This window comes from Lucilia sericata, unplaced genomic scaffold (assembly GCF_015586225.1).
Source record: "Lucilia sericata isolate MDLA Ls3-8-SP2 unplaced genomic scaffold, ASM1558622v1 Contig000024F_arrow, whole genome shotgun sequence".
NCBI lineage: Eukaryota > Metazoa > Arthropoda > Insecta > Diptera > Calliphoridae > Lucilia > Lucilia sericata.
In genome coordinates this window covers 1,167,257-1,311,435 of record NW_023994062.1, presented here as the reverse complement: position 1 = coordinate 1,311,435, position 144,179 = coordinate 1,167,257, and the positions used below count along the sequence as shown (strand labels likewise).

Sequence of the window (144,179 nt, the reverse complement as noted above, 5' to 3'; positions counted from 1 at the left end):
AAAAGATTTAACAATTTGGCAAAGTTTAGTTTTTAGCGAATTTAGTTCCTTTTTTATATTTAGCAAAATTTAATTTTAAGATTTTAGCAAACTTTAGTTAACAAATTTTAGTTTTTAGTTTTAATTTTATCAAATTTAGTTTTTAGCAACTTTAGATTCTAGCAACTTTAGTTTTTAGTTTTAGTTTTTAAGATTTTAACAAAATTTAGTTTTTAGGATTTTTAGATTTTAGGCTTTAATCAAATTTTTGATTTAATTTTTATCAAATTTTAGTTTTTAAGCTTTATGTTCCAAATTTTATTTAAGTTTTTACTTAATTTTGAGTTTGAGTATTTAATGCTTTTCTAATTTCTTTTTTTTTTTTTCAAGATTTTCCCTTCTACTTTCAGGTTCCTCGATGGACAGCTGGCAGGACTACAGCAAATGGACTTTTGGTGCGAGCTGGTTGCAGGTGTGGTTTTCTGTCCGTCCGTTTTAGTCTGTTCGTGTTTTTCAGGTAAGTAACAAAAAAAATATATATTATAATGACCTTTTAAATAATTTGGGATTTTTTTTTTTTCTTCTTTTTTTTTTTTTGTATATACTGGTTTCCGGCAACCTATGAGAACAAATCCACCGCGACACTATTCATAAGTAGGCCTGAGCTCAACCCTAACCTTACGCGCACGCCTGGTTAAATTTCAACCCGCGGACTGGCTTCGAGCAACTAACCGTAAGGTTTGCCTATAAACTAATATATAGCTGTTTTTGTTTACTGAAATTTTTTTATTCTTTTTTCTTTTTTTAATATATAGAAATTATCTAAAAGGACTGACTGGTTCTGTTCGTCCTGTCGTTCGGGTAAGAGGTAAACTTACAAGGTCGAAAACCTTAATACCTGGGCACCACAGGACTGATGGTGCGGATCTGCTAGAGTAGTCCCACGCTGGATGGAGCTGGCGATGGCGTGACTCAGAGTTGCTGCTTTAGTATTATGTTTCTCGCTTTATTTAGCTTTAAGATTGATTTAATTTAGTTTAAAACTTTTAAGAATAAAAAAAAAGAATTATTTAATTTATATGAAGATTTTTTTTCTCTGACGGCCACGGGCTCCACCTTCTTCTTGGGCAGGGAAAAATGAAAAGGACCGACATCTTACTTTTTTGGTAACGAGAAACCTCGGTTACCAATATGGTTCCCATCAATTTAACACCATTTCAGCCATTTATCTAAACCGTATAGATTTTTTACATTATAGTTTTGTTTTTGTTTACATTTTCCAGCTGTCAGTTAGTTTGTACAGCCGCGTTGCCAACTTCTCTTTCCGTCTTCTTCTTTTTAAATTTTGCCCTACTACAGGGTGCACACGACAAACGTAAGCTTTAATATTTTTTTTTTAAATATTAATAAAAAATAAATTCAATGTCATTTTTCATATGAAAAATATTATTAACGGCTAAAAGTATGCTACGGTTTTTGTATATTAAAAAATTATGTTGTAACAAGAAAAATCTTTAAAGTTCACTTTATTCCTCACTTTAATTAAAGTTACCTTTTATTATTACGAACATTAAAGGCAAGTCGTAATAATGGTCCTAAATATGCTAATGGTGTGTTATTTGGAACACCGGTACCAAGTGATATTTGTTGGTACTTTTTCATTCTCCAACTTGTACTTTTTGAGTTTTCTATGATATTGAAATCGAAACACGAAATTAATAATAAAGGGACTTTTCGGAAGTTTTTTGAGTTTTCTTTAAAATTAAACCTAGAAACATGAAATTAAGCATGTAGAGCCCGAAGTAAATGAAAATCTATAAAAAGGGACTTTTTGGTACTTTTCGTCCTTCAAGTGGTACTTTTTGAGTTTTCTATAAAATTTAACCTAGAAACATGAAATTAAGCAAGTCGAGCCCGGAGTAAATGAGAATCTATAAAATGGGACTTATTGGTATTTTATCGTACTTCGACTGGTACTTTTTTGAGTTTTCTATTAAATTGAACTTGAAACATGTGAGGCACGTGGAGCCCGGAGTAAATGAGAATCTATGAAAGGGGACTTTTTGGTACTTTTTCGTTCTTCAACAGGAACTTTTTCCATTTTCTATAATATTAAACCTAGAAACATGAAATTAAGCATGTAGAGCCCGGATTAAGTGAGAACCTATAAAAGGGGACTTTTTGGTTCTTCAAAAGGTACTTTTTAAGTTTTGTATAATATACTTTTTCGTTCTTCAAAAGGTACTTTTTGAGTTTCTTTTAAATTGAACCTAGAAACATGAAATTGTGCGCGTAGAGCCCGGAGTAAATGAGAATCTATAAAAGGGCACTTTTTGGTTCTTTGAATGGTACTTTTTGAGTTTGCTACAAAATTTGAACCTAGAAACATGAAATTAAGACCTTAGAGCCTGGAGTAAATGAGAATCTATAAAGGGGGACTTTTTCGAACTTTATCGTTCTTTGACGGGTACTTTTTGAGTTTTCTGTAAAATTAAACCTAGAAACATTCAAATAAACATGTAGAGCCCGGAGTAAATTATGATCTATAAAAGGGGACTTTTTAGTACCTTTTTCGTTCTTATAATATTAAAAAATTTAAAATTTTTCAAAAGAAATAAAGAACAACTATTTTTTAAAATATAAAATTTTGTTACAAACTCAAGGCATTATATAACTTGTTTCTATTATTTTTTACAAATTTGAAAAAAAATTCTCCGAATCCAAAAAACTGTAATAACTGAATAACAGAACAAAGTACACATAAATAGCTTTCATTTAAGATATTGAAATTAAGAATTTAAGAATTCTACCATATAGTTTGGCAGAAAATCTACTTTTTATAGAAATGTATTTCTGAATATTAAATAGACTTTTTGCTTTAATTTTTCACAATAAAGTTAGTTTTATCAGCATTTTATTGAGTACTAGCTATACCCAGTGTTCTTCGCTACCCTCATCGTAATGGAATAAAATAAATATTGTTGTTGTTGTAACAGCTTAAACTATACAATTTTTAATCCGGGGGTTCAGTGTTTAGGTCCAAGCCAAGAAATTGGGCTACTTCAATAGGGTTAGTCCATAAATCCATTGGGCTAAGTGAAGTAGGGTGGGGTGGACAGTTGAATATGTGGTGGGTATCATGGGGACCCTGTCCACAGGCTGGGCATATATTGGGGACGGCACGGTCTATGCGGGACCAGTAGGCGTTGAGCCTGTTGCTCCATCCCGATCTCAGTTGTGCCAGAGCAACTCTTGTTTTCCGCGGCAGGTTCTTCTCTATTTCTGCTATGGGCGGTGGGCGACCTCCAAGAACGACATTCATGCGGTAACCTGAAACCGCGGTATTGATGGCGTCTCTATGAATGTCGTTCAAAGCTGCAGTATACGAATTCCGATCTAAGGGATCTTGAACATAACTTCGTATGCTCTCTTCGTATACACGAAGGTATTCCTGACATGCCTCGGTGTGATGTTAAAGTTGGGATGACTCCTCCGGTGACATCCTAGGAGGAACTGTTTAGTCAGCATGACATTATGTTCGTTGACCGGGAGGACCTTCGTTTCCTCATGTAGATGGTGCTCTGAGGTTATTTGCATGCAGCCCGTTACAGTCCGTAGGGCAGCATTTTGGCAGCTTTGAATATTTCTCCACTGGGTATCACTCAGCGAAGGAGACCACACTGGAGCAGCATAATTGACCACTGACCGGCCAATTGTTTTATAGGTAGCTAACAAGGTTTCTTTGTCCATTCTCAAGTGCTGCCGGCTAGCGCTTTGAGGACCTTGTTTCTACTTCGCAATCTGTGCGTAATTGCAGTGGCATGAGCTGAGGAAGTAAACAGGCTGTCAAGGGTGACCCCCAAAATCTTTGGGTGGTTCACAGTCGGTATTTGGTTTCTATCGACTACGACGCCTAGGTTCAAGTTTACCTCCTTCGTCCAGGTGGTAAAAAGTGTAGCTGAAGACTTCGCTGGTGATAGTTTCGCTGTATCGAAGGCTTTCGATAAGTCTAGCGCCATTAGGAGTGTCCTTTCACAAGGCCTCTGCTGGTTTAAGCCTTGTGAGATCTGAGTGGTTATGGCGGTTAATGCTGAGGTGGTGCTGTGCATCTTACGGAATCCATGCTGGTGGCGAGCTGCTGTTAGATGGCAGGACAGCTGGGGGAGGAGGAGCGCCTCAAGAGTCTTCGCGTTCTTCCCTGGTTTCAGTATCGGGATGACTCTACCCTTTTTCCAGGCATTGGGTATTATCAGGCTGCTCACTGACAGGTTAAAAACCATTGTCAAGTACTCCACTCCCCGTTCGCCAAGGTGTTTCAGCATCAGCATGGATATGCCGTCGGGGCCAATTGCCTTAGATGGTTTGGCTGCGTTGATGGCCTCTGCAACTTCAGAAGGGGTGAAAGGGGTGAATGTCCGAGACTGGAAGGTTGTGAAGTTTGCGAACAACACTTCGTTTCGCCTTATCTCTCTCTGGGTGCTCAATAAAAAGTCGGCAAAATGCACGCGAGCACCGTTCAGGGTCGGAAATAGTGGTGTCTGCAAACTTAATCGCGACCCTATCATCCTTCTTCGTCGGGTTAGAGAGAGACCGAACTGTAGACCACAACTTACTAACACCTGAGCTTAAGTTGCAGTTCTTCAAATGATCTAACCATTTATTCCGCTTGTCCTCATTTACCAACCTGCTGATATCGTGATTCAGCTGGACAATACGTGGGTCGTCGGGGTTGATATTTCGGAGGTCATCGCGCTCGTCTGCTAGTCTCTCTGCCTCTGCTAGGAAGTGCGGCCGCACTATAAATAGTCGACCAGCAGGAATAAAGCGGGCTGCTGCTGCGATGACAGTTTCGCGGAACTTGCTCTCTGCTTGGTGTACGTTACTAGGAGCTGGAAGATCATTGAAGATGCCATCAGTGAATTCTCTGAAGCCGAGCCAGTCTGCTTTCTTTTGGTTTATGTAGAGACGGCGTTCAGAGACGATAAAGTCATTGGGTCGATCCAGACAAACGATTATGGGTAAGTGGTCTGAGGCTAGAGAAACTACTGCTCTCCAAGTTGCGTAGTTTATCAGATCAGGGCTCGCTATTGTGATGTCTGGAAAGCTGGCGCAGTTACCCATAATCCGTGTGCGGGCATCATCATTTAGTGTGCAGATGGTGGATTCGTCAATTTGTTCCGCCAGTGACGCGCCTCTCTGGTCTTCCCCTAGACTAGAGTGCCAGAGCTGATGATGCGCGTTAAAGTCCCCAAGGACTAGACGCATATCGCCGTCTAATAAGGTCCTAATGTCGGGACGGTAGCCTGATGGACAGCTGGCTACTGGCGGAATGTAGACATTATAGAGCTCTAGGTCGGTTTCCCCCGATCTGACTGCAATACCTTGGACTTCAAGGTATTGGTCCCTAGCGTTGAGATCGAGGGAAAGAGCTCTATACTGCACTGTGTTATGGATTGTAAATGCAATGCCCCCACCATTGCTTCTGGTGCGGTCTTTTCAGAGAACGTTGTAACCGTTACAACTGTGCAGACTGGAATTACTCGTCAGTTTTGTCTCCTGGACCGCAGCGACCACGATGTTGTTTTGCTGCATAAATCTGGTTATCTCGGGTAATTTACTCTGGAGGCCATTGCAGTTAAACGGCAATATGGATATCACCCCAGGTTTCTGGACCGCAATCGAAGGAGTTAACGGCGAGGTTTGTTGTTGCTGCTGAAGATGTTGTGTTTGCTGCTGTTGTTGTGATTGCGGTGGGGAGGGTGGAGGTGTGGCGTATGATGACGACGATGACGATGTCGATAATGCCAATGAATTTCGTCGCTGTTGTTGGCAGCATGGGGCGACAAAAGTCTCCGACCACTCCCGATGATGGTTTAGTCCAGAGCAGTTTCTGAGGTGACACCAGCCCAAACAAGCGTTGCACCGTAATTGGGTGGACATATGGTGCAACCGGTTCTGGCAAACTGTATAGAACCATGGTCCGGGATTTAGTTCGATTCCGGCACGGACCAATAGGATACGGAGCAGCAATGCCGGAAGATGTTGCTCCGTTGGTAAAAATGTGTAGTTGTTGCAGGGGTTGACAGCCCTTGGCCGAAAAATTTCGGGTCATTCCGGTACGTAGAACCGGCTGTCGGGGAATGCTATATATATATATATATATATAATAAATATATATAATATATATAATAAATATTGTAAATGTATTTACATATATGTACATATCTGCAATATCAAAAAGTCTCCTTTTATATAAGTTTGATTTTATGATTCTAGTCACAATATTACAGACAATTAAAAAAAAAAAAAAAAGCAGTTGAAGAACGAAAAAGTACCAGACAGTGCCTTTTATAGATTTTAATTAAATCAGGATGATGCATGTTTGATTTTCAACCAGAAATTCCTTGCTTACAGATTTTTATAAAATCAGGAAGCTGCGTGTCCAATTTTATGTTTTTAGGTTCAATATTGTAGAATATTCGTAATATTATAGAAAATTAGTTTAAGAACAAAAAAGTACCAGAAAGTAACCTTTTTAAATTGTCGTTCAATGTTTATATATTCAATATTTAAGAAAACACAAAAAGTACCAGAAGAAGTACGAAAAAGTACCAAAAGACCTCTTTTATTTAATTTCATGTTTCTAAGTTCAATATTATAGAGAATTCAAAAAGTTCCAGTTAAAGAACGAAAAAGTACCAGAAAATACTCCAGTTTAAATTTTCATTCACTCAAGTCCCTGATTGCTTAGTTTTATGTTTTTAGGTTCATTATAATAGAAAATTCAAATAGTACCTTTTGAAGAACGAAGAAGTACAAAAAATTCTCCTTTTATATTTTATGACTTACTCAGGGCCCTACATGCTAAATTTTCTGTTTCTAGGTTCAATATTATAGAAAATTCAAAAAGTACCTTTTGAAGAACGAAAAAGTACCAAAAAGTCCCCTTTTATAGGTTATTACTTAATCCGGGCTGTACATGCTTAATTTCATGTTTCTATGTTCAATATTATAAAAAATTCAAAAACTACCAGTCGAAGAACGAAAAAGGTACTAAAAAGTCCCCTTTTATAGACATTATTTACTCCGGGCTCTACATGTTTATTTTAATGTTTCTAGGTTTAATTTTATAGAAAACTCAAAAAGTACCAGTCGAAGTACGATAAAGTTCCAAAAAGTCCCCTTTTATAGATTCTCATTTACTCCAGGCTTAATTTCATGTTTCTAGGTTCAAATTTTGTAGCAAACTCAAAAAGTACCATTCAAAGAACCAAAAAGTGCCCTTTTATAGATTCTCATTTACTTCGGGCTCTACGCGCACAATTTCATGTTTCTAGGTTCAATTTAATAGAAAACTCAAAAAGTACCTTTTGAAGAACGAAAAAGTATATTATACAAAACTTAAAAAGTACCTTTTGAAGAACCAAAAAGTCCCTTTTATAGGTTCTCACTTAATCCTGGCTCGACATGCTTAATTTCATGTTTCTAGGTTTAATATTATAGAAAATGGAAATAGTTCCTGTTGAAGAACGAAAAAGTACCAAAAAGTCCCCTTTCATAGATTCTCGTTTACTCCAGGCTCCACGTGCTTCACATGTTTCAAGTTCAATTTAATAGAAAACTCAAAAAAGTACCAGTCGAAGTACGATAATGTACCAAAAAGTCCCTTTTTATAAATTTTCATTTACTCCGGGCTCTACATGCTTAATTTCATGCTTCTAGGTCAGGGTTCGGCAAACTTTTGAGTCCGAAGAGCCAAAACTTACAGTTCACAAAACATGGGTTTTAAAAGAGCCACAAAATGTTTGTTTATTAAAACATTACAAATGAATTTTTGTGGGTCACTCGAATGCGTTTTTAACACTTGTTATATAAAGATATAAAAGTTTATTAGAGTGGGGCGACAGTGATATCATTTAAAAGGCATTTGCCATAATACAGTATAAAGTGTCATAGTTATGTATATTAATTAGGCAGCAATCGAGATAAAATTTTGCACAAGTTTTTTATGTGATGTATTGCGGACATCGAACCATAATTCGAACCCAAATATAAAGCCCCTTTAAAAAAATTACTCTAACGATCATAATTGACTTAACCGTTATGTCAATACCCACATACCCGTGTATGTTTTTCATTTTTGAAGTGATATATCTCGAGGTCTATATTTTTTATCGGCTTGTAATTTGGACTATGCTTTCAGAGTAAAGTTTTCTATACATTTTCCAAAAATTAGTTAGATATATATATTTTAAACCGATTAATGACCGATTTTCTATTTTTACCTCGTGTATCAATACCCAACATACCCCGGTATGTATACAAATTATATGTCAGTTATCGGAAAAAATTAAGTTTCTTTATAAATTTTATGTTTTATTTTTAGAATTATATATATTCTTGTATCTTATGAAAAAAAATTGAACTGAACAACAAATTTAGTTTCAAATACAGATTCATGTGTCTTTATTCATAATTTTGAATGTGAAATATTTGTGGACCTTGTAACATTAACAAATATGCGCCGATTTTGATGAAATAATTTTTTTTATTGTATATGACTTAGTAAAGTAAAATTATGCTGATTATAATAATTTTTTTCTCATATAAACAAAAATATTTAAGTTTAAATTTTAAAATTTAAATTTTTGACCATGACAGCAATCTTTTTTTTGCAAAAAAGTTCCCTTCTTACGAAAGCAAAAGCAATTTCTTTAAAGCTAGCAGACGTTTTATTAAATTAGTTTTAACAATTATCTGAATTATACACTAGAAATGTATAAAAAGATGAAATAGCAATATAAATTGTATGACATACCCGGGTATGTTGGGTATTGATGTACGTAATTTTGCTCGGGTATAGACAAGACGGTTAACAGTAGCAGTATAGCGACGAAATTTGAGATAAACAAGTTGTATGAGAACAAGTTGTATAAGAACAAAAATCTATCTTCCAAATTTTAATTTAACAATCAGAACTGGCTTAATAATAGCAGTATTATGACGAAATTGACCACAAACAGGAACAAAAATAACTTAACCAAATTTGGTGATGATCGGCTCATAATTGATCCTATCCCCCATATTAGATCCCCACGCTTTAACGCTCAAAACAGGCAATACTAGCATAGTGGTGAAATTCGTCATAAACAAGTTTATAAGAACAAAAAAACAACAGTCTAAAATACAAGTATAACCAGCAAAAAAATTTTGAAGTTGTTAAAGAAGAAGGGATATTTTCATGATTTCTTTAGTAAGTATTCTATTTAATGCGTTTTAAATACATGCCTAAATTCTAATAAATTTGTCATCAGTGAAGGCATGAAAAATGCACCCAAATTCACTCATGTAACTCCACTATAGGAATTGTAATATTTTACTGTAATTTGGTATTCTCTTATGAGATTTAACGAAAACATGCATTTCATACAATAAAGATTAAAAATGACATTAATTTTTTTATTAGATTTTTGTTAAAATTAGTAATATTAAGTCCATTAAAATTAGTAATATTAAGTCCATTAAAATTAGTAATATTAAGTCCATTAATAAGAGAAGGAAAAAACCAAGACTGCTTAACGGATTTTAAAACACAATGGGTATTTTTCCTCTGCATGAATTTAAATCCAATCAAAATCAGTTAGTTATGCTTTATCTTATTCTATTTTTGTCAATATTACTCAAAAAAATTATTTAAATATTGATAATTAAATCGAAATACCATTAATTCATTTTTAAATAAATATAGTGCACCAATGAAAATTCGCTTGAGAATCATCGAATATTCATTGGTTATAAGAACTCATTTAAATGACGAACTATTTTTGCAAATACGAACCCATGCATGCCAATGACACGCTAATGTTAAAATCATGCATGTTTCCCCCAAATATGAACCAGTTCATTATCAGTTCAACCCATGCATTTACTACTTTTTTTGCACGTCTTTTTTTGCTGGATAGTGATGAAAATCAACACAAACAAGTTTCATAGGATGGGTAAGGATGGGTCCATAATACGCTTTCTGGTCAATTATTTATTTATAGACAAAAATTTTATGCAAAAAATATATCAATCTTTCAGAGATCACTGTCATTAAAACGTGCAATATTTAAAAATTTTTAATTTTTTGGCACCTTTTTATAGAAAGCGTTCAAAAAATATAAAATTCTTTAAAAAAAGATTAAAGTTTTCAAATAGACCAAGTTTTTAGTATTTAACTGTGTCCAAACTCTCCACATAAATTAGTTACTACATTTTAAATTTCCAAAAAATATCTTTTAATTCGAAAAACACGAAAATGTCGGAATGTATGATCATGTTCTACATCTTATTTAATTGCACTTCGTAGGTGTTTGTTTGTTTTTAGTAACTTTTCAATTAACACTTTAAAGAATTAAAAATTTTTTTACAATATTAACTTGTACATGGAACAAATTCAATGGGAGTGATAGGTTTGTATGGCTTTAGATTGGATCATAACTTGTTGTTTAAAGTTTCAAAAATGACTCTAAATTTTCATTTATTAGTTGGCTTTTTACCTTACTCTTCCAACTTGCTTTTAAACTTTGCATTTCTAGAGATCCAATACCAATTCCAAATTGTTCAATGAGGATTTATTCTCAAATGTACGATTGTAAAAGCAAGGAAATGAGCGAAAAGCTAATTGTGTAGTTTTCTTTCTTTCTCACTTAAAAAGTATATGTTTTTGTTTCGTTCATGTACAGAACGATTAAGTTAAAAAGTTGTGTATGTATATTGTAGAAACTTTTGCGAATTGTTTTGTTAGTATTAATACACTGCTCTTTAATCGATTCCGAAAAATTTTTAAATATATAAATATTTTTTTATAAAATAAATAAAATGTGTATGAAACTAAAGAGCCACAGCTCCACATCCAAAGAGCCGCATTTGGCTCGCGAGCCATAGTTTGCCGACCCCTGTTCTAGGTTTAATTTTAAAGAAAACTCAAAAAACTTCCGAAAAGTCCCTTTATTATTAATTTCATGTTTCGATTTCAAAAGAAATAAAGAACAACTGATTTTTAGAATATTTTGTTACAAACCCAAGGCATAATATAACTTGTTTCTATAATTTTTTACAAATTTGAATAAAAATTCTCCGAATCCAAAAAACTGTAAAAACTAAATAACAAAAGAAAGTACACATAAATAGCTTTCATTTAAGATATTGATCAGTCCCTTTTTATAGATTTTCATTTACTCCGGGCTCTACATGCTTAATTTCATGCTTCTGGGTTTAATTTTAAAGAAAACTCAAAAAACTTCCGAAAAGTCCCTTTATTATTAATTTTATGTTTCGATTTCTAAAGAAATAAAGAACAACTAATTTTTAAAATATTTTGTTACAAACCCAAGGCATAATATAACTTGTTTCTATAATTCTTTACAAATTTGAATAAAAATTCTCCGAATCCAATAACTAATAACAAAAGAAAGTACACATAAATAGCTTTTATTTAAGATATTGATCATCAAATTCTACCATATAGTTTGGCAGAAAATAGATTTTCCACTAAAAAATTCTTGTTTCTATTTTTTGCCGGCACTGTATATATACATACATATGTATATGGGCAATTTCATGTTAAGTAACCAAACTCAAAAAATCGATTTTGATGAAATTTGCACCAAGGTTACTACTATTGGATATTAGGTCAGACACAAACTTTCTGCTCTATCGGTGAAGAACTGCCGGAGTTAGAGAGGGGTTTTAATCAAATGAGTATAACTTTTCAGCTATTGGTCCTAGCATCAATTGTCCAAAGGAGTTCAGATAGCTATTTATTCATTGTTTCCGAATTCTTTTTCTTTTTTAAAAAATTAGACCCATTTGAATAAAACCCTCTACGACCATAATTTACAACTTTGATCTCCTCTAAGTCCAGCAGTTCTACTGTCCAATAGTACTAACCTTGCTGCATTATCTATTAAACTCAAAACACGACAAATTGCACAACATTGTTACTAAAGTTGTCCAGAAATGCATTTATACAGGACAAACTTGAGAATTACCTGAAGACAACATTGATGAAAATGTTGTCAATAACGATCTGGCCAACTGGGAACATTATTACAGTTCTCACAATGACTGAGTATAACAAAAAACGATTTCAGTCCAATGAAGTTAATAACTCATACAGACCTTTAATATGTATGCAATTTTTACTTTAATTTCAAGGCTACAATTAAATTTGTTTAAAATATTTCTTTTTGAAAACTGTTTATTTATATAGAATATTTATTGAATGAAATCATTTCACTGCTTGTTGCGCTTCTTTTTTGGAATTAACCAACTCGACAAGCTCCTTGACTCTACGCAGACAATCTTTTTTGGTTCTATTAGGTATACATTCAGCAATACGATCCCAACGATCCGGAGTAGATATTGGATAAGTCTTGATAGCTTGTTCCAATAAAGCCTGTTCCTCCTTCGTCCAAGCTTTTGGAGTTGCAGCAGAGGAAGATTTCGATGATTTCATTGAATTTGCATTTGCGGGTGTTGTACTTTTTGAACTGTTGCTAATGTTGTTGCCGTTGGTTTGATTTTCTTTGGTGTCACTGCTGCTATCGGTATTTGCAACTTCAGCATTGACGGTTATATCAGATGATACAACGACATCTTTTTTCGATTTTTCAAAGCTTTCGTACGCGCTTGCATTAGCTTGTGTTTTGAGAGAACTTTTTGAAAAATCGCTATTTTGTAAAGCTTTAGCCTTATTAAGTACGTCTCGCGCTGAAACGTTGCTGTTGCCTGATGAGTGTTGATTTATAAATGAGGCAATTACATCCCAGCGCTGTGATGTACCAGCAGGGAACAAATTCACTGCTTTGATCAGCAATTGAACATTTTCATTGCACCACAGCTCGGCCTTTTTAACCTCTTTAACGACATTTTCTGTTTTTACAGGTCCAGTTCTATTTTTGTTTTGTAATTGATTAATTTCGTCCAAGTCAGCTTTAATTTTTAAATCAGCTTGTTTAAGAGCAGCAAAAAAACTATCTCTTGCACTTTTTTCCAGCATTTTTTTGTTCAACTCTTGTAGTTCAGATATGTTAAAAGTCTCACAAATTTTTTCAACTCCTTCCATATTCTTAAGAACATCCTTATCATTATTACCAAAATACTTACTTTCTTTAGCTTTATCACGTAGAAGTTTTCGTTCCTTTTTCAAGGCCTTTTTCATTTGTTCTTTTTCTATGCGTATTTGTTCTATGCGTTTTTGTTCTGCCTTTTCAGCACGTTCTTTTGCCAATTGAGCCTCACGAATTGCTCTTTCATGCTCTGCCTTTTGTGCTTGTACAGCATCCATCTTTGCTCTTTTAGCTGCCAACTTACGTTCCTTTTCTTCATTCTTAAATTTTTGTATACGTTTATCATTATTGTAAGCCAAGTCGACAAGAGCCCGAATGCGCATCATTTCCTCCTTTTTTCTCTTTATACGTGCTGCTTTGTTCTCTTTCTCAATCCACCTTCTCTCATCACGATCTTGCCCCTTTTCTTTATCTTCTTCATCTAAATAACTAAACTCTCTCCAGGACTTGAAATCATACCAAAAACTATAGAATCGTTCAACATCCTCACGTACAGAATTTTCATCACCAAAAGATGGCACTCCCTTTTTCTCGCTCCATCTAGAATTTAGGTTAAAATATTTTTGAAAAGATTTATAAAAATTATTTTCTATATCGGCCTGAGTTGGGAAAGAGTCATCGAATTCTGGATCAACGGAGTCAAATGAGCGTCTAGTTTTTGGCGTACCTGCAAAAAAATAAAAGACATTCTTCATCCAACCGTACTATTAATAATAACTTTTTACTTACCTAAAGTTTCATATGCTTTAGTTATGCATGTAAAATAATCATCATCCGTTTTGACATCTTCCCCTTTTGCTTTACGCTTGTCGGGATGGTGCTGCAAAACCATTTTTCGGTAGGCACGCCGAATATCATCGTCCGTTGCTTCGAACCTAAAATTTACATTAAATAAAACAATCCGTCACCTACTTTAATATATTTTAATTCAATTTTACCTTAAGTTTCCCAAACCCAAAACAGCATAATGATCCTGATCTTTCCATTCTTTCGGATCCAAAGATTTTAAATAATTTATATCTACCACAAACTCATCCGCAAATAATTTTTCTTCAGATTCACTGCGCTCAATGTGCTCAGAATGAAATTTCTTTTTTGCATTTAAATACGCATTACCAACTCTTTGAACTTTTCTTCTGGCTGTTAAAAAACTACATTCAACTTCTACAAAATCAGCCATTTTCCAAATTATCAAATTTTTGAGTTACTTAAATTTCAATAAAAAATGTGAAATTCGCACATGTCAAGTTCAGAGACCTGTGCCGACAAGCATTAAAGTCGTCGGCAGCTGACACTAAAAATGTCGACGTCGTCTTAAAATTGGCTGTAAGCCGCTCAAAGTGCCTTTAGACTATGGGACTTTACGTATGTATGACCAAAGTATATTAATAAAGTAGCGACATCTCTTGTTGTACAACAACATCTACAACAACCACATGAATTTAGTTTTTGGAATAATTTAAGATTGTGTCAAAATAAAATTTCCTTGAACAACAATGTGAACAAAACATAAATAAAAATATTACATTTATGTTAAAAAAATTAACAATTTAATTATATTATTATATATTATACAGTGGCCTCCGGTAGGTTAGTGGTTAGTGTTCTAGTCTGGTAGACCGGAGGTGGTGGGTTCGATTCCCACCTGAGGCACTGGTTAAGGAGCGCACAACAGGCCCGATATAGGCCTAGGTGTATTTCTTCGGATTTGATGTATATATGTACATCCTCCTTTCAAACTAACTAACTAACTATATATTATACAATTTATTACACTTTTAAACTACTTTAAAACCACTTTTAATTCACTTTTTCAACTTTTCACAAATAGCAAAACACAATTTAAAAATGGCGACGTAAACAATGTTAACAATTTTCAAAACAAACTTTGACAACTTGCTTCATTTATCTGGTTTAAAAAAATAGTCAGCTGTTCAAGTGATGCTACTTTATTAATTTACTTTGTGTATGACTTTACGTAATGAAAATCAAATCAAATTCCATCCGATTTTCACATGTTTATAAAACAACCTTTTGATAAAACAGCAAACCCTAACAGATGTTTTTGATTGTTGTGTTTCTATAAAAACGTAAACAAATGAAACAAAAACAAATTACTAGACAAATTTATTTTGTGCTAAGAAAATTATATGTATGTATGTATTTTAATACATAAAATGTTTTATAATCAGTGTCAATGTTCTAGGAGTACATCAACTGCACCAATAATAATCCCGGTTGCTTTCGCTTCAAGCCTTCGTTTCGTTCTATTATTCCAAGACTAATAGGGCCACGGAATCCAGCGGAGATCAACCTATAATAAAGACAGAGGGGTGGCAACCTATAACAATGATAGAGGGGTGGCTTTAACACCTTATTCCTTTTATGTAGGTCAAGATACGAGCCTCATCTTGACAGTTCGCCAGATGCCTCTTCTGTGTACATTACAGGGTCCTTTCTACGACTATGCAAGGATACACCTTGGACATATTAATGCTTTAAATGCTGCATGATTATCAACCTAAAGCAGTAAAGACAAGAACACAAAGTATACAGAGGTGTCCTTTTGACATTTAAAAAAGTCTAAAATCAGCTTTTGTTTGATTTTGAAATTGTTTGGTGAGAAGAGGTATATAAAATACAGCTAAAAAAAATTATTGAATTCGTTTTGTGCGAAAGAGAGGGAAATAGTTTTTTGCTCGTGACGCCTCTGTATACCCTGTGACAAGAATTGCGATTCGAATGCTCGCGTGTATAGGCCTGAAAATTCTGCTGACGCTTCGTTGGCACACGTACACAATAAGCCTGCGTGTATTGGTGTGTCTGTGTTTAAGTCCTCTTTTACATGAGACTTTTCCCCCAGGGCTTTTCTCAATTTTCTTTTAAATGCCCTTCGTAAAATCTTGAATGTTTACATTGAGACTTTTAAGGCATGCATGCTTTTTGAAATTATGAGTGTAAGAGTTGCCATTTTTTATAATTTTTAATTTATTGTTTTAAATATTTTATAAATAAATAAATCTTATTTCTTTAATATATGTTATATTAAATATTGTTTTAATTATTTAAGAAAATAATTATATAAAAAAATGTATGAAAAAATACTAAAATACTATAAAATACATTTTTTTGCTACTATTAGCTGTATGTTTTAGTTCTTCTTATAGTTATTTATTTTTTTATTAAAGATATAATAACATATAATAATATAATTAAACATATAATAACAATACTCATAACATTTGAAAAAATAAATTATTTTTAAATTAATTGAAATATGTAAAAAATTAAATTATTGCAAATGGCAACACCAATTCATGTGTGAGAGTAGTCGCACACGATCTTTGCGCTGTGAGAGCAGAATAGTATTAAAGCAACTAGCAAAATCACGGACATGAAGGAAAAGTAATGTGGAAAAAACCCCCTAAATTACGATTCGTACGTGTCTTGCTGCTTCCCTTTCTTCTTTACCCCCTTTGCCCACAAACTCGACACGCTTGCGTGCTCTGAGAAAAAGTCTCAATGTAAAAGTGGAATAAGTGAAATGTGTTTAAGTGAAATGAAAATGTTTTGTTGTTCCGAAATTTTTTATTGCATGTTATGTTCTCTTTTAATACACATAGCAAAATGTTTGATGTTAATTGGGAAAATTGTTTTTTTTTTATAAAAAATATGGATGGTCAAAAATAATTGTTTAATTATAAAAACATTAAAAAATGAAAGAGAATTATACATTTTTATAGACAATATTCATTACTTATAAAAATATTTAGTTTTTCATGAAATTACATTTTAATCTTCCACGCTTTATTGAAAAAAAATTATTGAAATAATTTATTAATGTATGTTTATGTACATTAAAGGTGTCTTTGCACGCAAAAAGAGCAATGAATAAGAGCTGTGAAAAGTTCTTTGACTCCCTGATGAATGTGTAGTTGTTGCTACAAAGAACTTTTTAAGCGTTTGTAACACATCGAAATATTGGTCTAGGAACCATAAAAGTATATGTTGGGATCTTATTACAGTCAAAGACGATCTAGCCAATATTTACCAAATTATTTTTAGTTGATGAAGTTTGTTATTGAAAATGGACTATATCGATCTACGATTTCGTATACCCTTATATAACGTCCCTTTCGCAAAATGATTTAAAATGTAAAAAATGCTTCAAAAGGTCCTATTATAGGTTAACCTCAGGAAATCACTTTAACGTTCACAACTAGCATGTACAGTTATGAAATTTGACTTACGTAAACAAGTTTTAAAGAATCCAAAACTTATCTTTGCATATAAGGTCCCATTCAGCAAAGAAATTTGACATAAACAAGTTTAATAGAAACTAAAATTTCTCTCTAAAATTTTATGAGGAAAAAAGCCCCCTTCGGAAAATGACTTCAACACCCAGACCATCCTTCAATACTCCAGCATATCGCCAAAAACGACAAAAACAAGTTTTATAGGAACTAAAATCACTTTAACAAATTTTATAAGGATCGCTCCATAATTGACTCTACCCTCAATGTAAAGTTCTCCTTATGAAATGATTTTAACGTACATAGCTGGCTTAAAATCGCATGTATAGCGATGAACAAGATTTATATGATCCAAAATCGTTCTCTTAAATTTTTTGAGAGTCGGTCCATGATTTACCCTACCCCCATATAATTTATGGGGTTATGACTAACGCTCATAACTGGCTTAAAAAATATGTACAGTGAATCAATTAAGTAATTTGCATATGTAAAATTTCATAAATTTTAAGAAAAAACTTTGAACAATTATTTTTAGAAAAGGTAAGCAATTTGTTTGTTGTATTTTTTAAAGAATATCTTATATTTTAATTATCTACCAAAAAAACTCAGGGGAGTTTTCCCGTTTTTACCTACCGAGCGCGTCCCCGGTGGAAAAAACAACATGGAAAATAAAAATAAAAAGATGAAAGTTACGGTGCAGGGCCTAAATAACCCAGTACCGACGGGAAGTGTTGATCCACTCGCGAGTCACGTGTCGTCGTCATCCTGCAATTGTGAGCGAAATACTACTACGGAGGTGGGTACCTTGGCCTCCATAGAGGACAATGCGCCAAGTCTACAGCATGCCATTGGCAAAAACATAGGGATGAAAGAGAAGGATGTACTCGGAGAGAGCTCTAAGCTACCTAAGCCTTTAAATATAGGTGAGGGTTCCGACTCTGAATCCTCAGATGATAATAACAACAACATTATAGCAAATCCCAGAAAATATGAAGTAGAGCAATGGTGAAACAGGTGAGTGATAGTGACATAGCTAAACTATCTACTACTGTTAGGCATGGGCGTGATGTTGATGAGGTTGGCATGTCACCAATGTGTTAGCACCCTAAAGAACTTGGTGGAAAGTATTCCTCCTCCCTTTATTTGTAATAGGTATCGACCAGAAATCTATGGCTAGTCTTGCCAAGAATAAAGGTAGGGCTTACTTCGCCTCTAAAGCTGTCATATTCAAAATTGGGAAGGTGCCGATTGGAAGGACACTAAAATACCTAAGACCACAGCATCAGTAGCAACAACTGATAATGTTAAGGAGTCAAATCCTAAAAGCAAGGTTATCCAAACAAACCTCAATCGGAGCGAGACAGCTACCAACGCTCTGATGGCTAAAATTAACACAGGTAAAATACATATAGCTTTAATCCAGGAACCTTGGACGATTCGCAACAAGGTTTCTGGATTAAATCATGTAAATTTCCTACTTTTCTACGCTGATACAGGGTCTCGACCGAGAACATGCTATTAGCAAAAACATAGGGGTGAAAGAGAAGGATGTACTCGGAGAGAGCTCTAAGCTACCTCAGCCTTTAAATATAGGTGAGGGTTCCGACTCTGAATCCTCAGAAGATAATAACAACACCATTATAGCAAATCCCAAAAAGGATGAAGTAGGGCAAATGGTGAAACAGGTGAGTGATAGCATAGCTAAACTACCTATTACTAAGAAAAGACTATCTGGAGCACAGAGGAGGAAGCTGAAAAAGATGCTTCAGGAAATCATAGTTAGTCAATCCAACGACACTCCAAAGGAAAAATCGGACTCTCTCACAAGATTTGAGGCAAAAAGGATCAGGTCTCCCGAAGAGTTGACAAGTGAGAATAAACCAAAGAAGAAAAAGAGCTCCCCGTCTTCTAATGCACAGTCGAAGCCAAGCCATACTTCACTCAAAGTCAGAATCCTGAGAGTAAGGGTGACAACGCCAAGATAGATATCCCGAAGACGACCACGTCGGCGAAATCAACCTCGAAGGTAAGGGTATCCCAAAAGAAACCCCGAAAAGCGAGGAAAGATAGGCTTGACAGTGGAAAAGAGCCGCCATCTTACGCCAAAGTTGCCAAAAGAAGACACCGGGATGATCTCTGATATGCAGTTTACGATGCCGGTAATCCGACAGGCAAAATTCCAATAGACCACCAGAGTAAGGTAGAAGATCTGGTGAACAATAAGATAGTGGACCACGCAATCGCTTCAAAGAGCCAACAACCAATAGAGAGCGTGAGCTGCGAGTTCAGAATGGGCGTTATGTTAATGAGGTCGGCATCTCACCAATGTGTGAGCACCCTAAAGAACTTGGTGGAAAGTATCCCTCCTCCCTGAAAAGGCGCTAAGCTGGGACTGGCAAAGAAGAGCGAGCTTCCGGTGCTCTTAAAGTCCACTGTCTACATAAAAGGATGGGGCAGTAAACTGGCTAATGGACGTATACTGGAAATTCTTGGTGGTCAAAATGCTGAGCTGGCCGTGGAAAAATGGGATGTCTTTTACAGGAAAGAAGAACCTGAGGGAACTTTATTTGTAATAGGTATCGACCAGAAATATATGGCTAGTCTTGCCAAGAATAAAGGTAGGGCTTACTTTGCCTCTAAAGCTTTCATATTCAAAATTGGGAAGGTGCCGATTGGAAGGCTGTTACAACAAGCCTCGAAAAGAACACTAAAATACCTAAGACCACAGCATCAGTAGCAACTACTGATAACGTTAAGGTGTCAAATCCTAAAAGCGAGGAAGATACCACTAACTCGCCAAAAGAAGGTGCAGCTGCCCTTTCCAAAATTGGGGAGGTGCCGATTGAAAGGGATGTCAAAACCGGCCCCGATAAGGACACCAAAACACCTAAGACGGCACCCAAAGCATCATTAGCAAGTACTGATAATTTTGAGGAGTCAAATCCTAAAAGCGAGGAGGAAATCCGTCACTCGCCAGAAGACAGAACAGCAGTGCTGTCCAAAATTGGGAAAGTGTCGATTAAAAAGACTGCTCTTCCTATGCCTGATAAGGACACCGCAGTGCCATCAATGGTACCCACTGCATCAATAGCCACTTCAGGTTACCCGGAGGAGTCAAATCCAACGAGCGGAGATGTGATCACTAGCTCGCTGGAAGACAGTTTAAATGGATGACAATGATTGAGGTTATCCAAATAAACCTCCATCGGAGCGAGACAGCTACCAACGCTCTGATGGCTAAAATTAACACAGGACGATTCGCAACAAGGTTTCTGGATTAAATCACGTAAATTTCCAACTTTTCTACGCTGATACAGGGTCTCGACCGAGAACATGTATCTTATGTCACAAGAACATATACCTTGCATCTTTTTACCTGCCTTTCGATTCTCCGACACTACCACCAACGTCGGAGCTGATGAAACTGGTCGAAGAGGCACAAAGGCAAAATAAGAAAATTGTAATAGGTTGTGATGCCAACTCCCACCATGTAGCTTGGGGTAGTACAAACACCAATCGCAGGGCACAAGCCCTTATGGATTTCCTTAATACTAAAGACTTGATCACATCGAACTTAGGTAATAAAGCTACCTTCGTCAATAGAATCAGAGAAGAAGTATTAGATATAACTATATGTTCAGAAGAGCTTATAAACGAAATTCAGGATTGGAGAGTTTCGGACGAGCACTCCTTTCTGACCATCGGTACATAAGATTCAAAATACTACGGCCGCCACCAAAGCCGATAAAGTTTCGGAATAAGTCTAAAACTAATTGGACAATGTTCGGTTCCTTATTAAAGAGTCGTTTATGTCAGAACACTTTTCAATGTCGAAATAAAGAGGACATAGACGCCAAAGTAGAAATGCTCACAAGTGCCTTGGTTGAATCGTTCGAGGACAGCTGCCCTCTGCGAGAGCGGAAATCTGCCCAGGAGAAACCCTGGGTAACCGGGGAGATCCGGAACCTTGGTAAGACTCTTCGCAAACTATTTAACCGGGCACGGCGTAAAAATACCACAGTATACTGGGATGAGTATCGTAGTAAACTTGGTGAATATAGAAAATTGTTCGTAAAGCCAAACGAGACTCCTGGAAACTTTTCTGTGTACAGGTAGACAGCGTAAATGACGTATCGAAGATAAAAAAATTCCTATCCAAAACTCATGTCCAACCAGAATCTATGGTCGATGATACGGGCAGGAGGCTGGAGAATATGGAGGAGACAATGAAACTCCTAATGGACTCTCATTTTCCACCCGGTATATCGAATAACATAGATGAACCGATATTGGAGGAAGGGGAGGCTAACACGGAAATTGTAATTACATCTGATATGGTTAAAGGGGCAATCAAGAGCTTCGCTCCCTATAAAGCTGCAGGGCCGGATGGCATTTTCCCGGCACTCTTACAGATGGAGGCGGGACTGGTTTCCGTACATCTGTCTCAAATATTCACTGCATGCTTGAAATTCACATATACCCCCATTAAATGGCAGGATGCAAGGGTAATATTTATACCTAAACCAGGGAAACCTAGCTATTCGACACCTAAGTCTTATCGACCGATAAGTCTTACGTCCTTCCTACTTAAAACTTTGGAACGGATAGTTGATAGTATGGTGAAAAGCAGTATACCCGACAAAGACCTAAAATTTAAGCAGCATGCTTATGTAAAGGGACGATCGGTGGAAACCGCTTTAAACGAAGTTGTCCACTACATAGGTGCATCCTTTGATAGCAAACTGTATACACTGGCGGTATGCATTGACATCGAAGGCGACTTCAATAACGTGCACACTGATACTCTTATCCAATCCCTAGACCAGTTTTATGTTGACCGGGTGCTCCGTAACTGGATCAACCACATGCTAAGAACAGATGGATAAGCTGCGAGATGTACGATATAACTATCAGGAAAAAGGTATTTCGCGGTATACCACAGGGTGGCATTTTGTCACCTTTACTCTGGGTTACCACGATTAATAGCTTCCTACGGACCCTAACTGAGAAAGGACTTAGACCTGTCTGCTATGCAGACGATGTCGTAATACTTTTAAAGGGAAAGGATCCAAATTACTTGTGTAGAAGAGCTGAGGTGGCTCTGAATACAGCCTTGACCTGGGCTCAACCGAGAGGCCTCAATGTTAACCCGGCAAAAACGGAAATCTGTCTTTTCACAAGAAAGACAAAAATTTCTACGTATACTGAACCTTGCTTCCTGGGCAAGAAGATACCAGTGACAGACAAAGTTAAGTACTTAGGTGTAAACCTCGACCGGAAATTAAAATGGAGACACCACATAGAGGATAGGATCAACAAGGCACATCGGTGCTGGGGTCTTAGTCCTACTATGACAAATTGGCTTTATAAAAGTGTAATTAGACCAATTCTAGATTATGCTTCAATAATCTGGTGGACTGCTTTAGACAAAAAGTGCAATATCAAACTACTACAGGGAGTTCAGCGTACATGCTGCTTGGGTATAAGTGGTGCCATGTGTACCACTTTAACGAAGGCTCTGGAAACGTTCCACCCATTGAAACATATTTAAGATATGAGGCGGCGCTTACAGCCGAACGGCTCTTTACTTTAGGCGAACTGGCCAAAAGCGGTTATAGGACACGTCATCAATGTATACTGGACACATTGGAAGGTTATACACAATCACAGGACGTGCCTGATCGTATACCGGACACAGAATATGTCGGAAACTTTGAAACGCTGATCCCAGATAGAATGTCTAGGTCAAGCGGAACATTAGAGCAAATACCATTAGGAATCCGTTGTTACACGGATGGCTCTAAATTGGGGGACAAAGTGGGGCTGGGTTTCTATATTGAAGACCCAGAAACAGAAATATACCACCGTTTACCAAATCATAACACAAGCTTCCAGGCAGAAGTACGAGCAATAACGGAATACGTAAATTGGATTAGAATAAATATGGCGCCCACAGCGCTTAATATATTTACCGACAGCCAGAAGGCAATTAGGGCGAAAAATCTCCTCAAAATGAGCAAATCTGAAGTTAGTATGATGGTACGTATTCTGAGTGGACACACAGGACTACGAGCACATCTATGCAAAATTGGACGTGGGGATTCAGACGAATGTAAAGCATGTGGAGAGGACAGTGAAACTCTGGAGCACTTTCTTTGCCACTGCCAGACATTCGTCAAAGTTAGATCCAAGTATCTTGGAAGTGATGTTATTCCGGAAATAACATTCCTGACTAACACTGATTGGAAAATTCTTAGGAATTACAGAAAACTGAGTTTCTGAACACTGAAAAATAATTCAGTTTTTTTTTCATGATAAGGAGCGCACAACAGGCCCGATAGTGGCCTAGGTGTATTTCTACGGATTTGATGTAGTATACATCCTCCTATCGACCTACCTACCTACCTATATTTCCAACATAAAGTTCCATACAAGTTTTTAGCGTACACAAGATCGTCCGATAGGAGTTATATATCATTATAAATATACGGCCATAGTAAAATTTTTTGTAAAAAAAGTTGTAGTACACATCCTAGAACGATGAAATCCGGAATCCGGCATCCGATTTCTATATTTCTAATTTAAGTGCACAAGATCGTCCGATAGCAGTTATATATCATTTTCTATATACGGCCATAGTAACAGTTTTTGTAAAAAAAAGTTCGATCGTCATATATATATATATATATATATATATATATATATATATATATATATATATATATATATACTGCCATAGTAAATTTTGTTGTTGTACCACACCCCCTAGAACGATGATATCCACTAACAAATTTATCCACCTTAATGTTCTATATAGATTTTTATCGTGCACAAGGTCCTCCGATAGCAGTTATATATATACCATTTTCTATATACTTTTTTTGTAAAACAAACAGTTCGTTGTTGTAGTACAACCCCTACAACGATGAAATCCACCAAAAAATTTATACCATCCGATTTCTATATTTATAAAGTTCTATATAGATTTTTATCGTGCATAAGATCAGAAAAGAATTATTAGATATCTTCAGAAGAGCTTATAAACGAAATTCTGGATTGAAGACTTTCGGACGATCGGTACATAAGATTCAAAATATGTACAAAGCCGATAAAGTTTCGGAATACGTCTAAAACTAATTGGACAATGTTCGGGACCTTACTAAAGAACAGTTTAGGACAGGACACTTTTCAATGTCGAAATAAAGAGAATATAGACGTCAAAGTAGAAACGTTCACAAATGCCCTGGTTGAATCGTTCGAGGACAGCTGCCCTCTGCGAGAGCAGAGATCTGCTCAGGAGAAACCTTGGGTAACAGGGGAGATACGGAACCTTGCGAAGACACTTCGCAAACTATTTAACAGGACACTGCGTAAAAAGACGGCAGTATACTGGGATGAGTATCGTAATAAACATGGTGAATATAAGAAAATCGTTCGAAAAGCCAAACGAGACTCTTGGAAACTTTTTTGTGAACAGGTAGATAGCGTAAATTACGTAAATGACGACGAAGATAAAAAATTCCTATTCAAAACTCATATCCAACCGGAATCTATGATTGATGACACGAGCAGGAGGCTTGAGGATATGGAGGAGACAATGAAAAATAATTCCTTCAGTGAACTTTTTTCATGATAAGGAGCGCACAAGAGGCCCGATAGTGGCCTAGGTGTATTTCTTCGGATTTGATGTAGTATGCATCCTCTTATCAACCTGACCTAGCCTAACCTAAACAAATTTGTTTGAAATAATTCCCAACTCTGTTCATACAAAATTTGGCACAATTATTTGTTTTGTTTACAGATATGTTATTAAAATGTCAATAAATCTCACAATACTAAACCGGTTAGAAACAATTTTGTCTCTATTAGAAAACATGTGAAAATCATTTTCCAAAATTATTTGAATTTAAATATAAAAAGTAGCTGGTGGAGGGGATTTAAGATTCGTCTCAGCCGAATATAATACTCTAACTTGTTTTAACACAGCGTTCACACGATGCAATTATTCGACATTCACGCTCTTATTTGACATTCAACCCCCAATTACAAACTGAATTACATGATTTTCCATACAAAATTTCGGCTGCAATTAAAGAAACTTAGAACTCTTAATGTTCAATTTTATGTTTCGTTGTTCAATATTATACAAAATTCAAGAGGTACTCTTGAATAAGGAAAGAGTATCAAAAGTCATATTTTATATATTATCACTCACTTAATTTCATGTTTCTATGTTCAATATTATAGAAAATTCAAAAAGTACCTTTTGAAGAACGAAAAAGTACCAAAAAGTCCCGTTTTATATGTTCTCACTTATTCGGGACTCTACAGGTTCTATTGTGTGTTTCTAGGTTCAATATTATAGAAAATTCAAAAAGTACTTTTGAAGAACGAAAAACTACCAAAAAATACCCTTTTTGGTACTCATATTTTATTGTGTCTATTTGTTGCTTTTCCATTCTCCGTACTTATTGACTGATGGGATTATTTCACAATAACTAATCGCCTGTTGTTTTTGTATTGTTGTAGCGACGAGGCTACCTTATTAACTGCCGGTCCACACTAGGAAACTATTTTTGGGAAACTTTTATTTTTGCGTGAGAGAGAAAGAGAATTCGAGGTACGGAGTTTCTCGTACTAGTAAACTCGTTTTGTTTTGTTATTCTTCTCATTCGTACAAAAACAAATCAATGCAATTAAAACGTAGTTTCTGAAACAAAAGTTTCTATGTGTAGACATTAAGGAAACTTTAAAAGAGAATAAAAAAAGTTTCTCAACTAAAGTTTCTGTGTGCATGCACCAAAAATTAAATACCCGTTAATAAAACAATCTTTTGATAAAACAGCAAACCCTAAGAGCTGTTTTTGATTGTTGTGTGGTGAGTTTCTGTAAAAACGTAAACAAATGAAACAAAAACAAATTACTAGACATATTTATTTTGTGCTAAGAAAAATTTATGTATTTTAATAATGTTTTATAGCCAGTGCAAGTGTTCTTGGTGTACACCATCCTACCCCAATAACAATCCCGGTTTCTTTAGAATCAAATATTTTTAAAACGGCCTTATATAATGTGCAATTCTATATTCCATGACTGATTGATAGTCACGGAATCCATCGGAGATCAACCTAAAAAATGAAAAAGGGGTGGCTTTAACTTCTTGTTCCGTTCATATGGGGCAAGATTCGAGCCTCATCGTATCAGTTCGCCAGATACCTCATTTGTGTATATTGCAGGGTCCTGGTACCCAACACAGCCTTATTGTAAACGGTCTCATAATAACACTTAGATATTTTCTTCATTCTACGACTATGCAAGAATACAGCTATGACATATTAATGCTTTAAGTACTGCATGACTATCAACCTAAAATCTTACAAGAGACCGGCGAACAATGTGATCCCCTATAGTTCCGTCACTTTCAAGATCGCTAAATCACCACTTGTGAGACACAACCCATCAAGGAGTCAAGGAACGATTTACACCGTTTGTAACACATCGAAATATTGGTCTAATGTCCATAAAAGTATATGCTGGGATCTTATTACAGTCTAAGACCATCTAGCCAATATTTGCCAAAATAATTTTAGTTGATGGAGTTTTTTATTGAAAATGAACAATATCGGTATACGATAAACTCATCAGGGAGTCATCGTTTGTAACACATCGAAATATTGGTCTAAAATCCATAAAAGTATATACTGGGATCTTAGCCAATATTTGCCAAAATATATTTAGTTGACGGAGTTTATTATTGAGCTTCAATATTCCAGTATAGCGAGGAAAAACGACAAAAACAAGTTTTATAGGAACTAAAATCTTTTTGCCAAATTTTATGAGGATCGCTTCATATTTGACACTGCTCTCATATAAGGTTCCTCTCAGGAAATTATTTTACAAGATTTATAAGATCCAAAACATTTCTGGGTTGGTCCAAAATTGACCCTACCCCCATATAAGTTCCCCTTCAGAAAAAGATATTAACTCCAATAATTGTAATAGAAATACCAATATAGTAAAGAAATTCCACATAAAAAATAAGTCAAAATCGTTTTGTCAAATTTAAGGGGATCGGTCCATAATTTAACCTATCCCCGATATAAGGTCCACATCGGGAAATTAATACCGCTCATAACTAGCTTAAAAATGTATATCTATAAAATTCGACATGACAACTTTTATATGAAACAAAATTTATCTGTTGAATTTTGTAAGGGTCGGTCCACAGTTGACCCTAGCTAAAATCGCTAACAGATTATGCCATCCGATTTCTACACTTCCAACTTAAATCGTACACAAGATCGTCCGATAGCAGTTATATTTAATTTTCTATATATGGCTATAGTCATATTTTTTGTAAAAAAAAGTTTGTTGCTGTACTCACACCCTAGAACGATGAAATCCGCAAAACAAATTATGCCATCCGATTTGTATATTTCCAACTTAAAGTTCTATATAGGTTTTTATCGTGCACAAGATCGTCCGATAGCAGATATATATCAATTTATATATACTTCCATAATAACATTTTTTGTAAAAAAAAGTTTGTTGTTGTAGTGCACACCCTAGAACGATGAAATCCGGAAAAAAATGTATACCATCCGATTTTTACACTTTCAACTTAAAGTTCTACATAGGTTTTTATCGTGCACAAGATCGTCCGATAGCAGTTATATATAAATTTATATATACTTCCATAGTAACATTTTTTGTAAAAAAAATGTTTGTTGTTGTAGTACACACCCTAGAACGATGAAATCTACAAAAAATGTATGCCATCCGATTTTTACACTTCCAATTTAAAGTTCCATGTAGGTTTTCATCGTGCACAAGATCGTCCGATAGCAGTTATATATACATTTATATATACTTCCATAGTAACATTTTTTGTAAAAAAAAAGTTTGTTGTTGTAGTACACACCCTAAAACGATGAAATCTACAAAAAAATGTATGCAATCCGATTTCTACACTTCCAACTTAAAGTTCTATATAGATTTTTATCGTGTACAAGATCGTCCGATAGCAGTTATATAAAAATTTATATATACTTCCATTGTAACATTTTTTGTAAAAAAAGAAGTTTGTTGTTGTAGTACACACACTAGAACGATGAAATCCGGAAAAAAATGTATGACATCCGATTTCTACACTTCCAACTTAAAGTTCTATATAGGTTTTTATCGTGCACAAGATCGTCCGATAGCATTTGTATATCATTTTCTATATATGACCATAGTATTATTTTTTGAATGTTTTTTATTAAAAGGCATTCTGTAACGATATAATCCCAAATATATTTATATTTTATCAGATTTGTTCCTTTCCACATTTATATACATATTTTAATTGATCAAAAATAATTTTTTTAAAGTAAGTCATGAAAATCAATTTTTTTTAATCTTTTCCACGTGCATAAATACATATTGAAAATGTAAATAATGAAAACGAGTTTTTGCGTCTTTTCCACTTGCAGAAACACATATTTGTAAACAAAAAAACTCACCACACCAAAAAAAATGTTTATTTTGATAAAACAGCTGTTACGGTTTGTTAAATTTTTCGTCGGGTTGTTTTCTTTATGTGCGTTCGTTGGTTGTTTTCTTTATGTGCGTCGACTTTTAACTAAATGAAAAACGTCGAAAAGTCGACTTTTCGTTTCAACTATAGAACCAAGGCGAATTCAGATAAGGTGGTGGCAGTTCTGCAACAACAACATTTTACATGTATTTTGTATTTGCATTTGGTTTACGTAGATGTCAAAAACCATAAGTACGGCGTATTCATGAAAAATGAAAATGAAAAATTTTTGTAAAAAGTTTATATTAAAAAATAAAGATAAAGATATTAAAATTTGTGAGGAAAATATATTCTGAATTGAATAATGTTTGTTTCAAACGAAAAATTTTATTCCGACAGATTAATTTGCAAAATTTAAGTGAGTGCCTGAAGTTAAGTAAAACTTAATTTTTTGTGAAAAATAAACATAAAAAAGTACATATTCATGAAAATATTATATTACGAATGAATGAATATTTGTTGCGAATGGATAATTCTACTCCGGCGGAGTAATTTTCAATATTTGGCCATAATGTAGCAGCCGCCGGACGGGTAAATACTTCATATGGGTTTTGTTATATAAAGCGTTCCGGAACAGACTTTTTTGTAGTTAATCTCTTTATCTACATAGTGTATATATAAAACAATATTGTTTAATTTGTTAACATTTAATAGATTTCAAAATTAAGCCATAACGTAGACGTCAGCTGCCACCAGCCGGGTAAATACTTCATATGCGTTTCTTAATATTAAATTTTCCGGAAGAGACTTTTTTAGTTAATCACGTTATCTACAAAATGTTAATATGAAATATAAAACAATATTGTTTAATATGTTACCATTTAATAGAAAAAAAAAATATTTCTCTTAAATAAAATGTTTGTATACATACCAATTATGCCATTATTTAAATAAAATGATATTTGTTTACGAGATACTTGGTATTTTTAGATTTTTTACATAAATAATTCAAAATATTAACGAAGTTTTTCTCCGTTCAACGGACATTTATAAATATAAAAATGTAAACAATAACAAACTTTGACAGCTACGTAAACCAGGCGAATTAAGAAAAAAATTATCAGCTGATTGAATAACACCACCTTATATGAATTCGCCTTGTATAGAACCCTACCAAAATGTTAATTTTTGGTGAAATTGTCAGCTGTTCAAACGAGTCTACTTTATATCAAGGTATATTAATTATCAACTACACAGACTTTATACGTGTCCTTCCTATATCAACAAATGCATTAGGAGTCTACTCTACAAAAACAGTGATAGACATTTTTCCGGTTATTTGACTGACACCATTATGGATTTATACACAATTGTATGGAATAAAGTTCTTCTATCAAGTTCTTCAATACAATATAATAAACTTGGAGGAAACTTTTGTGTACCTACGACTGCAATAACTAATGAATGACATTGGTGACCAATGCAATGACCAGTGAACGACATTGCAATAACAATAATGAATATTTCTATTATAAGTGCTCTTGTACAATAAATATGTACAAATGAATATAGAGGAGGTTTCACAAACAATTACACTTTTGTTCCCTTTTCAGGTTCAATATTAGAAGCATGTTTTTGTATTTCTGGGTTTCTAATGCAATTGAGTTCCTGACAGGAACTTCATGTATTTCACATAAGTGAGGTTCTTTATAATTAATGCTGGACTAAGAGGAATATGATGTTTCATCCACGGCAACACGTTAATGCTTTCATATTTTTGAAGATATTTGGAAAAAACGATTAAAAGTATAAATGTGCACCATAAATTATTTATTTTCATTATTTACCTAGTTGTGCCGTAGTTGTGAAAGCAAACTGTAGAAACTGCATACAATTCCAATATTAAGGTTGCAGAATATATCGAAAACAAAGCCAGTTTCAACCTGGTCAAAGATTGTACTAATTGTTTTGTATTTTAAAACTTTTAATAATATTTTAAAAATAATCTTTATCTTTATAAACAACTTTTCTTTAATTTTTACAAATTCGCCTGATATTATAAAACAGCTGTTTTTGACGTTATACCTACACCTTAATTCGCCTAAACAAAAACAAATAGTGTGTTGTTTTTTGTAGTGTTGTAAATTAATTCGCTCAAGGTTGTCTGAATTCGCCCTTAACACTACGTTATAATTAATATATCTTGAGTGTGTTGTTTTTTGTAGTGTTGAAAATGAATTCGCTCAACGTTGTCTGAATTCGCCCTTAACACTATCTTATAATTAATATATCTTGCTTTATATATTTACTTTGAACAAACACAAATACTAAAGGGCCCTTCAGACGATCACACTTTACGTACGACGTCTAATGAAAAAGAAAAGAAATTCCATCCGTATGACAAAAAAGAATAAAAGTCGTATGATTTATATTTTTTGTGTTTACACGATTGGTAAAAAACAATAACAAAGTAAGATGGAAACAGTTGTTGTTTGAATCAATTAAGTAATTTGCCTGTGTAAAGTGACATTCTGCGTTGGTCCACTCTCTGGGGACAACAGGTGGTTGCTGCCATTAACCCGGCTAACACTCAAATGAGTGATGGGTCGATGGCATCATCAACCTGCAGCACAAAGTATACAGAGGTGTCACTTTTGACATTTAAAAAAGTCTAAAATCAGCTTTTGTTTGATTTTGAAATTGTTTGGTGAGAAGAGGTACAGTGAATCAATTAAGTAATTTGCCTATGTAAAATTGTATAAATTTTAAGAAAAAACTTTATCTGAACAATTATTTTTAGCAAAATAAAGCAATTTGTCTTATATTTTAATAAAATACCATAAAAAGTAAAATCGTGATATTAATTAACGAGATTTTTGATCAAATGTGAACGTATTGTTAATTTTTAAGGTCAATAAAGTATTTTGCTTTTTAGGTTTTTTGTTAATTTTTTTAATATTTGTTACGAACCTTCTGTTGGCCACTGGATTCCACCACCCTACTAGCTCACGCGGCATCACCTCGGGGTGTGATTCTCAACCCTTTTGATGACCATGGTCCGCTACAAAATAACTTACAATTGAACAGAAAATCAAATACGTATTCAACATACACAGAGCGAAACACACACATAGGGAGAAAGGTGATATTCTCACGATTACATCGGGTCATTAACTTATTTCCTATGGCCTTGAACTCATTACAAGCAATTCCGCAGCAGAGACCTGCGCCGATCAAATCTGACGGCGGCGGCGGCCTATGTAGAAAAGTTTCAGCGGCGGCTTTAAGTCGGCTGTGAGCCGAATAAATTTGCTATATTGCAAAATGCATAAAATTTAAAAGTAAACGTTTTTAGTATTTACGTATCCGATTAAAAAACAGATATTATTGAAGTTCTTTTAGTTTTGTGATATGGAAAGGAAAACATCAGGCCAATCAAAAATAATGCTCATAATACTAACATAATTCAAAAAACGTCTTTTCGAGAAAAATGAAAGAATGTTTTAAAACTTTTTAAATGTTTCATGATATTTTACCCTTTTAACAAATTTTAAATATATCAAATTTTCTCATTTGAATTTAAACTAAATTTTTACTTATCGAATACAATGTCTAAAAGCATCAGTTTTATTTTTTAGAAATTTTTAGCTATTTTTGAAAACAGTTATATATATTTATATAAAGAATTGGAATGCATAATTTGTAGTACTCAGTTTAAAAACACGAATTTCCAAAAACACATATTTTAAATTTTCAGTAAACAATATAAAAAGGTAATAACTATACCCTTCACCTTCGTGAGAAGGGTATATATAAGTTTATCATTCCGTTTGTAATTTCTATAATATAATTTTCCGACCCCATAAAGTATATATATTCTGGATCCTTATAGGTAGCGGAGTTGATTAAGCTATGTCCGTCTGTCTGTCTGTATGTCCGTCTGTGTGTTTGTTGAAATCAGTTTTTAGAGGAGCCCAGATATCGGGGTCTGTTAGACATGCTTTCGAGAAGATCGCTATTTAAAATCAGCAAAATCGGTCCATAAATACCGGTGATATGAGCAAATATCCGAGACAACCTCTGAAAATTTCATAAAAAAGACAATTTCTTTTCATGCTTTGATATAAGCAACAACAACAACACTGCTTATTCATTGAGTATTTCGTTTCATATTGATATTCAATAAGTTTGTTTTTGTTGTTGCTGCTAATTCCTAATAAATTGATTTTTCATTTCATAACCCCTACCTCCTATCTATGTAATGGTCCTTACTGCTATTGCTGCCTCCTACCATAAGCCATCTGTACGTATGATTAATTGTAGTTACGTTTATACGTTTGAAGGTAAAAACCACAATTTCCACATAAATGAGTAAACACAACGCGTAAAGCCTGGGAAGATTGTTAAACATGAGCAGAGAAATATTTCTTTCAATACTTTTTTTTGCAAAATATATATAATGTAGTTCAAGACTAGCTACAGTGGCCAAAAAATGTGAAACTAATCAAATGAAATTGCCAATAAATAATAAATAGAAATGTATCTTTTTAGTTAGTTAGTTAGTTTGTTTTTAATTTGTTTAATTTTAATACATATAGTATTAATATGCATATAGGAATCGGCGGCTCAATTTAAGCCGATATAAGCCTAACAAATTTTCGGCGGCGGCGGCTTCTAAATTTATTCGGCGGCTTGGCTTAGCCGGCTGTGAGCCGATCGGCGCAGGTCTCTGTTCCGCAGAGAAAAATCGTTTAACTTTTCTCTTCCTTCGGATAAACTACAAATCTACCTATAAATTCAACCTTGTTTTTACTCTTTTTATACAACTCTGCATGCAAAAGCTCATTTTCCATAATGGACTTCCAGTAATGAACAGCTGACATTCAACCACCAATAAAACTGAGCAAACATAAACAAAAAACATCTATGTGAAAATAATAAAATAAACAATCAAAAAAATTAAATTCAACAAAACAAAAAGAACTCCTACCACTTGGCCATCGTTACCAGGACCGGACCCTACAAAACCACAAAGAAAAGAAACAATGATGCCTAAAAAAAGAGAAAAAAAACTAACAAACACAAAAAAAAAACTACAAACAACAAACTTAAAGAACTAAACAAAAATTCATACAGAAAACAAATCAACGTTTTAAAAACAACGAGGCCCACATACAAAACGAAAATACACCCGCAACAAAACTCCGATGCCGCTGATGGTATTCAGAGGGAGCGGTGTGCGGCTAAATTTCAGCGTGACCAACGTGGGGAACTCCCACACCCTGAGATTCTATCAGCCGGGCATTAACACTTAACTATTTCCAATGGTGGCAATTTGGGTATCACAATCCCTACTGATGTCCCAATGAATCAACTAATATCAGGTAAAAATAATGCAATAAAAAAAACTAACGATGTGAACGTTCAATAACATTCAGGTGTTTAAATGATTTAACCAAATTAAGTGTTAAACAATATTAAATCAAAGACATAGAAAAGTGTCAATATTAGGACGAAAACATGTATACCGTATCCCAGCAAAAAAAGTGTGGAAAAAGATGTAGAATTTTCATCACAACTAGTAACCCGAAGTGCTTCAAATTCGGGTGTAAAACCTATGAATTTTACATTAGCGTGTCATTGGAGGAATGTTGTTCATTTTTGGCAGCTTTGAACTACATCTGATCTTATTTTTAGAAGCAGTAAAAATCCGATATTTGGATGTCAAAAATAAAACACATTCTCTTAATGACACGCTTATGTAAATTTCACTACTCTTTCACCAAATCTTGATGTACTTCAAATATGTTATTTGTAATGACTTTTCCACATCTCTTTCCTCACTTTTAACTGGGGTGTCATTTATAAGGAAATATTTGGTTTATAAAAGTGAAAAATATGAAATCGCATTTTAAGATGTGATTAAGATGTGGTTTGTAAAGTATGACATCAATTATTTTTTGCTGGGATACTTTTATTAATAATTTCACTGTTTTCTTAACCTAATATTGCACTTAAAAAAAAATATATCACAGATAAAAATATTATTGCACTTAAATTGGTTAATCTTTCCTATAAAAGAAGTAAACAAAACAAAAACGTAGAAGTGTTTATTCTTTGGTAGAAGTCATAACTAGTGCTTCGAAGATTTCACCACAAAACCGTAATATAAATACATATAATACAATATTAGGACAAAACATAAAATTTAAAATATATTAAAAAATAAATAAATAAATAAATAATTAATTCTATTCTAATATTGCACTATATAAAAATATCATAGCCCTGGAAAAATCTCAATATTGCACTCCCCAGCAAAAAATAATTGATGTCATACTTTACAAACCACATCTTAATCACATCTTAAAATGCGATTTCATATTTTTTACTTTTATAAACCAAATATTTCCTTACAAATGAAACCCCAGTTAAAAGTGAGGAAAGAGATGTTGAAAAGTCATTACAAATAACATATTTGAAGTACATCAAGATTTGGTGAAAGAGTAGTGAAATTTACATAAGCGTGTCATTAAGAGAATGTGTTTTATTTTTGACATCCAAATATCGGATTTTTACTGCTTCTAAAAATAAGATCAGATGTAGTTCAAAGCTGCCAAAAATGAACAACATCCCTCCAATGACACGCTAATGTAAAATTCATAGGTTTTACACCCGAATTTGAAGCACTTCGGGTTACTAGTTGTGATGAAAATTCTACATCTTTTTCCACACTTTTTTTGCTGGGTCAGTTATTTTTCTATTTATCCACTCAGATTATGCCATACATCAATCTATTGTCTTCGGATAATATATAACATGCATAAAGATAAAAACCCGCCTACTATTGCTTTTTTCACAAGGAAAATGCATAGTGGCTCCCCAACATTGCTACAGATTCTGACAAACAAATAAATTCCAATTCTTGTAATTGGTTCTTGACCAACTGTAGCACCTTTGGCGCAAAATAAACGAATGCTTTTACAAAGCCTATTAAAAACAATCATCCTTAAATACTATATACATTCACCATCATATTGGATCGTCAATTATTTAATACTGCTAGAATCTGTGCAACTTCCCAGCAAAAAAAGTGTGGAAAAAGATGTAGAATTTTCATCACAACTAGTAACCCGAAGTGCTTCAAATTCGGGTGTAAAACCTATGAATTTTACATTAGCGTGTCATTGGAGGGATGTTGTTCATTTTTGGCAGCTTTGAACTACATCTGATCTTATTTTTAGAAGCAGTAAAAATCCGATATTTGGATGTCAAAAATAAAACACATTCTCTTAATGACACGCTTATGTAAATTTCACTACTCTTTCACCAAATCTTGATGTACTTCAAATATGTTATTTGTAATGACTTTTCCACATCTCTTTCCTCACTTTTAACTGGGGTTTCATTTGTAAGGAAATATTTGGTTTATAAAAGTAAAAAATATGAAATCGCATTTTAAGATGTGATTAAGATGTGGTTTGTAAAGTATGACATCAATTATTTTTTGCTGGGTTAACTTGGAAACACCCCTATCATTCCTGTTAACGTCGCGAACTTCACCTGCACACATGTTGAAACTTCCATTAACTTTCATTATGAAATGTTATTGAAGATAACGAATACATTATCCGAAAATTGACTACGGGAAGTATATATATTACTATTTACATAAGTTTTTACTTTGTTTAATCCTTTTCATAACTATCTTTACAGTCTAAAATTTGATTTGGCATCATGTGGAATCATATTAACAAAACTGAGGGACTGCACAACATCATAAGAACAACCAAAACTTTATTTGCCGCATAATTCTGGTAAGTTAGATTTTCTTAACATAGATTGTAGTACAATACATAAATAGGCCAAGTTCACACTAGTACTAGAAGTTATAAAAGTTTTTCGGCTATATTTTGATATCTTTTGAATGATACACACCCAGTGATTTTCCCTGGAGTGTCTCCAGTTCATACATGTTATTCCCGATAGCCTTTACCACTCTGAATTTTAAAAATTTCCTACAGAATTTTGAGTTTATGTTCTTTCCAAAGTTGCTCAAAATATTGTTACGTCGATATACCTCTTGCCCTGGGATAAACTTTACAATTCTCGCACCCCAGTTGTATCTCTCAGCGCTTCTCTCATAGGCCTTAGCCATATTCTGCTGCATCTTTTCCCTGATCAATTGCATTCTATCATTAACATTCATTTGCACTATTTCATGGTCCGTTAGCGACTTAAGTTTCCTCCTTAATTTGTAATCCGCCCCATTGCTAAACATGTGATACCCAAATAAAGCGAAAAACGGCGTAACACCTGTGGCAGTATGTACCGAAGTTCTTAGGGCACATTCAATTTCGGACAAATACATATCCCAGTCGCGGTGATCTTTATCCAGGTATGCTCGTATCGCCGATAAGACCGATTGGTTCACCCGTTCGCTTGCATTGCTCTGTGGTGAATATACAGCAGTTTTAAGATGTTGTATCTTGTAAAGATTCATTAGGCTTTCAAAACTTTTAGCCATAAATTGGCTACCGTTATCGCTGTGCAACACCTCAGGCACTCCAAATTTGTGAAATATCTCAGTGACAAGGAAGTTAATGACATTTGCGGTTGTGGCTTCTTTCATTGCTTTTAAAAATATAAATTTCGTAAAATGATCCATAACTATAAAGATATAACAGTTTCCCTTTTTAGACCTGGGATATTTTCCCATGAAATCTATATATAGTTTTTGAAAGGGTCTTTCAGTTACCACTTGATGTCCTATCTCCGGTCTCATGTTTATATTGTTAGGTTTAGTTTCCTTGCATATTTGGTAATTTGCTATAAAATTTTTCACTTGTATCGTCATTTTCGGCCAGTAAAAAAATCTTTTCAACCTTTCCAATGTTTTTGTAACTCCTCCGTGAGCTGTTATTAGTGTTGAATGTGCATTTTCTATAATAGCATTAGTAATTGTCGTTGGAATCCACAGTTTCCACGGAGACTCTTCCTCATTCTGATCATAAGTCTTCTTGTATACTAGCCCCTTTTCAACCTTCAGATCAGGCAACATTTCAGCGTTTTTTCTATATGGGCTGCCAAATCTTTGTATTCATGGCTTTCAAATTCGGTGGTTTCAAATCCTAGCAGATCAGTTATGTCAATCTCATCAATATTGGGCAGCCTTGATAGCATATCTGCTACTATGTTCTCGGAGCCTTTTCTATGCTCTATTTGGAAATCAAATGCCTGCAATTGTAAAGACCACCTAGCCAATCTTCCCGTGAGATCTTTTAACGACATGAGCCATTTTAGACTGGCGTGGTCTGTCACAATTGTAAATGGCATCATTTCAATATATTGCCTGAATTTCTTAACCGCCATTACGGCAGCTAAACACTCCTTCTCAGTAACTGTGTAATTTCGCTGACAACCGTTTAGCTTCTGGGAAAAAAATGCAATAGGATGCTCCTCTTTTTCTCCATGTATCTAGTAAAGCACTGCACCGATTCCATAATCACATGCATCGCATTGTATAAAGAATTGTTGCGGGTGATCCGAACCCAAAGTAGAACTGCTGGCACTGTGTTTTGTTTGTGTTCTCTTCTGTTGTTGTCTGGAGTCCTGTTTGTATATTATATTTGGTGTTTTCGTTCCTCATGTTCTTTTGTTTGTTGATTCGGTAGTCCAGTGTGTTAAGCCTGTTGTTTTTTGTGTTTCTGAAAAAAAAGAAATAATTTAGTTATTTATATATATAAATGATTTACATGTGTACTTACCATTGATTGTAATCTTTTTTGCACGTCTCGATGTTTGTTGTATGTCTTTTTGTTTGTTTGTGGAGTCAAATTGTTTTAATTGCATGTTCTGTGTTGTTTTTTCTTCTTCTTGTATATTTCTCATGTGTTTGGTTGTGTGTCAGCTGTTCGGTGTAGAAACACCTTTACTATAATGTAGTAACGCGACGAAAAGGCGTAAAGCACAGAGTTGCATTTTCCATTCAGGAATGGAAAATAATAATTTTGGCGGGTTTTGAAAAAAATAAAATAATATATGAATGAAAACAATATTTGCAAATTTTGATGAGAGCCTGATACCATAATAAGTGCGGACGAAGATTTGGATGATAATTATGGGTCAGGAGGAACAGGAAAGATGTCTGTCGGTACATAAAGAATTGGGGAAAACTATATAAATATAATATAAATATTTGGCTGATAGCAATAAGATATTTAAATATATATTTTAAATAAATAGATATTTGTAAATACTTACAGTTAACGGTAGGAAAACTGGCAACATAGATTTTCCAGTAAAATCGCATAAGACAAAGTAGTTAAGATTAAAAGGGTAAAAATGAAATTTAAAAGCGAAACTAAAGTTGTCCAGTAAAGACGTTGAAAAAAAAGGTGAAAGGAAAATAAATTAAAAATTACTGTGTGGATAATATAAATTTTTGTGTGTGATTGCGAGAATTAAAGGGGAACGTAAGTGGAAAATAACAAAGAAGAATTAATTTGAAATGTTTCTTAAAACCGAATTTCTTTTAAAAAACAGCTGGCTATTATTATCTTGAGACGAGGTCACCATAGACGTCTTTATAAACCCACGCCCTAAGCATATATAATAGCCAGGTAACCCTTTTTAATATATATTAAACACAAGAACAATGTTTTTATTCTTGCTTATGTGGTCCAAAAATATTTAAATGGCAAGTGTACTTTTCCTAACCAATATAATTAGTTCGTTTTTTTTTTGGATAATAATTCCTAGAAACCCTCTAAATGAAAGTTGCGGAAGGATTAGAAGGGTAGAAGTGGGAAATATCTTTTATTTATTATCCAATATTGATGGATGAAGACCAAAATATAGGAAAAGATTAAAAAGATATATATAAATATCACGTTCCCGAATATAGATTAAGTTAGTTTTAATTGTAGTGGTGTTACTGTGAACCAAATTTATAAGTCTCGCGTCGAGTGTTATAGTTTATGTGTGTGTTTTACAATTTATTTGTTAAGTACACTTATCCCTCGATTAGTAATAAATAAAAAGTGAAATAGTTATCTTGAGCACAAGCTACGCGAGATAGAGTATTGGACCCTGTATAGTGGCAGGTGAATCTAACCTCAGAGAGCTCTTTTAGGTATATGAAGATATATAGTTCGCGAAACCTAAAGTTTAAGGAAGAACATTAGCTTGAGCCAAAGATAGTAAAGATTATTTACATGAAAATTAAAATTTATAAAAGAAAAGATGCGAGGGAAAACTGTATTTATGCCTGTCCAAGTTTATGTAGTAATATTGTCAAGTTAAGAAACATTAAACTACATCTAGGATATATAATAAAAGATGTGATTGGTAGATTTATGTAACACTTTCTATATTATTTATTTAGCAAGATACAGGTAATGATGGAATGGTAAGCCAAGGGTAAAGGTCATGTGGATTATTGGGTCGTAAGCTTGAATTGGATGCGTATGCAGCTGCGACAAGGTCGGGAGGGCAGACGAGACGAACAGCTGTCTCGGAATCTCTTCATGTGGTTGTTTTGGTTTGTTTAGTTTCTGTAGTTTGTTTATTGTAGTTTTTTTTTTCTTTGTTTACTGTTCGGTTCGGTGACTGGTGAGCAGGGTTGGGACCACCTGAGATCAATAACATGCTCCATAGTCGGAAACCTCGCCAGAAACGCGTTCCGTAACAGAATCTTTTTGTAAAGTCAGCATGTCGAAGGACAGGTGCGGAGGTTAATGCTCTCTTGAGTTTATCGAAAGCTTCAACTGCCTCTGGAGTCATTACAAATTTGTTTGCCTTCTTCAGAGTATCTGTTAATGGTGCGGCTATTACGGAAAAGTTTTTTATAAAGCGGCGATACCAGCCAGCGGTACCCAAGAAGCTACGAACTTCTCTTATGGATCTTGGTATTTTCATTTCCGTTATCGATTTAACTTTATCCGGATCCGTTCTCAACATGCCATTTCCTATTATAAAACCTAAATATTTTAATTCTCTGAAACAAAACTGAGACTTCGTTAGTCCTATTGTCAAGTTGGCTTCACTTAACGATTTAGCTACCTTTTCCAATAATTCTAAGTGCTTGTCAAAATCATTGGAAATAATCAAAAGGTCATCTAAATAAATAAACACGTTATCCTTAAGCTCTTGTGGGATAACTCTATCCATTAATCGACACAAGCGCTGAGCCGCATTACAAAGGCCGAATGGCATTACTCTAAATTGATAAAGCGGCCTTCCAGCAACTGTAAATGCGGTGTAAGGCCTGCTCTCTGGCTCCAACTCGATCTGCCAAAATGCATATTTGAGATCGACGCTACTTATAAAATAAGTTTTGTCGATCCGGCTAAGAATCCCATCAATATTCTGCAGAGGATATGCATCTTTTATTGTTAAACTATTAAGCTTTCTTGCATCGAGACACAATCTGTTCTTACCCGGTTTCCTAACTATCGTAATCTTATTATTCCACGGGCTCTCACTAAGTTCTATTACTTGAGCATGTTGTCTATTTCTTTGTATGTGATTTCTTGTACGGCCGGAGAAATCGGATAATATCTATCCTTTACTGGCTCTGCTCCCTCAACTAACTTGATCTTGTGTCTTTCTAAGGTAGTTTGACCCAAACCTTTCGACTCAAACGTATCAAATTTTCTTATTACGTTTAATTATCGTGGAATTATTTAAATTTGTATTTGGCATTGACCTTTTCCTATTCCTTGTTTGTATCCTTTCTTCCCTGTTCATATCTCAAATCGGCTTGATATTTCAAATCTATTTGGATTTTGTTAAATTACCAAACTAAAATAAAAATAACGATAAATAATATTGGCTAAAAACAAATGGTTATAATATAGCTTTGTTCCAGAACTTTTCTGGCTAAAGAGAATTAATGAATTTTCTCTTCGTACTTGTAAAAAGTACGGGAACAGAAAAAACAAAATTTCTCTTTCAATGAATTTGTATTGAAGTTTATTCATACAAATTTCTATTAAAATTAAAATAAAATTGAAAAACTACAATCACACATACTTATTTATCAAAATAAATCAAAAATTTTAAACAGTTTTTGTTTTCAATGTATTTTTATAAACAAATAATTTATTTGACAAATTTTTTTCTATTTGCCAGGAAAAAATGTTCTGGCTAAAACCTGCAAGTTCTGGCAAAGAGAAAACAATTTTTATTTCTCAATTTTGTTCTCTTTTACAATTTCTGGTAAAAACCTGCAAACATGACAAGTAAAGGATTAAATACACAAATACCTAATAAAAAAAAGGACATAAAAATAAAAAAAAAATAATAATAAAATAATAAAAAAACTTAAAATATAATAATAATTAATTACCAAAAAACAAAAATAATAAAATAAATACAACAAACCCGATACAAAACTATCAAATATTTAACTAAATCAATACAGATAAACAAAACAATAAATTTTAATAAGTATAATTTAAATTCAAATTTGCTATAAAATACTAAACTAGGGATTATTGAATGGCGACGGTTTGACGGTTGATAATATTTGATTCCCTATATCTGAGCTATGTGTGTAAATGTTTCACTAAATCAATAAGTTAAAAAAAAAGGATCATTCATAACTAAACAGTTTCTTCTGTGCTCTAGTATTACTTTAAATCTGTAATCACCAGAGGACAGTAAACAATTTCCATCGACACAACTGACCACCAGTTTCATAACCAATGTGGCTGTCGATGTGACCATTGCAACTGCTCCACAAAAAAAACTTCAAACTGAACTAATACAAATTAATAAACAAAACACGAATTATGGTAAACGTTTAGAATGAATTCTATTCCATTTACTAAGAATACACCATATCTTCGTCTGAATAGGTCGTGCAATTTAGCCAGTATTCTAATAAAACTGAAATTCTGTCGCACAACTGACTTTCTGAATAACTACACAAAAACGGCTGCGACCATTCATTTTTATCAGCATATCTGGGAAATTGTACGTAGTGCTATTTTAATTATTCTAGTAGTATATTGCCTAGTGTTTTGGTCATCTACACTAATTACTTTCATTCTATTTTCAGTTTGGGCGCCATATTCTGTTACGAACCTTCTGTTGGCCACTGGATTCCACCACCCTACTAGCTCACGCGGCATCACCTCGGGGTGTGATTCTCAACCCTTTTGATGACCAAGGTCCGCTACAAAATAACTTACAATTGAACAGAAAATCAAATACGTATTCAACATACACAGAGCGAAACACACACATAGGGAGAAAGGTGATATTCTCACGATTACATCGGGTCATTAACTTATTTCTTATGGCCTTGAACTCATTACAAGCAATTTCGCAGAGAAAAATCGTTTAACTTTTCTCTTCCTTCGGATAAACTACAAATCTACCTATAAATTCAACCTTGTTTTTACTCTTTTTATACAACTCTGCATGCAAAAGCTCATTTTCCATAATGGACTTCCAGTAATGAACAGCTGACATTCAACCACCAATAAAACTGAGCAAACATAAACAAAAAACATCTATGTGAAAATAATAAAATAAACAATCAAAAAAATTAAATTCAACAAAACAAAAAGAACTCCTACCACTGGGCCATCGTTACCAGGACCGGACCCTACAAAACCACAAAGAAAAGAAACAATGCTGCCTAAAAAAAAGAGAAAAAAAACTAACAAACACAAAAAAAAACTACAAACAACAAACTTAAAGAACTAAACAAAAATTCATACAGAAAACAAATCAACGTTTTAAAAACAACGAGGCCCACATACAAAACGAAAATACACCCGCAACATATTGCTGCATTATTTTATAAAATTTAATATTTTTATTACTCCTATGTTTTAGAATGACACTTTTTAGATATTTTAGTAGTGGAACGACTAAGTTTGGACATTTCTTAACCGATTTATTATCCTATATACCTATAAGAATTTCTCAATATTTGACTTAACATGAAATCTATCGTTTCTTTGATTTAATTTCGAGAATAATAAGTACATAATTTTGAATTGGATACATGATATATTAGGAAATCAATGGATTTGGACCTAGAAAAAATTTTTAGTGGGGTATAAATGTATAGATTATAACAAAAATAATCTGGGTTTTTGGTCATATTGTATTGACAAACAAAAACTACATTACGGAAACCCCATCTATTTGGGGAGTACTGTGTGAATTTCATTTAGAATTGTGTAATATTGATTCTTATTCAATAAAGCTAACACCAAGTACCGTCCTAGCCACTCTAAGTATGGGGATATCACCGTATACCACTATAGAACTATTACATGCTAGAATCTTGATATTCTACCTCATATTTTGAATGCATTATTTTATGAATAAAATACAGTGGGCGTAGTTGGATTTGGATAGTTATTCTTGATTTGGGTTCTAACTATATATAAGTGTATGTATTAGTTGAAAAATGTTGCTTTTGTGGATCTTAGGTGATGAGAACCGCCTCTATTTGTAAATATCTAAATTAAGTATTTTTCCCGTACCACACGATAGTTCACTTTATATTGTTTCGAAGCAACCTAAGTTCTGTTTAGTGGTCAAAATTTATACGTAGTGTTCTTTTAAGTTCGTATATGGACTTTGGAGAAGATAAATGAGGACTTCAATGGTTTTTGCTTGAATACAAGTCGCTCTCCTTTGGCAGTTAAAGATTTTGAATGACAACTCAGTGCGTTTTTTTTAATAATTCTTTGTGTTATTTCATCAATTTCTATATTTTATATTTTTTAATGATTGATTAACCTTCACATAATTGAATTTCATTGATTTATATTTGTCCTAAAAATCTAAACTAGTTTTTTATATTGGAATTGCCTCATTATTTCCTTTTAAACATTTTTTACGCAAATAACTACACCGTTTCACACAATGAGGATATGATTTTTAAAAATTACAATTGAAAAATACTTAACACGTGTCCTTTTAACAATAAAACAATAAATTCCAAAAAGCAATTAAAAAATAATTTGAAAAACCCAACGAAATTAACTGGAAATTTCAATATGCAAAATACTTTATTGACGTGCAAATTATGATGAAAAATAATAAAATGCAACAACAAATGCACCAAAATTTTTATTTTAAAATTTTTTTCTTGGTTTTCCCATTCTACACAATCTCTATTTTCAATTGGAAACCATAAATTTACTTTTTACCTGTTTTTTGGAATTTTATTTATGAACAAAAAACAAAATTCTCTTAAAAAAAGGTAGGCAAAAAACTTAGTTGATTCACTGTATATAAAATACAGCTAAAAAAAATGATTGAATTCGTTTTGTGCGAAAGAGAGGGAAATAGTTTTTTGCTCGTGACGCCTCTGTATACCCTGTGCCTGCAGTCGGCCAAAAGGCCAAGTGGGTGGTACCCCAACAACCAAGGCGCTCATGTCTTCGGAGCGAGCTGCGGAGGTCAAAGGTCTACCACCCGAAAACCCTAGCAAAGTAGCCAAGACACCAGGAAAGGTAAAGAGGACTGGCAAACTTCCGGCCCGCTCTTATACTGACCTCTGCAAGAACGTCAGTAGGGAAAGGGCTCCGATAGTGACCGACTCTCCAAACCAGTGGTGTGAAAGTAACCAAGCTCAACGAAGAGATCTGATCCAACCCCGGCTGACGCTGCTAAATGCCCCCGCACAGTGGAAAATTTTATTGATTTCGGTATCGAAAATGGTTTTTGAAAAGTTTGCATTTTTGATAAAAAAATTATATTTCCGTAAAGCTGAGATAACGTACTACGGGGCCCCGTAAGGAGACAATTAAGAGAGCCAGATCTGGAGATGATCAACCCTCTTCATCCAGCAAGAAGGTGAAGAAGCCAACCTGCCAGGAGTGGTCGGAATGATCCAGAGGGAGGATCAGTACCGATTTCTGGCAATTAATTGAAGGTAGGCTGATTGATGAAATCGCCATATTTGAGGATAATTCGGAGGATGTTTCCTTCAATGGTGCAGACTGGGTTTAGGGCTCCTTAACTCCTTGGAGTTCTTAAAATCGGTGTAAGGAGAGTACTGGCAACGACTTTCGATTCCCAGTGGATCTTAAGTCCATAGATGTCCAAGATAAGATTTGGTCTTCGCACTGTCAGGTTCCGGTACCCGAAACATGACGACCAAAGAGGTTGCTAGTGGTGCAGATAAACCTGCATAACTGTGAAGCAGCTTCAGCCGATTTAGTAGCCTTCCTCTCATCATCTGTAACAAGGGCGATACGCCGACGTTCAGGAACAAGGATAGGGAGGCAGTTATAGATATAACCTTAAGTAACCGTTTAGAAGATCTCGTTAGGGATTGGAAGGTTGTAACGGAAAGTTCATTTTCAGACCATAGTCGCATTACCTTCACACTAGATTTTCTTTTGGCTAGGAGTACACCTTTTAGGGATCCTAGGAAGACAAATTGGGGAACCTTTAACGATAAGGTAAATTCTGGGTTGGCACAACGGGCCTTGCAAGAATTGTTGCAAACGGATTTAGAGGGGGTTGTGAATAAATTCACAGACCTACTTAACAAACAAAATTTAATACAAAAAACGTGTTATTTTTAAATTGAAAAGTGATTTATTTATATATTTTTGTGCTCAACTGATCCCGCGTGCATTGGCCCTTTACGGAAATTTTCAAGCGGAAAGACGAGCAGCTGATTGCCGCATACGTCCGCATGCCGCGTACATTGGCCCTGTACCTTAATGGTTGCACTGTCTGGCGGGAGGCATTAAGAAGGACAGTTACAGAAAGTTGCTCAATAAAGCTCAAAGGTGTGCCTCTATTGGTATTACTGGTAGCATTAGAAGTACTCCACAAGCGACCTTGGACATCATTCTGAACCTGTCACCTATAGAACATTTTGTAGTGGTTGTGGTGGCTAGGAATATACTAAGACTCTACGAGTCTTCGATAATCAAATCTGTTCGCGACAATCATAGAAAAATTTTGTACGAAGTAGGTCTACTTTCAGAGTAATACCTTTCGCGGAATTACGGAGACTGTTTGGGGGGTATGCAGTAGGGATATAACTAATTTGGCGAAATTTTTGGCATACCACCCCGTGATTGCCAATGTTGTGTAAGTAATGAAAATAATTTTTTTATATCATTTGGAATCAAAAACATCACGCACCAACCCTAATTTCTAATATAAACCAAATTTTTTCAAGTTTTTATTATTTTAAAATTTTAATATTTATATACGGTAATATTTTACCGAAAAGTATACTTTTGTCATATTGCGACTCATCACTGCCTATATCTCTGGACTTATTGACTTTTACGCAAATATACTATTTTACATCCCTAAATCAAAAAGTCTATAATATATATTTGTTAATCATGGACCGATTTTACTGGATTTAATCAAATAAATTCTTAAAAGCATATCTAATTGAATTATTTTAGATTTGGATTCTCGAGATTTATGGAGCCTTCAAAAAATTAATTTTAAAGAACATACGGACAGACATTTGGTGCGTGAACTTTTTTAAAAACCGCGAAAAAATAACAACGTATTTTTTTATTCACATTTTTTAATGGCCTAAAATGCTATGCCAACTTGCATATATGTATGCAACAAATGTCAATAGTTATATCCCTAGTGTGCAGTCTTCAAGATGGATACTGACACGGGTGCCTCTGTCTAAATCGTGGATATCAACATAAAACGGTCTTTCAGACTCTCTGTCGAATGTAGTGTCTTCCAAGCAGAGATCCTGACGATCTGAAAAGCGACGGAACTGATACGGAATCATATTGATCCGGGGTCAGTTGTGACTATTTATATTGATAGTCAAGTTGATTTCAGAGCATTAGGCTGTCACACGTTACATTCGCACTTGGTTACAGGAAATTATGAGACTGTTTGTTTGTAACGTTCATGGTAATAAGGTTGGGGACGAACTAGCTACATTAGGTTCGAACCTTGATATAGCTGGCACGGAAAGAATGGTAATACCACCCATTTGTCATAGGTTGATATTCTAGAGAACACGTGACATCATCAACCAGTCCTGGTACAGTAGATTGGATTGCGAAATATCAAAGGCCATCTTGCCAAAACTTGACATGGGTGCTACCAAATTACTCATAGGACTGGATAGACGCAGTCAAAGGGTTCTGATAGGGATTCTAACTGGGCACTGCTTAGACAGAATCTTTGCCAGTAAATGGGACAGTAGTATACCGGACTATTGCAGGTTGAGGGAATAGGCTCCACGACGATCTGGGGGACTTTCTCGTCTTGTTGTTGTGTTCTTTGTTTCCCTGTTTTTGAATCTTCACTTCTTGAAGGGAATCACAATGGACCTTATGGTCTCCACCTGGACATACACCGTTGTTATAAAACGATTGGTCAGTCAGTGGTTAATTATGCTGCTCCAGTGTGGTCATCTTCGCTCAGTGATTCCAAGTGGAGAAACAGAAAAATCTGTTAAATGATTATTGAATATAGAAAATTTTTTTAAATTCGTTTAGTTAATATACAATGCTACAAAAATAACAATAAAACAAAATTATTGTACTTAAAACTTTTCTGTATAACGTCAAAAATTAAAGTAAATTCACTTTTTTGTCGGACAAAATAAAGTGTAAATTTTATATATCACTATTTAAATTTATTGTATATCAAAATTTTGTATCTATTTTGGTTCTGTTTTGAATATTTGGATCCACTTAAACCATTATGGTAATTTTTTACCATTATTATTCCCAATCGCCTTCCCTTCCTCTTGTTTTTCCGCATATGATTATTTTCAAAATGAATCCATTTTTATTCACTACTTCATCAGAATTTTTTATCAATTGTGATCCAAAATTAATCTATTGGATTTAGGGCGGTGCTCTGAGCAGGTTATTCTAATTTTTCAGTGTTTTTATTCGTACAATAATGATTTGTAGCCTTTGTTGTGTGTTTGAAATCATGAATCTGTTGAGACATGAAGTCCCCAAGACCATTTTTACGCCATTTATTTCAGGATTTTTATTAAATTTGCTCGTGTATTGCTCATTTGTAATTACTTACTCCACTTTTAACTAAGATTCCAGCTCCTAAAGTTGAATAATGTACCAATACTGATAGCCCTCCACGCTAATGTTTAAAAACCAGGGTATTGTTTTACAAGTTTTGTATATTAAATGGCTTACCTCTTACTCATTGTCGACATTTTAAATTTTTCGATACAAATAGGAACTCATCTGACCAACTCATAAATTTGTGCTAAAAAATACAAAATTAAATACTAAAATCGGAAGAAACTTTCCGCGCTTTTAAATAAGTTGGTGGAAGATTCAAGATATGGGTCAGTTGACTCTTCGTATGTGTTAAATTTTTAAATTTATGTGTGGGGAACCTACGGGAAATGTATTCAGAAAGGTCTAGTGAACACTACGTGAGCATATTACACTCAAATCTAAAGATCAGTGCCTTGGAAATGGACTTAATAAGCTTAAGTACTTGATAAAGTTAAAAAATAACATTAATGTAGGAAAAAACACCAGAAAATTGAAATTCCCTGTTCAGAGCACCACCCGAAATCCAACAGATTAATTTTGGACCACAATTGATCAAAAAATTCCGATGAAATAGTGAATAAAATTGGATTCCTTTTGAAAATAATCGTATGCGGGAAAACAAGGGGAGGGGAGGGCGACTGGGAATAATAATGGTAAAAAAATTGCCAAAATGGCTTAAGTAAATTTTGAATTTTTAGAAGAAATTTTAACAATGATATATAAAATTTACACTTTATTTTGTCCGACAAGAAAGTGAATTTACCTTAATTTTAAATTTTATACAGAAACATTTTAAGTACAATAATTTTGTTTTATTGTTATTTTTGTAGCATTGTATATTAACTAAATGAATTTATATAAATTTGCATTATTTAATAATCATTTAACAGATTTTTCGCTGAAAGAATATAGCATGAGTACTTTTGCTCTTTATTTTGTCCGATAGTGTATGTGCAGGATCCATACCTCGTATACGGCAGCTTTGAACGACATTCATAGAGACGTCATAAATTCCGCGGTCGCATGATACCGCATGAAGAAAACCTGCCGCGGAAAACAATAGTAGTTCTGGCACAACTAAGATCGGGATGGAGCAACAGGATCAATGCCTACTGGTCACGTATAGACCGTGCCTTCCCCAACGAATATCTCGTATGTGGTCAGGGTCCTCATGACACCCACCACATATTCAACTGCCCTGCCAACCCTACTTCACTCCGTCCAATGGATTTATGGACGCATCCAGTTGAGGTAGCCCAATTTTTAGGCGGACATTGATGTAGAACCCAGCAACAGGTTTTATGTTTCGTAAAATATTAAAATTAAATGATAGTAAAAGATATTATAGTTAACAACGGTTTATTAAATATTATTTCTATAAAAATATGGTTTAATAATCCCTTATTAACTATAATAATATTAATTAGGCAATAGGCGATACGGATCAGTTTGTTTTTTATTACTAGACTTAGCTGACAATATTAAAAATATATTTTACATTTTTCATTTAGTTTTATTTATTCTTATATTATTTATTACAGATAAAAATGCATATTTACAAAACCATAAAGAATGGTTGGTTATTCTGCTTAATACGACTGTACAAAATTCTATTCATAATAATCTTATGTTTAATTATATTTTAATTTCTAGAGTAAGCAAACAGTTACAACTTTTATTATTACTTTTTTTTCAATATTTCACATATCTTTATAATAAAAATACTACTAATGGCTCAAAATTAGTAACTTTTTGTAAAGTAAAATAAACAATACTTTATTACGACTGACTTACTACACATTCTCGAAAATTTTTTATTTTTTGAACAAAATATGATTCCAAAGCTTCAGCACACTTATAAAAAGACGATTCTTTTGGATTATAATAACGGCAGTTATCGAATATTTTCGTCATATCACCAATGAATTCCGAGAGTTTAGAGTAAATATTCTTATTCAAGTTTTCTTCAATTTGTTTTAAATCTGAAAATTAAAAAAGGAATAAGTAAAACATTTCATTATTATTATACACTATGGTCCATTATAATAACTTGCCAATAGCTAAAGTGAGGAAGTTATCGTAGAGACAATTTGTTTTACGTTATTACAAGTATACTTAAAGCTAAAAGTGTCCGATAAGTTTTACCTATCATTTTTAATGTAAGCATTAAGCATTTGATGTTGTCATATTAATTTTTCTTAATATGAAAGAAAAACAACTAAGAGTTGTATATTGTATATTCGGCTGTGCCGAATCTTATATACCCTTCACCATGATGTGTTAAAAAAACAGTGAGTACGAAATTTATTACAAAAAATCTAAAAATACCAGTCGTAAAACGAAAAATTATCCCGATTTCCTGTGTGTATAAAAGCCAAAAAGTACCAGAACGAAATAGTACCAATAATACTTTCCTGCAGATTTTCACAAACTTAGGACTCTTAGAGCCAATCTTTAGGTGAAAGATTAGCGATTAAATTAAAATTAATCCTCGAAAGATGTTTTTGAGTACTCAATTAGTTAATTTTGTTTGCAAGTTTAAGCGCCCAATGGAGGTGGTTTAATCTTAAGCACGAAATGCAAAAGTGTAAACAGCTGATGCAAAAAATTAATAAAATTTTTATAAATATAAACATTAAAATGTTCTATTTATTGATTAGTATAAATTATGGACACTTCAAAATCCTTTTTTTGTTTTTAATTTAAGTTTTCATTAATTTTCATATTAAATTTACAATTGTCATCTTCTTTTTTATAAAATATGCATTGTTTTGATAACAAACAGTGACGTTTTCTGTTGTTTTGTATGGTAACACTGCGAAGTTTAATCTTGTACTCAAAAACATCAAAGGGGATTAACATAAGATTCAATTTATTTTTACATTAACTAATCTGATTATTAATTGGCATTTGATTACCATTTCAAAAACCCGCTCTTAATGTTTAATTTTATGTTTCTAGGATCACGAAGAAGGAAAAAGTACAAAAAAGTCCCTTTTAATATGTTCTCGCTCTTTTAATTTCTATGTTCAATATGTTAGATAATTCAAAAAGTACCTTTTGAAGAACGAAAAAGTAACAAAAAGTCCCCTTTTATGTGTTGCCACTTAATCCGGGCTCTACATGCTTAATTTCATGTTTCTAGGTTTAAAATTATAGGAAATTCAAAAAGTACCTTCCGTAGAACTAAAAACTAGCAAAAAGTACACTTTTATAGGTTCTCATTTAATTAGGGCTCTACATTCTTAATTTCATATTTCTAGGTTCAATAATATTGAAAATTTAAAAAGTACCTTTTGTACAACGAAAAGGTACCAAAAAGCCCCCTTTTATAGGTTCTCATTTAACTCGGGCTCTACATACTTAATTTCATGTTTCTAGCCAATAACAACACACTGCTTCATTCGTAATTGTTGTTCTTTCTTTGCATTGTTTTTATAAGTATAATAACAAAATTTACCATATGGTTATATGTTTTGTTGTTGTTTGTTTATTATTTCTGATTCGGATCTCGCAGATATCTGGGGTCTTCTGAAAACTGATTTCAACATACACACAGACAGGCAGATGGACGGACAGACAAACAGACATTTGAAAACAAACTTAACTAAAAAAGGTGGGTTCCGTAGACGGACATCGCTAAACCGACTTCGACGCCTATAAGGAGTTACAAATTGTATTTGTAACTTATGAGGACACAACATTAATATTTTTAAATTATGAACAGAATAACAAACTTATATACATATACCCTTCTACGAAGGTGAAGGGTATAATAGTTTTAATTAAATTTTTCATATAAAAAATAATAATTAAAGGGTTAAATTACGCATATTGTAATACAAACTTACGTTGTAATAATGAAAACATATTTAAAGTTCACTTTATTACTATTTTCTAGGATAAGCTTTAAAGGTAAGTTTTAATAAGGGGCCTAATATAATTAAAATTGTTAGATTAAAACATTTTTTAGATTGTTTAATAAAATTAGACGAAAATAGGTATTAGTGGATATGTTAGAATAATATTGCAGTAAACAAGTAAAGTATTCCAAATTAATTTTCACATGTCAATATGAATATAGATAATTTGTACCTATACATGTTTCGATCCAATCGTTAATAATAGCGGTTCTCAATCTTACTAGTATATTTAAAAACCTATTAAATCTACTTTGAATTTTTTCTAGAGATCGTGCTTTGTTATATGTAATATACTTGAACAAAATTATTTTTGTTGTAATGCTCATTCTCAGTTGTAATTCGGGTTTGAGTTGGAGAACAACTCTCGCGTCACACTTGTGTGATACATTACTTTTTATAACTGTGCAGTTATACAGTGTCTGTATTAACCTCGTGCTGTCGTTTTACCTCGAAGTGAGGTTATGTATTGACTGGTGAAGACCATTAAAATTCAACAGTTTATACCCTGGCAGAGACCATTAAAACTCTTAGATCTTTACTGGTTGAGAACCATTTAAAACTCGTTTTTAACAAAAGTGTTCAAAGGTTTCCAGCTTCCTATATGGAGATATAAGTCGACTTGGAGGACTTCCTTTGAAACAACGTTTAGAAATTTACTTTCTATCTTCAAATTTGTAGTTTCCATTTACAAAACTTAGATAATCCTACGTCAATTGGACCTAGGATTGGAAATACACGAATTATATATACATGGCAAAAATTATCAACTCAAAGACAGCGGTTTCAGCTAAAAAATGAACTGTTTTAGTGAAACTGTTACAACATATTTTGATAAATTTACTAAGTTTATACATATACATATAAGACTCTTCTTTCCATGGCTAATCTAGTACAGAATTGTAAATTTAATATAAATACATTTTGTTGTTATGTATTATTTTGAATGGGCGTGAAAACTAATTTATATCATTTAGATTTTTACTTCTACATTAAATTTTAACTGTCATATTCATAATAAATAACTTGTAGGAACTAATGACTTGCTTTCTTTCCTTGTGAGAATTTACAGATTAAAAAGTGTTCAGCAAGTTAATTATTACCTCGATTTTTATTATGAATAAGGCGTAAATTTAAATTTATTCGTCTAAAATAAATAATATAATGTACTAACCCATTGGTTCTTTTATAACTTTATAATAGTCTGGAGCTTCTTTTGGGTCTACAGGTTCCATGAATGGCCAGGCACTCTTATGTGACTATTTATGAATAAATAAATAAAAAATATAAATATTAATCTAGTAAAACTCTTTTTTAAACAATAAGGTTGGTGCACTTACCCTTATTTGCTTAATCAGTTTTCGCAATTCAATAGTTTCATGTTCACTCAAGTTTTTCATATTAGCCATATTTACGGAATTATTTTTTTGACAAGCGGGGCACACATATTCATCGATGAATTCTGCCTCACTTTGGACAATACCAACACAACGACCATGGAACCAGTCCTGGCATTTGTCACAACAAATATAAAATTGTGATTCATCATATGGCTGCTTGCATAGACAATACAGTTCTTGTGTATCTCTTGCCTTTTTGCAATCAGCACAAATAAATTCCGATAATTTTTTAGAGTCTTCTTCAGTAATATTCACACAATCGCCATGAAACCAATTGCTACAAATGTCGCAACCAACATAAAATCTGAAATAAAATATTAATTGTTAAACATTATGGACATTTAGTTAAAATGTTATTCTTTTATTACTTGGTATCATCATATGGAGTACGGCATATGCAATAAAGTTTCTCCTTTTTCTTATTTAACTTTTTAGGTTTGTTGTATTGATTCCTTGGCGAAGTATTAATGGCTGTACCACTTCCAACTGTCTTAGAATTTGTTTGTTTATTTTGCCTGAAAGGAACAAATTCTTAAATTATTAATTTTTTAACTTGTTTTATTTAAACATACTTTTTTGTTTCGACATGCGGAGAGTTTTGTGTAAAACCATCATCATCTTCACCTAATTTTGTCGTCCACATCTTTCTAGACATTTCACCTTTTATTTCACTTTGTATATTTCTTTCAAGAGTAGACCGTTTTTTTAATATGTTGCTTTTAAGAATAATCTTATGGCGTTCTAGTGTTTGCTAAAAATAAAAAATATATTTTCTATAGATCTGTTTACTTTAATTGAGTAGATGTCTCTTTTGTAATAACTTTTCTCGTTTTTCATCACCCCTATTCTGCATTTCGATTCGACGCTCCACCACTCACAAAATCGTAACTACATACGATCGTAATGAAGAATACACACAATTATAAAGCATTGACATGAAATGCAATTGCTTTTTCTTTTTTCCCACGATTTGTTAATAAAGCTTTTTTCGATCGTAATGGAAACTTAATCGAAATGCAAAATAGGGACATGCACCCCTATTTTTGAATTTTTAATATCTGCATTCTCTTCTTTGATTTCTTGTTTTTATACCCCTCACCTTCGTAATATCTCGGATTTGCATTGGTTCGATTATTCAAAATACTAGCATTAACACCCCAGTAAAAAATAATTGATATCATACTTCACAAAAGACATCTTAATCACATCTAAAAATGCTATTACATATTTTTCGCTTTTATAAACCAAAAATTTCTGCAAATGAAAACTCAGTTGAATGTGAGGAAAGAGATGTGAAAAGTCAATACACAAAAAAACTTATTCGAAGTACATACTTTAAAATTTGGTGAAAAAAAACAATGAAATTTACATAAGCGTATCATTGAAAGTAAGTGGTTTATTTAATAATAACAACATCCCTCCAATGACACACTAATGTATTTTTTTTTTTTTTTTGGAAGCACTTCGAGTTACTAGTTGTGATGAAAATACTACATTTTTTCCACACTATTTTTGCTGGGTTTCATCACTACCCAGCAAAAAAAAAAAAACGTGCAAGAAAGTAGTAAATGCATGGGTTTAAATGATAATGAACTGGTTCATATTTAGGTGAAAGATGCATGTTTAGCGTGACATTGGCGAGAATGGGTTCGTATTTGGAAAAATAGTTCGTCATTTAAAAGAAAGCTTATAACCAATGAACATTCGATGATTTTAATGCGAATTATCATTGGTGCACTATATTTATTTTAAAATGCATTAAATTGGTGTGATATTGATAAAAATTATGTACGATAACAAAATAAAACATTAATAACTGATTTTGAATTGCATTAAAATTCATTCAGAATAAAAATACCCATTATATTTCAAAATCCGTTAAGAAGTCAGTCAACTTGGTTTTTTCCTTCTCTTACTAAGCAAGATGTTAAAATGGACTTAATATTAATAATTTTAACAAATATTAAATACAAAAACCTAATAAAATTAATGTCATCTTTAATATTTATTTGTATAAAATTCACGTTTCCTTTACATCCTGAGAGAATACCAAAGTACAGTGAAATATTACAATATTACAATCCCTATAGTAAAGTTACATGAGTTAATTGAATGCAATATTTCATACGTTTACTTATGATAAATGTATTAGAATAAAGGAATGTATTTAAAATGCATTAAAATACGTACTAAAGAAAACATGAAAATATCCCTTCTTCTTGAACAACTTTTAAATTAGGGTGAAAAACCTATGAAATTTAAATTAGTGTGTCATTGGAGGGATGTTGTTCATTTTTGACAAATGCATTTCCTCCCGTTTTCTTTAAAAATATTCTCTGATGATATGTACGTATTTGAACATGTCTTTAAATTTTGTGCCATTCTCAATGCATTTTTGCGTTTTTGTATTCGTGATCCTGTGTTCTTTTTAAAAGTTCTACTTAAAAGTTTTAAAAAGAACATTTTTCAATAAATATTTTAAAATACTTCTACCAAATTTGATGTCAAGAGAACAAGAAGAGTTGGGAATTTTTTTTATGCTGTCAGGATAAAAAGATGTCAAAAATGTCTTTCAAAATTTGTATCCTATAATTTAGGTTTTAAATTTTCAATACAACAGGATCACGCTTATTTAATTTCTAGTTTCAAACTTATATCATCTGGTTTGTGTTTAATTTTGAGTGCCGGACGGTGTTATAGGTAAAGAGAAAAAACTACATTTCTTTATAAGAAGTTGTTTTTTGTGCAACAGTTCAAACGCTGATTTAGGCAAAACTTGAGATCGTACTATAATGAGTCTAATTTTAAAATGTTGCTAACTAATGTCTCTTTAAAATGGTTTTAATTTTATCCAAAAATGGTGTATACTTTTTTTAAATTAAATTTTAATCGTGTTCGAACGCTACCTTTTTTCCATCATGATGTTTATGTTGTTTTTGTTGCTGCTTTGAAAAATATATATGACTAATGTCCTTTTAAGTAATTTTACCTTGTGTATTAGCGTCAAATGAAGTTCGATGATTACAAAAATTGGCAGTACGGTTAAGAGGAATAGATCTGCCGATTTTGTTTTGTCCATTATGTTGTTTTTTAGGACTTTCTGGCGCCCTTTTGAATTTCATGTTAATAAATTCGGTGCTTTTGACAATATGGTTCTAAAAATTTGCGACAACATGTATTTTGATGCAGGTGACCATTTTCAATAAATTTTTTTACCCCTATTTGCATTTCAGGAGTCGATATATTTAACAAAATTATGAGTTTAAAATTGTTCGATTGTATGAGACCTAAGTAAAATAAAGGACCGATTTCAAATATTTTCAATAACCTTCGTCTTTAGCATAATAGAAGACAGACAACGCCCCATCGGCAAAACAAAGAACACTTGTTCACGAACTTTTTAGAAGTGAACGTTCTGTGAGCGTCGTAAGAATCTGTATACAAAAGTCTTTCTTACAATACAGTTAATGCTGCTCGTTAATCGATCCAAAACTCTTTCATTTTTTTTTAAATAAATAATATTCATATTTAATATGGAGCTGCAGCTTCGCTCCCAAAGAGACTCATATGGCTCGCGAGCCATATTCTGCCGACCCCTGATATAGCCAACTTATTTAATTTATTTGACTCCATTACAAACAAAAAACAAAGAAGAATTCAGATTAATGATTTTCTTGACATCGACAGGTTCATCTACTATTTTTTAAACGTTAATTTGTATATACAGTCAAACTCGCTTATAACGAATTCTCGGTTATTACGAACAATTTTTCAGGTCCCGATATTTTAGTAATTATTTCCATACAAAAACTCGGTTATTAGGAAGCCTCCAATTTTTAAGTATAACGAATAAATTTGACTGGTCTCCCGCAGTTCGTTATAAACGAGTTTGACTGTAAGAAGAAAAATTTTTACTTACAGCCAGCTCACTTTTGTTAAAATCATTTGAGAGATTCATGTAACTTAAGTCATCCTCTATTTTTGAATTGTTTCTAGCCTCCGTGTCGAAATTAATTTCGTATTCGTGAGTATTAATATTTGATTGTTTTTTATCGAAATCATTACTCTGTCCCTCTATTATATCTGTGTTTACTTTTAATGTCGAAGGCAATTGAACTAGTGTTGAAATTTCGTTGTTAACAATATTCAAATTATCGTGATTCATTGTAGAGCTGCTGTTGTTGGTATCTACAAAAATAGTAATAATACAATTAATAGATTTTATTTTTTCGCTGTTGTTAGTACTAATACTTTGTTCTGAGGAAAAGTCAATATATTGATGTGTAGTATCGCCTGTGCTGGATGTCAAAGAAGAATTTTTTTGATTAGAAATTTCCGGTTCGCCTTCTGTTCCTTTATTTGTTAAATTATATTTAAAATGTATTCCACTATTTGAAAAAAGTTTTTGTGCTGCTGTATTTGGGTTCTCTGTTGTATTTACTTGTTTAGTTGAAACATATGTTGTCTATTAAAAATATATTTAGATATAAATTATTCAGTATACATATGTCTAAAAGGCAAATGAAAGGTTGGATTTATAATACGAATCTAATAGAAGTTATACACGTTAAAGTACATTCATTAATTTTACCAGTTCAAAGCAGATAAATAAGTATATAAAAAAAGTTGTTACAAGTATATATTTTGAGTTTTTAACATAAGCACACATTTTCAAGAATATTTAATTATTTGTTCATTACAATACAATTGAAAATTATATTCTAACCTAATTTAAAGAGCAGGGTGGCGACGACCATATGCCCGATGTAGTATCTGATAAGAATCGAACCCACAACCCCATTCTGATAAGCTAGCACAATACCAATTAACATTCTCAACATTGCAGCTGATTTTTATTTGATTATTTTAAAAGTGTATGGGTTGTGTCAAATTTAAATTATTTATTTTTATTATAAAAAAAAAAAAAAATAATTTGTATTTTCAAACCAAAAAATTTCAAATCAAGAACTATGAACTAAAATGCTGATAAAAAGTTCTCAAACAAATAAATTCATTATCCTCATTATCATTAAATATATCGACGGGTTTACGGTTAATATTGTGAATTAAGATAAATTTTTTTGTTCCAAAATTTATGTTTTACAATTTTAGAAATTTCATTTTGACAAAACCCATACTCTAGACAACAAAAAATATTGTGTTTGGTGCCGAAACGCTTTCACCTTACTTATTACATCATGACTTAATGGAAATAAAAAATAAAATTTGTATTAAATATGTATATAGAAAATAATCAAAAGTAATCCTTGAAAGTAGCCGAATGATTTTTTATTATTAACAATAATTTGAAATAATCTCCGATTATTTTTATATTATTTATAATCAATTATTAATCCTTAGAAATTAATAATTAATAACGATCTTTTTTTTTAAATAAGATCTCATTACTTGAAGTTTAAATAAATTACAACTTAGAGCGGGTTTTTGAGATGGTAATCAAATGCCAATTAATAACCAGATTAGTTAATCTAAAAATAAATTTAATCTTATGTTAATCCCCTTTGATGTTTTTGAGTACAAGATTAAACTTCGCAGTGTTGCCATACAAAACAACACAAAATATCACTGTTTGTTATCAAAACAATGCATATTTTATAAAAAAGAAGAAGACAATTGTAAATTTAATATGAAAATTAATGAAAACTTAAATTAAAAACAAAAAAAAGCATTTTGAAGTGTCCATAATTTATAATAATCAATAAATAGAACATTTTAATGTTTATATTTATAAAAATTGTATTAATTTTTTTGCATCAGCTGTTTACACTTTTGCATTTCTTGCTTAATATTAAACCACCTCCATTGGGCGCTTAAACTTGCAAACAAAATTAACTAATTGAGTACTCAAAAACATCTTTCGAGGATTAATTTTAATTTAATCGCTAATCTTTCACCTAAAGATTGGCCCTTACACTATTATACTTTTTAATTTTGTTTGAAATTTTGACAAAATTTATTAATTTTTTACAATAAAACACTTATGTTTCTTATAAATTCAATTCCAAAATTGATGGTAATCTAATCTATGGGGTTTTATGATTTTATATGGAGCTTAGGTCAAATGGTTCATATTCCTCACAAAATCCTATCCTTTATCATCAAACAACTAAACAACTACTGTTGGATCCATTTACATCATATATCATAATTTTTTGTGACTATTTTTATTAATATCATATGTGCTTATATTAATACATATGTACATACTCTAAACTACTATACCATAAAATAACTGCTTTGAATTGGCCAATTAGTAATTGAAACCTACATACCTTATTGTGTTATATTAGGATCAGTTGTAGTACTTATTCCAGGAAACCTTTAAAAAAGTTTTCGAAGAGATTAACAATAATTTATAAAAGATTTTATCCACTGTTATGATTCGTAAATTGACTTTACATAAACACTACACATCAAAGGTAGGTTCGTTTGCAGCCTTTCTTGCGATTAGATGAGATGATTAAAAAATGAACAAGCCTTTGTGTTATCAAAATAGTTTTTATTAAGATTTTGCGACATATAAATATGTATATACATAACATATACATTTTTCTTTTCCGTAAATATTAAGTCTAATTGCGATCGATGGTTAATCTCTTCAAAAAATTATTTTAAAGATTTCTTGAATGGCCACTTTTTTCAATTTACAGTAATATTTCCTTTTTTGATTTTTTAATATATAAAGTTAGAAATTACAAATAATTTTGTGGTTTTTTGTGTATACAAATTGCATTTTAAAAAGACAATCATTATTAAATTCAACATATAGCGAGCGCTTTTTGTCAACACAAAGGCCAATTGCAAATAATCATCCAACTAATACGAAAAGGTTACTTTTTCAGGGTTCATATTTGTACAACAAAGATTGCAATACACAAATTATTATTTTTATGCCAAAAAAACAAGAATCGTTTATTTTACATTTGCTTACATTTACAGTTTTTGCTTCTAATCAGGTGAATATATTCAAACACAATTAACAAATATATAAAAATTTAAAAATAATGCATGAAATGAACTTAAACCGTTGGTTGTTTTTATTATAAATTTAAATTTCTCTTTAATTTTCATAACTAAAAAAACGAAAACATGCGAAACTTACATAAAAACATTTTGAATATTTTTAAATCAATTAGTCTATTTGCAAAAAGCGCTTGACAATAAAATCAAATTTATTTTTCAAATAACCTTAACTTAAAATGTAAAAATGATTTTAATATAAAAATAAAAAATATTCTTAAATTGAAAAAGTGCAATTTGTAAATAAAACTTTATAATAATGTTAAAACTTATTTTAAACTGCATTAGGAATAATAATAATAATAATGATCATAAAATCCAGCTTTTAGAGTATATATATGCAATTAAGTATTGTTTGTACGTATCTTTGTACATACATATATAAAATATATAAGCCGATCTATTTGAACGTTGTTTTATTTTTCAAACAATTCAAATTAAAAACACATATGTATGTAATTCGCGCCAAAGTCTGGTACATATGTGTGCATTTATTATTTTAACTAAAAGAGCTGGATGTGAAATACTGAATACAACATATATGTATGTACGAACTAACGAACATTAAAAATATATAAATCTATATAATATAATCGAATAAATATTATTGCATAACATATAAATGGATCGATCTACGTATTGAATTTCGCTTAAAGACATTATTAAATAACTGAGTGTATATGTATAATCAACATTAACAACTACTCACTTGTTGTTGTGCTTGATGCACTGGTGTGAGTGGTGGCGGCTGGCCGCTTGGATTTGATGGTTGCACAGCTAAATAAATTTTTGTTGGTCCCAAAACTCCTTGCTTTCCACTAGATTCTTGTGCTAAAATTATAAATAAATGTAAAAGACAAACACAAATTATTTTTAGAATTGAACAGAAAGTATTTTTGTTAACTCAAATTCGAAATTGTTTGTTATTATCAGTTTTATAACTTTTGCTATATGTAAGTATTCGGCCGAATTATTTCAATTTTATTTTTTAAGATACGTTCACAAGAATTATAATATTACATACATATATGAAAATAACACATTTTTTCAAACTATGTTTCTTAATATAGTATATGAAAATATATATTAGCGGGTTTCACTCTTGGTAGTAAAGCACCCTTGTAGGTTTGGTTAGTATGGTAGATATATTATAAATAATAATATTATAAAAAATATAAAGCAAAACATGGAAATTAAAAATTTGAAGACAGAACGCAAATATCTTCATACACCCATTTCCTCAACAAATACCTCAAGCATATGGTAACATAAAGAATGTTGTAAAAACCAGAGCACTCGTGAATATTATTTTATTTGTTTCTCTCATTAAACAACTCATTTTCACGAGATTTATTTAATGCAGAAATGGATTCGTATGACTATCAAAATAGGCTCTTAAATACTTTAGCAGAGATGAGCTGTTTGGAAGCGGGCGGGATTGACATGTTTGCAGTGCCCAGTATAAATTCTCGATCCCAATCCAATAGAAAACATACAAAATTATATGGAGCAACAAATAAAAGCAAAAATCCCCAAGAATTTTGCCAATTTAAGGCCTGAAAGTTAAAATTTATGTCAGTGGGTTCAGGTGAATAAAGAAGGAATGATATTATCAAAATATGCAAATATTCTACGAAATTTGAAATTCTAAGAGAAATTAAATTTAGCCGGTTGTTTTGTTTAATTAATTTGTTAATGATTTTTTTATTTTGTGCTAAATTTATGTCCAGATATTTTTGGGGGTAAATTCACTTTGGAAAGAAAGAAATCTATTTGTAGCAAATTATCGGAACAAAATGTAATGTGTCAAAGGACATAAGGAAGGGCATAAAAAGGAAATATTTGATGTTATAGTTAACATATATCATGTGTGCTAACCTCATGGCCACCACTGTATATATAATAGTGACAAATATTACATTTAATAGATTTAGAAATAATATCATACTTAGAAGGATATGCAAACATTTAGTAAATAGCGAGTTATGAATAAAGTACTGCTCAAAAATATAGCGCACCTTGTGTTAGGTTTTTATTCTTTTTATATTATTATAATCAATTATGTTAGAAAAACATGATTGATGGCAAATTCAAGAACGAAGTTCATTTTATGTAATAAGTATTAAAAATCGGCGTAAGCCGGCAAAATAACGGTAATAGAGTTTTTTATACAAAACTAACCATAAAAAACTGTTTAATAATTAAAGCGCACTATTTGAAATAAGTTGAAACAATATTGAAAAATGTTAATTAATTTTGAAAAATTGCAACTTATTATTGTGAAATAATGCAATTTAATTTGAAGTGACAAATATTAACCAGTAACTGTTGTCTTTCGTTGTTTTTGCTGAAATGTGTCTTGTAGTATCAGTAAATTACTTCATGTCAAAATATAACCCTAATTGGTCAATAGTCCAATTTTTTTAAATGAGGATTTTGCCAGATAAACAACAATATTACCCTCTAACATAGGTCACTTTTTGGCAGATTTCAAATTGTAATAATTTTAAGAACTAATCCGTTAATATCTAACATCGCATTACATCGATTTGATAATACATTTGTATAGTTCTATTTTCCATTTTCTGAAAAAAAAATTTCCATTTACTGAAAATAAAATTGCCATTTAAAAGAATTTTAAAAATATTTTTCTTAGTGGTGTTTCTGTTAGCACATGTGCATCTCTTAGCAACCTTTCTCTTTGCCTATTATCTTTTTTTAAGGATATGAAAATACTAGGGTCACTAAATTTTAACCTTTTGTAGAAAATATGATCATATTTTTGGGTCTATTTAAACATAGACCTAGTTGAAATTGTTTAAGTTAAAATTGATTTAACTACCTTTTTGAAATACTATTTATAACAACGTTAGAATCCTATAAAGCTTCCCTTTTTTTGCAACTTTGTTGGAATATTCTAACGAGTAACCGCTAACGGTGCTTAAATATTGTTTGCCACCAAATTTATGCTTGTTTCGTTTGACATAATCAATCAACTTCTAATTTGTCTACGACACAAGCACTACGTGCAATTACATTTACAAAACCATCTACTTCTACGAGGTAATATTTTGGTTTAAATAAAAAGAGATCTTCATCTCTAATAAATTTGAAATATACATTTGTTTTATTTTTATATAAAATCTTGGGAATCTTGTTGGAGCTGAACATTTGGTCCTAGCGAACCGGATTTCTTAGATCATTTATCGGATTTTTTGGATCTTTATATCAGTACCGGATCTTCTTTGGCACCTTCAACTCCATTCCTATAATACAGTCCACCGGAGATATATTTATCATTTATTTATTTCTACGAAATAAGGTACGTAAATATATTTCAATTGTGAGCAAGTGATAAAATTCGTTTGTTTTGTTTCGCGAAAATACACACACATTTCTTTTGTGAATTTTTGTTTTATTTTTTTTTAATTTGTGGATACATCTCACTAATTTGAACTCTAATTTATATTTAAAATTTTTTAATTTATTTTTGATCCTACGGACAACATATTAAATTAAAGTAAATTTTATTAAAATTTTATTACAAAAATAAGTGGCTTTTACATTTTCTTTTGTGCGTTATTTGTTTACAGATTTAGATCTGTAAAATAAAACAATAAAATACATAAACGGTTGATTCTTCTTCTACCTTTATATTAGTCACCCTACGCTCGGCCAGTTTGACTATTATCACATTTGATTATATACATACATTTTGTAGTCAAGTAGTATTATTAATTTATTTATTTTAAACGACTTTTCAAATATTAAAAAATGTCGGTTTCGCCACTAAACTCGTTTATTAGAGCATCGGATGCCCTTATTGCATTCGGGGCTATGTTTAGTAATTTTGACGAAGAAATTCATACGGTTTATACTTTGGAGATTCAGAGTCAAGAGTTAAAAACACTTTGGGGTAAAGTTAAGACGACGTATAATGAATGTCTTAACTCTTTAGAGGCCGAAGAATTTGATGTGGCAGCCGCTAAATATAAAGCTACCTACACAGCGTATATCCAATGCGGAGGATCTATCCATGAAAAAATAGATGAATTCAAATCTGCTTTGAAAAGCAATGAATCTCCAGCGGTAAATTCGAACTCCGGTAATACAGCTCATAATCTAACACTACCTCCTTGTGATATTGATTCATTCAGAGGTGATTATGTTTCTTGGCCCGCTTTTAGGGATTTATTTACCGCAATTTTTATTAATAGCTCGCGGCTTAGCAATATAGAACGGCTTTGCCATTTAATAAGAAAAACCGAGGGTGAAGCAAAAGAAATCGTTTCTAAATATCCACTTGTTAACGCAAGTTTTGAAGTAGCCTGGCGCGATTTAAAGGAAGCATATGAGAATCCTCGTATGTTGGTACATAACCAACTAAAATTTATTTTTGGCCTTCCTTTCCTTGACAAGGAATCGATAACAGCACTCAAAACACTACAACGCGGAATTAATAGTTGCCTTTCGGCTCTTTCTATTTATAAAGTGCCTACGGATAATTGGGATCCAATTATAATTTTTATGTGTATTCAACGTCTGTGGGAGTTATTTTGTGGGAACAGGGTGTTAAAAACAAAACTGTTTTGTCTACATGGAAAGATTTCGATAACTTTCTGACAGAAAGAATTCAGACATTGCAATGTCTTCAAGATCTTAAAGGTACGAACTCGACTGACGTCGACTCTTCAGTGCATTCAAATAGTTCTACTATTACTAAACCTTCATGTATCTTATGCCCTAATCAGTCACACTATTTGCGAAATTGTCGTCGATTTAAAAATCTTTCAGTATCTGACAGAATTTCTACTGTGAATGATTATAACTGCTGTACTAATTGCCTTTCGAGGACACATAAAGTCAGAAGTTGTACAATCAACAATAACTGTTTTATTTGCAATAATCGACATCATTCTATGCTTCATCTGCAGCATACAGATAATTCTATAGTTGAAAGACCTACTGTTTCTACTGAACAGAATTCCAGTGAGGTTCTACGACCCACTAACTCTCACACTCGACAATCGCATACGTCCAATAATGTTACTTCTAATCCACAAGTATTTCATACTAGACAGAATCAGTCCGTTTTGTTAGGGACTGCAATGGTAAACATAATTCATAACAGCCATAAGTATCAGGTCCGCGCTTTAATAGATTCGGGTTCAGAATGTTCTTTCATTTCTGAACGTTTACGAAAAAGATTAAAACTTCCCACTCATTCTTCGAATTCTAACGTTTCTGGCGTTAATAATGTGGTTTTTGGAGTTTTAAAGTTTTGTCCTTTGGAAATTAGTTCAGATTTAGATTCTTCAATAAAACTATCAACTAACGCATTTGTTTTACCAAAAATAACAGGAAATTTGCCTTCGACTTCTGTAAATGTCGATATTGGAAAATTATTGCCAAATCTTTGTTTGGCTGATTCGAATCTTTTTACCAGTAGGCCTGTAGATATTCTTATCGGAGCAGATTTATATCCGCGCATTATTTTACCGGAAATACAACAAAACGTATTAGGGTCATTATTGGCACAGAAAACTATATTTGGCTGGATACTGACAGGTCCAGCTAATCCTAGGGATTTTGAAACTTATATCGACAATTTAACGTATTCTACGTGGTCTAACGCTTGTTAACCTTTAATTTATTATCACTTTAAAATGCTCACAGAAATATATTTATGTTCCTACTACCTTATTTATGTTTTTATCTTATTATTTATTATCTTTATATATATTATATTACTTATATTAAATAATAATCCACCTGCAGGACTTCGGTGCTGTGGGAAAAGTCGAGAGACTTTCCAAAAATCCACCTGCGGGACTTCGGTTCTGTGGGGAAAGTCGAAAGACTTCTTAAAAATCCACCTGCGGGACTTCGGTTCTGTGGGGAAAGTCGAGAGACTTCTTAAAAATCCACCTGCGGGACTTCGGTTCTGTGGGGAAAGTCGAGAGACTTCTTAAAAATCCACCTTCGGGACTTAGGTTCTGTGGGGAAAGTCGAGAGACTTCTTAAAAATCTACATTGTTTTAAAATCGTTTGCAATTCCTAAGGTATTGCAAGGTGGCCGGCAATGTTTAAGTTAAAATTGATTTAACTACCTTTTTGAAATACTATTTATAACAACGTTAGAATCCTATAAAGCTTCCCTTTTTTTGCAACTTTGTTGGAATATTCTAACGAGTAACCGCTAACGGTGCTTAAATATTGTTTGCCACCAAATTTATGCTTGTTTCGTTTGACATAATCAATCAACTTCTAATTTGTCTACGACACAAGCACTACGTGCAATTACATTTACAAAACCATCTACTTCTACGAGGTAATATTTTGGTTTAAATAAAAAGAGATCTTCATCTCTAATAAATTTGAAATATACATTTGTTTTATTTTTATATAAAATCTTGGGAATCTTGTTGGAGCTGAACAGAAATATTAAAAACGTTCTATCAAGGAAATATTCGCAAATAACATTGGCTACATTGTTATCAAATGTTTATAAATTTTATTATGATTGATTGATTAACGAGTCATGTCTTCAGAATTTAAAATAGCTGCATAAATTGATTGTAAAATGCTAAAAAAATTAATTTGGTAAAAATAAAAAAATGTTCGCTACACTTAGGCAACTCAATACCAATTGGGATCAAATGGGCCTTAAAATATAGGGGCAGAAGTATTTTATCATCCCGAGATCCAATATTGATAAACATTTCATATAAGAATATTTTATTCTCAATTTGATTACAAATGCGCTATAATTTTGAATCAATAATTAAGGACTTGTTTCGTAAAATATTTTCTAATTTTAGCGGTGTTCACTCTTGGTAGTAAAGTACTCTTGTCCGGTTACTTTCCTGGGCAAAAGAGAGCAACCTAAGTGGTGGACCAAGGAACTTAGAATTCAAAGGTCGACTGTTAGGAAATTGTTCAATTGGGCCAAGCTTACAAGTCAAGCAATTGACTGGAACAACTATAGAATGTGTTTCAATAAGTATAAAGCTGATCTCAAAAGGGCTAAAAGGATTTCATGGTCCTAGTACTGTGAATTCATAGACAATGTCAACGAGTTATCAAGATTCCGACGGATATTATCTAAGAATACAAGGGTCATAGGGTACATCCAAAGGAGTGATAACTCATGGACTGAGTCTAGCTCAGAGACCCTAGCTATGCTAATGGAAACACATTTTCCGGGTTGTCTTGCAACTGAAGATGTGGTTGACGACCAACGGGACTTCGAGTCTGTGGCGCCAAGTAACACCTACAGTTGCATAAAGGAGATAGTCACTAGGGAAAAGCTAGTATGGGCGGTTAATTCATTCGACCCCTTCAAGTCGCCTGGGCCGGATGGCATATTTCCAGCTCTACTAAAGAACTTGCCTCAGGACGCTATATCTCTTCTGCTGGAGATTTTTAGGAGATGCCTTGGTAGTAGGTATTTACCAAAGAGGTGGAGGGAGGTTAGGGTTATTTTCATACCCAAGGCCGGTAAGGCAAGCCACTCAAAGCCAAAGGATTTTAGGCTATCTTTTCTTTTGAAGACACTTAAGAGACTGATAGATCTACATCTAAGGAACAATATTGATACTCGCCTCATTAGTGGCGCTACCTTAAGGGTAAATCTGTTGAGAGTCCACTGCATGAGGTGGTAAGTTGTGTTGAGCACGGCTTGAAGAATAGGTATTATACTCTGGCTGCGTTTTTGGATATTGAGGGAGCCTTTAATAATATAAGGATTAAGTCTATTAGGGAGTCGCTTATAGGGCTCGGAGTTCAGGACATCCTGGTGAGTTGGATAGTCTGCATGCTTAACAGTAGAATTATTAACTTGACCCTAGGGGATCATTGCATTAGGGGGACACCACAGGGGGGTGTTTTATCTCATATTCTGTGGCTACTAGCGGTTAACGGTATCCTAAGGCTATTTAAATATATGGGTAGGAAGATAGTTTCCTACGCGTATACAATTTTAGACTGTAAAGGTTAGATGACATCGAATTAAGTTTATCTAGAGGAGCTAAGTATTTAGGGATTTTCCTTGATAGCAAGCTGTCATGGAAGGTAAATACTTAGGAAAGAATGAAAAAGGGTCTCAATGCCTACTACACATGCAAGAATTGCATAGGAAATAATTTTGGTCTGCAACCAGATATGGTAAATTGGATTTACACATCGGTTGTCACGCCTTTTCTAACTTATGGTTGCATTGTCTGGTGGGAGACATTGAGAAAGAAAAGTTACAGGAAGTTGCTCAATAAAGCTCAAAGGTGTGCCTCCATTGGCATTACTGGTGCCATTAGAAGTACTCCACAAGCGGCCTTGGACATCATCAATAAATAAATAAATAAATTCTGAACTTGTCACCTATAGAACATTTTGTAGCGGGTGTGGCGGCTAGGAATCTACTAAGACTCTACGACTCTTCGTTAGTAAAACCTTCGCGCGACAATCATACAAGGTAATTCCCTTTGATATAATTTCCAACTAGGGATGATTGGCTTGTATCCGATAGACTGTTTGGTGGGTGTGCAGTTTTCACTGACGGGTCCAAGATGGATACCGGCACGGGTGCCTGTGGCCATATTGTGATATCAACATAAAACGGTCTTTCAGACTCCCTGACGAATGTAGTGTCTTCCAAGCAGAGTTCCTAGCGATCTTGAAAGCGACGGAACTGATACGGAATCATATCGATTCGCAGTCGGTTGTGAGAATTTATGTTGATAGTCAAGCTGCTCTTGGAGCGTTGGATTGTCACACGTACATTCGCAGACATTATGAGACTGTTTGTCATTAGATTGTCAGGGCACTGTAATCTGCATAGTAATAAGGTTTACGGTGTATAACCCTTCTTAACCTAAACCTAAATATACATCGCTGTACTAGAACTACTATGAAAAAAGGTCTAGTGTATAAGCTATATAACATAAAGTGAAAATTAAAAAATTTAAATAAATAAATACAAATATATAAAAAAATAAGACGTGGTCAAAAATAAATGTTCTTCGAATATCTCAAAAACGAGAAATATCAAAAATAAGAACCAACTTCTCAAAAAAGCCGAGTTCATTGTTTATTTTAGGAAAATATTTTATATTGATACTGCTGTAGACAATCTTTGGCAATAGCCGTGGGATGGTCTAATGAAGTGTTTTTCATAGAAATTACAAATTTGGAGTGGACAATCTTTGGCCTTGTATATTTCCGGTCGTCCCGCAGCGGATATGCAATAGCCGTGGGATGGACTGATGTAGTTTTTTTCATTGTAATTATAAATTTGGAGACAGAACGTAAACATCTTTTTTCCTTAATACACCCATTCCCTCAACAAAAACAAAGAACAAGATAAAATATCTCCTGGCAATTGGATTTTAAGAAACGGCAAGAAGTCTCAAGCAAATGGTATCATAATTAGTGTTGTAAAAACTTAACAACTCTTAAAATAACTGCTAGTTGTGTTGAGATATTTCGAAACTCTTTCATGGATTTTGTGATAAACCTAGTTTACAATAAACAACAAAAGGATGTTCACGCTTTATATAAAAAGTAGGTGTAAATATAATAGGGTATTATATACCAAGATTGAAAACCGCTATTGTTTTAATAATCCGGACTATATGCTTTAATTTATAGCAAAATAAAATTATCTTAAGTTTTTTTAATGGTATAAAAAGAGATAATAAACAGAAAGTGCGATATATTTTTGAGCAGTACTTTATATGGGTTTAGTATACATACACATTTACATATATGTGTTTCTATGTCTTTATAAATATTATTTGCTTTTAAGAAGAATCCCGCTATTATATGAAAATAACTTTTTTCTTCGAACTCATAACATATTTCTTTAACCATATACCGGCAGATGAAAAAAATCACCACTACACACACACTATTGGTATTTTCTCAATGAAATTGCACTGAAAAAAATGTTTGGCTATTTTCAATTTTAAATATTAAATTTCATTACTATAAAATGGGAATATGTATTTATAAACAAAATATAATCAATGAGCAATAAGAATGATAATTTATTCACAGAGAGACAACATTTCAAATTAAAATGTACAAAACAAGTATTAAATAAGAATGATCTTATTTACTTTCATTGCTATGCATTCTAGAAAATTATTTAGGGTGTAGGTTGTTTTTGTAAATTACGCTCTTGTTTTTGAAATTGTGTTTTTGTTTTTTCAAATTGCGTTTGCTATTTCTGAAACAAAGCGTTGAATGCTGTCAAGCAACTAAATAAAATATTTGTATTTTTGACGTTCTTGTTGAGAAGTTCGTATGCGATCGTGTTGTATACATGTAAATAACCGAAAATCTTCGTATTCAGAACAATACTAGCGCCGGTCTATGTCTTCAACTCATGCTTCATTAGAAATATTTTAATGGACATGTTATAATATTAGCGAAAGATATATTTAATCTAATACACAATTTAAAACCAATTACAACATTTAAATAATTATTCGACTCCAGTTCATACCTTTTAACAATTGTTGTTTAACCTGTTGCTGCACAAGGGCAAGTTGTTGTTGAGTAAAATCGTTACCAACTAGACCTTGCAAAACTATACGCGGTCCCTGTTCTGTTTGAATTACTTGAGCAGTAACGCATTTAATCACTGTTCCTGGAGGCTGCCCTTGTAATAGACTTTCCTCTATAGACATTGGTTGATTCGATTGTTGTATTTGTTGTTGTTGGGGTGCAATGGTTTGGTGTTGTTGAGGCTGAGGTGCAACTTGAATGGATTGAGATTGAATGCCCTAAAAGAAAAAAAAGTAAATAAATAAAAAGGCAAATTTAGTTAATTATAATCCTTACAACTTGCGAAACTGGGGGCGTTTTTGTGGGTGACATTTGATGTTCAACGGCTGTGTTCGTAACAATATGTGCATTGCCATCACTTTGAGTCTTTATATGAGCCACAATCTGAGCTTGATTATTTCCTAAAGGCTTAATAATAACTTGTTGTCCATTAATTGTAGCTACCTGTAATTTGCCCTGTGCTAGTTGCTGAGCTAATGTTGAGTTCTGTACAATTATTTGTTGTTGATTATTTGACGTTTGAGGAGTCGAAGCACTGGCTGCAGGAGTATGATTAATATTTTGTTGAGGTTTAATAACATTTATATTGTTTTGAGCATCAATCGAATTCGTATTTTGGGGCGTCTGTTGTGGTTGGATAACAAATTGCTTCAAAACCTTCGATGTCTGTATATTTTGTTGAACGGTCGTCGAAGTAGCTTGAGGTGTAGTTGTTTTTTGTACAGAATTTATTTGCGCCGTAGTTGGAGATTGAACGACTTGCAGTGCTGCGTTTTGTGCAGGAATCGATCTTTGCGTTAAAATAGTTTGTCCAGGACTTAGAATTATTCTTTGACCACCAACTACAATCTGTTGCTGGACATTGCTAGTATTGACAATTGTTTGTATAACCTTTTGAGGTTGTTGCTGCTGTTGCCCAGCATTAACCTGTGTTCCGCTTGGAGCTGCTTGATTAGCAATTACTTGTTGCTGACTGGCATTAACTTGATTCGTTGTTTGTGGAATGGCTTGCGCTGTAGTATTGACCGATTGTCCTACCAGTGTTGTTGTTGCTGTAGAAGATTGTTGTGCGGGCTGAATTATAACCTTTTGCCCTTGTGAGTTTTGCCCCACTAGTAGTTTTTGTCCGGGTTGCACAATAAGTTGCTGAAGACTTTGATTATTTGGAACCACTTTTGTTGTAGCATTATTTGATACTATATTTGATACAATTTTTTGTACTCCCGTTGAACCAGAAACATGTTGATTTTGTGATGCAATCTGTGTTCCGATTTTTGATACACTTCTAACAGGAGTTGTTACAATCTAAATAATAATATATATTTAAATATTACCAAAACATATTACAATAATTAATAAAGTTAATAATGCACATCAATTCAGCCTACCTTTTGCACTGTTTGAACTCCAGTAGAACTTTTCGACATTTGTTTCACAGTTATTTGTTTTACAACAGGAGAATTTGGTTGAGCCATTGGTGCCTTAACCGGTAATTTCTTACTTGCAATAACAGCTAATAAAGAGAAAAAATGTTACAAAAGCTTTTGATAAAATACAATAAAATCCGTACTTTGGCCTCCTGATGATCCCGGGGACGCAGATGTTGATGAGTTAGAAGTAGAAGTTGTAAGAACATGAAGCTTTCCGTCTGGCATTTGAATTAATTGTTGGCCTGGACTGAGACCACGGACACTAACTTTTCCATCTGGGCCCCTTATGATTTGGACTTTATGTTGCTGTGGAGCCGGAGAAACTGATGAAGTTAAATTATTTGACGTTTGGCTGGAATTTTGTGTGGCTGGTTGAACAGGTTGCTGTATAATATTGTTTGAAGTCGATGACGTTGTTGTCGTAGATGATGTTCCGGGATTTATTGTATTGATATTCTGTTTTGCTACTGGCGATGCTACGGTTTGTTGTATTATTCTCGTAGTGCCATCTGGATTTTTAACAATAACACGACGACTCCCAATTATTTGACCTTTAGCTAATAAATAAAATAATTATGTATTGGAAAGCAATAATATAGTAATATATTAGACCAACAGATTTTTTATATTTGTTTAAATTTCAGTGTTGTTTTTAAAGAAAATTTAAAATAAAGGGTATAATTTGAAAGGTTTTTAAGACGAGTACATTTTTAAGTTATTTTTTTGGAAATCACAATTTAATAAGTTTTAGTTTAGTTAATCATGGCTTCAAAAACATTTCAAATAATAACCCATATGGTGAAATTTGCACAGGGCTTCGTCTTGGGGCTAAAAGTCACCAGTAACGCTAGCGAAATTTTTACAAATATCAGATGCTACTACATTTCTGTTGACAAGTTAAAAATTTTCTACATTTTATTTGTATATCATTAGTTGTTTTCTAGCTATAGCACATTATTTTACCATTGTATGATATTTTCAAATATTAATATAGATTTATTTCAGAATCATTCTATGGCCTATAGTGCAATGTCTGTCTATCCATAACTTGAGAGTGTTACAGGTCATAATAATAACAATTGGCACACACATATTTAGAGTAATATTGCCATCAAATTTTATTAAAATTTATACTTTGTCTTTAAATATTTTGTAGCCATTTTTCAATTTTTAAAAAAGTTAAAACACTGTGATATACATTAATACTGGAAACAAATTAAAGATTTTATTAAGATTTGAAAATATTGTAATTAAAAAATAATGCACTATAGCTTGAAATCATCTAATGATATGCAAAAATGGTCTTCAACTAGAATTTAGGAAATTAACTTTTATATAAGTATATAAAAATTACAATAGCATTAGAACACGTACGATGCATAATGTTCGTAAAAAACACTCTTATCGTACACAATATTTATATTGACTATTAATAACTTAATACATAATAAATATACAAAAATACAAATATAATTGTATAATAATTTTGAATCAAACTTATAAAATCATGACCTCTTTGGGATATTTTTTTGAAAACTGTTGACCTTACGAACATTTAACACTAAACCCAAAATATTTTGGGTGACATCATATGACATAATAACATACATATGGGGAATTTCGTGTCAAGTGACCTAACTTTAAAAATCGATGTCATTCGATTTGGATGAAATTTGCACCAGCTCTATCAAGAACTGCCGAAGTCAGAGGGGGTCAAAGTTGGACATTTTGGTCATACAGGGTTTTATTCAAATGAGTGTAACTTTTCACCTATTGGTACTAGCAAAAATTGTCCAAAGAAGTTCAATGACACTCTTATGTAAAATTCATTAGTTTTTCACCAAAACTTGATGTACTTCGAATATGTTATTTGTTGTGAAATAGGGGAAAATTAAGTGGCAAAAATTGAACAAATTTATTATTGTGTTAAAAAATAATTTTTTGATAGATATCCCACTCGCATCCCATTATGGGACCTTCAAGGAAATTGTATAAGCTTTCTTTTAAGCAAAAAAAAAGGCCATTAAAAAAAAAAAACAAAAAATAAAATATTTAAAAAAATTTTAATTTTTAATTTTTTTGTAAAGAGTGAAGAAATTGCTATCTGACCTCCTTTGGACAATTTTTGCTAGGACCAATAGGTGAAAAGTTACACCCATTGGAATAAAACCTTGTATGACCAAAATGTCCAACTTTGACCCCCTCTTAGAGCTGAAAATTTGTGTCTGACCTACTATCCAATAGTACTAATCTTAGTGCAAATTTCGTCAAAATCGTTTTTTTGGATTGGGTCACTTGACATGAAATTCCACATATGTTTATTTTAAAAAGAATAACTTAAACACAATTTTTTGGGTGTCAATATAATATATGAATATGTATTTATTAATCTTACCTTGAGGAGAGGCTTTATTTATCTCTCCAATTTTTTTTTGTGGATTTGCAGCTACGCGTTGCATTCTAATCTGGTGTTCAACTTTTTCCTTCACATCATCATTTGAATTTTTCGAACTTGACATATTTTTATTCAAGTTGCTAGGAGCTGCATTTACACCACTCGTTGAAGAATCACTTTGACGTTGCTGGGTGATAGAACGAGTTGTGGCCGTAAGCTTTGCTTTCTCAATCTTCTCTCCAATTAATTTAATTTCCCATAACTCAAGTTTATCCTCTTCCACCCATTCTTCAGATACTTGAGGCTCAGTAGGTTGAGGAGATTCGGCACGTTTCCTTTTACGTAAACCAGACCTTATTGATGTTACCTCTGTGTTAAAAATGAATAATTAGAATATATGTACATATGTAAATATTTATATTCAATGTATTCTCTATTTATCTAATATTACCTCTTATTGTTTTCGGAAGTTCTAATGGGATAACAACCTTACGACGTAAATATTGCGTTCTTTCTCCATATCTTCCACAGTTTCTTTGTTTCAACAATTCTAATGTAACAATTTCATTTTCAGTATTTACTTGGTGTTTTCCATCAGCGGATGGCGGTTTAGCAATCATGTCATCCCATCTTAAGCAACACCATAGTATACGAAGTTGTAGGGCAATGGCTGAGAGTGTTGTAACGTTTGATGTACGATATGACCAGCATGTCTTAAAAAGAGGCCTAGAGCACTGATAGGGCCATACTAGTGGATTATTTTTGGCTAAATGATGGAACCCACTTGCAGGAATTTTGCCACCAACTCTTGCTATACGCATTAGTTCATAACGAGGTAGAACGAATAGACTCTTTTTCAGTTTATGTGTTAAGAAACTGGATATTAGAGGAAATTTCGAATATGGTCGAATGTTTTTGATGGCTGATTTGTTGTCCGCAGTAATTTCAGTTGGCTTTTCAATTCTATTAGGATTTATTTTTGCAATGTCTGATACAAGATATATACGTGCTCTTGTAGACGAGGCTGAATAAATACGTTCTTTTCCATTAGGAAAATACTCTTTCTCAATCTTTGCGATGTCCTCTCGTTTTGGAACACGTTGATGAATAGGAAAACGTCGGTTTTGCTTCTTTTGTGCGACATCGGTTGATAATGTTTGGTCCAGAACATCTTTGGTGCCGATGTATGTTTTATTTCTAGTTTTTGCATTCTTCTTACTCCTTCTAGATGTTTGCTGCTCATTAGACTCCTCCAATGATCCCGAATTCAATGTTGCTGCCGCTAAAGAGCCATCATTTGTTGTTTCTGAACTTTCGACTTCAACGTTACTACAAACGTCTATATTATCGATGAAATCCATTTTCTCTTCGCCTCCAAATACACTAGTACTATTATCAGTAGAATCAATTTCAGATTTTATCGCACTATCTAACAAAGTGTCAGTCGATAAACACTCTTCATTTGTTAAGTAACATTCTTTTAAAAGTTTATCATCGAAAGGAATTGCTGCGTTTCTTGCGTGCTCCCAATCAATAGATAAATCCTTGGGTATATCATCCAACCATTTATAATCTTCGGCATCATCTCCAGATGATGCTATACAATCCTTTTTTCCCTCAGTTAGTTTTTGTTCCAGAATAGATGGTTTCTTAACAGCACCTAAAATTGCAGCTACTGTTTCCTTGGATCCATTTCCGGCCGTGTGTGCTTTACGCAATAGTAGTAGTAATTCTTTCTTAGCTCTAGCCTTTTGCAGACATAAGGGCGAATAACATGTATTCTGAGTGATTTGAGATACAGCATTGGAATTAGTATTGCATTCCTTGGTGTAGCATCGGTATTGCTTAGCGAATCGATTGAGTTGACTAAACTGTAAGCGAACACTTTGAATTTTTTTGGCCAATGAATTGACAAGATCTATATTAACATTTGTGCTGCTATTTTGAGACACACCAGTTTTTGACGTCTCCACTAAGCGTAATAAACGCTTTTCCAAAAAAGTCGGTCGTGTTAGCAGACAACCGTTACTCGAGGAGACTTGAAGAGATGAGGCATTTGATGTATTATTTGTTTCAGAATCCTCATTTTTTACACCCATTTGTTCTTCGGCCTCTTTAAGACGTATACGCCGTGACAATAACTCGTCCAAACAGCTTTTCTTCGCAATTTTTGGGTATAAAAGTCTACCTGCCATCGCAAGAGATTTTGAAACATCGATTATTCCTATATTTTTGTCATCTATTTTATTCACTTTAATATTCTTGTAGTTTTCCAAGTAGTTGTAGTTATACCCTTGAACGGAATCTTTTTCACATTGTATTATAAATTTATACGTACGAGGATCTACAGTTATTATTTCATCGACATCTGAACCATTGGTGTAGTGAACGCTTATTTTAAAAGGTAACATTGCCTGTCCCCGAATTGCGGATCGACGAGGACGTCCACAACGCCTATTTGATGACAACCACATCCACCCCCACTGGCCATGGACGCGATATTCCTCTCCCTTCTGTTTCCACACTTGATGTTTTAAGCCAAGTGTATATTTAATATAATTAAAAGCCAGTCGATTACGTTCTTCTTCGTCATCACGTTCTCTTTTTTCTCGCTTCTCAATTTTTTTGCGGTCTTCCCGTTCAGCTGCAGTTATGCGATGCAATGTCGTGTGTCCCAATTGTTCATGCCATACATTAGCAAACACGACATTCTTTACGGATGATTGGAACAGTAATAAAACTAATGCAAAGTCTGATGGTGTACGACAACACATAACAGCCGAAGTCCAAAGTTTCTTTAATGTGCTCCAATTCGGATTTAAAAACGGATTTGCGATATTTTGTTCAAAAGAAAGAAGTGTTTGGCGCAAAGTTGTTATAATGTTATCTGCCGTTCCCATTGTCACACCCATCCATTTAAATTCCGAAGCAGTTGTGAGTGAGAACTTATGAGATAAATGCCGACGTTTGTCTCTCTCCTCGTTTCGCTGGGGTTTATTCAACGCTATGACATTTGATGTATACTGATTGACGTAACTTTTAAAACTATTTTCCATGCCAAGTTTAAAATAGAGGGTTCCGCTTGATAGTTGTAAAGATTTCTGTCTTGTAACGATTTTGTTTTCTGGTAATTTTGATTCTATATCTTCAACATCTTCCGTATTACCATTCTCTCCAGATTCTTTTTCGCCAATAGTTTTATCATCTTTAGCTAATAATTCGTTCTCTATTTCAATATAAGACTTTTTATTGTGCTTGTATTCGGTTGTAAGAGTTTCCGTAATTTTGAGTTGTCGTAAAATTTCGTCTTTCAATTCCATTATCTGCGAGTAAAGTCTGGATTCTAAATCCTCACCATCAAGCGAACTAAGTAATAATTGGAATTTTGCGACCGAACTGTAATACCAAACATTTTCACCGGATTGGTCTTCAACGAAAATTCTTCGGGCAATGAACCAAAACTTTCTGCCGTGTCTATCCAACCCTAAGTTTTCGTGTCGTATAAGTACTCCCTGTTTCTCTTGCGGCAAAACACAATCTACTACGCCACTTACTTTATGAGCTTTACAAATTCCGCACTGCCAGTCCTCTGTCGGTACATCCAACATTGGAGGTTCTACACACTCCAAATGATAAACTGCAGGACATGTTTCACAACACAATAAATCTCCTAATCTATGACATACTCGGCAATGATCATCGTAATGTATGGGACCTTCCTGAAGCATTACATCACGAATAGCGTTTGTGGTGAGGAATTGATCCGTTAAAAATTGCAATACTCGAATACGATCTAATACTCCTGTATACGGATACTCTCCTGCACATAAAATTTTATAAACATCACGATCAAAGGAATCGTCACTTTCAACATAGCTTCTCAATACTTCTGGCCATGTAATTGCATCGATTAAATAAAGACTTATGTTGACCGTATCTTTTTGATCCAATGGGCTAAAATGGGTTCCCTGTACGTCTTCTTCACGCAGTATAGCTTTCAAAAGCATTATATGTATATCCGTTAACAGTGCACTTTGTTCGTCGCAAACTAATGCTGCGCAAAAATCTTCAAATCGAAATGGTGATAGACGTACTAAGTGACGAAATCGTCTTAGAACCTCATAAACGCTAACTGCTTTTAATACATGATCATTATCTATTAATAAGTCATGAGACGATTCTGGAAGCTCCAAAAATGCAAACTCTCGATCCTGTAGCCAAATAGGATCTGGACTAGGTGGCCGATGTGGCCGGCCGACACCTGGTTGAGTAAAGCTGCAAACAGAAAATTCTGATTCGCTCTCATTTCCACCTTCAAGACTTTCCTCTTCGGAATTTGACATTAAAATATCATCGTCATCACTTTTTTCCGACGAGTCTCCAAAATCAGAACCATAATGGTATTCTGATTCGTAATCTACAAAAACAAAAAATAATTATTAACAATTTAAACTTAAAAAAAATTTAGTAATAATCTATATACATATATAAAATTCTAACGTTACTTAATTACTGATTCATCATCGAACAGCCAAAAAGGTTGATGATGCTAAAAACTGAAATTATGACAGAAAATTGGTCTCCCGCCAAATGAATTCAAATCGACAAATAACAAAGTGCAGGTACACTGAGAATTTAAAATAATTTTACTGTTTATATAAATATAAGGAAAAATCCCTTAGACTTACTACATCCCAGCAAAAAAAGTGCGGAAAAAGATGTAGAATTTTCATCACAACTAGTAACCCGAAGTGCTTCAAATTCGGGTGTAAAACCTATGAATTTTACATTAGCGTGTCATTGGAGGGATGTTGTTCATTTTTGGCAGCTTTGAACTACATCTGATCTTATTTTTAGAAGCAGTAAAAATCCGATATTTGGATGTCAAAAATAAAACACATTCTCTTAATGACACGCTTATGTAAATTTCACTACTCTTTCACCAAATCTTGATGTACTTCAAACATGTTATTTGTAATGACTTTTCCACATCACTTTCCTCACTTTTAACTGGGGTTTCATTTGTAAGGAAATATTTGGTTTATAAAAGTAAAAAATATGAAATCGCATTTTAAGATGTGATTAAGATGTGGTTTGTAAAGTATGACATCAATTATTTTTTGCTGGGATACGTTTATTTTTTTAATAACAATGAGAGTAGCGAATTACATAGGGAAATGGTCATATTAAAAATCCCGAAATTTTTGGGATTTCTAAATCTTAATATTTTACCGAATAAAGTTATAGCATTATTTTCAGTTATTCATTGACTTGAAAGAATTCATGACTTGAACCATTTCTAGACTGACCTAATAACTTAAACTTTCAATTTAGTGAAACATTTCTCCTTTGAAAAAAAATAGTGCAAGAATATTTTTTGAACTAATAATTTAGTGTAGAAAAAAATATTTCACTAGGCTGTAAAAACAAATATTTTAACTATTTTTAAAATATTTTGAACAGTCACTAACAAAAGGCTGCAATAATTTTCTTTGCAATATTTTTTTTTTAAATGAAAATTAAAGAATTTGTAGGACAATAAATGATGAAATTTTTTAAAAGATACATCTATTAAAATGGAAAATACAGATTTTGATAGCGATGACACTATAATGGACCCTACATAAGCAGTTACTCCAAAAACATTTCATACTTTAAAATGAAATGAAACACCTGAATTCCAAAATTGTTCCAGTAGAACGATTATTTTCTTTTAACGGAATGGTGGACTCTCCTCGGAAAAATAAATTAATAGGTCGATTATGTATCCCGATTGCCACTTCAGCTACGTTGCCAGTTGCAAAATGATGTGGCTACTGGATGTTTTTATTAAGCAATAGCTTGGAAACTTTGTAAATAATGAAGGTTTTATTCATTGACTTGAAAGAATTCATGACTTGAAACATTTCTAGACTGACCTAATAACTTAAACTTTCAATTTAGTGAAACATTTCTCCGTTGAAAAAAAATAGTGCAAGAATATTTTTTGAACTAATAATTTAGTGTAGAAAAAAATATTTCACTAGGCTGTAAAAACAAATATTTTAACTATTTTTAAAATATTTTAATTAAAAATTTTAAATATCACTATCACTTTTGTTGAGTGAGGCTTATATTTTTCAATTCATCACTAAACATAAATAAAAGTAGTGAATAATTTTGAACTACCACTAATTATTACCCAGCAAAAAATAATTGATGTCATACTTTACAAACTACATCTTAATCACATTTTAAAATAAACCCAATATTTCCTTACAAATGAAACCCCAGTTAAAAGTGAGGAAAGAGATGTGGAAAAGTCAATATAAATAACCTATTTGAAGTACATCAAGATTTGAAAGAGTAGTGAAATTTACATTAGCGTGTCCCCAGCAAAAAAAGTGTGGAAAAAGATGTAGAATTTTCATCACAACTAGTAACCCGAAGTGCTTCAAATTCAGGTGAAAAACCTATGAATTTTACATTAGCGTGTCATTGGAGGTATGTTGTTCATTTTTGACAACTTTGAACTACATCTAATATTATCTTAAGAAGCTGTGAAACCCGATATTTGTATGTCAAAAATAAACCACATTCTTTCAATGAAACGCTTATATAAATTTCATTGGTTTTTCATCAAAATTTGAAGTACTTCGAATATGTTGTTTGTAGTGACTTTTCCACAACTATTTTCTCATTTTTAACTGTGTTTTAATTTGTAAGTATATGTTTGGTTTATAAAAGCGAAAAGTATGCAATCGCATTTTTAGATGTGATTAAGATGTCGTTTGTAAGGTAAGACATCAATTATTTTTTGCTGGGTCATTAAGAGAATGTGTTTTATTTTTGACATCCAAATATCGGATTTTTACTGCTTCTAAAAATAAGATTAGATGTAGTTCAAAGTTGCCAAAAATGAACAACATCCCCCCAATGACACGCTAATGTAAAATTCATAGGTTTTACACCCGAATTTGAAGCACTTCGGGTTACTAGTTGTGATGAAAATACTACATACTTTTCCACACTTTTTTTGCTGGGTAGTGATAGTTAAAAATTAGTGCACTACCCCCATCTCTGTTTTAGATTAACTCATCTGATTATTAATTGGCATTTGATTGCCAACTCAGAAAACCGCTCTAAGTCTAAAGGATATTTTAGTTCCAAATGACTTAAAGAATAATTTAATTCGATTTAAAAAGAGGCCGAAATGTTTAAATTTTATGTTCGTGCTTAATTTTTAATAAAAAACCATTAAAATTATTTTATTTTATTACTTTATAATGTATAAATTTACCAAATAAACACTTCGGGATTTTCAAATCCTGAAATTCCCCGGGATTTTCGGGAATCGGTATTTCCCGTTTGGCATCCGTTACAAAGCGAATAAAGGAAGATAACTTAAACGGTATTCAGACCTTATTCGGATGCAGTATTTTAGCGATAACGGTATTTAGGGTGTTTTAAAGGGCAGAATAGAAATATTTTTAATAAATAAGAAAGTTTTTTTCGTGCTGATCCACCTGGCTCGAAATTTTAGATAAAAAAATTAATTTTAAATAATTAAATTCTTTAGACAATATTTTATAAGAATTTTATGAATAACTAACAATTTATATCACAAAGTGAAAACAATAAAGAAATGTGAAAAACACAGTTTATTTCGTAAAACTAATCTACGTTCTGGAAAAGCACTCGGACGACATAATTCTTAAAGAAGTTTAAACCCAATGGTTGGAATTGCGACGAGGCTGAACCTGGCCTAAGAATTCCTTAGGAAATAGACTAATGTAAAGTTATTACAGCGCGAATTCATTTTAATTGTTTTCCTTCTTTGAGATATCAGAAACCAAAGTTTTAAAAAATCTTTTTTCGTTTATTTTACAGCGATTCCTTAAATATCCTGTAAAAACTTTTTAAATTGTTTATTTATAATATATCGTTTCTTACAATTGATTTTTATCGGAAAAAATTATGGTCACAAAGGTGACTTGTAAGTTTGTCGAAAAAAAAGCGAAATGTTAAGGTATACGATTAGCAGTCTTTATTTTGAACACCAATTCCTATTTTCTAATTCGATCAACATTAGTTTTTGCGACATTAAGGATTGTAGATTTGATTATCTCATATTTTTGTATAAATCTTTAATAAAAAATCTCAGATTATCTAGATTCTTCATTTTACTAAATTAGAAAAAATCAACTCTCGAAATCCATATTCGAAAGCAATGGAAAAGTAAATACCCCTCCTAATAACGTTGAAGCTTTTCTGACATGATTTTTAGTTATTTTTGTTAATTTAACTCTAATTTCAATTATTTTATTTATATTTGTTCGTTAAACTGAGTACAAAAAATATTTTTTGTTCGTTATGTAAGGTACTCAATGTAAAAATATTGATAGTTCGCTAAATGCGATGTTTGTAGAAACGAATGTTCGTTAAATCGGAAAACTACTGTAACTATTAAAAGTCGTATATCTTGGAAACTGTTACAATTAGAGTCCTCAGATTTTGCACGGACAACTTTGACAACCATAAGAATATTTTTGGACAAAATGGGCGGAATGACTATAGTGGGCGTGGCACCTTCCATATTAAGAAAATATTAAATCAGTATATCTCCTCTAATTTTGTCGGAGCCACATAAGTCTCAATATAATTATTTAGGATAAAAAGTGGGCGGACTATCAGCAGTGGGCGTGGCACCTCATATATTAATTAAATACAAAAATTCGTTTATCTTGAAAACTATTAGAGATAAAAGCTTCAAATTTTGCACGAAGAACTTTAGCATCCATCTAAATATTTTGGGTAATAAATTGACGGACTACCAATGGGGGAGCGGCACCTCCCATATGAATAAAATACACAAAAATATTTTATCTAAAAAACTAATACAACTAGATTGCTAAAATTTTGCACAAAGGACTTTCATATACCTACATCTGAACATTTTGGGAAAAAATGCGCACTTTCATCAGAGGGTGGCTTGGAACCCCCATACGTACATAATTATATAGAAAAATGTGTATATCTGAGATACTCTAGAAGCTAGAATCTTCTGATGAACTTTGACATTCATGTGAACATTTAGAGAAAAATGGGCGGACTTTCAATGGGGGATTGGCCCCTCCCATATGAATTAAATACAATACAATATTATTCACATTTCTCATAGCTTTCATTAAAATCCTATTTGCGTTCGGAAAAATTGGCGAACTTGCAATAATTTGCGTAGCATGTCCCATGTGTAAGTGTTTTTTTTTTTTTTATTTATATTGCTTTTAGGGTAGCAAAGCACACTGGGTATAGCTAGTTAACTCATAAATATTAATAAAATTTATAGACGGCCACCGATTTTCTGAACGAAGTCTATAGGAATTTAGGTTTATATTGATCCTCATAAAATTTAGTTTATGATTTAAGTTCATTTATTGCTTATTTCTGACTATTAAGTGCGATACTAATATTTATACAGGCCTGTCGCAGAATTCCATTCCGATCGAAAGTGGAATTATCTTTCCTAATTTACTTCTTCAAAAAAGGAAAATGACAACTTTTTCAGGTTGAAACCACTTCACATTTTCTACGTGAAATTGACAATAGTTTAAAGTTATTATTTTTTTAAGTTTTCATCGATTTATTTACAAATTATAATTCCACTTTCGATCTGAATGAAATTCTGTGACAGGCGTGATAAGACTAATATAAACATAACAAGTAAGAGTGTTATATTCGGCTATGCCGAATCTTATATACACACCATCAAACATCGTTTGACTCGAATGAAACTTACTTATGTCGAATTTCATCTATATACTCCTATTTTTAGGCCAGTTATAAGCGTTAAAGTAATTTTCTGAAGGGGACCTTATATGGGTCGATCCTCATAAAATTTGGTAGACAGAATTTGGTTCGTATTAAATTTATTTGTGTCGAATTTCATCGCTACACTCGTATTTTTAAGCCATTAATGAGCGTTGCAGTCATTTTCTGAAGGGGACCTTATATGGGGCGTAGGGTCAATCATAGACCGATCAACATAAAATTTTTTATATAGATTTTGACTCGTATGAAACTTACTTATGTCGAATTTCATCTATATACTAGTATTGTTAAGCCAGTAATGAGCGTTAAAGTCATTTTCTGAAGGAGACCTTATATGGGGGTAGGGTCAATTATGGACCGATCCTCATAAAATTTTGCATAGTGATTTTGAATCACAAGAAACTTACTTATGTCGAATTTCATCGCTATATTCGTATTTTTAAACAAGTTATGGCTGTTAAAGCTGCTTTTCGATAACATTTTTCCAGATAACATTTATCATCTCTGGAAGTGGTTTTGTGTCTATTGGAGTCATTTAAGCTTAGTTAAGTACTATTATTTTTGGTTTTTACTAACATTACCTGACTCACATAATATAAAGTGTAGTGGTATAGGGTATAAAATTCAATATAATTCCTGATTTTTCCAGTTGACGATAAATAATTTCACCTTGCTTTAAAACCGGTAGAACTATTATTATCAAAAAAAAATCGAATATCCCGAAACCAGATTTTTGAAAATAGTTAAAGAATCGAATTTTCTAGGATTGTTTCTCTTAATTATTATAATTTTTTTAATGAAAATTGCTTTCCATTGGTATTTAATTTCATCCAGGATGTAACTATTTAAAATAAGTCTATTATTATGCACAATTCAAATTATAAGTTTTTCTAAAAAGATAAAGCATACCTACGGTGAACAGACGTTCTGTATTATACAGAACAGTACTGTATTTTAGAGTCCTGTTCTGTATAAATTATTATTATATGCTAAAAAGCGTGAAAATGTTCTGTATTTTATTTAGTGTTCTGTTTTTCTTCAGTATTTCGTTATTTTTTCATTTTTACATAAAAACAAATTAGAAATACAAAAATATTAAAAAATTCTGACACAAATGTGGGTAATACATTTTTTCAACTATAAATATTTAGTATTTGCTTTCTTTTTGGACTTTATCAATTAATAAATTTAATTTTTCTAACACAGAAAAAATTAATACATAACTGGAATGAATTTTGTAACAAATTGTATGAATGGAACATGACTTTTTTCCAATACCGTTTTCATTCAAAATATTAAATGTTTATTAATTAATATTTAAGGATTTTACTTTTACAATTTTTTTCTAGAAATCGCTTTTTGTTCTGCATTATAATAATAAACCAAATAAGTCACGGATGTATTCTAAGGTGGGTCGAAAATAGGCTTTTCTCTCGGATTAACTTCTAATCGTGAAATTATGTTGTATTTTAACGTCAAATGGAAGACTGTAAAATATTATTCAATTATTTTAAGGGCCCGCGCATCGCCGCCAAAGTTTGTAAATGCGTTTATATGGGAGAAAATGGCATTTTTTGGAGTTTTTTCACAAAATTAGGCTTTAAGTATTAAATCGTAATGTCAACAAAATTGTCTTTCCAAAAAAAATAGAAATGCTCAAAATTGGTCAAAAAAGTTTTGAGTATTAAAGAGAAAGAATCCCAAGAGCACTAATTTTTAACTATCACTAATAATTAGAGGTAATTCAAAATTATTCACTACTTTTATTTTTTTTTTTTTTATCTTATTTATTCTTTCAATACATAGAAGCATTCGTGGCCAATTATAAATGTATTGTTAGATTAATATTCATGTTCAGTAATAACATTAACAAGTAAAATAATAATAAAAAAATAATTTATAATAATAACGGAAAATAAATGGCTCCCCAGCCACACAAATTTTGCTAAACATTAAAAAAATGTAAATCCTGTACACCAGATTGGAAATAAATATATACATATTCAAATATCAACAGAAAATAGATATTCTAAAACTTTATTTTTATAATTAGAGATGGAATATGAAAATAATTTAAGTTCCGGTGGTAATTGATTCCAAATGCGGGAAATCCTTAATTTAAATGAATGCTCAAAAATTGAAAGATGAAAACGAGGTACCTCAATTTGAATATTTCGAGTCGATCGAATAAATGAAATTTCATTAACAAGACTATTTGGCTGACCGAATTTTATAACGTTGTAAAAATGTAATAGTGAACGTAGGTATAAATAATTAGCAAAATTACAACGTAGAAAAATTGGAAATTATTCAGAGACAAGGTCATGATCACGCAACTTAAAATTAAAAACATACCTAATAATTTTTTAAGTATTCTCATTAGACGATCTATATATCCTAAAGAAGTACCAGAAACTACTTCTAAGAAATAATTAAATTGTGACATTAGCAAACTATATGCTAACCTGTATAACAAATTTCGGTGTATCAGCTATAAGAGAATAAAGTCTCCTTAATGTCAGACATATTTTTTTTGAAAGCCAATCAATTTGGAGATTAAAATTGAGGTTGGAGTCAATAATAATGCCAAGACATTTCATTTAGTTAACATATTCAATAGTGAACCCATCAATATCGTGATTTGTTAGTGAAATTTTATAGCTTTTGTCTTATTTAAGTTGATACAAAGATAATTAGAGTTCATCCAATTAATTATCATGTTAAAGTGTTCATTAATTTTTTCCTGGAAACCTTTATCAACCACGCTGGCACTACATAGAAGAAATATATCATCAGCAAAAACAAATGATTGACATATATTATTATCCATTATTGAAATAGAATCATTTAAATACATTAAAAATAGAATGGGACCTAAAATAGAGCCTTGAGGAAACCCAGAAGTAACAGTACCAACACTTGAATTGAAACCACGAACGTATTGATTACAGTGCAGTAAAGAAACCCGTTCGCAATGATGAAGAATTTGTAATTTAATAATATTTTCAATAATCTTCGATATTGCAGGTAAAATGCTAATAGGTCTTAAATTATCTATACAATAATTATTATTTTTTGCAATTGGTACCACTCGCGCTAACTTCGAAGCATTAGGAAATTTTTAAATAGTTAAAATAGTATTAATCAAGTGACAAAGATATGAAGATATTAGTGGAAATATAATTTTATTGGTATCATGTCATACCCTGTCGCATTGGATTTAATGGAATTAATTGCAATAAATATACCCGATATTGTAATATTTTCAAATGTAAAATTATTAGGATTATCAAAAATGTTGTCAAATTTAAAAATATCAAAATGATTTAGATTAAAGTTATTTAAGAAATCTTCCGCAATATACTCTATATCGTTTTCGCACAACTCTGGTCGCTCTTTACCTACATCTGGGTGTTATCTAAACCATTAAAAGTACTAATACCATATTTGTTTCGCATCTTTCTGATGACAGATTTTACCTTGTTCCTAAGTTTGCAATAATTTTTCCAGTTATCTGCTGTACGATCTCTAAGGTAAGCTTTATACGCCAAATTTCTTAGAGATCTGGCACGAAGAATCTCTCTAGAATTAATCCAATTAACATCACACGATTTCCGTTTAGCCCTGTAGCTCGGTACTAAACAATGCAGATTTTCAATCAATTTATTCAAAAATTGATGATTCATCAAATGCATTAACGGCAAGAATAAGTTTATCAAAATTAATATGATTATAATCTTTAAGGTAAGTGTAATTTGTTTGCACTTGAGGGCAATATCTATAAGAGATGAATATTAAACTATGATTGGATGATAAGAATGGAAATTAGGTCAGTCAGGAAATGGTTCAAGTTAACCAAAAACTCATTGGACAAATATTATTAATGAATAAAACTTTCATTATTTACAAAATTTCCAAGCTATTGCTTAAAAAACATCCAGTAATCACATCATTTTGGCAACGCAGCTGAAGTGGCAATCGAGATACATAATCGACCTATTAATTTGTTTCTCCGAGGAGAGTCCACCATTCCGCTAAAAAAAATAATCGTTCTACTGGAGCAGAAGAAGGCAAACCCCTTTTACATTTTAAAAATATTTGCCTTATTTGTAGATATCTGTTGAGGTTAAAAATACGGGAAATCCTTTGAACAAGTTTTGGAATTCAGGTGTTTCAATCATTTCTTTTTAAAGCATGAAATGTTGTTGGGGTAATTGCATATGTATGGTCCATCATAGTGTCATCGCTATCTAAATCCGTCTTTTCCATTTTAATAGATGTATCTTTTAAACAATTTTAGCATTTATTGTCTTACAAATTTTTTAATTTTAATTTAAAAAATTAGTACAAAGAAAATTATTGCAGCCTTTTGTTAGTGACTGTTCAAATGTTAAACTATTTAAGTGTAGTGCTTTTTTCTACACTACCACTCAATTGAGTTATAGTTAAAAAATAACATTACCACTAAAAAATATTAGTGCTAAAATATAAGCTTCAATATCACTAAGCTGCTGAAAATTAGTGAAAAATATATTTTTGAAATAATATTTAGTGTTAGTGAAATATTGATTTAACTAAAAAAATAGTGCACTACCCCCATCTCTGTTCTGAAATTTTTTAATGTTTGAAAATGGAGTTTTGGAGATGCTGTTAAAATAAATGCCCTTTTTGACCACAGACTAAACCGAGAAAGCTTTATCCAATTTGAACAAAATTCGTACTAGCACATTTATGAATGTTATAAAGAAAATTTTTGGAAAAATTTTCAAAACTAAAAAAAAAATCGTATATTTACTTGTATGTGTCTTCAGTATCTTCAATAACTCAAAACTTTTTCAACCAATTTTGAGTTTTTCTATCTTTTTGGAAAGACAATTTTATAGACATTACGATTTTGGTATAAATAATTTGGCAATAATTAATACTTAAAGCCTCATTTTGTGAAAAAAAACCAAAAAGTGCCATTTTTCCCATATAAACGCATTTACAAACTTTGGAGGCGATGCGCGGGCTCTTACCCGCAAAATAATTGAATAATATTTTACTGTCTTCCATTCGACGTTAAAATACAACTTAATTTCACTATTAGAAGTTGATCCGAGAGAAATGCCTACTCATTTTTGACCCTCAGTGTATATTAGGGTGATCGATTATTCGACATTTTCCAAAACCCGGTTTTCAAATAGTTGACATTTAAAAAAAAACCGATTGACATTTTTCAATTTCAGAAAAACCCGGTTAAACGGTTTTTCATTATAAATAACAAAATCTATTTTAATTTGAAAAAAATAACGTATATGTTTAAATTTGATTAATAAAACCTGGCCCGAACTGATTTTTAACAGTTTAGAAGATTATAACTTTAGATTTAGTCGTCTAATTTACATTATTATTTTAATGTAAAAAAATGGATAAAAGTGGGACACTTTCGTTAAACATAATTAACTATGTAATCCTAGCTTTTAATTAATTAGGAAAATCAAAAAGTTTAATAAAAGGGGTGTTCGAAAAATATAATCTAGTTCCAGGACCCCAATATTTTTAAAATTTAGACGGGATGTATTATTATTTACTTTAAAATTTAATTTAAGTAATCTTGAAATACAAAAAAGTATTCGAAACCGGGTTTTAAAAAGTAACAAGTAAGAGTGTTATATTCGGCTGTGCCGAATCTTGTATACCCACCATCAAATCATTGCCAAAAAGGAATGCTTCCTTATAAATAAACTTTGATATTTAAGAATCGATGCTTTTGTTATTATCAAAACAATTTTCTCATTTATTACATCTCGTCAAATTTTCTATAACGATTTTAGTTTAGGCTAGTAATGAGCGTCAAAAGCCATTTTCCGAAGGGAACCGTAAATGGGGGTTGGATAAATTGTGAACCGATCGTTATAAAATTTTACAAAGCGATTTAGGTTTCTATAGAATAAGTTTATGTCGAATTTCATCGCTATAGATGCTTCTTTTAGACAATTATGAACCTTAAAGCCATTTTCTGAAGGGGACCTTATATGGGGGGTAGGGTCAATTATGGACCGATCCTTATAAAATTTTACAATGATATTAAAGATTCTATAAAATATGTTCGTGTCGAATTTCTATAGATGCTTATTTTAGACCATTCTGAGCGTCAAAGTATTTTTCTGAAGGGGACCTTATATGGGGAGTAGGGTTAATTATGAACCGATCCATATACAATTTTACAAAGCGATTTAGGTTCCTGTAAAATATGTTCATCTCGAATTTCATCGCTATAGATGCTTCTTTTGGACAGTTATGAGCGTTAAAGTCATTTTCTGAAGGGGACCTTATATTGGGGGTAGGGTCAATTATGGACCGATCCTTATAAAATTTTACAATGATATAAAGGTTCCTAAAAAATATGTTTAAGTCGAATTTCATCGCTATAGCTGCTTTTTTTAGTCATTTATGAGCGTTAAAGTCATTTTCTGAGCGGGACCTTATATGGGGGATGGGGTCAATTATGGACCGATTCTTATAAAATTTTACAATAATATTAAGGTTCCAAAAAAATATGTTTAAGTCGAATTTCATCGCTATAGCTGCTTTTTTTAGTCAGTTATGAGCGTTAATGTCGTTTTCTGAGGGGGACCTTATAGGGGGGATATGGTCAATTATGGACCGATTCTTATAAAATTTTACAATGATATTAAGGTTCCAAAAAAATATGTTTAAGTCGAATTTCATCGCTATAGCTGCTTTTTTTAGTCAGTTATGAGCGTTAATGTCATTTTCTGAGGGGGACCTTATATGGGGGATAGGGTCAATTATGGACCGATCCTTATAAAATATTACAATGATACTAAGATTCCTAAAAAATATGTTTATGTCGAATTTCATCGCTATAGCTGCTTCTTTTAGTCAGTTAAGAGCGTTAATGTCATTTTCTGAGGGGGACCTTATATGGGGGCTAGGCGAAATCGTGGACCGATATTGCCCATTTTCAATACCAAACAAACTGCATCAATATAAAATATTTGTGCAAAATTTCAGCTCGCTAGCTGCTTCCGTTTGGACTCTATCGTGTTTTCAACAGACGGACAGACAGACGGACAGACGGACGGACATGGCTAGATCGTCTTAGAATTTAATGAGGATCCAGAATATATATACTTTTATGGGTCTTAGATGAATATTTCGATGTGTTACAAACGGAATGACAAAAACAATATACCCCCCATCTTTTTTGATGGTGGGTATAAAAAAACGGGTTATTCGATATTCAAAAAATCAATATTTAGAAAAAACCGATACTGGTAAAACAGAAAAAAAACGGGTTTAAAATAGGGTGATCGATTATTCGACATTTTCCAAAAACCGGTTTTCGAATAGTTCGAATAGTTGACATTTCAAAAAAACCGGTTGATATTTTTCAAATTCAGAAAAAACCGGTTAACCGGTTTTTCATAATAAATAAAAAAATATATGTTAATTTGAAGAAATTAATGTTTATGTTTAAATTTGATTAATAAAACATGGCCCGAAATGATTTTTAACAGTTTAACAGATTATAGCTTTAGATCTAGTCGTCTGATTTACATTATTTCTTTAATATAAAAAAAAAAAATAGGAAAAAAGTGGACACTTCTGTTAAACATAAGGTACTATGTAATCCTAGCTTATTCTAAAGCCCTTTTAGGAAATTTTCATAGGCATTCCAACACTTCCATAATATTTCAGCGGTTAATTAATTATTGTAGTTGGAATATAATCTTAAGATTAATAAAATTTTATTAAACAGTTATCAATTTTACAAATAAATTTTTTTAATTAATTAGGAAAATCAAAAAAGTTTAACCAATGGTGCTTTAGAAAAATATATCCTAGTTCCTGGACTCGAATATTTTTAAAATTTAAACGCGCTGTATTATTTACTTCAAAATTTCATTTAAATAATCTTTAAATACAAACCAAATAAAAGTATTCGAAACCGGTTTTTAAAAAGAGAAAAAACCGGGTTATTCGATATTCGAAAAATCAACATTTAGAAAAAACCGACACTGGTAAAGCAGAAAAAACCGGTTTTAAAACCGGTTGAAAAATCGAGTCGATCACCCTAGTTTAAAACCAGTTGAAAAACCGAGTCGATCACTCTATTACATATACAACATTGGCCATCACGTGCTGGTGTGACAAAATTAGTTATATCCCTACTGTATGTACATACAGTGGTGGAAAATATAATAGAAACGACTTTATTTTGGGGCGAAAACTAAATTTTCTCAAAAAGTACCTGTTAGAATGATGATTTGTATCTTAAATAAAAGGTATTTAGGTGTACTTTCGTATGAGTTTATAAGTTTTTTTGCTCCATCGTATTTTATTGGTATTTAAAACATTTGGCATTGGAAAAAATAATAGAAACGATTCACAGTATTACACTGGGGACATAAGCTGAGATTTCTTAAACAACTTTTTGCACTTATTTTTAAAAATTTTAATTATAAATGAAATTCTTAATATAAAAGTATACTTTTTTCTTTAATTTTTATGTTAACGTTTGTTTTTTCGAAGCTTGATTGACCATAGGGATCCTGAAAGCTGAATCAGAGGACCGACTTTCAAGTTTTCTTAAATAAAAATTTCAGATATTGAAAGAAATGTCTTCTAATGTTTAAATTATCTAAAAAAATAGTTTTTGAGAAGATTTCGAGAAGAAAAAGTTTTGAACCCACTTATAGATAAGGACAATCCACAGATTTTTGGGCCAAATTTCGAGCAATATTTCGCTAATTTGTAATTCGACCTGTTTTTGGTGGTTAAAAAGGGGCTTAAATATCAAAGTATATTGATGAACTTGTGAAATAATGCTAAAATAAGTAAAATTTAACACAAAAAGTTCACAAAACCCAAAAAATTTTAAAATTCAGTTTGAATTGTAGGTAGTCTACTGTAACGTAAGTTCAGATAAAATGCACCTTATCATATTAAAACATCAGAAAGGATATTCTTTGTAATTTTTTTTTCATAAAATAAACGTATTAGATTTTAGAAAAGGTAATGAAATAAAAAATATATTTTATTTCCCTCATTTAAAAACATTCTGTTTTATTTTTTTCAATAGATCGTATTGGGTCTATACTAGTATTAATTCCCAAACAGTACTATACCTAAATTTCAAATTAATTTTCGAAATTTTTTACATTTCTTGAAATTTTAGTTTTAAATTCATCTTATTTTACCTGTCCATCAAGATACTTTGATATTTAATCCCCTTTCTAACCACCAAGAACGGGTTGAATGGCCAAAATGTGAAATATTGCTCAAAATCGGGGCCAAAAATCGGTGGATTATCGTTATCAATAAGCGGATTCAAAACTTCTTCGACTCGAAATCTTTTCCATAACTAGTTTTTTAAGTAATTTAGTAATGTTAAGCAAAGTAAAAGAACTTTTTTGACTTTTTATTAAAAAAAAAATTTGAAAGTCGTGGCTCCAATTTTTCATAAATATTCCCTATTAACTAGGCTTGTTTGGTATTGAAAATCAGCAATATCGGACCAACAGAAAAAATATAGAAACATAAGAACTTCTTTTGGAAGTACTTCGTTTTATTTTTGATTAATGATTGAAAACATCTAAAACAATGTTCATTTTATGTAAACAGCATACATATCGCATATTTCATCGGCAAAATGTTGTCTGAAATTCTAAAACACAGAACTAGTTTCTGACGAATTGTATCTAAGTATATATTAGTATTTTATAGGTTCATATTAATATTATTTCGAAGGTATTTTATATGAGAGCTAGTAAACCGATATTGAACTATTTCATAGTATGAAAAAAATTGTTCACAATTGCTGTACAACCAAAATATTTTTGAACATTCAAATGATTTTCCACGAGTTTTCCGATTTAATTTGGGTATGATGACATCATGAACTGATTTTTAACCATTATATGGAGCAAGTTTAATCGAATTATTTTAATGGGTTTGATGTTAAATTTCGAAATTTATTATCCGAAATTTATTATCTAGCAGGGAATCTCTTGAAGTCCTGTTGGATACTCACTTTCCGGTATGTCAGCCCATTGAAGATAATGGAATAATGACTACCCTGGATCACAACACGACAAATCCCAGCTCTGTTATCATCAATAGAGAGAGAATTTGTTGGGCTCTTAACAGTTTTGATCCATATAAATCACCGGGTCCTGACGGTATTATTCCAGCAGACCTTCAGAAAAATGAAGATCTTGTGATACCATGGCTGCTTTTAATTTACAAGGCATGTCTAACAACGCTGTATATTCCTAGTACGTGGATGAGGTATAACGTTGTTTTCATTCCCAAAGGAGGGAAAGCATCACATACCAAACCTAAGGACTTCAGACCAATTAGTCTTGCGTCCTTTGTGCTCAAGACCCTAGAACGGGTTATTGATGTCCATTTGAGAATGACCATCCCACCGGAACGAATCTCTAAATCACAGCATGCATACACTAAAGGTAAATCTGTTGAAACAGCTCTTCATTCACTAGTTGGACATATTGAACGTTCGCTACTGTATAAGGAGTACTCTCTTGTCGCCTTTCTTGACATCGAAGGTGCCTTTAATAATGTTGAACCCAGTGCCATCCTAACTGCGCTAGGAGGACTGGGTGTTGACTCCCAGACTCAGTTGCTCATTGGGAAGCTATTGAGCAATAGGGTCATTAGTGCCACAATGGGGGGAGTCTGCGTCTCGCGACTTGCCAATCGTGGCGCTCCTCAGGGGGGAGTTTTGTCTCCCTTACTGTGGAACGTGGCTATGAATACTCTACTGTCTGAAATGGATAGCAGAAGAATTACGACTGTCGCTTATGCCGACGATGTGGCAGTGTTGATATCGGGTAAATTCCCCGATACAATATCTCGTTGTATGGAAACTGTTCTTAACTTATTGAGTAAATGGAGTGTTTCTTGTGGACTCAGTGTTAACCGACTGAAAACTGAACTAGTCCTTTTCACTAGGAGGTATAAAATTGATAACTTTATACCGCCAAAGCTGAATGGAATTAGATTAAAAGTCTCGGATCACGCAAAGTATCTTGGCGTAATCTTAGATTGTAAGCTATCCTGGAATGTGAATATTCAGAACCGGGTTAACAAGGCCAATGTGGCTACCTATACATGCAAGAAGGCAGTTGGTACAAACTGGGGCATCAACCCGAAAGGTATTAACTGGATCTTCAAGGCAGTAGTCAAGCCCATACTATTTTATGGGGTTATAGTATGGTGGCATGCCATGGAGCATGCTACAAACTGTGCAACCATCGAGCGCACTATGAGAAACATTGCAATCCTTATTACGGGAGCAATGAAGACAACGCCAACCAAGGCACTGTTAACCATGCTGAATTGGTTACCAGCTGACTTAATGGCCTTTCAACTCGCCCTTAACTCTGCGATCAGATTAAATGCCTGCGGCTCATGGTCTGAGTACAGAGATTACGGGCATTCTAGAATTATAAAACATTTCGAGTTATTACATTTGAATGTTGACTATTGCATTACGAAGCCCAACTTTGATAATCGCTTCTGCTTCAGGATTCCACATAGGAACCTCGAACTAGAAACTCACCCACCTCCAGGTGTAACGAGAGTCTACACTGATGGCTCCAAAAGGAGTGGTAAAGTGGGTGGTGGTTTCTTTATTGAAGGATTTGGTATTAGATCATCCTTTCGACTGCCCAATTACTGTAGTGTTCTTCAGGCAGAAATATCTGCTATTAAAAGAGCAGCGAATTGGCTAAGGTATTATCACATATCGGGGGATATATGTATATATACTGACAGTAAAGCTGCTATCAAGAATATAGCGGGTGTCTTCACGACATCTAGGTTAATCAGAGAATGCCGGGTATCTCTAAATGAGATAGCGAGAAATTCTAGGATAACGCTAATATGGGTCCCTGGCCATGATAAATGTCAGGGTAACTGTATAGCCAACGAACTAGCCAGGAAAGGTACAATGATGGCTGAGGAGGAAATAGACGCCTTTACTGGTATTTCCCTTACAAACTGTAAGGCACTTGTTCTTAATGAACTATATGGGAAAGCCCAAATCAGGTGGTTCAATGAAACCACCTGTCAAGTCTCGAGGTCCATTTGGCCCCTATATGATGCCAGCAGATCAAGACTACTTATGAGCTTCCGAAGGGAGCAGATACGGACTCTTGTATCAGTAATCACAGGACACTGTGCCATTGGCACTCACGCCAGGAGACTGGGTCTTGGATATAATGACTACTGCAGAAGTTGTCATAATGAGGAAGAAGATGAAACGATATCACATCTTCTTTGCTTTTGCCCCACGTTTACCGAGAGTAGGGAGAATCACTTTGGAGCTCCCTTTCTGGCTGGTATGGAGGAGCTTTCAGGGATAGGCTTGAAGAATATCCTATGCTACATAAATGAAACCGGTTGGTTTAGATCTGGAAGCAGCGAGTGAAATTATAACAAACTCCTGTGACCACTAGGGTAACACAACGGGACCAACCTTAAATGGACCCAAGTGAGCTGCTCATGAAGCAGCTGCCCTCGATACCGAACCTATTCGAGACACAAACCATCAGCATTAACAGAATTATGTTTAAATGCTAACAGAGCACTGTTAGGGTGTTTAGGATAAGGTGGGAGCATTCAAAATGGAATTTTGGACGCATTCAAATACCAAATAGACCACAAGCGACTAGCATAAAATGTTATAATTTTTAAGTCAACTATGGTCGTAAAGAGATTTTTTTAAAGGATTTAAAGGAGATATATTTTTTGTTCTTACATTTTTATGAGATAAAAAATTTTATTTTTGGGCTTTTGTATTAATGTGTCTATTGCCCTTTTTTAAGTTAATTTATTTAAGCCAAATTAGATGTATTCTATAATGCTACAATTTCATAAATATTCTATAATACTACAATTTTATAAAAATTACTTCTTGAGAATGACTTCAGAAGTAGTGAATTTGGAATCAAATAAAAAGAACATCCCTCCTATGACAAGCCTTGTTAAAATCATCACTTCTTCAGCTCTTTTTCAGTACTTCCATGGAGTAAATTCTACTTCTTTTTCGCTTATTTGGAAGTTCTTTTTTTGCTGGTACGTTGGCCATTTGAATACTAAACAAGACTTGTCGTCAATGAACATTTTTCTAGAATTTTAACGCCCAAGCTCCGAACCTACCCGGTTTTCAACAAACAGACTGAAATACGGACATCGCTAGATCATCGCAAAATCTTATAAGGACCCACAAAAACTATTTATTACATTTTGATTTCATATTGATTTCACTATAAATCGGAGTAGGTATAATAATTTCTTTTCAAATCGTTCCACATTATTTTAACAATAAACTAATATAGTTTCGTTACCTATATCAACAATAATGTTTTTTATTAGAATTTACTCGGGGGAGTTTTCCAGATTTTTCCTACCGAGCGCGTCCCCGGGTGGCGGATAGGGGGTGGTGATGGACCATCTGTCCTCTCCCAGCTTTAATTTCACTTAAGCTGAGGGAGGGCAGATTGTCCACCACCTGGGAATATTATATTCCCCGCGGACCAAAAAACTGGAAAAAAAAAAAAAAAAAAAAAAAAAAAAAAAACAAATATGGAAAATAAAAATAAAAAGATAAAAGTTACGGTGCAGGGCCTAAATAACCCAGTACCGGCGGCAAGTGTTGATCTACTCGCGAGTCACGTGTCGTCGTCATCCTGCAATCGTGAGCAGAATACTACTACGGAGGTGGGTACCTTGGCCTCCGTGGCGGACAATGCGTCAAGTGTACAGCATGCCGCTGGCAAAAATATAGGGGTGAAAGAGAAGGATGTACTCGGAGAGAGCTCTAAGCTACCTCAGCCTTTAAATATAGGTGAGGGTTCCGACTCTGAATCCTCAGATGATAATAATAATAATACCATTATAGCAAATCCCAAAAAGGATGAAGTAGAGCAAATGGTGAAAGAGGTGAGTGATAGCATAGCTAAACTACCTATTACTAAGAAAAGACTTTCTGGAGCACAGAGGAGGAAGTTGAAAAAGATGCTTCAGGAAATCATAGTTAGTCAATCCCACGACACTCCAAAGGAATCGGACTCTCTCACAAGATCTGAGGCAAAAAGGATCAGGTCACCCGAGGAGTTGACAACTGAGAATAAGCCTAAGAAGAAAAAGAGCTCCCCGTCTTCTAATACACAGTCGAAGCCAAGCCATACTTCACTCAAAGGAATCTCAAGTGAGAATCCTGCGAGTAAGGGTGACAACGCCAAGCCAGATATTCCGAAGACGAACACGTCGGCGAAATCAACCTCGAAGGTAAGGGAATCTCAAAAGAAGCCCCGAAAAACGAGGAAGGAGAAGCTAGACGGAGGAAAAGGTAAAGAGCCGCCATCTTACGCCAAAGTTGCCAGAAGTAGGCACCGGGACGATCTCTGCTATGCAGTTTACGATGCCGGTAATCCGACAGGCAAAATTCCAATAGACCAACAGAGTAAAATAGAAGACCTGGTCAACAATAAGATAGTGGACCATGCAATAGCTTCAAAGGGCAAACAACCAATAGAGAGCGAGAGCTGCGAGTTCAGCATGGGCGTGATGTTGATGAGGTTGGCATCTCACCAATGTGTTAGCACCCTAAAGAACTTGGTGGAAAGTATCCCTCCTCCCTGGGACGGCGCTAGGCTGGGACTGGCAAAGAAGAGCGAGCTTCCGGTGCTCCTAAAGTCCACTGTCTACATAAAAGGATGGGGCAGTAAACTGGCTAATGAACGTATACTGGAAATTCTTGGAGGTCAAAATGCTGAGCTGGCCGTGGAAAAATGGGATGTCTTTTACAGGAAAGAAGAACCTGAGGGAACTTTATTTGTAATAGGTATCGACCAGAAATCCATGGCTAGTCTTGCCAAGAATAAAGGTAGGGCTTACTTCGCCTCTAAATCTGTCATATTCAAAATTGGGAAGGTGCCGATTGGAAGGGCTGTTACAACAAGCCTCGAAAAGGACACTAAAAAACCTAAGACCACAGTATCCACTACTGATAACGTTGAGGAGTCAAATCCTAAAATCGAGGAATTTACCATTAACTCGCCAGAAGAAAGTGTAGTTGCCCTTTCCAAAATTGGGAAGGCGCCGATTGAAAGGGCTGTCAAAACCGGCCCCGACAAGGACACTAAAACACCTAAGACAGTACCCAAAGCATCATTAGCAAGTACTAGCAATGTTGAGGAGTCAAATCCTAAAAGCGAGGAGGAAATCACTCACCCGCCAGAAAACAGAACAGCAATGCTCTCCAGAATTGGGAATGTGTCTATTAAAAATACTGCTATTCCTATGCCTGATAAGGACACCGCAGTGCCATCAACAGTACTCACTGCATTAATAGCCACTTCAGGCTATCCGGAGGAGTCAAATCCAAAGAGCGAGGAGGTGACCACCAACTCGCTGGAAGACAGTTTAATGGATGACCATGATTGAGGTTATCCAAATAAACCTCCATCGGAGCGAGACAGCTACCAACGCTCTGATGGCTAAAATCAACACAGGTAAAATACATATAGCTTTAATCCAGGAACCTTGGACGATTCGCAACAAGGTTTCTGGATTAAATCACGTAAATTTCCAACTTTTCTACGCTGATACAGGATCTCGCCCGAGAACATGTATCTTATGTCACAAGAACTTATGTTTTCTCCTCTCAACAGGATTATCAACATCGGATGCAACGGTGCTGAAGCAAGGTCGAGGCAACATATACCTTGCATCTATTTACCTGCCTTTCGTTTCTCCGACCCTACCACCAACGTCGGATCTGATGAAACTGGTTGAAGAGGCACAAAGGAAAAATAAGAAAATTGTAATAGGTTGTGATGCCAACTCGCATCATGTAGCTTGGGGTAGTACAAACACCAATCGCAGGGGACAAGCCCTCATGGATTTCTTTAATACTAAAGACTTGATAACATTGAACTTAGGTAATAAAGCTACCTTCGTCAATAGAATCAGAGAAGAAGTATTAGATATAACTATATGTTCAGAAGAGCTTATAAACGAAATTCAGGATTGGAGAGTTTCGGACGAGCACTCCTTTTCTGATCATCGGTACATAAGATTCAAAATACTAAGGCCACCACCAAAGCCGATAAAGTTTCGGAATAAGTCTAAAACTAATTGGACAATGTTCGGGGCCTTACTAAAGAACCGTTTAGGTCAGGACACTTTTCAATGTCGAAATAAAGAGGATATAGATGCCAAAGTGGAAACGTTCACAAGTGCCCTGGTTGAATCGTTCGAGGACAGCTGCCCTCTGCGAGAGCGGAGATCTGCCCAGGAAAAACCCTGGGTAACTGGGGAGATCCGGAACCTTGGGAAGACTCTTCGCAAACTATTTAACCGGGCACGGCGTAAAAAGACCGCAGTATACTGGGATGAGTATCGTAATAAACTTGGTGAATATAAGAAAATCGTTCGAAGAGCCAAACGAGACTCCTGGAAACTTTTCTGTGAACAGGTAGATAGCGTAAATGAGGTATCGAAGATAAAAAAATTCCTATCCAAAACTCATGTCCAACCGGAATCTATGATCGATGACACGGGCAGGAGGCTTGAGGATATGGAGGAGACAATGAAACTCCTAATGGATTCTCATTTCCCACCCGGTATATCGAATAACATAGATGAACCGATATTGGAGGAAGGGGAGGGTAACACGGAAATAGTTATTACAACTGACATGGTTAAAGGGGCAATCAAGAGCTTTGCTCCCTATAAAGCTGCAGGGCCGGATGGAATTTTCCCGGCACTTTTGCAGATGGAGGCGGGACTGGTTTCCGTACATCTGTCACAGATATTCACTGCATGCTTAAAATTGGCATATACCCCAGTTAAATGGCAGGATGCAAGGGTAATATTTATACCCAAACCAGGGAAACCTAGCTATGCGACACCTAAGTCCTATCGACCGATAAGTCTTACGTCCTTCCTACTTAAAACCTTGGAACGGATAGTCGATAGCATGGTTAAAAGCAGCATACCATACAATGACCTTAAATATAAGCAGCATGCTTATGTAAAGGGACGATCGGTGGAGACCGCTTTAAATGAAGTTGTCCACTACATAAGTGAATCTTTCGATAGCAAACTGTATACACTGGCAGTATGCATTGACATCGAAGGCGCTTTCAATAACGTGCACACTGATACCCTTATCCAATCCCTAGACCAGTTTTATGTTGACCGGGTGCTCCGTAACTGGATCAACTACATGCTAAGGAACAGATGGATAAGCTGCGAGATGTACGATATAACTATCAGGAAAAAGGTATTTCGCGGTATACCACAGGGTGGCATTTTGTCACCTTTACTCTGGGTCACCACGATTAATAGCCTCCTAAGGACCCTAACCGAGAAAGGACTTAGACCTGTCTGCTATGCAGACGATGTCGTAATACTTTTAAAGGGAAAGGATCCAAATTACTTGTGTAGAAGAGCTGAGGAGGCTCTGAATACGGCCTTGAGCTGGGCTCAACCGAGAGGCCTCAATGTTAACCCGGCGAAGACGGAAATCTGTCTTTTCACAAGAAAGACAAAAATTTCTACATATACTGAACCTTGCTTCTTGGGCAAGAAGATACCGGTGACAGACAAAGTTAAGTACTTAGGTGTAATACTTGACCGGAAATTAAAATGGAGACACCACATAGAGGATAGGATCAACAAGGCACATCGGTGCTGGGCGATATGTAGGAGAACCATAGGCATGAAATGGGGTCTTAGTCCTACTATGACAAATTGGCTTTATAAAAGTGTAATTAGACCAATTCTAGCTTATGCTTCAATAATCTGGTGGACTGCTTTGGACAAAAAGTGTAATATCAAACTACTACAGGGAGTTCAGCGTACATGCTGCTTGGGTATAAGTGGTGCCATGTGTACTACGTCAACCAAGGCTCTGGAAACGTTGCTAGATATTCCACCCATTGAAACATATATAAGATATGAGGCGGCGCTTACAGCCGAACGGCTCTTTACTTTAGGCGAACTGGCCAAAAACGGTTATAGGACACGTCATCAATGTATACTGGACACATTGGAAGGTTATACACATTCATCGGACGTGCCTGATCGCATACCAGACACTGAATATGTCGGAAACTTTGAAACGCTAATCCCAGATAGAATGTCTTGGTCAAGCGGAACATTAGAGCAAATACCAGTAGGAATCCGTTGCTACACGGATGGCTCTAAATTAGGGGACAAAGTGGGTCTGGGGTTCTATATTGAAGACCCAGAAACAGAAATATACCACCGTTTACCTAATCATAACACAAGCTTCCAGGCAGAAGTACGAGCAATAACGGAATGTGTAAATTGGATTAGAATAAATATGGCGCCCACAGGGCTTAATATATTTACCGACAGCCAGAAGGCAATTTGTGCGATATCAGGTGATAGAATTAAATCTAAGACCGTATTGGATTGTAAGAAAGCTTTAACTGAATACTCTCCCAGAGGTAAGGTTCACATCATATGGGTACCAGGCCACTCGGGAGTAGCCGGCAACGAAAGGGCGAATGTAATAGCTTTAAAGGGAAGGGAGCTCGATGTAGTTAACCTGACAAACGCAAAACCATTCGACGCAACAAAAGCTGAATTAAAAATATGGATGAGAGAATCCCATAAGGCCTCTTGGAATAATGAAACGGTGGGTAGAACCACAAAGATTCTATGGGGTGACCCTGATGAGAGCAAGACGAGAAATCTTCTCAAAATGAGCAAGTCTGAGGTTAGTATGATGGTACGTATTCTCAGTGGACACACAGGATTACGAGCACATCTATACAAAATTGGACGTGCGAATTCAGACGAATGTAGAGCATGTGGAGAGGACAGTGAAACTCTGGAGCACTTTCTTTGCCATTGTCAGGCATTCGTCGAAGTTAGATCCAAGTATCTTGGAAGTGATGTTATTCCAGAAATAACATTCTTAACCAACACCGATTGGAAGATTCTTAGGAATTACGTCCAGGAAACTGAGTTTCTGAACATGGAAAAATAATACATTCAGTGAACAATTTTTTTTTTTTTTTTTTTTTTTTTTCTTGAATTGGAGCGCACAACAGGCCCGATAGTGGCCTAGGTGTATTTCTTCGGATTTGATGTAGTATACATCCTCCTATCAACCTACCTACCTACCTACCTATTAGAATTTATCAGGTTTGTCACATATTTCGATCGGAATGCTTTCATTTCCGTATTGTTTTTCACATTACATCATGATTATTTCGATCGATTTTGTTAAGCTTCTCCAAATTCCGAATTATGAAGTTAGTTCACAAAAAAATTAAAATTTTAATGATATCATTTAAAATTGATTCCGTTTAGCTTATCAAAACCAGAATCCTATTATACTACAAATGTCAATTCCACTTTAAAAACTGAAAGTGGTTTCATTTCGAAACAAAATTTCTGTTTCTGAAGAAGCAAACATACGAAAATAATTCCACTTTCGATCGGAATGGAATTCTCTGACAGGCATGTACCTATATTCGGGCATTGAGCGTCAACGAGTTAAATTGAAAAGTTTGTTTCTATCAGTGCGATTTATTTTTGTTCAATAAGAAATTGTTTAACAGTAAAACCTATAATTTGTTATGATAGTTGACTATGGTGTTTATAAAAATGTATAAATCGGACGTTTAATATTTTAATGTTTTTGTAGATAGGGCCTTGTTAATAAAATCGCTAATTTTTATTGAGGGATTTAATTTTTTTATTATGGACATTTATTTTGATGCAATACAATTTGAATGGCACTTGAAAATATGTGATTTTCACAGGAAATATATAAAATCCTCCACTAAAGAAAGTAATGTATCTACAATATTCAAAATTAAAAAGGATGAATTCAATAAATAAATAGCAAACAAGTCATCATATACACATATTTGTTGTATAAACGTCTTAAAAATAAACAAATTAAAATATGAATGTGAAATTATTTACTACTTACTTTTTCTACTGGAGTACGAGGTATTTGCATTAGATTTGCGGCCTCGTCCTCTGCTTTTACTTAACGATTTCCTGTTATTTCTACTTCCATCACTTTCTTGTGGCGATGAAGCCCGCGAGGCTGAAGGAGTGCTTAATTGTGAATCGCTTGTTTTGCTCAAGTATTTTGGTTTCTTCAGCAATTGATAATTAAATTTTGCACCAGCACGATCATTGGGAGTTTTTGGAGGTCTTCCTCTTTTACGACTTCCGCGACCACTCATATTTTTAATTCACAAAAATATTTTAACAAACTTAATTTTTATACACAAAAATCACTTGTCTATAATTTAGATTGTTTATAGCAAAGTTTTATCAATTACCAATATTATAGTCAAGGTAATGTATCTCATTGAAGTACTAAAATACATATAAATAAAAACAAACAAATAACTCAATCGAAAAATTTCAAACTTCTAATAATAAACAACTGTAGTTTTTACCTTTTATAAATTTTCAGTTTTTTTTATTTTTTATATTTTAGCTATAAAGCCACCTATTGCGACAAACCAATCCACATTACGAAGGTCCGCCATCATGGAAAATATTTTAACATTTTTTAGTATTGGGAATCATAAATTTATGAAGTCTTTTAGATATTTTTAAAAAGGCAGCAATCATTTATTGTTTTTTGATATTGTGTGACGGTATTAACTTTTATTTATATTTTTATTTGGCAATTTTCTACAAGAGAAAAAATTTTTCACTTTTAACTCTTCGCAGAATTCAGCAAAACTTATAATTTAAATGTTGGCAGCAGTGTAAACGTTGGCGTGATTTTTCTGAAGCAAGGCAAATGCTAAAGCGGGACGCATATACAACATTCGCTTTATGGAACTGTAAGCAAAACAACCCTTAGTTGCCATATTACGTTCTTTTTATAAAATCTATAGATATTGCCATAATTTAATTACTGAGTTTAATTTTCATCACTAATGCAGTCTTATATATTCTACAACTATTGGCATTTGTGAATAAACTCCGAAAAATAAAGCTTACAGATCTGTCAACTTTCAAACAGTTAAATCAATCATTCGTTGAAAAAAATCAACTATGTTGCCACTTTATTTACATTCATATGAGTTGGCAGCTCAGTTAATTCTTACAAGACAGTCCAAGGCAAGGCGAATTCACATAAGTCGGTGGTAAGATATAGGGTTCTATAAATCGACTTTCGAATAATCGAACAATCGACTTTTTGTCGAAAAAAGTCGAAAAGTCGAAGTCGACTATTTTGTTCCAAAAAAGTCGATAACTCGACTATCGTCTATGAAAAAAGTCGAAAAGTCGACTTTGTAAATAAAAGTCGAAAAGTCGAAAAGTCGAAAAAAGTCGAATAAAGTCGATAAGTCGAAAAAAGTCGAAGAAAGTCGAAAAAAGTCGAAAAAAGTCGAAAAGTCGGAAAAAGTCGAAAAGTCGGGAAAAGTCGAAAAAAGTCGAAAAGTCGAAAATAGTCGAAAATTTTAAAAAAGTGGAAAAGAGGTCAAAAACTCTAAAATAGTCGGAAAAACTCGAAAAAAGTAAAAAAATAGTCGAAAAAAGTCGAAAAAAAGTCGAAATAAGTCGAAAATAGTCAAAAAGTCGTAAAAAATCGAAAAGTCGGAAAAAGTCGAAAAGTTGAAAAAAGTCGGAAAAAGTCGAAAAAAGTCGAAAAGTCGAAAAAAGTCGGAAAAAGTCGAAAAGTCGAAAAAAGTCGGAAAAAGTCGAAAAGTCGAAAAAAGTCGGAAAAAGTCGGAAAAAGTCGAAAAGTCGGTAAAAATCGAAAAGTCGACCATATATAAAATACTAAAAGTCGAAAAGTCTAAAAGTCGACTTTTAAGTAAATGAAAAAGGTCGAAAAGTCGAAAAATCGACTTTTCATAAAATGGAAAAAGTCGAAAGGTCGAAAAGTCGACTTTTAACTAAATGCAAAAAGTCGACTTTTCGTTTCAACTATAGAACCCTACTAAGATATATTATTATAAAGGTGGAAGTACAACGCACATAAAGAAAACAACCCGACGAAAAATAAAACAAACCGTAACAGCTGTTTTATCTTTTTTTTTTGGTGTGGTGAGTTATTTTTGTTTACAAATATGTGTTTCTGCACGTGGAAAAGACGCAAAAACTCGTTTTCATTATTTACATTTTCAATATGTGTTTATGCACGTGGAAAAAATTCAAAAAAATTGATTTTCATGATTTACATTAAAAAAAATATTTTTGATCAATTAAAATATGTGTATAAATGTGGAAAGGAACAAATCTGATAAAATATAAATATATTTGGGATTATATCGTTACAGAATGCCTTTTAATAAAAAACATTCAAAAAATGTTACTATGGTCATATGTATATATAAAATGATATATAACTGCTATCGGACGATCTTGTGCACGATAAAAACCTATATAGAACTTTAAGTTGGAAGTGTAGAAATCGGATGGCATACATTTTTTTCCGGATTTCATCGTTCTAGGGTGTGTACTACAACAACAAACTTTATTTATTTTATTTATTTATTCATTCTATATCTTACAAAATAAATTTATAAAATATATTTACAAGGCGCCGGGTAACTAGACCATATGCGCTCACAAAATCAAAAAATAATCCAAGAGAAAAAATTTAAATAAAATAAAAATTTACAATTGAAAAAAGAGAAAAAAAAGAAAAATTAACAGAATCAATGGCAAGAAAAAAAAAAAAAAATAATAATTTACAAAAAATAACAAAAGCAAGTAATAGTCTAAAATTTAGTTTCTTTTTAAACATGTGAGTGTGAATAGATAAAAAAATTTTCATAAATATGGCCTTAAATCTCATGGATCTTGTGTTTCTTCAGGCTTCCTAGGATATCGGGTATGTTCTCACTCAGGGAACAATCAAGAATCTCTTCCAATGATTTATCAATTCTCGAAATAGGGCAATCCACTAGCAAGTGGGGAATAGAAAGGTCTACATCACAAGAGAAGCATTTTGGTGGATCAGTTTTCTCATAATAAAACCTTGTGTTATATACAGCCTTTCCAACTCTCATACGTGCCAGTAAAATACACTGGCTTCTGGTTAAATGAATGTTGTATTTGGGTCTGTTAAAGCGTTGGCCACGGATTGCGTTACAGGGATTCGATAAAACTTTGGGAAAGCATGGTATTTCAGTTATACTAGGTAGGTTTATAGTCTCCTTGGCAGCAATATCTGCGCATTCATTCCCTTGAATACCAATGTGTGAAGGTATCCAAATAAGAGTAATGTTGCAGTTTCCGCCATGACATAGTACATTTTCAAAAGACTTATTATGATTACTCAAGAGTGCTCTAGTGGCACTAAGACTATCTGTGCAAATCAAAGTTTCCTTCGCAAGTTCAATGGAGTATTCTATAGCACTTTTGATTGCCGCCATTTCAGCTGTAAAAATACCAGTGAAATCAGGTAAACGTTCCCGGCGAATGACGTCAAACTGAGATGATGAAATTTGTCTTACAATTGCATAGGATGTTTTACCATTCATATAAGAACCATCCGTAAAAAGTACAGTTTCAGGAGCGTATACCGAAATTCTCTCCGCCAACATTTTCCTGAAACACATTGGATTCATGGAGTCCCTATTATATACACTGAGACTGTCGTCAATGTTAATATAAACGCCAGTGTTATTCGTGATGATTGGTCTCTGTGGTATAGAAACTTCATTTCTTTCCAATAGGGATAACACGTTCCCAATAGAGCATGGTGGCGAATTAGTGGGACTTTCAATATACCTCCAAAAAAGTTCATGAAGTCCATCGGATTTTATAGTTATACCCCTTGCAGCAATTCCAACGGAGCTTTTTTCTAAAAGAGCTTGGAAATCTAAAAATTTTGCCTCATTTCTTAGTGACTGAATAGGTGTAGGTCTTAGTAAGCCAGATGCAGTTCTAAAACAGGTGTTAAGTTGGGTATTGATTTTAGAAATATTCCTCTTTGAAGTCCATCCATAAATTGTTATCCCATGCAAAAGTACTCCTGTGGTCAAAGATCTACATATATTCAACGAAGTTTCCATATGGGGCCCCTTATTACGGGAGCAAATAAGTTTTAGTAAGTTGTTCACCTTACTCAATTTGGTCTTCAGAAAATTTACGTGAGTATTCCATAGCATGTTCTTAGTAAAGTATATACCCAATATTCGCATTTGATCAGATATATGCAGGTCACATCCATTTAAGTGTATTTCATTTGAAACGCAGTATCGCTTTCTACATACATGGAGAATCTCAGTTTTTTCAATGGGGATAATAGCTCCCCTACTCTTTGCCCAGTTTTGAATTTCCCGATCCAACATTTCCAAGTTTTGCCGGACCGTTTCGGATTCACCAGATACAATAGCAAAAATATTATCAGCATATATCCCAACGTGGTCAATTCCAGGTAGATTTTCAATGGCCTTCGATAATGAGTTGGTATAAATTGTGAAAAGGACTACAGATAGTGGAGATCCCTGAGGAACCCCGTTATCCAAAGGCCGTGTTGTAGAGAAAAAACCATCTACTCTGACCGCTACTTTGCGGTTTTGAAGAAAAGATTTTATAAGCCTTAAAATTTCCCTAGGCATGCCCCATTCATTCAGTTCGAGTATAATGTAAGTTGACACTACGCGGTCAAAAGCCTTCTCAATGTCCTCTGAGAGTACTAAACTATGTTTGCCATTTTTGAGGTTGCCACGTAAAGTTTCCTCTAGATTATGACATAAGGTATGCACACCGTGTCTGGGTATGAAAGCGTGTTGTGTTGTAGATATATTCTCACGTGCAAAATTCCAAAAACGTTTAGACATAATTTTCTCAAAAATCTTAGAGAGTACCGGTAGTAGAGAGATGGGTCGATAGCCTTCCAGTTGGTTGGGGTTCTTACCTGGTTTTGGGATTGGTGATAGAATGGCTGTTTTCCAATCATGCGGATACACACTGCTGATCAAAATGTTGTTGTACAGATCACAAAGGCGTTGTTTCAGATTATCTGGTGCGTTTTTAACCATGGAATAAGTAATTTTGTCACGGGCAGGTGATGATCCCTTTAAAGTCCTCAAGACATGATTCAGTTCAGAAATATCAATCGCTCGTATCATAATCGCGTAGCGGTCACTGGATTGTTGTAATACATCAATATCGAGATTCATCTTCCCATCAACAATATCAGGGTCGAAAACTTGATCTGAACTGAGCGAACACCAATACTGAGCAAATTTCTCAGCAATCATCTCCGGGTGAGTAATATTATCATCGTCAACACATATGGTGGGAAAGTTATAAGTACCATCAGATCTTAAATTATTTACCTTTTTCCATAGAAAACGAATATCCATTACAGGGTTCAGAGAATTGAGAAAATGTTCCCATGTAAGCCTTTTCGCATTTTCACTCTCCTTTTTTACCATTGCACATGACCTTTTGTATTCCAAGCAATTATCTTTATTACGATGTCTTTTGAATAGTTTCCAAGCTTGCTGCCTCAAACGTATTAGTTTTGAAATTTTAGAGTTAAACCAAACGGGGTTATTCTTGTTTGGCGGTTTACGGCTGAGGGGAATTGCCTCATTCGCTGCTTTTCTTAATATTCGTTTGATCTGTGAAGCTTCCTTATTAATATTATCCGATCTTACAGACTGTTCAGTTATCTGAGTTGCTTTGGTGTTAAAAAGTGGCCAGTCCGCGTTTCCATCAAGGAAACGGGGAGAGAATTTTCTTCTTACTGTGTTGATATTGTTGGAAATTCTGATCGGAAAATGGTCACCAGCTTCTGGCAATGATAGACAAGACCAAGATAATCCAGGGGCAAAATCAGCACTACACATGGAGACATCCACAGCAGTGAGAGTATTTCTGGTGTTCAGCAAAGTTGGTGCACCATCATTTAAGACTATCAACCCATTATCATCGGCGAAGGTCTCCCACATTCTCCCGTCAGGAGAATTGGTATTTGAACCCCATAAAATATTCTGTGCGTTGAAATCGCCTAATAGTAAGTGGTGAATGTTTGCAGTAAAACGTATGTCATTTATAGAGGAAGTAGTCAATCTTGAAGTATGCTCCTTATAAATATTTATAATCTGCAATTTTAAACCACAGCTAATAATTACCGATTGGAACAACAAATCATCAGTTGATGTAGAGTGCTCTACTACATTTATACCATTCTTAATAAATAGAGCAATACCAGATTTTGCGTAAGTATATTCCTTGTTATGATGAAAAATCTTATATCCAGGAAGGTGTAGTAAGTGTAAAGTTTTATCAATAATATGAGTTTCCTGAAGTGCAATAATATTCGGTTTATATATAGCAACTAGTCTTTCCAAAGCATATTTGTTATTTATATACCCTTGAATATTCCATTGGAGAAGATTTATGCTAAAGCCATTATTCATGAAAAATTATTTATTCTTTACCTTTGAAGGTAATGTTTTCCTCAAAGTGTTCGGTGTTATGATGGTATTCAACTGGGGGAATTTCTTATATAATTGTGAACACGGAGTTGTTTCATTACCAGAATTATCCTTATTTGATCTTGGTGGGGTGTTTAAACCCAAGCCCTCATTTATATCTCTTATAACCATCTCCTCAGTAATGTTCTCATCGATTGGCATATTACTAATTTCCATATCATCTGTCGTATAATCGTCAAAAATGTCATCACTAACATGTGACCCAAATTGTAAATTGTCGTTACTAATATTTGAGTTATTTGTCTCAGAGGTGTGTGAAAAATTTAAAGATGTGTGGTCGAGTGTTTGCGATTGAGTTTCTTGTTGAAATATTTGAGAAGGAATAGTAGTTGAGTTTGCCGGTGTTATGTTGTTGTTTTCTGGTTGTTGAGTTGAGTTCTCTTCTGGTGTTATGTTGTTGTTTTCTTGTTGTTGTGTTGAGTTATTTTCTTTTTTTTCGTTTGTCGTTTTGTTTACAGTTGATACTTGTTTGGTTTTGTCCTCTAGTTGAGCCGTTGATTGTTTTGTTGTGATTTTGTCTTGTACTATGACTAGCTGTTTTTTGTCCTGAACAGGTGTATGTTGATCTTTGAAAGTTGCGTTTTCCGTAGATTTGCCATTTAAAACTTGTGCATATGTGATCTTCTTTGAAGTCTTTGGGGGAATAGGTTTGAGTGTGTTGATATTGGGGTTTTCGTTATAAATTTGCCAGGCTTCTCGAATACTGCATTTTCTGGTTATACGCAAGTAGTTCACTGACTTATGTTTCCAAAAAGTTGGGCAGTTCTGATCGTAAGAGGTGTGATCCTCTGTTTGGCAGTTGATACAGAATTTACGTGAACATAAGTCATGTGGTGTTGGGAAACCACATTCCTTACAATGTTCAATTAAGCGGCATCGTTTCTTTGTGTGTCCAAGCTTTTGGCAGTTCATACAACGCATAGGGTTGGGAATATATTCCTCAACAGCGATTCTTTCCCATCCAAGTTTCAGTGTGTCAGGTCTATGATATAAATCAAAAGTTAGAATAGCAGCACCTGTAGCAATATCGATGTTTTTTTCCTTTCTTGTTATTTTTCGGATCTCAATGACCTTCTGATCCCTAAGACATTCACTTAGTTCTTGCTCAGAAATGTTTATTATTTTTCTGGAGTATATACGACCCTGGATTGTATTCAGTGTTTTGTGCAAGGTGATCTTAACGGGAATAGTATCAATAAAAGATGCTCTGAGAAATTTTTCTGCTATTTTGTTGTCAGCTACTTTAATTAACAGATCGCCACTTTTCATTTCAATGACGTTCATTCGTTCGCGTGAGATGAAATTTAGTCCCCTCTCGACTTGAAATACGTTGTAGGATGATAGAGGTAAAACCTCCGTGTTTTCAGTAATCTGTCTGGTTGATGCAACCAGGTAGCGTGGGCGGTATTGATCATTTATATTCGGTTCCGGCAAGGGTACGAAATCCTCCGAGCGAGGTCTCTTTATCTTGGTACGTTTGTTCAATCCGGTTTCGGAAGCCAGCTCCCTAAACCGGTTGTTCGCTAGGGGATGAACCCCGTTCATTATACTCCCGAAACCAGTAATTTATATAAAAATTTGTCCAAAAAGCGAATGAAATAAATTTACCACACAATATACCAAGAATTGGCAAAAAAAAAACTCGATAAATTAAAAACACTTATCGATAACACAAAATTTGTCCAACTGCACGCGTCGCGAGAGTAAATACGTGTTTACTCGGCAATTGCCTGAATTTTTTTTTTTGACAACAAACTTTTTTTTACAAAAAATGTTACTATAGCCGTATATATAAAATGATATATAACTGCTATCGGACGATCTTGTGCACGATAAAAACCTATATAGAACTTTAAGTTGGAAGTGTAGAAATCGGATGGCATACATTTTTTTCCGGATTTCATCGTTCTAGGGTGTGTACTACAACAACAAACTTTTTTTTACAAAAAATGTTACTATAGCCGTATATATAAAATGATATATAACTGCTATCGGACGATCTTGTGCACGATAAAAACCTATATAGAACTTTAAGTTGGAAGTGTAGAAATCGGATAGCATACATTTTTTTCCGGATTTCATCGTTCTAGGGTGTGTACTACAACAACAAACTTTTTTTTTACAAAAAATGTTACTATAGCCGTATATATAAAATGATATATAAGTGCTATCGGACGATCTTGTGCACGATAGAAACCTATATAGAACTTTAAGTTGGAAGTGTAGAAATCGTATGGCATACATTTTTTTCCGGATTTCATCGTTCTAGGGTGTGTACTACAACAACAAACTTTTTTTTTACAAAAAATGTTACTATAGCCGAATATATAAAATAATATATAACTGCTATCGGACGATCTTGTGCACGATAAAAACCTATATAGAACTTTAAGTTGGAAGTGTAGAAATCGGATGGCATACATTTTTTTCCGGATTTCATCGTTCTAGGGTGTGTACTACAACAACAAACTTTTTTTTTACAAAAAATGTTACTATAGCCGTATATATAAAATGATATATAACTGCTATCGGACGATCTTGTGCACGACAAAAACCTATATAGAACTTTAAGTTGGAAGTGTAGAAATCGGATGACATACATTTTTTTCCAGATTTCATCGTTCTAGGGTGTGTACTACAACCACAAATTTTTTTTTTACAAAAAATGTTATTATGGAAGTATATATAAATTGATATATAACTGCTATCGGACGATCTTGTGCACGATAAAAACCTACATAGAACTTTAAGTTGGAAGTGTAGAAATCAGATGACAAACATTTTTTTCCGGATTTCATCGTTCTAGGGTGTGTACTTCAACAACAAACTTGTTTTTTACAAAAAATGTTATTATGGAAGTATATATAAATTGATATATAACTGCTATCGGACGATCTTGTGCACGATAAAGACCTATATAGAACCTTAAGTTGGAAGTGTAGAAATCGGATGGCATACATTTTCTTCCGGATTTCATCGTTCTAGGGTGTGTACTACAACAACAAACTTTTTTTTTACAAAAAATGTTATTATGGAAGTATATATAAATTGACATATATCTGCTATCGGACGATCTTGTGCATGATAAAAACCTATATAGAACTTTAAGTTGGAAGTGTAGAAATCGGATGGCATACATTTTTTTCCGGATTTCATCGTTCTAGGGTGTGTACTACAACAACAAACTTTTTTTTTACAAAAAATGTTACTATAGCCGTATATATAAAATGATATATAACTGACGATCTTGTGCACGATAAAAACCTATATAGAACTTTAAGTTGGAAGTGTAGAAATCGGATGGCATACATTTTTTTCCGGATTTCATCGTTCTAGGGTGTGTACTACAACAACAAACTTTTTTTTTACAAAAAATGTTACTATAGCCGTATATATAAAATGATATATAAGTGCTATCGGACGATCTTGTGCACGACAAAAACCTATATAGAACTTTAAGTTGGAAGTGTAGAAATCGGACGACATACATTTTTTCCGGATTTCATCGTTCTAGGGTGTGTACTACAACAACAAACTTTTTTTTTACAAAAAATGTTATTATGGAAGTATATATAAATTGATGTATAACTGCTATCGGACGATCTTGTGCACGATAAAAACCTATATAGAACTTTAAGTTGAAAGTGTAGAAATCGGATGGCATACATTTTTTTCCGGATTTCATCGTTCTAGGGTGTGTACTACAACAACAAACTTTTTTTTTACAAAAAATGTTATTATGGAAGTATATATAAATTGATATATAACTGCTATCGGACGATCTTGTGCACGATAAAAACCTATATAGAACTTTAAGTTGGAAGTGTAGAAATCGGATGACATACATTTTTTTCCAGATTTCATCGTTCTAGGGTGTGTACTACAACAACAAACTTTTTTTTTACAAAAAATGTTATTATGGAAGTATATATAAATTGATATATAACTGCTATCGGACGATCTTGTGCACGATAAAAACCTACATAGAACTTTAAGTTGGAAGTGTAGAAATCAGATGGCATACATTTTTTTCCGGATTTCATCGTTCTAGGGTGTGTACTACAACAACAAACTTTTTTTTTACAAAAAATGTTATTATGGAAGTATATATAAATTGATATATAACTGCTATCGGACGATCTTGTGCACGATAAAAACCTATATAGAACTTTAAGTTGGAAGTGTAGAAATCGGATGGCATACATTTTTTGCCAGATTTCATCGTTCTAGGGTGTGTACTACAACAACAAACTTTTTTTTTACAAAAAATGTTACTATAGCCGTATATATAAAATGATATATAACTGCTATCGGACGATCCTGTGCACGACAAAAACCTATATAGAACTTTAAGTTGGAAGTGTAGAAATCGGATGACATACATTTTTTTCCAGATTTCATCGTTCTAGGGTGTGTACTACAACAACAAACTTTTTTTTTACAAAAAATGTTATTATGGAAGTATATATAAATTGATATATAACTGCTATCGGACGATCTTGTGCACGATAAAAACCTACATAGAACTTTAAGTTGGAAGTGTAGAAATCAGATGACAAACATTTTTTTCCGGATTTCATCGTTCTAGGGTGTGTACTTCAACAACAAACTTTTTTTTTACAAAAAATGTTATTATGGAAGTATATATAAATTGATATATAACTGCTATCGGACGATCTTGTGCACGATAAAGACCTATATAGAACCTTAAGTTGGAAGTGTAGAAATCGGATGGCATACATTTTCTTCCGGATTTCATCGTTCTAGGGTGTGTACTACAACAACAAACTTTTTTTTTACAAAAAATGTTATTATGGAAGTATATATAAATTGACATATATCTGCTATCGGACGATCTTGTGCATGATAAAAACCTATATAGAACTTTAAGCTGGAAGTGTAGAAATCGGATGACAAACATTTTTTTCCAGATTTCATCGTTCTAGGGTGTGTACTACAACAACAAACTTTTTTTTAAAAAAAAATGTTACTATGGCCGTATATATTAAATGATATATAACTGCTATCGGACGATCTTGTGCATGATAAAAACCTATATAGAACTTTAAGTTGGAAGTGTAGAAATCGGATGACATACATTTTTTTCCGGATTTCATCGTTCTAGGGTGTGTACTACAACAACAAACTTTTTTTTTACAAAAAATGTTACTATAGCCGTATATATAAAATGATATATAAGTGCTATCGGACGATCTTGTGCACGATAAAAACCTATATAGAACTTTAAGTTGGAAGTGTAGAAATCGGATGACATACATTTTTTTCCAGATTTCATCGTTCTAGGGTGTGTACTACAACAACAAACTTTTTTTTTACAAAAGATGTTATTATGGAAGTATATATAAATTGATATATAACTGCTATCGGACGATCTTGTGCACGATAAAAACCTACATAGAACTTTAAGTTGGAAGTGTAGAAATCAGATGACAAACATTTTTTTCCGGATTTCATCGTTCTAGGGTGTGTACTTCAACAACAAACTTTTTTTTTACAAAAAATGTTATTATGGAAGTATATATAAATTGATATATAACTGCTATCGGACGATCTTGTGCACGATAAAGACCTATATAGAACCTTAAGTTGGAAGTGTAGAAATCGGATGGTATACATTTTCTTCCGGATTTCATCGTTCTAGGGTGTGTACTACAACAACAAACTTTTTTTTTACAAAAAATGTTATTATGGAAGTATATATAAATTGACATATATCTGCTATCGGACGATCTTATGCATGATAAAAACCTATATAGAACTTTAAGCTGGAAGCGTAGAAATCGGATGACAAACATTTTTTTCCAGATTTCATCGTTCTAGGGTGTGTACTACAATAACAAACTTTTTTTTGACAAAAAATGTTACTATGGCCGTACATATAAAATGATATATAACTGCTATCGGACGATCTTGTGCACGATAAAAACCTATATAGAACTTTAAGTTGGAAGTGTAGAAATCGGATGGCATACATTTTTTACCAGATTTCATCGTTCTAGGGTGTGTACTACAACAACAAACTTTTTTTTTTTACAAAAAATGTTACTATGGCCGCATATATAAAATGATATATAACTGCTATCGGATGATCTTGTGCACGATAAAAACCTATATAGAACTTTAAGTTGGAAGTGTAGAAATCGGATGGCATACATTTTTTGCCGGATTTCATCGTTCTAGGGTGTGTACTACAAACAAACTTTTTTTTTACAAAAAATGTTACTATAGCCGTATATATAAAATGATATATAACTGCTATCGGACGATCTTGTGCACGACAAAAACCTATATAGAACTTTAAGTTGGAAGTGTAGAAATCGGATGACATACATTTTTTCCAGATTTCATCGTTCTAGGGTGTGTACTACAACAACAAACTTTTTTTTTACAAAAAATGTTATTATGGAAGTATATATAAATTGATATATAACTGCTATCGGACGATCTTGTGCACGATAAAAACCTACATAGAACTTTAAGTTGGAAGTGTAGAAATCAGATGACAAACATTTTTTTCCGGATTTCATCGTTCTAGGGTGTGTACTTCAACAACAAACTTTTTTTTTACAAAAAATGTTATTATGGAAGTATATATAAATTGATATATAACTGCTATCGGACGATCTTGTGCACGATAAAGACCTATATAGAACCTTAAGTTGGAAGTGTAGAAATCGGATGGCATACATTTTCTTCCGGATTTCATCGTTCTAGGGTGTGTACTACAACAACAAACTTTTTTTTTACAAGAAATGTTACTATGGCCGTATATATAAAATGATATATAAGTGCTATCGGACGATCTTGTGCACGATAAAAACCTATATAGAACTTTAAGTTGAAAGTGTAGAAATCGGATGACATACATTTTTTTCCGGATTTCATCGTTCTAGGGTGTTTACTACAACAACAAACTTTTTTTTTTTACAAAAAATGTTACTATGGCCGTATATATTAAATGATATATAACTGCTATCGGACGATCTTGTGCACGATAAAAACCTATATAGAACTTTAAGTTGGAAGTGTAGAAATCGGACGACATACATTTTTTTCCGGATTTCATCGTTCTAGGGTGTGTACTACAACAACAAACTTTTTTTTCACAAAAAATGTTATTATGGAAGTATATATAAATTGATGTATAACTGCTATCGGACGATCTTGTGCACGATAAAAACCTATATAGAACTTTAAGTTGAAAGTGTAGAAATCGGATGGCATACATTTTTTTCCGGATTTCATCGTTCTAGGGTGTGTACTACAACAACAAACTGTTTTTTTACAAAAAATGTTATTATGGAAGTATATATAAATTGATATAGAACTACGATCGGACGATCTTGTGCACGATAAAGACCTATATAGAACTTTAAGTTGGAAGTGTAGAAATCGGATGGCATACATTTTTTTCCGGATTTCATCGTTCTAGGGTGTGTATTACAACAACAAACTTTTTTTTACAAAAAATGTTATTATGGAAGTAAATACATTTTTTCCGGATTTCATCGTTCTAGGGTGTGTATTACAACAACAAACTTTTTTTTTACAAAAAATGTTACTATGGCCGTATATATTAAATGATATATAACTGCTATCGGACGATCTTGTGCACGATAAAAACCTATATAGAACTTTAAGTTGGAAGTGTAGAAATCGGACAACATACATTTTTCTCCGGATTTTATCGTTCTAGGGTATGTACTACAACAACAAACTTTTTTTTTTACAAAAAATGTTATTATGGAAGTATATACAAATTGATATATAACTGCTATCGGACGATCTTGTGCACGATAAAAACCTATATAGAACTTTAAGTTGAAAGTGTAGAAATCGGATGGCATACATTTTTTTCCGGATTTCATCGTTCTAGGGTGTGTACTACAACAACAAACTTTTTTTTTTACAAAAAATGTTATTATGGAAGTATATATAAATTGATATATAACTGCTATCGGACGATCTTGTGCACGATAAAGACCTATATAGAACTTTAAGTTGGAAGTGTAGAAATCGGATGACATACATCTTTTTCCGGATTTCATCGTTCTAGGGTGTGTACTACAACAACAAACTTTTTTTTTACAAAAAATGTTATTATGGAAGTATATATAAATTGATATATAACTACTATCGGACGATCTTGTGCACGATAAAGACCTATATAGAATATTAAGTTGGAAGTGTAGAAATCGGATGGCATACATTTTTTTCCGGATTTCATCGTTCTAGGTTGTGTATTACAACAACAAACTTTTTTTTACAAAAAATTTTACTATGGCCGTATATATTAAATGATATATAACTGCTATCGGACGATCTTGTGCACGATAAAGACCTATATAGAACTTTAAGTTGGAAGTGTAGAAATCGGATGACATACATTTTTTTCCGGATTTCATCGTTCTAGGGTGTGTACTACAACAACAAACTTTTTTTTTTACAAAAAATGTTATTATGGAAGTAAATATAAATTGATATAGAACTACTATCGGACGATCTTGTGCACGATAAAGACCTATATAGAACTTTAAGTTGGAAGTGTAGAAATCGGATGGTATACATTTTTTTCCGGATTTCATCGTTCTAGGGTGTGTATTACAACAACAAACTTTTTTTTTACAAAAAATGTTACTATGGCCGTATATATTAAATGATATATAACTGCTATCGGACGATCTTGTGCACGATAAAAACCTATATAGAACTTTAAGTTGGAAGTGTAGAAATCGGACGACATACATTTTTTTCCGGATTTCATCGTTCTAGGGTGTGTACTACAACAACAAACTTTTTTTTTACAAAAAATGTTATTATGGAAGTATATATAAATTGATGTATAACTGCTATCGGACGATCTTGTGCACGATAAAAACCTATATAGAACTTTAAGTTGAAAGTGTAGAAATCGGATGGCATACATTTTTTTCCGGATTTCATCGTTCTAGGGTGTGTACTACAACAACAAACTTTTTTTTTACAAAAAATGTTATTATGGAAGTATATATAAATTGATATATAACTGCTATCGGACGATCTTGTGCACGATAAAAACCTATATAGAACTTTAAGTTGGAAGCGTAGAAATCGGATGACATACATTTTTTTCCGGATTTCATCGTTCTAGGGTGTGTACTACAACAGCAAACTTTTTTTTTACAAGAAATGTTACTATGGCCGTATATATAAAATGATATATAACTGCTATCGGACGATCTTGTGCACGATAAAAACCTATATAGAACTTTAAGTTGAAAGTGTAGAAATCGGATGACATACATTTTTTTCCGGATTTCATCGTTCTAGGGTGTGTACTACAACAACAAACTTTTTTTTTTACAAAAAATGTTATTATGGAAGTATATATAAATTGATATATAACTGCTATCGAACGATCTTGTGCACGATAAAAACCTATATAGAACTTTAAGTTGAAAGTGTAGAAATCGGATGGCATACATTTTTATCCGGATTTCATCGTTCTAGGGTGTGTACTACAACAACAAACTTTTTTTTTTACAAAAAATGTTATTATGGAAGTATATATAAATTGATATATAACTGCTATCGGACGATCTTGTGCACGATAAAGACCTATATAGAATATTAAGTTGGAAGTGTAGAAATCGGATGACATACATCTTTTTCCGGATTTCATCGTTCTAGGGTGTGTACTACAACAACAAACTTTTTTTTTACAAAAAAGTTATTATGGAAGTATATATAAATTGATATATAACTACTATCGGACGATCTTGTGTACGATAAAGACCTATATAGAATATTAAGTTGGAAGTGTAGAAATCGGATGGCATACATTTTTTTCCGGATTTCATCGTTCTAGGGTGTGTATTACAACAACAAACTTTTTTTTTACAAACAATTTTACTATGGCCGTATATATTAAATGATATATAACTGCTATCGGACGATCTTGTGCACGATAAAGACCTATATAGAACTTTAAGTTGGAAGTGTAGAAATCGGATGACATACATATTTTTCCGGATTTCATTGTTCTAGGGTGTGTACTACAACAACAAACTTTTTTTTTACAAAAAATGTTATTATGGAAGTATATACAAATTGATATATAACTGCTATCGGACGATCTTGTGCACGATAAAAACCTATATAGAACTTTAAGTTGGAAGTGTAGAAATCGGATGGCATACATTTTTTTCCGGATTTCATCGTTCTAGGGTGTGTACTACAACAACAAACTTTTTTTTTACAAAAAATGTTATTATGGAAGTATATATAAATTGATATATAACTGCTATCGGACGATCTTGTGCACGATAAAAACCTATATAGAACTTTAAGTTGGAAGTGTAGAAATCGGATGACATACATTTTTTTCCGGATTTCATCGTTCTAGGGTGTGTACTACAACAACAAACTTTTTTTTACAAAAAATGTTACTATGGCCGTATATATAAAATGATATATAACTGCTATCGGACGATCTTGTGCACGATAAAACCCTATATAGAACTTTAAGTTGGAAGTGTAGAAATCGGATGGCGTACATTTTTTTCCGGATTTCATCGTTCTAGGGTGTGTTCTACAACAACAAACTTTTTTTTACAAAAAATGTTATTATGGAAGTATATATAAAATGATATATAACTGCTATCGGACGATCTTGTGCACGATAAAAACCTATATAGAACTTTAAGTTGGAGGTGTAGAAATCGGATGGCATACATTTTTTTCGGATTTCATCGTTCTAGGGTGTGTACTACAACAACAAACTTTTTTTTACATAGTTTTATTATGGAAATATATAGAAAATTATATATAACTTTAAGTTGGAAGTGTAGAAATCGGATGGCATATATTTTTTTCCTGATTTCATCGTGCTAGGGTGTGTACTACAACAAACTTTTTTTGACAAAAAATTTTATTATGGAAGTATATAGAAAATTATATATAACTGCTATCGGACGATCTTGTGCACGATAAAAACCTATATAGAACTTTAAGTTGGAAATATACAAATCGGATGGCATAATTTGTTTTGTGGAGTTCATCGTTCTAGGGTGTGTACTACAGCAACAAACTTTTTTTACAAAAATGTGACTATATCCGTATATAGAAAATTATACATAACTGCTATCGGAAGATCTTGTGCACGATAAAAACATATATAGAACTTTAAGTTGGAAGTGTAGAAATCGGATGGCATAATCTGTTTGAGATTTTAGGTAGGGTCAACTGTGGACCGACCCTTACAAAATTCAACAGATAAATTTTGTTTCATATAAAAGTTGTTGTCGAATTTTATAGCTATTTTTTTAAGCCAGTTATGAGTGGTAGTAATTTCCCGAGGTGGAGGTTTTGGATCATATAAATCTTGTAAAATAATTTCCTGATCCTCATAAAATTTGGCAAAAAGATTTTAGTTCCTATAAAACTTGTTTTTGTCGTTTTTCTTCGCTATACTGGAATATTGAAGCTCAATAATAAACTCCATCAACTAAAAATATTTTGGCAAATATTGGCTAAGATCCTAGTCTATACTTTTATGGATTTTAGACCAATATTTCGGTGTAAAAGTTCCTTGGCTCCTTGATGAGTTTATCGTATACCGATATTGTCCATTTTCAATAACAAACTCAATCTTAGATTGTAATAAGATCCCAGCATATATTTTTATGGATATTAGACCAATATTTCAATGTGTTACAAACGGTGTAAAATGTTCCTTGACACCCAGATGGGTTGTGTCTTCCAAGTGGTGATTTAGCGATCTTGAAAGTTACGGAACTAATAGGGAATCACATTGTTCGCCGGTCTCTGGTAAGATTTTAGGTTGATAGTCATGCTGCATTTAAAGCATTAATATGTCATAGCTGTATTCTTGCATAGTCGTAGAATGAAGAAAAGATCGAAGTATTATTATGAGACCGTTTACAATAAGGCTGTGTTGGGTACCAGGACCCTGCAATATACACAAATGAGGTATCTGGCGAACTGATACGATGAGGCTCGAATCTTGTCCCATATGAACGGAACAAGAAGTTAAATCCACCCCTTTTTCATTTTTTAGGTTGATCTCCGATGGATTCCGTGACTCTTTCAACCAGTCATGGCATATAGAATGAATTGCACATTATATATGGCCGTTTTAAAAATACTTGATTCTAATGAAACCGGGATTATTATTGGGTTAGATGGTGTACACCAAGAACACTTGCACTGGCTATAAAACATTATTAAAATACATAAATTTTTCTTAGCACAAAATAAATATGTCTAGTAATTTGTTTTTTTTTTCATTTGTTTACGTTTTTACAGAAACTCACCACACAACAATCAAAAACAGCTGTTAGGGTTTGCTGTTTTATCAAAAGGTTGTTTTATTAACGGGTATGGAAGTACATATTATAAAGGCGGCAACGCGTTTCACGCTTTTAAAATTTTCGCGCTTTATAAGCTGCAAGTTACACACAAAGCATCATTGCGACCTTTCTTTTAATGTTTTTAAGACTATTGCTGTTTTAAAAATCAAAATTAAGTTTTTGTATATTTTTTTAATTTTTGTTGAAGAAATTTATTTTAGTTTATACTTATTCTACACAAAACAAAATGCAACACTGAACAGCTTCCGACGCGTCAAATATAGGCACGGGGTTAATTATTATATCTTGGTGCAAGGCGAATTCAAATAAGGTGGTGGCAGTTCGGTAACAACTACATTTTCCATGTATTTTGTTTTCACGTAGATGTGAAATTTTTATATTTTATAAAAAAGTAAAGATAATAATATTAAATTTGTGAACAAAATATATCCTGAATTGAATAATGATTGTTTCAAACGAAAATTTCTATTCCTCAGATTAATTTGCAAATCTAAGTATAAAGTAAATACCTCATAAAACAATATTCTTTAATTTGTTAACATTTAATGGATTTCAAAATTAAGGTATAGTCAGCTGCCGTCGGCCGGGTAAATACTTCATATGTGTCGTGTGCACTCTGCAAGACGAAAGGAAAGTTGGCAACGCGGGGATGTAAGCAATTTGACAGCTGGAAAATATAAACAAAAACAAAGAACTACACTACCCTACAAATGGCTGAAATGAAAAGAATATATTGGGAACCATATTGGCAACCGAGGTTTCTCGGTCCCTAAAAGCTAAAATGCCGGTCTTTTTCATTTTTCCCTGCCCAAGAAGAAGGTGGAGCCCGTGGCCGTCAAAAAAATCTTCATTTAAATTAAATAATTCTTAAATTTTAAACTAAACTTCAAAAAAAGTTAAAATTAAATAAAATAAAACTTAAAACTAAATTAAGTTTAACTAATTAAAAAGGAAACATAAAACTAAATCAGCAACACCAAGCCACGTCAACGCCAGCTCCATCCATCGTGGGACTACTTTGGCAGATCCGCACCATCACGGAACGGACTGAACTACGGACGGACAGAAAACCACACCTGCAACCAGTTCTCACTAATAGTACATTTGCTGTAGTCCTGAACCTGAAAGTAGAAGGGAAAATCTTGAATTAGAAAAAGAAATTAGAAAAGCATTGAATACTCAAACTCAAAAACTTAAAGCTGAAAAAAAACTAGATATTAAACTTAGAACCGAATGTCAAAAATCTAAAAATTTAATCTAAAATTTGGTTAAAATTTGCCAAAATACTAAAAACTAAATATTGTTAAAACTTAAAACTAATTTGGTGAAAATCTTAAATCTAAAAATTTGTTAAAATTTAAAATTAAAATCTAAGATTTAAAATTAAATTTGTTTAAATACTTTAAATTGAATTTTTTGCTAAACCTAAAACTTAATTTTGATGAAACATTCTTAATTTTTTAATAAACAAAAAAACCTTTTATAACGTTTAAATTAATTTATAAAGTTTTGTCATTAATATGAAATGGTAAATTTTTAATAATCGGCGGTAAGTAGGGTGACTAAATGTTTGCAGGGAAGATCTGGGATGTCGAGGAAGATGACGTCATGGCGGGGATGAATCCTCGAGAGGGAGGGCCATAATTTGTGTATAGGTATGACCGTAGGGAGATGCAGGACTACTTTGAGCCCCTTGACTATACAAAAAACTCAAGCTGGTATGATTTTTGTGTCAGTGTGTGTTTATGGTCCAGGTTGCCGGCAAGAACCACCCCATCCGGCGAGCTCCAAGCCCGGCAAAAGCGAGCAAACCAGCGCCGCTAGCAATCTGGCCACTCTGTCCCTCTTTGTTCTTTGGCGCAATTTACATGAAGACTTTTCAGACGTCTGTTTTTTCCAATTCTCTTTTGAGAATCTTCCAAAAAATCATGAACATTTATACGGTGATTTTTTACATGCAACTATGCATGTCTTTTTTTGATGTTTAATTGTATGATCCTTTTTAATTACTTATTCGTAATAAAAATAAAATGAAATTTTTAACATAAAAACCATTTAATTTGATTTAAAAAAATTTAATTACACGCTATAGTATTTTTTTAATGCAAATTTTAATGTTTTCATGTAAAAAAAAGACATAATTATTTTTTTACATGAGCATAATATCAACAGTACGAATGAGTTTAAAGAGGAATGTCAAAAACAATCATGAAAATCCCAAATCATGTTTGTTTTCTTACCCCCCATTCTTCTCTACCCCGCTCACCACCAATCATCGACAAACATGAAAACAGACGTCTGGGCAAACATGAAAAAAATCATCGTGTAAATTGGGTGTTTATCTTGTCTGTTTGTTTATTTAAACAAACAGCTGACACATCACAGTTAATCCCGTTATCTACATACCAATCATGCCATTATTTAAATAAAATAATATTTATATACGAAATTTAAGTGAACAAAAAAAAAAATCCGCTGTTGAAATTCACCATATTAGTTGCGTGAAATGAAATGAATCCGCCGTATTTGGTCCCGTCTACACAAGAAAACTTTTTTGGGAAACATTTGATTTTGTGTGAAAGAGATATAGAAAGAAATATTATTCATCTCTCTCGAGGTACGGAATTTATCGTACTCAGAAACTTGTTTTGTGTTGTTATTCTTCTCATTCGCAATCAATGTAATTAACACGTAGTTTCTGAAACAAATGTTTCTATTTTTAGACATTAAGGGACCTTAAAAGAGAATTAATTAAAACTGCCTTGACATGGAGTTATACAGCGTCCATGGTATATTATGTAATTATAACCCTGTGCCTATATTAGACAAATATTTATTATGCTAAACGTCAAATTGTTATCATGATAAAAAAAATTAGCAGGTACAGACAGCGTTATAACGTAGTTATGACAATGTTATCTAAACAATTGTTTAGAGAACGTTGTCTTGATAACAAACGTCATTGTATTGTAAAATTTTCATAGAGTTATGTTTTTGTGCAACTAAAATTGATTTTTAACATTAGTCTTAGTGAAATTAGTGTTTATTTACAAAATTTGCATTTAATTTTAATTGTTTTTATAAAATAGAGCATTATTTCAGTAAAATTATCTGTGAGTTGTCGTGATATAATCCGCATTTTGTTACCCCTATGTATTAACACACAGTGGGGCAGAATGGAAATTTTTTGGAAATAAATCTGGCATTTCTAAACGGCTGATCCGATCGGGATAAAATTTGGCGTGAGCGTAGCCAAGGAGTATTCGAGTTTAAGTTTTTAAGATGAACCCTGCAGATGCCCCAGGGACGGCGCTGTGGCGGCTCAAAGTAGGGTACCTACGACATGTACAATTTTTAAACTCGTGCCATTTTTTTGTTTTTCACCCAAATACAAAGATTTTTATATTTTGTGAAAGCGCTCGACGAGATCTTGAAAAAACATGCTTGGACATACTACTTATCTCTTATAATATCCGAGTTATAGGCATTTAAAAATTTAGTGATACAAAATTTACCATACCTTGGTCCGCCTTTTTTTGAATACCGGGCGTAATTTTGGACCAAATGGACTCAATTTTTTCTTGTTAGTTAGACAACAAAATTTCCAATAATATACAAAAAATTTCAGATCAATATCGTTTACAGATCCAAAAATATACGTTTTTTAATTTAAAAATTCAAAAAATTTTAGATTTTTGGCGTTTTTTTTGCCAAAAATGTGTCTTAACTCTTTTATTAATAAAATAAAATTTTTATTAAGAACATATAACAATTTTATAGTTTTCTAAAAGGTATCTTTACGCAGAACGCTTTGGCGTAAAAAACTTGTCCTATTTTTTGAAAATGTTGCCACTGCGTCCTTCCGAATATGACCTATTTTTTATCAAAACTTCAACTTTGGGCGACATGTTCTAAAATCCCAAAGCTGGGATCAGAAAACTGAAAGCAGTTTTGGAAACCTCAATATAATTTCTATTTACTCCAAAAGTATTTTCCCAGCCCTGAAAGAAATGTGGACCCTATGGGCAAAAAAGTAAAAAATCCCATTTTTGGGATTTTCATTCCTATTTTTGGGAATTGCGGGATGCCCTTTGACCTTTTCAATTTTTTTTTTTTTTGCATATTCTTATTTGAAATGACAAATTTAACAAGCGTTGAAAATTTCATTGAGTTTTGTTCATAAATAAAGATTTTGTCATATATTACATATTTGTTTAATTTCTAAAACTATGATTTATATCAAAATTTTAATAGGATCGCAGATAGCTACAACAATTTAGTCCATATTTATCCCTTAATATCATTTTTTAGTTAGATATGGAAATTCTCGACCCTTTACAAAAAATTTCAAGCCAATATCTCAATTACATTCAAAAATATGTTCATTTAAACCTGTGTCCTTTAATTTCATCTTTTTCATATTTTAGTATTAAGTATGACAGAACATACATTTGGTGTTGAATAAAATATTTGGACAATTTTTAAAAATCATTTAGTTAATTATTTTATTAAAATATTGTATATAAAATAAAAAAAAATTATAATTTTATTATGAGCCACGCACAACAACACCTAAATCACCCCACACAAATTACCTTTCCCGCCCACCGAAATATAAAACACAATTTAATACAATATCATCAGTTAGTATAATAGCTTTTTTATTTGAACTGTTTATCTTAAACATAATACAATTAATTCTTACAACCTACTTATATAGTTAATTCCTAACACTACTTATTTTCTATAAAATAATCTGTCATATCGGTATACATATCCAGAAGGTAATATAAGTCCTTTAAATCTTCCTTGTTTTGAGATGATAGAGTTTCATAACAATTCCATCTTTTTCGCATAGTTGAAAGAACAGGATCAGAAGATAGAAGTAAACTATTAAAAATATCTTCATTCTGTGATTGCCTGGAGCATTTTCTTGAGCTGAATAGTTGAACATGCTTAAAATCTCGATTTCTCGCTTTCTGGGCTTCTTCTGTTAACTCTCCAAGTGGAAGAATATTCGATTCAATTATTATTTGACCATGACACAATACTTTGTGTACTCTTGGTGTTAGTTCCCTCCATGGATACAGAGATACAAGTAATTTAGAAATTTCAGATGTGTATTCCCCAAATCGATTTTCATTAATTTTATGTTTACTATTCAGTGCCATTAAAATAGTTTTAACTCTTCGAAGCAACTCCTTGTCGATTCCAGTTATTTTTGAAGTAATTTCAAAATCACGAAAAAACCTTCTCGACGTATTACCGTCATTTGTACTACCGCAACTTAAAAGTGGTTTGTCGATGTTTAATCCCATCTGAACTTTAAATTCTTCTTGGATTCTGCTTTTTTCCGCAGCTCTCAGTTCTTTCAATTCTTCATTATTTTTTGTTGATTTAGTAGGATAGTTTGTTTTTTTTTTTTTTCCTGGATCGCCTTGTATGATGGTAATATATTGTGTCCTTTTTCATGCAGAGCTTTCCTTAATATTTGGTACTTATTTCGACTGAGACCCAGTTCCAACATAAGCGCTATTGCTTCCTCTTCAGTAAAATTTGATTATGATGTTGGAGTTGGTATACTTGCCACAATTCGCTTAAGTCGTTTTGGTGATGCATTAGGAAGAATAGTTGCAATATGTACGACATCCATATGTTGGTTTTCCTTTTTCAGCATTTCGTTAAATGTATCAGCAATTTCCTCATTTGAGATTGAAAAAAGTTTTTGTGTGACCCTCTTTTTTTTTACCTTGAACATAAGTCTTCGTATGACTTGCAAGGCGCTCCTGTTGATGTGTTGTAAGTTGAGATTTCCGTAGTAGTTTCCATCCAACTACAAAATTTTAATCGAAATTTCTTTTGATTTCCATCCACAGACTTACTTTTTACATCAAAAAGTTTTAAAAAGTTTTCAATTTTTGATATGCCTGTTTTGTCTACTTTTCTACTATATGTAGTTTTTATATAATTTGAAATGTCTTCAATTCTTTCTGGCCCTTTTGAAGATATACTCCATAAAACGGAACACAACTCTTCGTACTTTAATGTAATCTTCATTGTAGATTTATTAAATATGGTACTTAAAATCTGAGAAGTTTACTTATATACCAATTCTTGTCATTTCCGATACAGGTATTCCAAAGTAAAAAATTACGAATTGTCTACCTATTAACATTTAGGACTATATTACTATAACCTGTAATTCAGTCATTGATATTTCTTATTAGTGAATGAATCGAAATTATCATTACCTGTATATTTTTACCTACATGATCATAAACGAAACAGAACGAAATGATCTGTCGAAAAAATTTAGGTAAAAAATAGTTATAAATTTTTGAAAATTTAAGCATAATAAGACCTTTCAATTATAAGGATAAGCAAACAAATAGAAAATAGGTAAATATAAGATTTAAATATGTGCTGTCATACTTAATACTAAAATATGAAAAAGATGAAATTAAAGGACACAGGTTTAAATGAACATATTTTTGAATGTAATTGAGATATTGGCTTGAAATTTTTTGTAAAGGGTCGAGAATTTCCATATCTAACTAATAAATGATATTAAGGGATAAATATGGACTAAATTGTTGTAGCTATCTGCGATCCTATTAAAATTTTGATATAAATCATAGTTTTAGAAATTAAACAAATATGTAATATATGACAAAATCTTTATTTATGAACAAAACTCAATGAAATTTTCAACGCTTGTTAAATTTGTCATTTCAAATAAGAATATGCAAAAAAAAAAAAAATTGAAAAGGTCAAAGGGCATCCCGCAATTCCCAAAAATAGGAATGAAAATCCCAAAAATGGGATTTTTTACTTTTTTGCCCATAGGGTCCACATTTCTTTCAGGGCTGGGAAAATACTTTTGGAGTAAATAGAAAACATATTGAGGTTTCCAAAACTGCTTTCAGTTTTCTGATCCCAGCTTTGGGATTTTAGAACATGTCGCCCAAAGTTGAAGTTTTGATAAAAAATAGGTCATATTCGGAAGGACGCAGTGGCAACATTTTCAAAAAATAGGACAAGTTTTTTACGCCAAAGCGTTCTGCGTAAAGATACCTTTTAGAAAACTATAAAATTGTTATATGTTCTTAATAAAAATTTTATTTTATTAATAAAAGAGTTAAGACACATTTTTGGCAAAAAACGCCAAAAATCTAAAATTTTTTGAATTTTTAAATTAAAAAACGTATATTTTTGGATCTGTAAACGATATTGATCTGAAATTTTTTGTATATTATTGGAAATTTTGTTGTCTAACTAACAAGAAAAAATTGAGTCCATTTGGTCCAAAATTACGCCCGGTATTCAAAAAAAGGCGGACCAAGGTATGGTAAATTTTGTATCACTAAATTTTTAAATGCCTATAACTCGGATATTATAAGAGATAAGTAGTATGTCCAAGCATGTTTTTTCAAGATCTCGTCGAGCGCTTTCACAAAATATAAAAATCTTTGTATTTGGGTGAAAAACAAAAAAATGGCACGAGTTTAAAAATTGTACATGTCGTAGGTACCCTACTTTGAGCCGCCACAACGCCGTCCCTGGGGCATCTGCAGGGTTCATCTTAAAAACTTAAACTCGAATACTCCTTGGCTACGCTCACGCCAAATTTTATCCCGATCGGATCAGCCGTTTAGAAATGCCAGATTTATTTCCAAAAAATTTCCATTCTGCCCCACTGTGTAACATAAACAAAAAACTGACAATTTTTCTGCCGACATTTTATAAAGTGCCGTGATAAATATTTGTCTAATATAGACATGGGGTAAGGTAGTGTTAACAGAGCAGCTGATTGTTTCAGTGTACACAAAGTGTATTAATAAAGTAACATCACTTGAACAGCTGACTATTTTTTTTTAACTAGATAAATGCAGAAGTTGTCAAAGTTTATTTTGAAAATTGTTTATGTCGCCATTTTTAAGTTGGTTTATTTATGTGGTTTAAACGTGTTATAAATTATATAATATATTAAAATATAACTATATCCTTAATATTTTAAACTTAAAAGTATTTTTTTTTTTTAAGTTTTCTTCTCATTGTTGTTGAAAGAAATTTTTGTTAAATTTTATAAACAAAATCCATATGATTTTGACACAATCTTAAATTATTCCAAAAACTAAATACATGTGGTTGTTGTAGATGTTGTTGTACAACAAGAGATTTCGCTACGTTATTAATATACTTTGTGTGTACACTAAACAGTACCCCGTTTCTGTAACTTTTAGTTCGAAGTTCTCACATCGAGAAGTGTGAAACAAAAAATTCCATCGTTTTTCGATTTGTGAGTAAAAAGTGTTTCTGTAACTTAAAGTGAGAAGAGGCTACACGAATTACGTTTTTATTGGAAATTTCCAATAAAACAGCTGTCAAAAACATAAAAATTAAAAGAAGAAAACAAAAATTCCCGAACAAATTTATAAACGAAAAATAAATAAACAAAAAATATAGAAATTAAATGAAAATTGTTCGAAAAATTATCCCACTAAATTCACCCTTGGCAAATTCTATGTTTACGCCCACGTACTTTTTTAGCATTTGCTTCTGTATATCCGAAATTCCTCATATTTTCTAAAAATTTGTGAAAAACATTTATTTTAATCTTAATTAATTATAAATATAACATTACTTTTTCATTATTTCATAGAATTCATGTTTAAATTAATTTTGTGAGTTTTTTTGACAGTTCATATGAGAAACTTCTCGAAAAATTATCCCACTAAATTCACCCTTGGCAAATTCTATGTTTACGCCCACGTACTTTTTTAGCATTTGCTTCTGTATATCCGAAATTCCTCATATTTTCTAAAAATTTGTGAAAAACATTTATTTTAATCTTAATTAATTATAAATATAACATTACTTTTTCATTATTTCATAGAATTCATGTTTAAATTAATTTTGTGAGTTTTTTTTGACAGTTCATATGAGAAACTTCTCACAAAATTTTCTTACAGAAACACATTTACTCACAAATTTCCAATAACTTACGTCAAAAAACATAAATGACAGATAGTTCTCACAAACTATTCAGACAGAAACACTTGCACCTGAGAAATGATATTTTGTTTCAATTCACATAGTTTTTTCATCAATTTCACTGTTTCATGCGAGAAACTTCTCGATGCGAGAGTTACAGAAACGAGGCACAGGTATATGCAATCGAACAGCTGATCATTTTTTTATTATCTTATTTGCATGAGACTTTTGATTGTCAGGGCTACGAATAGCACGTGTTAATTTTTATTTATTTTATTTTATTGATAATTTTTGGAAGATTATATCACAGTGAAACGTTATTTTTCATATTAATATGGTTTGGCCGGAAGATCGAATATTTGTAAAGGAAACTGACAAAGGACCGGTGGATGTGAAGGTTCCTCTCCCTAGACACTATGTGCATGGTACAGGTATTTTTACAGCATTTATTGGTTCTCGCGGGAATGACGCCCTTCCCATGGTGAAATTGGGAAGGAAGATTTATGATAGGTATGAGAATGTGGAGATATTTTATGTGACTAGGAAGAGGATCAGAATAACATCTCTTGATATGAACGTGATTAACCGTATTGTACAGGATGAGGAACTGCTCAAATCCTTTCTGTTTACATTCCATCGGCCATGTGTGAGGTGAAGCGTGTGTGCCCTATTCCAGTGGATTACTCGGAAAAGGAAATATTCGAGGATGCTTGGCCAAAGAATATTTCCAGATTCGGCTCCTTACCTGACTATTGTAGGATAACGGAGGTATTTCGTTTTACCCGTACTGTTGATGGTGGGCGGATACCATTTGACTCTGTCCGTATTTGTTTCTCGGGAGATGTCCTACGCTCTCATGTTTCTATCAACGGGGTGAACTTTCCGGTTATGTCGTATAGGGATCCCATTATTCAATGTAGAAGATGCTGGCATTTTGGTCACACCGATAGGGTTCGCACCCGGGCCACTTGTATCTGTATGTGGCAGATGTGTCGACAATCATTTGGATGTGACGGGTTGTAACGCGGCCTTGAAGTGTGTGAATTGTGGCGGCCCACATGAGTCCTACATAAGAATCAGATTAAATCTAAGACTGACAAAGACAATTTATTAAGACCAAAGTTACCAACTATCTCTTTACCAACATACCCTAGAATTCCGAGTCTATGGACCACTTTAGGCCATTATTTAGTGCCATTGCTAGGGGTTTGATGGAAACTCCCAATGGTGCACATGACAGGCTGCGCACATTATTTGGGGGAATTTTAGGTACCTTCGATAAGAATCATGAAAATCATTCAACTTAATTGCACTAGCGTTCGTAATAAGAAACACCAACTAGAACAATATTTACATAATAATGACATTACAGTAGCCTGTCTTTCGGAAACCTTTTTGATGCAGAACGATGCTTTTCGTAATAAGAAACACCAACTAGAACAATATTTACATAATAATGACATTACAGTAGCCTGTCTTTCGGAAACTTTTTTGATGCAGAACGATGCTTTTAAACTTAGAAATTTTAAGGTCATCAGGAGGGATAGACGTGATAGTACGGTTCATGCTGGCGTACTGATTGCGTCAGTTTGAATATCTCATCCACTAACGGTTTGATAGAAGTTTGTGCATGTAGAATATCCACAATTAACGGTCCTATCGTTGTGATAAGTTTATATATACCTCCATATTGTACATTCTCTCAACGCGATCTCTCCTCTATGTTGACTACAGTGTCGGGCGGCTCGTTGCTTATCTGCGGCGACTTTAACTCACACAATGTGTGTTGGGGTAGTCGTGAGAGTAATCTGAGGGTCGATACTGTTTTGAATTTCATAAAAGATCAGGATCTGGTTCTGCTGAATAATGGGGACCCCACATTTTCGGTAGATCGACCTCTTGTAGACTTGTCCATATGTTCATCGGACCTGGCGTTGAATCGTGATTGGATGACTCAAAGGGAAACCCTTGGCAGTTTACACTGTATTATACATATCCATCTATACATCCGTCCGTGTTATGAGCTGACGAACACCATGACTATTCCCAGGTTTATTGACGAACGTTATCTTAACAGGAAATTATCTAGGATCATGGATGCCGACTGTCGTTCTGACTCTATGGCCGGGAAATTTTTTGACAATTTTTCTCTTTAATTTAACAACACGTTTGGTGTTGCGGTGGTCCCATACCTTTTATTCCACCGGCTCCATTTTGCCACGACCATCCCCTTACAGAATCGTTTTCTTTTGCTGAACTGGATAGGGCGATATCTGTGTCGAGGGACACCGCACCCGGTTTGGACGGTATCCGTAACTCGCATATTCGGCTATTTAATACAGCCAACAAACTTGGTATATTACGGGAATTTAATACTATTATTTCTTCCCTATGAGTTGGTACGATTTCAGAATTATTCCGCTTGGGAAGAAGGGAGGCAATCGCAATGAGGCGAGGTCGTATCGTTGGATTGCTCTGGCGCCTATATTGCGCAAACTATTCGAACGAATACTTTGTACTCGTCTGGAATGGTTCCTAGAGTCCAATAATATGATTAGCGACCTTCAGTCAGGCTTTAGGAAGTCAAGATCAGCATCTGACAATATTGTTGCGCTATGGTCTGCCGTGGAATTGGTCTTTAGTAAGGGTGAATCATTAGTAGGTGTTTTTGTTGATATTAAACGTGCTTTTGATGGGGTTAATATTTCTCTATTGTGTGAGAAGATGATTGATCTTGGAGTCCCTGTAGATTTTTCCAAATTTATATATAATCTTTTCCTATACAAGAGACTCAACGTGTCAAATGGTGGGGAATGCACATCTCGAAGTTCCTTCACTGGAGTGCCGCAGAGTTGCATACTCAGTCCTATTTGCTTTAACATATATGTGGACGACGTATTTCATGATATACCAGATGTCTTAGAATATGCTGATGACATTGTCATATTTAGCTCCCACTCTGATATATCGTTGGCAAGAACGAGGGTACAGCTTTCACTGGACCGAATCTCCGCAAAATTGCTCCAACTGGAGTTTTCCCTGTCGGAGACGAAGATTTTTACTCGCAGGAGAGGGATACATGGTATCACCCCAATACGGGTGAATGACAGGCCCGTTGACTTTGTGAATTCCTTCAACTTTCTGGGCTTTGTGTTCCACCCCAAACTTTCATTGAGGATCCACGTTGATATGGTGGTATCACGGACATTTGGCTTCGTCAATGCATTGCGATCACTCTTCGGGGTCCGACCCCAGTTGTCTGATAAGACTTTATCTGGGTGCGGTTCGACCAATCTTGGAGTACATGGCGGTGCTTCTTCTTGACTGTCCAGCGTCTTATATGTTAAGACTTGAGAGGGTCCAGTGGAAGTGCCCATACCCTGGCTCTGGATCAGATGGCCAATGTAATGTCGCTACCTCAGTGACTTGCATTTATGGCTGACGGCACGATCAACAGGATCGTATCGAATAGGATCGGTGTTTATAGCGGAAGCTGTGGGTATCTATGAGGCATTGTGCCTAGTAGAGCTGCAAGGGTCTGGGAGGTTTGTCGTTATATCCGACAGCATGTCGGTTTTACGGTCTATACAATCTTTCCCTGACAGTAGGACTAGTCCTCTGATATATAAGATTAGGTAAAAGCTATTTGATTTAGAGAATTTTGGTTTCGACGTAAGGTTTTTGTGAGTACCCAGTCACATGGGAATTGAGGGTAATGATTATGCTGATTGTGTAGCGTCTAGTGGCGATGGAACTGTTATTCAAACTGGCGTCTATATATCTGATGCAGGGCATTATATCGCTCTATCGCGATTGCTAATTGGCAATCGCGTTGGAGTGAATCTGAATATGGCAGACATCTTTTCATGTTTATAGTGGTGTGGTTTGTCAGCTGTTTGTTTAAATAAACAAACAGACAACATAAAGAACAAAAAGGGACAGAGTGGCCAGATTGCCAGCGGCGCTGGTATGCCCGCATATTGCGCGGCTAAAGCTCGCCGGGTGGGGTGGTTCTTGCCGGCAATCTGGACCACAAACACACACACTAACACAAAAATTCATACCAGCATTTAGGGTATTCACTAGAAAAAAGGGACTGAAAGTAGTCCTGCATCTCCCTACCCAGCAAAATCTTTGCTTACAATGATTACCATTAAGTACTTTATTAATGACTTACTTTGTATGTAAAGTCTAACCCCGTGTCTATATTAGACAAATATTTATTATGCTAAACGTCAAATTGTTATCATAATAAAAAATTACAAAATTTGCATTTAATTTTAATTGTTTTTATAAAATATAGCATTATTTCAATAAAATTATCTATCTGTGAGTTGTCGTGATAAAATCAGCGTTTTGTTACCCCTATGTATTAACATAAACAAAAATCTGAAAATTTTTCTGCCGACGTTTTGTCAAGTGCCGTGATAAATATTTGTCTAATATAGACAGGGGGTAAAAAAATCAAAATAAAGAAACAAACAAACATAAAACAGTTAGTTTTTCTTTTTTTTCCTTTTTGTGCACACGATATCAAATATCTATTTTTAGACAAATAGAAAATCAAATAGTATTTGTGTGTGAAAACTATTATTTGACGCACAATAAAACAGCTAGGCAGTGGTGTAGTGAGTGGAGCATCCAACTGGCAGACGGAAGGTATTGAGTTCAACCCCTGTCTGTGTCGACTTTTTATTTTTATTTTTTCATAAATATTCTATAAATAACTCTACTAAAAAAACAACTTATTTCCAACCAAATAATATTGACTTACTTTTGGAACATCTCAAACAAAAATAAGTACTTTTTCTAGTAGAATTGTAAGCACTTTACTCGATGAATTCTGGTGATTTTTCTAGTGAATTTGTAAGCAAATATTTTGCTGGGTACGATCATACCTATACACAACATGGCTCTCTTTCTCGAGGATTCATCCTCGCATTGACGTCATCTTCCTCGACGTCCCGAATCTGCCCTGGAAACGACAACTTCCCCTACTTACCGCCGCTTTTCAAAAAATTTACCCACTCATATTAATTATAAAACCGTTTAAAATTTCATTGAAACGTTATAAACATAATTTTATTAATTACTAGAATTTTTAGTTTAAGGTAAGATTTAAGTTTTACACAAATTTTTATTAGCAATATTCAACAAATTTGGTTTAAAGGAGAAATCTAGGTTTACAAATTTTGATTTCTTTTCTGTTTTAGCAAATTTAGATTTAGCTTTAAGTACAATATCAAATCAGTAAATTGTTAATTTTAATATTAAGTTTTGTATTCCTTTAGATCAGAGATGCTCAAACACATACTACCATAGACTACCATAGTTTTATTTGTGTTAGTAAAGCAGCAGAGAACAGAATTCAATTCAAAATAAAAGTAAACTAATAAAATGACTACAAACTATAAAGTATATGCTAACTGTCAAATATTTATTACGGAGTTTGACAGTCAGCGTATATCAAAGTCTATATATAAAAAACTATTAACTGTTCTCCTACATTAATTCGGCTTTCTCAAAATTTTGTTGTTGTATTTCTGTGTGTATTTTAAAAACGTCGCGCACAGACCTTGCTTCGACAAGTGCTGATCAGCAACTGATTTGATTTTGTTTTTCAAGTTGAGAGCAAACCAACTGATATTGCTCATTATAAAAAGAAGAAGAATTAAACCTATAGTGTATGTGTATCAACTTAGCGTCAGCAGAATTTTCTTACCCTATCACGAGTGCTATGTAATGGCAATATTGAGCTTCTCTGCTTTAGATTTAAGTTTTAACTTTTTAATGCCGTATTTAGTTTTAGGTTCAAGTTTTAATTTTTTTACAAAACAACTTTTAGATTTTAAGTTTTTAACTTTTAGTTTTGACAAATTTGTTAAATTTTTAGCTTTTAGGTTTATAAAATCTTTCTTTAGTTTTTAGGTTTTTGTAGATTTTTAAGTTTTATAGATTAGCATATAAATTTAGCTTTAAGTTGAAATTAGGCTTTAGATTTGAAATAGCTTTTAAGTAGATATAAAAAATTAGCTCGTAAGTTTCTGCTTCTAACTAGAATTTAGATTTTAGCTTCTATATTTGTAATGATTTTCTCCTCTTTCTTTTCAGGTCCTACGGCAACGATGTTGGCAGGTGTAGCTATGTGGTTTCTGTCGTCCGTATTGTGTCCAGGTTCGGGTAATTCACATAAGTATCAAATATTAAATTGTTGCGGGCAGAGAAATTATAAATATATTCCCCCCTCGTAGAGACAATTATTAGTTCAATAGGGAGGGAAAAATCGTAACCTTCAGCGGCGACGCCTCTGGCGAAAGGGTAAACCTTTCGGTAGGAGAAAACTTAGGCTGTTTCCCAACTCCCTCATAAAAACTTATTGGTCTTATAACTTTTTTTAAAGGCACATCAAGCGGGCACTTTGCCATTAAGAATTGGCCGGCTTTGATGCTCTTTAAAATTGATTTTTTAAGCATCCAGCGGGCACTGTGCCGTTAAGAATTGGCCGGCTGGGATGCTATTTTAGTGATAGTTTGAGGCATCTGAAGCGGGCACTTTGCCATTAAGAATTGGCCGGCTCCAGTGCTCAACAAATGTATATAGGGAGGGGCTTTCATTAACAATGGAGTCACCAACTCCAGCCCGAGTACCGGTGATATTTCAGTGTGTTCCGTGTTAGTTTGTTAGTATGTAGTAGGTTTTGTGTGTTAGTTATTGTTAGTTTTATTGTTTACCTCAAAAAAAGAGAAATAGAAAGATTAATTGAATAGAAAAAAAAATAAAATTAATATAAAGAAAATTATACTTCCATGTGTACCCCAGCTGATGATCAATGAATGTAACTAGCTTTCGTATGTATGTGTGTACAAGATGTGTTTCATAAGCATAAGATGGCGTAAAAGTGGCAACGCGAACATTTTGCGTAAAGTACAGCGGTGTATTTTTCATTCAGGAATGGGATTTTAACTTTTTTTAAAGGCACATCAAGCGGGCACTTTGCCATTAAGAATTGGCCGGCTTTGATGCTCTTTAAAATTGATTTTTTAAGCATCCAGCGGGCACTTTGCCGTTAAGAATTGGCCGGCTGGGATGCTATTTTAGTGATAGTTTGAGGCATCTGAAGCGGGCACTTTGTCATTAAGAATTGGCCGGCTCCAGTGCTCAACAAATGTATATAGGGAGGGGCTTTCATTAACAATGGAGTCACCAACTCCAGCCCGAGTACCGGTGATATTTCAGTGTGTTCCGTGTTAGTTTGTTAGTATGTAGTAGGTTTTGTGTGTTAGTTATTCTTAGTTTTTTTGTTTACCTCAAAAAAAGAGAAATAGAAAGATTAATTGAATAGAAAAAAAAAAATAAAATTAATATAAAGAAAATTATACTTCCATGTGTACCCCAGCTGATGATCAATGAATGTAACTAGCTTTCGTATGTATGTGTGTACATTTCCCATTTCATTCAGGAATGGGATTTTAAATTTCGCGTTTTTTTTTTTTAATATTTAAAATAAATTTTGAGATGAATGAAACTTATTAGATTTTATGATAGCCAGGTAGTTTGGGGTGGTGAAACTAAAGAAGATATATTTTGGGCCAAAATAAATAAATCTGGAATTGTCGGTTGAAAAGGCTTAAAAAAAACACGAAAATGTAATCTGGTGATGGAAATAAGATATAGAAAGGATGGATAAATATATATCTTAGGTAGGAGAAACTCTACAATATACTTGGAGAAAAGGTTAAGATTGGAGGGAAAAATCTATATAGATAGTTTTTTTTAAATGCTTTTGTTAGTGTAACTAAAAAAAGGCGCCAGAATGATATATATATACATAAAATATATGATGATAAATATATAGCGAAAAACCGCAAATTTTGTAAATAGCAGATGGGTATTTAAGGCAAAAACATAGGAGAATTAAAGATTGGCAAACGAAAAGTTGAGTGAGAGACTAAACTAGTTATAAAGTAAAGCTTCAAAAAAAAGCAAATTTAAATTAGTAATCTGTGTGGAAGAATAAAAGTAAAATTTGAATAAGTGTATCTATCTATTTGCTCGTTGAAATAATACAAAAATATTAAAGTTTATGAAAATTGAAATTATACCTGGCTATTGTTTTTGGGAAAAATTATTCTCACTGATATATTGATGCACTCATCCTAAACCACACAGTGATAAATAGACAGGTAATATTTACAATATTTTGTTTTACAAACTTTTGAAAATTACACTAAAAAAATCAAAAACAAAAAGGATAGAAACCTCCAATAAGATTGGTAGAATTGTGGCTGCATAAGGTAGTGAAAAAAATTAAGGAATACAAATACAATTTCCTGAAAAAAGAAGGAAATAAAACAGTAATCTAGAATTGTATATATCACATTATTTTATTGTAAAGGAAATGTAAATTTCAGTCTCCATTTTCAACTAAGATTAAAACACTAAATAGTAATGTAGCAGCTGAAAGTAAAGAAAAAGAAAAAAGTGTATTAATCATTAAGATAAAAAAAGGAAAAAAAAATAACATTAAAATAACATAAGTTAGTCTAAGTCTTTGTGTTGTGTGAATCTAATGTATGAATTCGAGAGTGTGTTAGGTTAGGTTAGGTAAGGTTGATAGGAGGATGTATACTACATCAAATCCGAAGAAATACACCTAGGCCACTATCGGGCCTGTTGTGCGCTCCAATTCATGAAAAAAAAATTGTTCACTGAATGTTTTATTTTTCCATGTTCAGAAACTCAGTTTCCTGCCCGTAATTCCTAAGAATCTTCCAATCGGTGTTGGTTAAGAATGTTACTTACGGAATAACATCACTTCCAAGATACTTGGATCTAACTTCGACGAATGCCTGACAATGGCAAAGAAAGTGCTCCAGAGTTTCACTGTCCTCTCCACATGCTCTACATTCATCTGAATCCGCACGTCCAATTTTGTACAGATGTGCACGTAATCCTGTGTGTCCACTCAGAATACGTACTATCATACTAACCTCAGACTTGCTCATTTTAAGGAGATTTCTCATCTTGCTCTCATCAGGGTCACCCCATAGAATCTTTGTGGTTCTACCCACCGGTTCATTATTCCAAGAGGCCTTATGGGATTCTCTCATCCATATTCCCCTTTCGTTGCCGACTACTCCCGAGTGACCTGGTACCCACATGGTGTGAACCTTACTTCTGGGAGAGTATTCAGTTAAAGCTTTCTTACAATCCAATGCGGTCTTAGATTTAATTCTATCACCCGATATCGCCCTAATTGCCTTCTGGCTGTCGGTAAATATATTAAGCCCTGTGGGCGCCATATTTATTCTAATCCAATTTACACATTCCGTTATTGCTCGTACTTCTGCCTGGAAGCTTGTGTTATGATTAGGTAAACGGTGGTATATTTCTGTTTCTGGGTCTTCAATATAGAACCCCAGGCCCACTTTGTCCCCTAATTTAGAGATATCCGTGTAGCAACGGATTCCTACTGGTATTTGCTCTAATGTTCCGCTTGACCAAGACATTCTATCTGGGATTAGCGTTTCAAAGTTTCCGACATATTCTGTGTCTGGTATGCGATCAGGCACGTCCGATGAATGTGTATAACCTTTCAATGTGTCCAGTATACATTGATGACGTGTCCTATAACCGTTTTTGGCCAGTTCGCCTAAGGTAAAGAGCCGTTCGGCTGTAAGCGCCGCCTCATATCTTATATATGTTTCAATGGGTGGAATATCCAGCAACGTTTCCAGAGCCTTGGTTGAAGTAGTACACATGGCACCACTTATACCCAAGCAGCATGTACGCTGAACTCCTTGTAGTAGTTTGATATTACACTTTTTGTCCAAAGCAGTCCACCAGATTATTGAAGCATAAGCTAGAATTGGTCGAATTACACTTTTATAAAGCCAATTTGTCATAGTAGGACTAAGACCCCATTTCATGCCTATGGTTCTCCTACATATCGCCCAGCACCGATGTGCCTTGTTGATCCAATCCTCTATGTGGTGCCTCCATTTTAATTTCCGGTCAAGTATTACACCTAAGTACTTAACTTTGTCTGTCACCGGTATCTTCTTGCTCAGGAAGCAAGGTTCAGTATACGTAGAAATTTTTGTCTTTCTTGTGAAAAGACAGATTTCCGTCTTTGCCGGGTTAACATTGAGGCCTCTGGGTTGAGCCCAGCTCAAGGCCGTATTCAGAGCCTCCTCAGCTCTTCTACACAAGTAATTTGGATCCTTTCCCTAGATCCTTTCCTTTCCCTTAGACCTGTATGCATAGCAGACAGGTCTAAGTCCTTTCTCGGTTAGGGTCCTTAGGAGGCTATTAATCGTGGTAACCCAGAGTAAAGGTGACAAAATGCCACCCTGTGGTATACCGCGAAATACCTTTTTCCTGATAGTTATATCGTACATCTCGCAGCTTATCCATCTGTTGATCCAGTTACGCAGCACCCGGTCAACATAAAACTGGTCTAGGGATTGGATAAGGGTATCAGTGTGCACGTTATTGAAAGCGCCTTCGATGTCAATGCATATCGCCAGTGTATACAGTTTGCTATCGAAAGATTCACCTATGTAGTGGACAACTTCGTTTAAAGCGGTTTCCACCGATCGTCCCTTTACATAAGCATGCTGCTTAAATTTTAGGTCTTTGTCGGGTATACTGCTTTTAATCATACTATCGACTATCCGTTCCAAGGTTTTAAGTAGGAAAGACGTAAGACTTATCGGTCGATAGGACTTAGGTGTCCCATAGCTAGGTTTCCCTGGTTTGGGTATAAATATTACCCTTGCATCTTGCCATTTAACTGGGGTATATGCCAATTTTAAGCATGC

At 33.3% G+C, this 144,179-nt stretch overlaps 2 protein-coding genes and 1 long non-coding RNA gene across 4 annotated transcripts; 1 reads left to right on the top strand and 2 right to left on the bottom strand.

The window, feature by feature from the left end:
* Positions 1 to 12,187: 12,187 nt before the first annotated feature.
* Positions 12,188 to 14,384, bottom strand: LOC119609538 (dnaJ homolog subfamily C member 2). The gene is made up of 3 exons (XM_037964372.1): positions 14,033 to 14,384; positions 13,824 to 13,969; positions 12,188 to 13,761 (listed from the first exon to the last, which is right to left on the bottom strand). The coding sequence occupies exons 1-3, from the start codon at positions 14,272 to 14,274 to the stop codon at positions 12,254 to 12,256; spliced, it is 1,896 nt and encodes a 631-aa protein (XP_037820300.1). The 5' UTR covers positions 14,275 to 14,384; the 3' UTR covers positions 12,188 to 12,253.
* A 19,222-nt stretch (positions 14,385 to 33,606) lies between these two features.
* Positions 33,607 to 43,525, top strand: LOC119609577. Its single transcript, XR_005231937.1, has 3 exons — positions 33,607 to 34,249; positions 36,582 to 36,682; positions 42,931 to 43,525. It is a non-coding gene; the product is annotated as an uncharacterized LOC119609577 (long non-coding RNA).
* A 7,001-nt stretch (positions 43,526 to 50,526) lies between these two features.
* LOC119609481 (nucleosome-remodeling factor subunit NURF301) lies at positions 50,527 to 106,442 on the bottom strand. Of its 2 annotated transcripts, XM_037964300.1 has the most exons (16): positions 105,947 to 106,441; positions 105,466 to 105,863; positions 76,090 to 80,055; positions 75,639 to 76,007; positions 73,384 to 73,800; positions 73,202 to 73,326; positions 72,090 to 73,118; positions 71,752 to 72,031; positions 61,957 to 62,078; positions 58,458 to 58,671; positions 58,126 to 58,394; positions 54,779 to 54,957; positions 54,575 to 54,721; positions 54,147 to 54,510; positions 53,981 to 54,065; positions 50,527 to 50,868 (listed from the first exon to the last, which is right to left on the bottom strand). In XM_037964300.1, the coding sequence occupies exons 2-16, from the start codon at positions 105,725 to 105,727 to the stop codon at positions 50,666 to 50,668; spliced, it is 8,031 nt and encodes a 2,676-aa protein (XP_037820228.1). In that variant the 5' UTR covers positions 105,728 to 105,863; positions 105,947 to 106,441; the 3' UTR covers positions 50,527 to 50,665. The 2 variants fall into 2 exon arrangements, with proteins under 2 accessions (XP_037820228.1, XP_037820235.1); XM_037964307.1 differs by lacking the exons at positions 50,527 to 50,868; positions 53,981 to 54,065; positions 54,147 to 54,510; ... (2 more) ...; positions 58,126 to 58,394; positions 58,458 to 58,671 and having other exon boundaries at positions 61,110 to 62,078; positions 105,947 to 106,442.
* Positions 106,443 to 144,179: the final 37,737 nt, after the last annotated feature.

What these genes read in the sequence shown, in the direction of transcription:
- LOC119609538 (XM_037964372.1), bottom strand. Translation starts at nt 14,274, where the DNA reads ATGGCTGATTTTGTAGAAGTTGAATGTAGTTTTTTAACAGCCAGAAGA. An exon ending in TTGGGTTTGGGAAACTTAAG is followed by an intron (nt 13,970 to 14,032) that starts GTAAAATTGAAT and finishes TGTAAATTTTAG; the next exon opens with GTTCGAAGCAACGGACGATG. An exon ending in TAAAGCATATGAAACTTTAG is followed by an intron (nt 13,762 to 13,823) that starts GTAAGTAAAAAG and finishes ATTTTTTTGCAG; the next exon opens with GTACGCCAAAAACTAGACGC.
- LOC119609481 (XM_037964300.1), bottom strand. Translation starts at nt 105,727, where the DNA reads ATGAGTGGTCGCGGAAGTCGTAAAAGAGGAAGACCTCCAAAAACTCCC. An exon ending in CGCCCCCAGTTTCGCAAGTT is followed by an intron (nt 72,032 to 72,089) that starts GTAAGGATTATA and finishes TTTTTCTTTTAG; the next exon opens with GGCATTCAATCTCAATCCAT. An exon ending in AGTTATAAAAGAACCAATGG is followed by an intron (nt 50,869 to 53,980) that starts GTTAGTACATTA and finishes TTTAATTTTCAG; the next exon opens with ATTTAAAACAAATTGAAGAA.